General features: G+C 47.3%; 4 protein-coding genes across 14 annotated transcripts; 2 read left to right on the top strand and 2 right to left on the bottom strand.

The window, feature by feature from the left end:
- Positions 1-11,039: 11,039 nt before the first annotated feature.
- TEX52 (testis expressed 52) lies at positions 11,040-15,054 on the bottom strand (the record flags this gene model as incomplete). The annotated part of the gene is made up of 2 exons (XM_080704960.1): positions 11,040-11,334; positions 14,501-15,054. 2 exons carry the CDS (start codon positions 15,052-15,054, stop codon positions 11,040-11,042), a joined length of 849 nt encoding a protein of 282 aa, XP_080561086.1.
- Positions 15,055-19,316: 4,262 nt separating this feature from the next.
- Positions 19,317-36,129, bottom strand: FOXM1 (forkhead box M1; the record flags this gene model as incomplete). Of its 11 annotated transcripts, none has more annotated exons than XM_080706097.1 (8): positions 19,317-20,342; positions 27,721-27,896; positions 28,103-28,172; positions 28,690-28,734; positions 29,602-29,730; positions 30,744-30,935; positions 33,155-33,306; positions 35,631-36,129. In XM_080706097.1, the coding sequence occupies 8 exons, from the start codon at positions 36,127-36,129 to the stop codon at positions 19,317-19,319; spliced, it is 2,289 nt and encodes a 762-aa protein (XP_080562223.1). The 11 variants fall into 11 exon arrangements, with proteins under 11 accessions (XP_080562223.1, XP_080562222.1, XP_080562221.1 ...); XM_080706096.1 differs by having other exon boundaries at positions 28,103-28,175; XM_080706095.1 differs by having other exon boundaries at positions 35,628-36,129.
- A 9,088-nt stretch (positions 36,130-45,217) lies between these two features.
- RHNO1 (RAD9-HUS1-RAD1 interacting nuclear orphan 1) lies at positions 45,218-48,829 on the top strand (the record flags this gene model as incomplete). The annotated part of the gene is made up of 2 exons (XM_080706216.1): positions 45,218-45,385; positions 48,278-48,829. 2 exons carry the CDS (start codon positions 45,218-45,220, stop codon positions 48,827-48,829), a joined length of 720 nt encoding a protein of 239 aa, XP_080562342.1.
- Positions 48,830-52,001: 3,172 nt separating this feature from the next.
- Positions 52,002-96,905, top strand: TULP3 (TUB like protein 3; the record flags this gene model as incomplete). Its single annotated transcript, XM_080705679.1, has 11 exons — positions 52,002-52,056; positions 81,653-81,704; positions 82,886-83,036; positions 85,203-85,379; positions 86,609-86,739; positions 87,568-87,765; positions 89,482-89,594; positions 91,243-91,357; positions 93,345-93,443; positions 93,767-93,938; positions 96,772-96,905. Exons 1-11 carry the CDS (start codon positions 52,016-52,018, stop codon positions 96,903-96,905), a joined length of 1,383 nt encoding a protein of 460 aa, XP_080561805.1. The 5' UTR covers positions 52,002-52,015.
- Between the last annotated feature and the right edge of the window lie 45,697 nt (positions 96,906-142,602).

Raw genomic sequence — 142,602 nt, forward strand, 5'->3', positions numbered from 1 at the left:
CCCAACCCCAGCAACTAAAATAATCATAACTTCTTAAATATATTACTCCATTATAGTTTTTTTAATTTTTTGGTACTGGGGATTGAACCCAGGGGCATTCTATCTCCAAACTATACTTCCAACCTTATTTATTTATTTATTTATTTATTTATTTATTTATTTATTCACTTATTTATGTTTGCAGTACTAGAGATAGAATCCACGGAAATTTTGCCTCTGAGCTATACCCTCAGCTCTTTTTTTTTTTTTTTAAATATTTTAATGGTACTGGGGATGGAATCCAGGGGCATTCTACCTCCGAGCAACACCCCCAGTCCTATTTTTATTCTTTATTTTGAAACAGGGTCTCACTGAGTTGCAAAGGGCCTCACTAAGTAGTAGCTGAGGGTATCCGGGAACTGCAATCCTTCCTGTCTTAGCCTTCCAAATGCTGGGAAATGCTGGAATTACAAGTGTGCACCACCACGCCTGGCCCCAGCCTTATCTTTTGATTCTTTATTTTGAAACAAGGTCTCACTAAGTTTCTAAGGCTAGCCAGGAACCTGCAATCCTCTTGTCTCAACCTCCCAAATAGTGGGATTATAGGCATATGCTACCATGTTCAGCGCATGGCTCTATTATATTTCCATTGGACAATGCTGGCTTAAATAAATTTCATAGCTGTTTGCCTGCTATGCACCAGACTCTGGGTTCAATCCTCAGCACCATAAAAATAAAATAAAAACATATGTTGTGTGGGGTACAGTGGTATATGCTTATAATTCCAGTATTTGGGAAGCTGAGACAGGAGGATCAAAGGTTTGTAGCCAGCCTCAGCTACTTAGTGAGGCCTTCCCCAACTTAGTGTGACTTTGTTTCAAAATAAAGAATTAAAAATAGGGTTGGGGTGTAGCTTGAAGGTAGAATGCCCTTGGGTTCCATCTCTAGTAGCCATGTATATATGTTTATGGGGGGCTGGGGATATAGCTCAGTGGTAAAGCACTTGCCCAGCATGCATGAAGTCCTGGGTTTGATCCCAAACACTGCCAAAAATCAAAATAAATGGACTTCACAGCTTATTTCCTCTAACCTGCTATTTATTCCAGCATTTCTCAGCACTATCAAGAAGTTGTTCTTTATATCTAATTAAATCCCTGTAGCCGTATTGGAGGTCCCTGCCCTCTTGTTCAAGCCCCAGAAGAATGCCCTCTTGGCTCTACCTCATCTTCCCTGTGATAGCCTTTCATACTTTTAAATGTCCTTACACCTTTTCCACTGTCTTTCCTCAAGGCTGAACAGTGTCCATTGTCGTCTCTGCTGTAGGGACAGGGAGGGGGCTCATCTGGATCTGTGAAGTCACCCACTCAAATGCCCAGCCACATAAGGAAATGCCCAGGATACTCTTGATAGAAGGAGCTATTCAGAGCTAGACAAACAGCTCCCTGGAGCCGGCAGAGGTCAGGGCGGCCAGTTCTATTTCAGGCTTCCTCCTCTGGGCCTGTCAGATTGCCAAAGGCAGAAATGAAGTGTGTTTCCAGCGTTTTCCTGCCCAGCAAGGGTCCCACGAACACTGTGCCAGTTCTGAAATTTCTCTCTAAGAAAGCACAGTCCCCTGCTCCCACCCTCCCCAAAGGACAGATCTTCCAAAGACTAGAAGCCAGGATCATTTGTGACTCAAGGATGATTCTTTTATTTTATGGCTGGGAATGTAGCTCAGTGGTAGTGTTTGCTCAACAAGCATAAGGTCATGGGTTCCATCCACAGTGCTTCAAAAACAACAAAACAGTTGTTTTATTTTTGTGTGTGTCTGGTACTGGGGATGGAAGCCAGAGGCCCTCTACCTCAGCCGAGTGTGGTGACAGAGGTTTGTAATCTCAGTCTTGGGAGGCTGAGACAGGAGGATCACAGGTTTGAGGATAGCCTCAGCAACATAGCAAGACTGTTTCAAAATAAAAAATAAAAATTGGAGGCCGGGCGTGGTGGCACACGCTTATAACCCCAGCATTTGGGAGGTTTAGACAGGAGGATCGGGTTCACAGACAGCCCCAGCTACTACTTAGTGAAGCCCTTTGCAACTCAGTGAGACCCTGTTTCAAAATAAAGAATAAAAAATAGGCTAGGGGTGTCGCTTGGCGGTAGAATGCTTCTTGGTTCTATCCCCAGTACAGCAAAACTCAATAAATCAATAATTAAAGCTGAGCGTGGTGGCACACTTGTAATCTCAGTACTTAGTACTGAGACGGGAGGATCATAGGTTCACAGTCAGCCTCAGCCACTTAGTGAGGCCCTCCACAATTTAGTGAGACCCTGTTTCAAAATAAAGAATAAAAAGTGGGGCTGGGGGTGTGGCTCAGAGGTAGAGTGCTCCTGGGTTCCATCCCCAGTTTTTTGTTTGTTTGTTTGTTTGTTTGTTGGTGGTACTGGGGTTTCTGGAAGCCCTTCTACCTCCGGGCTACACTACAAGACCTATTTTATATTTTTTTATTTGGAAACAGGGTCTCTTAAGCCAGCGACGCTGGCTCCGAACCAGCGCGATCCTCCTGTTTCTGCCTCCCAAGCTCGGGGATTACAAGCGTGTGCCACCACGCCTGGCTCCATCCCCAATTTTGCCAAAATAAATAAATAAATAATTTTTAAAAACAGGGCTGGGAGGGGGAGCGTAGCTCAGAGGTAGAATGCCCCCAGGTTCAATCCCCAATACTGTAAAAATTTTAAAAATAATAAAAAATAAAAGGGGCTGGGGCTGTAGTTCAGAGGGAGAATGACCCGAGGTTCCACCCCAGTACCAATGAACGAGTGAGAGCTGGAAGTATAGCCTGGAGGTAGAACGTCCCTGGGTTCAGTCCCCAGTTCTTAAAGAAGTAAAGTCAAGGCGCAGGAAAGCCATGAAGTCTGTCTCTACTGAAGAAAGCAAACAGAGCGAGGACTGACTATTGAACTCTGACTAGCCTGGGCAAGTTCTGGGGCTTATTTTGTATTTAGTTTTTGGTTTTGATACTAGGGGTTGAACTGAGGGGCATTCCACCTTTGAGCTACACCCCCAGCCCTATTTTATTTTTATTTATTTTTGTTTTATTTATTTATTTATTTATTTATTCTTTTTTTTTTTTTTTTTGGTACTGGGGTTCCTGGAAGCCCTTCTACCTCTGAGCTATACTCCCAGACCTATTTTTATATTTTTTTAAATTTGAAAACAGGGTCTCTTAAACCAGCACGGCTGGCCTCGAACCTGCGCGATCCTCCTGTGTCTGCCTCCCAAGCGCGGGGATTACAAGCGTGCGCCACCACGCCCGGCCTTATTTTTATTTTGAAACAGGGGTCTCACCAGATTGATGAGAGTCTCACTACTTGCTGAAGCTGTCCTCAAACCTGGGTTCCTCCTGGGCATTTATGAGGCTCTGCCCCACGGCCTGCAGACGGGGGGCTCATTAACATAAGATGCACAATTATACAACTAGCCACAGAAAGCACAAGCTGTCATGTCAGGCGCGGTGATGACCGTCACGGTGCGCTGGTACGTGGCTCAGTGGAGAACACAGCCACAGACACAGCTCCTTGGGCTCAAGAGAGGCCTGGAGCCAGGTGTGGTGGTGGTGCACACCTATAATCTCAGTTTTGGGGAGGCTGAGACAGGAGGATCAAAGGTTGGAGACTAGCCTCACCAACTTACCGAGACCCTTAGCAATTTAGCAAGACTCTGTTTCAAAATTTAAAAAAAAAAAATGGCTGGAGGTGTAACTTGGAGATAGAATGCCCCTGGGTTTTATCTTCATTACCAAAAAGTAAAGATTAAAAAAAAGACTGGCATGAAGATCAAGGGCTCTGAGCAAGGGACCCAGCCATCCATAAGCACACGGGGCCAGGGGTTGCTGGCCAGGCGGAGCCGAGTCTGTGGCAGCCCACAGAGAGGGTCTCAGCTCTGACTTGTTGTCCGGGAGAGCAGCAGCGCGGCTTTCGGAGACCTGGCTACAAGATGGGACAGCCCTGCAGAGAGTGGGCTGCGAGCCCACCACTGGCAACATGGCTTGCCCTGCACGATCCTCCAGGGCTCCCCGTCCTCCCACAGCTTCCAGCACTCACGGGCCCTGTGCCCACTCGCCTCAGCACCCTGGCACACGACACCGTGACCAGAGGGTTTGGAAGGCGAGGTAGTCCTGGCCCGGAAGTGGCTCCAAAGCCTTCCTTTTCTGGGATGAATTTGTACAAGTCTGCGAGGCTGGTGGCATTCAGCAAGGCACAGGGTGCTCTGGGGGGAAGGGGAGAGAAGGGCGCCCCCGCCAGCCCTGCTTCCTTCCTCCTCTGTGCTGTGCAGGTGTGGTGAGACAGGAAGACCTCCTGGGGGCCGACCAACACACCCCAGACACTGGGCTTCTGATAACTCCATTTTCATTAGTGGGGCGGGCGGAGCTGCTGGCCAGGTGCACAGCTGGCTGGGCTAGGGACGGCCTTAGGAGGACAGAGGGTTGCCGCTGTCCCCTAGATCTCCAGGGCCCACTGGAGCCCAGGGCTTGAGCAGCCTTGCTTCCATACCGCAAGAACGAGAGGCCCGGTGGCTCCAGCCCCGCTGCGAGCAGAGAAGAGGCTTCTCCTGAGGGCAGAGTGGAAGGGGGCTCCTGGTTGAGCCTGGGAGCCTCGGGGTGATCTGTGTCTGCCTAAGTGGGTGACCAGCGCTTCCTTCTGCTCTTCCTACCTTCAGGCTACAGAGGAGGCGTCTTGCTCTCAGCGGTCAGCCTCAGCAACTTAGCCAGACCCTCAGCAATTTAGTGAGACCCTATTTCAAAATAAAAAGTAAGCCGGGCGTGGTGGCGCACGCTTGTAATCCCAGCATTCGAGAGGCGGAGACCCAAGGATCATGGTTTGCGGACAGCCTTGGCTACTTAGCGAGGCCCTTAATAACTCAGTGAGACCCTCTTTCAAAATTAAAAAGACTAAAGAAATAGGGCTGAGGGTGTAGCTTGGAGGTAGAATAACCCTGGGTTCCATCCCCAATACCACAAAAAACAAAACAAAAAATAAAAAATAAGCCAGGCATGGTAGTGTTCCCTTGTACTCCCACCATTTGGGAGGCTGAGACAGGAGGAGAATGTCCTGGGTTCCACCCCCAGTACTGCTACATAAATAAAAGAGGGTTAGGGTTGTGTCTCAGAGGTAGAATGCCCCTGGGTTCAATACACATACGTGCGCACACACAAACACACACACACACACACACACACACACACACACACACACACACACTCATCTTTCTCCCACACCCCCCAGTCTTCATGTTAACCAGTTTTCTTGTTTATTTGTTTTTTGCGGTACTGGGGGTGGAACCCAGGATTATTCTAACTCCAAGCTACACCCCCAGCCATATTTTTTTATTCTTTATTTTGAAACAGGGTCTCACTGAGTTGCAAAGGGCCTCACTAAGTAGCTGAGGCTGCCAGTGAACTGCGATCCTCCTGTCTCAGCCTCCCGAATGCTGGGATTACAAGCGTGCGCCACCATGCCCAGCAGTGCTAACCAGTTGTGAATCCTACCATGGCTGCTCACTGGGGAGGCAACAAGTACCTGGGGGAGAAGGATGGTAACTCCCAACCTAGTACCTCCCAGTCCACCCCCAGGACAGCAGGTGCCGCCTGGCTTTGGGGTACAAAGCAGGTCAGTGTGTGTGGTACGAGAGATTGAACTCAGGAGCATTCACCTTTGAGCTACACAACCAGCCCTATTTTAATTTTATTTGGAAACAAGTTCTCCCTAAATTGTGGAAGCTAGTCTTGAACCTGTAATCCCTCCTGTCTCAGCCTCCCAAGTACTGGGCTTATAGGTGTGTGCCACCATGCTTGGCATGCGTGTCTTTATTTCTTTCCTGGTACTGGGGATTGAACCCAGAGATGACAGTCTACCTTCAAGTTACACCCCCTATTTTTGGGGGGGCACTGGGTACTGAACCCAGGGGCATTCTACCTTTACGCTACACCCCTTACACCCCCAGCCTCACTTTATTTTTACTTGGAAACAGGGTCTTGCTAGGTTGATGAGTCTCACTACTTGCCGAGGCTGATCTCTAACCTGTGATCCTCCTGTCTCAGTCTCCTAGGTACTGGGATGACTAGTGTGCCACTACCATGTCCAGCAAAAAAATTTGCTATTGATTGATTGATTGATTGATTGTGTGTGTGTGTGTGTGTGTGTGTGTGTGTGTTACTGGGGATGAAACCCAGGGGCATTCTAATTCTGAGACATGTACCTCCAGCCCTATTTTATTCTTTTATTTTGAAACAGCGCCTCACTAAGTTGCTGAGGCTGGCCACGAACCTCTGATCCTCCTGTCTCAGCCACCCAACTGGGCTAATTAGTGAGATTCTTTGCAACTCAGTGAGACCCTGTTTCAAAATAAAGAATACAAAATAGGGCTGGAGGTGTAGCTCAGAGGTAGAATGCCCCTGGGTTCCATCCCCAGTACCACACACACACACACACACACACACACACATGAAAGAAAGAATAAAAAAATAGGGCTGGGGTGTAGCTCGGAGGTAGAATGCCCCTCAGTTCAATCCCAGCACTACAAAAAATAATAAATAAATAAATAAATAAATAAATAAATAAAGTATACAGTTCAGTAGCAATTAGTTAACTCATAATGTTGTGCAACCAGCATCTCCATCTTGTTTCAAAATACTTTCAGTTCCACCCTCCTTTAGCACCTGGTAAACACCAATTAACCTAGTTCAGTCGATTTGCCTGATCTAGGTATTTCCTGTATATGGCAAACATCTGATGTATTCACTGATTGTCCAGTGCTATAGTAAAATATTCAAGGCTGGGTACTTATAAAGAGGCTTAGTAAGCTCACAGTGTTGAAGGTTTGAGATCTCGGTGCTGGCATCTCTCTGCTCTGGGTGAGGACCCCCATCTCTATGTCACGGGGGCGGGGGGATGGCATCGGAACCCAGGGGCATTCTACCTCCAAACAACACCCCCAGCCTATTTTTTTTAATTCTTTATTTTGAAACAGGGTCTCACTGAGTTGCAAAGGGCATCACCAAGTAGCTGAGGCTGTCCGAGAACCGCGATCCTCCTGTCTCAGCCTCCCAAATGTTGGGATTACGAGCATGCGCCATCACGCCCGGCTTGTTTTGTTTTCTGAAACAAGGTCTTGATGAGTTGCTGAGAGCTTTGCCAAATTGCTCAGGCTGGCCTCTAGCAATCCTCCTGTCCTGGCCTCCCAAGTACTGGGATTACAGGCTGCACCACTATGCCCGTTGAATAGGTCCCTCTGTTAAAGGTTCCACCCCCTCTACCGATGTCATGTTGGGGGCTGAGCTTCCAACACACGAGGACGTGGAAACCAGATCTAAAGCACAGAAGACAACTTGGGCCTTTGGTGCCTGGTTTCCTTCCCTCAGACCGGTGTTTCAAGGTTGATCCAGGCTGCATCAGTACTTTATTCCTTTCTCAATTTTTTATTGTGGCAAAGCAAACATATTTTAAAATCGACCATTCTAACTATTTGTAAGTGTACAAATCAGAAGAATTAAGTCCATTCACAATGTCATGCTGCCACTACCGCGAGTTCTCAAACTTTTACATAATCCTCCCCAACAGAAACTCTGTGCCTGGTAAACAATGACTCCACACCTCTCTCTTCCAAGCCCCTGAGTCTGGGATTCTCACATATGGAATCAGACAACATGGCGCCTTTTGCATCTGGCTTCCTCTAATCAGCATGGCCTGCCTGCCTGCCTGCCTTCCTTCCTTCTTTCCTTCCTCCTACCCTCCCTCCCTTCTTTCTCTCCATCCCTGTCTTCTATACTGGAGATTGAACCTAGGAGCATTTTACCGAGCCCTGTTTTTCATTCTTTATTTGGAAACAGGGTCTCACTAAGTCACAGAGGACCTCACTAAGTAGCTGAGGCTGTCCATGAACTGCGATCCTCCTGTCTCAGCCTCCCAAGTACTTGGATTACAGGCATGAGCCACTATGTCTGGTTGCATTTTTTTTTTTAATTTTAAAACAGAGTCTCACTCGATGGCTTAGAGTCTAAGTTGCTGAGATCGGCCTTGAACTTGTGATCCTTCTTTCTCTACCTCCCAAGTATGTTGTGAGTCAGAACTGAAGAAATCATGGGCATGTAGGAATGCAGTTTCTGCCAGAGTAGAGAGCTCACTCCCCTTATGGGTGGGAAGAGGCCACAAACTCCACCCAGCTGGGATTACCAGCGTGCACCACCACACCCGGCTCTGTTTTTATTTTTATTTTTATTGTTTTGTGGTGCTGAGGGTTTGGGCATTCTACTTCCAAGATATACCCCCAGCCCAATTTTTTATTCTTTATTTTGCAACAGGGTCTCACTAAGTTGCAGAGGGCCTCACTAAATAGCTGAGGCTGGCTGCAAACCTGCAATCCTCCTGTCTCAGCCTCCTAAGTACTGGAATTACAAGCGTGTGCCACTACGCCTGGCTAATTTTTTTTTAAATTTTGAAACAGGGTCTTGCTAAGTTGCTGAGGGTATGGCTAAGTTGCTGAGGCTGACCTTGACCTCTGGTCCCCCGTCTCAGTCCCCCAAGTGCTGGGATCACAGGCATGTGCCACCGTTCCCAGGTACAGTGCATGAGGTTATTTTTGTCCAAAGAGTCCTTTGTATCCTCATCAATTCCAGTCTCATTCCAAGTGGGTTATGAGAATAGAGGTAACTTTCCTTTTCCCTACCTCCCTACCTCCCTCTCTTCCTTCTTTCCTCCCTTGGAATTGAACCCAAAGGTGCTCTACTACTGAGCTACACCCCTAGCTATTTTTATTTTTTGAGACAGGCAACTTGCTAAGTTGCCCAGGTTAGCCTCGAACTTGAGATCTTCCTGCCTCAGCCTCCAGAGTCACTGGGTGCGGCAGACTGACTCAATCAGGATGGCCGCTGAGTCTGCTTGAGATTGATTCATCTCAGAAAGATGGGCAAGGATTCAGGTGCAGTTCTGCAGCCACTTATCTGCAGCAATTCTTTCCCTTCTATGAAATAAATTCCTTTAAGTTCCTATTCACGGTGCTTCGGGAAAGAATCTGACATGGACAAAAGCCTCTTGAGTGACTGACACTTTATTACAAGAACCCAGAAAATTTATATCCTTCACCAGTGAGATTAATAGTAGAAAAGAGAAAGGAGTGCAATCACTGCAAAACAATAGTGAATGACGTGTAAACAAAGTAAAAAAATCTAGTCCGGCATTCAAGAGATTAGCTCCGGATCTTCTGGATCTTCTCCGGATCTTGCGGTAGATCAAGCTGCCCTTGCAGACAGGCAGCTCCAAAGGCAAAATTCCAGAAGACACAGGCACACCCAGGGCTTGGAGAATAGGCCTCTCATGGAATCTTCTTTAACTTTTTTGGAACTTTCCATCTCTAGGGCTTAGTCCATATGGCAGGCATGGGGAGATATGGCGATCCAGAGGGATGCGATGGAAGTCTCCCAGGTGTCGTCCGCATTGCCTTCTAAAGTCTGAAAGCTTTAGCAAGCTCACAACACAGTTTGGCAGATAAACACCAAAAAATAACATGAAGTTTTTAGATTTAGTTGTCAAATGTACTTCCCTAGCTGCAGAGCACTTTTCCTCAAACAATAGGCTTATTAGAAGCCTATTCATCTTATAAATAATCCATATTCCTATCACAGACCCTTTGCAACATCCTTTCATTTTCTGATTACCCTGATTCTCTCTTTCCCATTTGGGACAATCTTAGGATAAGCTCTTCTTCATATAAGAATCCTTTCTTACTCTCATCATATTTCCTTTCTTTTACACTTACACATTTATTATATCTGTCCTTTGTTCTGACATATCCATTTCTCAGGCAGCGCTCATACTAGGTGTAAAGGTCAAGAATCTTCCTAGCCTTTGGCTCTATTGTATTGGGCAGTATTAGCTGCTCATCAACTAGGCTGCTTTGATGTCACACACAAAGTTTATCTTCTCTGTATCTAGGCTGGATCACAAGGAAAGGGGTAAACAGAGGCATCGGGTTGCCTCCCTTTTAGGGCTTTTATTGTAAGTTAATGATTAGAATGAAGGTCAGAGATAGAGGGGAAATCTGCATTTTGTAATTGCTGTTACTGGAATGTTTTCCACAGCATCTGAATTCTGACTAGATTTTATTACCATTTGAGCAAAGCCGAGGACGTTTAGAGGCTTAGACAATTACCAAAAAGTTTATTTTCCACAAACTCAGTTTCTCTCACAGTCCTGATCTTACATCACGGGAGCAATTCGTGCGGAAAGTTAAAAGAATCTTCACCAAAAGAATAATAGTTATGAAAGAATATCTAAGAGTGGGGGAGTACTTTGGCCAGAGACAACACTTCCTCTCAGGGCTTCACTCACTTTGAGGCCCAGCCAATGAACTGCGTGGGAAATCTTCTTCACGCAGATGCCGAGGAAAAGCAAGTAATCTCGGCAACTGGGATTACAGCCATTTGCCACTGTGCCCAGCCAGAGGTAACTTCTTATCCACATTTCTTTTTCTTTGTTGGTACTGGGGCTTGAACCCAGGGGGCAATCTACCTCCGATTTATATCCCCAGCCCTTTTTATTATTTGTTTTGAAACAGGGTCTCACTTAAGATGGCTGAGAGCCTCACTAAGTAGCTGAAGCTGGCGGTGAACCTGCACTCCTCCTGTCTGTCTCCCAAGCACTGGGATTACAGGTGTGCACCGCCACGCCCGGCATTTCCTACAGTGTCTCTTCCCCCACCCCAACACACACGCACATGCGCACACACATACACTCTCTCTCACCTCTTCCTCCCCACTCCTTATGGCACGCCCAGGAACTGAAACCTGTCCTGTTCTTGCTGCTCCCTCCTCCCCGCCCCCATCCTCCCATCAAGGAAGACTCAGAACGCTTTAGAGTTGCCGCAGCGCATCTCAGGGGCCTGGGGTACAGCGGTGGCTTGAGGCGGGGCGGGTGGGGAAGGGCTCTTCTGCAGCAGCTCCAAGCTTCCTGCTCCGGGTGCCTTGGCGGAGAACACTGCAGCCCGGGCTCTGGGCGCCGCCAGGGTCCCCACACACCTGGAGGCTCTTCTACGTGCGTCCAGGTCTCCTCTTCCTCTTCCTCCCCAGGGAGCTGCCCAGCTGTGCCCTGGACAGGTAGTAGAGGGGCAAGGCGGTGCGCTCCTCTATCAGGATCCGGTAATCCCTGACCAGGTCCTTGCTCAGGGGTGGGCTGGGCAGCAAGGCCAGCTTCTGCGCCCCCTCCTGGTAGTGAGACAGATGGTTCGGGCACGGCCAGCTTCTGGCGAAGTCGGTGGGCAGCGGGTTGGGCAAGAGCTGGAGGCCTCGAGGCTCAAGCCTCCCACCAGCCGTGATGTGGCAGGGCCTGTTGAAGGAGACAGAGAGGGGTGAAGGGGCGCTCTGGCCACGGTGGGGAGCGCGGGGAGGGAGGGCCACTCTGCCTCCCACAAGCAGGCTGGGGCCGGGCTGTAGGAATCCCTCTGCAGCGTCCTAGAGGGATGTGCATCTCTGCCAAGTGGCCTGGACGCTGACACTGTGTTTAGCCATCAGGCTGCTGAGATCTTGTCTAACTAGTAGATTTTCCATCCTTTGACATCTATATACAATGTCACTAGGCAGATTCTGGGTGGGTATTTATTTATTTATTTATTTATTTATTTATTTATTTTGTTGTATTGGGGATGGAACCCACAGATATTCTACCTCCAAGCTATACACCCAGCCCTAGTTTTATTCTTTATTTTGAAACAGGGTCTCACTGAGCTGCAGAGGGCCTCACTAAGTATCTGAGGCTGGCTGTGAACCCCGATCCTCCTGTCTCAGCCTCCCAAGTGCTGGGATGACAAGCGTGCGCCACCAGGCTCGGTTTTTACTGGGGATTGAACCCAGGGGTGCTCTACAACTGAGCTGCGTCCTCAGTCCTTTTAAGTATTAACTGATTAGTTAATGTGTGTGTGTGTGTGTGGTAGTGGGAATCGAACCCAGGGGTATTCTACTTCTGTGATACCCCCCCCAGCTCTGTTTTATTTTTTATTTTTGAAACACAGTCTCCCTGAGTTGCTGAGGGCCTTGTTAAATTGCAGAGGCTGGCCTTGAATCTGTGATTCTCCTGTTTCAGCCTTTCAAGTATTGAGATTACAAATGTACACTACCAGACCTGGCTTTTTTTAAAAAATTTATTTATTTATTTATTTTTGGTATTACTGGGGATTGAACTCAGAGGCATTCTATCTATATTCTATCTCTCTCTCTCTCTCTCTCTCTCTATATATATATATATATATACTATCTATATTCTCTCTCTCTCTCTCTCTCTCTATATATATATATATATATATATATATATTTTTTTTTATTACTGGGGATTGAACTCAGAGGCATTCTATCTATATTATATATATATATATATATATATATATATATATATATATATATATATTTGTATTACTGGGGATTGAACTCAGAGGCATTCTATCTCTGAGCTACATCTCCTAGCCCTATTTTGTAAAAAAAAAAAAAAACAAACAGGTTCTCACTAGGTTGCTGAGAGCCTCGCTAAGTTGCTGAGGCTGGCCTTGACCCTTCAATCTTTTGTCTCAGCCTCTGAGTACTGGACTCACAGGCATGTGCCTTTATGTCTGGTTATTTGTATTTATTTGGTTTTTGTGTGGTGCTGGGGATTGAACCCAGAAGCATTCTACTTAAAAGCTACCTCCAGATCTTTTTATTTTGAAACAGAGTCTTGCTAAATTACTGAAGGTCTCCCCAAGTTGTTGAGACTGGCCTAACCTCAAACCCTGATCCTCCCGTCTCAGCCTCCCAAGTACTGAAATTACAATCCCAGATCTTTTTGATTTTTTGAGACAGGGTCACTCTAAATTGCTCAGGCTGACCTTGAACTTGGGATCCTACATTGGTCATTAGGCAGATTCTTATCTAGATTCTCTTTCCAGTCTCACCTTTTCCACTAAATCAGTGCCCCTGGGAAGACAGCACTGAGCTCCGCATAAATGGACGGCTTCCTCTTCACTGTTGGCCTGTAGTGTTAAATTGAACAGCAGGGAATTGACAATTGCAAACTGTTGAATATTGGCAGACTTCCTATGCTTCAGCATGCTTTGACCTTGAAACAGCAGATGCTCGGCTATTAGGTGTTGCTGGTTAATTCTAGAGCTCTGGGTCCTGACCACACAGTAAACTCTCCCTGGGGAATATGGGCGTGGTAGCACACACCTGTAATTCCAGTACTTGGGGAGCTAAAACAGGCGGATCGCAGGTTTGAGGCCAGCCTCAGCAAGTCATGAGACTCATCAACCTAGTGAGACCCTGCTTCAAAATAAAAATAAAATAAAAATAGTGCTGGGGCTGTAGCTCAGAGGTAGAATGCCCCTGGGTTTCATCCCCACCACCACGGGAAAAAAAAAAAAAAAAAAAAAAGAAAAGAGAAAAAGAAAAAGAAAAGAAAAAATGATTCTCCCTGGGGAGCTTTTAAACATTCCATAGGGCTGGGGAATGTGGCTCAGGGGTAAAGCACTTGCCTAGCATGTGATGCAAAACCCTGGGTTTGATCCCCAGTGCTGGAAAAAAAAAAAAAGTGAATGAGTGGATAAATAAATAAATGACGCCGGGCGTGGTGGCGCACGCTTGTAATCCCAGCCCTTGGGAGGCTGAGACAGGAGGATCACGCAGGTTCAAAGCCAGCGTCAGCTACTGAGTGAGGCTCCCAGCAACTGAGACTCCGATTTCCAAATAAAGTATAAAATAGGTCTGGGAGTATTGCTCAGAGGTAAAAAGCCCCTGGGTTCCACCCCCAGTACCACACAAAATAATAAAAATAAAAATAAATAAGTAAATACACCATGCTCGGGCTGTCCCCCAGGACATTTAGCTTGAGTAATTCAGTTTGAGTCTCTAGGATGAGATTCAAACCTTAGCACGCGGGTGGTGTGTGTGTGTGTGTGTGTGTGTGTGTGTGTGTGTGTGTGTGTGACTGGGGACAGAATCCAGGAGCATTCTACCTCTGAGCTACACCTCCAGCTCTTTTTATTTTTATTTTTCTAGTGTTTCTTTATCTTTTTCTTTTTTTTTTGGTAGTACTGGGGGTGGAACCCAGAGGCTTTTTACCTCCGGGCTATACTCCCAGACCTTTTTTATATTTTATTTGGAAACAGGGTCTCACTAAGTTGCTGAGAGCCTCACCAAGTAGCTGAGGCTGGCTTCGAACCCCGTGCGATCCTCCTGTCTCAGCCTCCCAAGCGCGGGGATTACAAGCGTGCGCCACCACGCCCGGCTTATTTTTATTTTTCCAATGTGAAACAGGGTCTCACTAAGCTGCTGAGGGTCTAATTCTCTGAAGCTGACCTCACACCTGCAGTCGCCCTGTCCCCGTCTCCCAAGGACTAGAATTACAGGTGTGTGCGCCATCAACTCCAGCTTCGGCAGCATCCTTAAGCTCCTTGAGGGTAGGGACCAAGCCACACGCCTCATTCTCCCCGGGTAGGCCCCGGAGCTCGGGCTGCCCCTCGTCCTACCTCCTGAAGCCTGCGGGGGGCAGGATGTGGCCGTGGGCGTCGAGCGGGGGCGCTCGCACCTCGCTCCTCCACTTGAGTCTCTCCACCTCCCGCAGCTCCTTCACCGTCCTCAGCAGCACCTGGTTCTTCCGGTGCTGGTCCAGGAAGATGGGCGTGGAGTGGATGTAGGCCAGGAAGCTGCTGCGCCCCATCCGCGAGGGCGGCGGGACGGGGACCCGCGCCGGGGGCCCGCGGTGCGCGTGGGCGCGGGTCAGCCAGCGCCACACGTTGCTGTCGTAGGGCCGGTCGGGCCGCGCGGGGACGGCGGCGGGCAGGCGGCCCACGTCCAGCCAGGTGTGGAAGCCCCAGGTGTGCGGGGCGGCCCTGCACGGGCGCAGCAGCCGGCGGCGCACCTCGGACTTGGCGTCGCGGCAGGGCGGCGGCCGCAGCGCCAGCTGCTGGTAGGCCTGGCGGGTGAAGCCGGGCAGCTCCCGGCCCGGCCCGGGCAGGAGGAACTCGCGCTGCGCCCGCGTGCGCCGGGGCGGCGGCGGCTGGTGCACCGTGGCGTAGACCATCTAGGGGAGAGAGGTGGGAGCGAGCGGGGTCGACCGAGCGGGCAGGGCCCCGCGGCCAGCCTCCTCCAGCCCAGGGCGCGGGCGGGCATGCCTGCCACCCCAGGGCTTGGGAGTGAGACAGGAGGGCCACGGGTTCGAGGCCAGCCTCAGTTATGTAGGGAGCCCCTGAGCCACCTAGCGAGATTCTGTTCCAAAATAAAATAATAATAATAATAATAATAATAATAATAATGATAATAATAATTAATAATAATAAGCTGGGCATGGTGGCGCACTCTTGTAATCCTAGCGCTCGGGAGGCTGAGACAGGAGGATCCCACGGGTTCAAAGCCAGCCTCAGGTACTTAATGAGGCTCTCAGCAACTTAGTGAGACCCTGTTTCCAAATAAAATATAAAAAAATAAGTCTGGGAATATAGCCTGGAGGTAGAAAAGCCCGTGGGTTCTACCCCCAGTAAAACACACACACACACACACACACACACACACACACACACACACACACACACACACACTTTTTAAAATATATATAAAAAATAGAACTGAGTCTGAAGCTCAGAGGAAGAATGCCCCAGGCTTCAATCCCCAGTGACACACATACACACACACTGGGGCTGGGGTGTAGCTCAGAGATAGAGTGTCCCTGGGGTCAGCCTCCAGGACCAATAAATAAATAACTTCTTCCTCTCATGTACCTTTTCTGACTCCAAAAACCCACCTGTTTCTTGGGCCTGGTCCCCTATGTCACTCCTAATGACTAGGTTATTCATTTATTTATTTTGTGGCACTGAGGGTGGAACCCAGGGGCTTTCTACCTCCGGGCTACAATCCCAGACCTATTTATTTTTATATATACTTTATTTGGGAACAGGGTCTCACTAAGTTGCTGAGAGCCTCACTCAGTAGCTGAGGCTGGCTTCGAAACTGTGCGATCCTCCTGTCTCAGCCTCCCAAGCGCAGGGATTCCCAGCGTGCGCCACCACGCCCGGCTAATCTTTTCTTTTTTGGGTGCTGGGGATTGAATCCAGAGGTACTCTACTTTGAAGCTACACACCCCAGCTTTTTATTTTGAAGTAGGGTCTAAGTTGCTGAGGGACTTGCTTGGTTGCTAAGGCCTGCCTGGAATCTGTGATCCTCCTGTCTTACCTTCAAAGTAGGATCACAGGTCAGCACACCATGCCCAGCCCCCTAAGTCATTTCTTTTTCTTTTCTTTTCTTTTCTTTTCTTTTCTTTTTTTTTTTCCGGTACTGGGGATGGAACCTAGGGGCATTCTATCTCCGAGCTACACCCCCAACCCTATTTATTTATTTTTTATTTTGAAACAGCGTTTCACTGAGTTGCAAAGGGCCTCGATAAGTAGCTAAGGTTGACTGTGAACCGCAATCCTCCTGTTTCGGCCTCCCAAATGCTGGGATTACAAGCGTGCGCCACCCCACCCAGCTTCCCCTAACTATAAGACCACCCCAGTGGGTGGGTTTGGGGGATGTGGTACAGGTTAAGAATCCTTAACTGAAAATCCCAAATCCAAAATGCTGGCCACTGACATGATACTGCAAGTAGAAAATTCCACACCTGACCTGACATGATGCATTGCAAACAAAATGCAGGCAATACTCAAAATATTGCATAAAACTACCTTCAAGTTACATATATAAGGTATATGTGAAGCATGAATTTCATGTTTAGACTTGGGTCCCATCACTAAGGTATTTCATTATAGACATGTAAATATGTCAAGATTTAAAAAAAATCCCAAATCTGAAATACTTCTGGCCTCAAGCATTCCAAATGAAGGGATGCTCATCCTCGGCTCGCCAGGCAGGTCTCAGTTCTGAACTGTTTACAGCATTGTAGGACCAAAAGGGCAGCCTTTCTGGACAGCCCCTTGTTGAGCTAGAGATAAAGGCGGGCCTGGGGCAGGCCACCCTACCTGCAGGAAAGGCTCTTGGACATGAGGTGGGCAGCCCAGCCCTCCTCCGAGGGACTTTTGCGTCTTAGCAGCCATTCTTCTTCTGAGCCTCAGAGCCGGAGACACAGCCTTGTAGGAAAGCCCTCTCTGGCGCCATTGTTTGCTGCCAGGGTTGCTATGGTGACTCTGGCTGGCTGGTGATGCAGGGGAGGCCTTACCTGTCACTGGAGACTGCTGGCCCAGAGGCCCCTGGCTGCCTTTCAGGCAGGAGTAGGAAGGCTGTCAGCTCTCCTGAGAAAGCTGGTGATTGTGGCTGTTTGGAGCCAGGGGTTGGGAGGGGGTGGGTACACTTCTAGCCCAGGAAGGTTGGGGGAGAGCTGAGCAGGTTTGCTTCCAGGCCCGGGCTGGGCGTGGGGGTGGTAATGACACCTGCAACGGGACCCACTTTGTTCTGTGTTGAGGGCGAGGGCTTACTAGCTTACTATTCTCCTCCTCCTCCTTTTTTTTTTTTGTGGTACTGGGGATGGAACCCAGGGGCATTCTACCTCCCAGCTACACCCCAATCCCTATTTTTTATTCATTTTGAAACTTGTTCTGAGTTGCAAAGGGCCTAAGTAGTTGAGGCTGGCCGCAAACCTGGATCCTCCTGTCTTAGCCTCCCAAATGCTGGGATTACAAGCGTGCGCCACCATGCTTGGCTCCAGCCTATTTTTTATTCTTTTTTTTTTTTTTTTTTTTTTTGTGGGTCTAGGGATGGAACCCAGGGGCATTTGACCTCCGAGCTATACCCCCTGCCCTATTTTTTATTCATTATTTTGAAACCGGGTCTCACTGAGTTGCAGAGGGCCTCACTAAGTAGCTGAGGCTGTCCACGAACCGCGATCCTCCAGGTCTCAGCCTCCCGAATGCTGGGATTACAAGTGTGCGCCACCACGCCCGGCTTTATTCTTTATTTTGAAACAGGGTCTTACTGAGTTGCAGAGGGTCTAAGTAGCTGAGGCTGTCCACAAACCACAATCCTCCTGTCTCAGCCTCCCGAATGTTGGGATTACAAGCGTGGCCACCACGCCTGGCTTGAACCTGCTGTTCTTACTGAAGAGCCAACAAAGCCCTCAGTCACCCACCAGGTCCAGAAGTCCCAAGACAACAAGGAAAACAGGTCGGCTGTGCAGAGCCAGCACTGGGAACATGAATTTCTGCATCAGAGCAGGTGCCGAGCAGGGTGTGGGAGGGAGGGAATTCACATGGAGCCCCTCTGTTCCCACAGGCAGTGGCAGGCCTGGCTTCTTTGGTCCCTACTCCAGCACCAGCCCTTTGTTTTCCAGCCCTTCCAGACACCAACAGACGAGAGATCGCCAGTCCCACCCTGGATTTTATTCAGCAGGTAGTTACAGTAGTGTTACAGAGTTGCTCACATGTGCGCAGTCAGCTGAGGCCTAAGGTGGTTCTTTGCAAAGCTGAGATGCAAGCTAAGGAAGCCAGGCGGGCCAGGGGCCTCTCCACCTTCGCGAGCCTCTGCCTGAGTTCTCATCAGAGCCAGTCTCCCCGGCATGATTAGGGACATTTTCAGAGAAACACCTAACGGGGGCACATCTGGGAACTCAACACTGCTTCAGATACATCTGTCCGCCACCTCTCCCACCCCAATCCAACTCTTGACCCCATATGAGACCTTCTTAACCAGGATTTCTTCTTGCAGGAAAGCTGACTTGGAAACACGGGCAGGTGAGGGAGCAAATAAGGGGGCCCTGGCAAGCAGGCTGGGTGCCCACGCAGAGAGGCCCAGCGCTGGGAACCTCAGGCCTGGGAGACCGTGCACCGCGGCCCCTCGCCTTCTCTAGGTCCCAGAGCAAGGCACAGAAGCAAGCTGCAGCCGTCGGCCTGCCCACCTCTGGCAGTCTCTAGATAATGATCTAAGGAAATAAGCTTACATTTATAGTTAGAGGATAATCTGGAGAATTTACACTATTTACAAGGGCCCCTCTCTAAGGACTAGGGAAGGCCATAGACTGCTGAGCACAGAACGGAAAGGGTCTGGGGAGTTCCTAACCCTGCTCCCCGTTGGTTTTGCCACTAACACCCTTCAGCTTCCAGGAGAACAGAGGAGTCAGAGTCTCTCAAAGAGCATACGGTGGCACAGAGACTAGTTACCAAGACCCTGCTGCTCGCAAAGGTCCAGCAGCGGCTAAGGGGGGGCTGGGCATAATCAGGCCAGGGAGCTTCGAGGAGCAGCACGGTCCCTGCCTGCTGCCCTCCCTCGGAGGGCCAGGGGTGCAGCGAGTATGGCCTGCCCAGCCACACAAGCGCCCGGAGTGGCGGACAGCCTGAGTGCAGGCTAGGCCAAGTCCAGCCTCTACCGCAGCTCTGGAATGAACTGAGACCAGTTAATGCTGTCAGGGCCCAGCGGGTCCTCCTCCAGGCCAGGGAAGTTGATGTCCAGCAGGATCTTGCTGAGGCTGTCATTCATTGTGTCCAGAACCAGGCCTTCTGTCAAAGAACGGTTGGCTGAAAGGCTGGAAACCTGTGGCTCCGGGGAGCCTGGCTTGGGGACCTCCAGATCTGAGGGAGAAGAGCTGCCAAAGGGGTCAGAGGTGAGGTCAAAGGGTTCTGCACCGAGGAGCTCTCGGGGTAAGTCGAAGAGGGGGACACTTTTCAGGGGTGTGGTGCTCAGATCCATCAGCCCCAAGGAGTCCGGGAGGGAGCCAAATGCACCCTGAGGGGTTCGTACTGGGCTGAAATCTAGGCCCCCGACTTTGGCTGGGGGTGTGAGCCTCCAGGACTCCGGGGTTCTGGGGAGGACAGATTTGCTGGGAGTGGAGGAAATCGGCAGCGTCTCCTTAATGGGGGTCTTGAAAGGTCCTCCCTCCTCCTGGGGACAGCCAAGGTGGGAGACGGGCTGCGAGGACTCTGCGGGGACAGGGGGCCCCGCGGCCCGCCGGGACGTGCTGGGGCCCTCCGAGAAGACCAGCTCGGGCTCATCCAGACAGGGCGGCAGCAGGTGCTGTTTCCGTCGAGACCGGCTCATCTCTCTCCTCTCCCTTCGTTTAATCACGAGCATTTCTGAGACACACCGGGCTGGGGACTTGAGCCCTGTATAGGACTTCTTGGATCTTGGGGTGGGAGAGCAGGACGAGTCCTCCCAGGAGTGAGACAGCTCCTCTTTGAAAGATGGGAATGGGGAAGGCCACTCTTCCAGGGGAGGGCTCTCCACTTTGATGGGTCTTGCTAAGTGTGGCATGTCCTCCTCAGGCTGGGTTTCTTCCTCCTTGATGGACTGAACTGGAAGCAATGGTAACAGCCCTTCCTCAAGCAGGGGCTTCTCCTCCTTCACTGTTCCTGCAGCAGGAAGAGGGGCTATGCCCTCCTCAGCCAGCAGCAGCTGAAAGGGAAGCAGAGGCAAGGTAGAAAGACTGACTTAACCACTGTCACCAGGAAGGGCCTGGAGCCACGACCACAGTGAGCCACATACTGGTTCTGACCCCCTTGCCATTATATTTGTTTATTTATTTATTTATTTATTTATTTATTTATTTTTGGTAGTGCTGGGGAAGGAACCCAGGGGTATTCTACCTCAGAGCTAACCTCTATTTTATTTATTTTTTTGGTGGTACTGGGGTTCCTGGGAGACCTTCTACCTCCAGGCTACACTACCAGACCTATTTTTACATTTTTATTTGGAAACAGGGTCTCCTAAGCCAGCGGCAGGCTTCGAACCTGCGCGATCCTCCTGTCTCTGCCTCCCAAGCACGGGGATTACAAGCATGTGCCACCATGTCCGGCGAGCTAACCTATATTTTTATTTTTAGTGCGTCTAGGGATGAAACCCAGGGGCATTCGACCTCCAAGCTACACTCCCTGCCCTGTTTTTTATTCTTTATTTTGAAACAGGGTCTCACTAAGTTACAGAGGGCCTCACTAAATAGCTGAGGCTGTCCGCGAAATGTGATCCTCTGGTCTCAGCTTCCCAAATGCTGGGATTATAAGCATGTGCCACCACACCTGCCTATTTTTATTATTTTTAAACAGGCCTATTTTTATTATTTTTAAACAGGGTCTCACTAAATTGCGGAGGGCCTAAATAGCTGAGGCTGTTCACAAACCTCAATCCTCCGGTCTCAGCCTCCCAAATACTGGGATTATAAGCGTGTGCCACCACACCCATATCCTATTTTTTATTCTTAATTTGAAACAGAGTCTCACTGATTTCCAAAAGGCCTCACTAAGTAGCTGAGGCTGTCTGCAAATCGTGATCCTCCTGTCTCAGCCTCCCAAATGCTGGGATTACAAGTGTGTGCCACCGCGCCTGGCTTCCCTCTTACCTTTTTATTACCTTACTCACTTATTGCATTGGGGATTGAATCCACGATATCTATCTCTGAGCTACACCCTCAGCCCTATTTTTTATTCTTTATTTTGAAACAGGGTCTCACTAAGTTGTAGAGAGCCTCACAAAGTAGCTAAGGCTAGCTAAAAACCTGTGATCCACCAGCCTCAGCTTATTATTTTTAATTAATATGTATAACTGGGTGTGGTGGCATATGTTTGTAATTTTAGTACTTAGGAGACGGAAACAGGAGGATGCAGCTTTGAGGCCAACTGTAGCCATTTAGTAAGGCCATCTGCAACTCTGCTTCGAAATAAAAAGGGCTGGGGGCCGAGCGTGCTCGTGTACACTTGTAATTTCTGTTCTTGGGAGGCTGAGACAGGAGGATCTAGGGTTTGAGTCCAGCCCCAGCAACTTAGTGAGGTCCTCAGCAACTTAGTAAAACCCTGTGTCAAAATAAAAGATAAAAAAGGGAAGGGTGTGTCACTCAGAAGTAGAATGCCCCTGGATTCCACCCCCAGTATAAAAAAAAATACATACAGCTGGGCGTGGTGGCGCATGCTTGTAATCCCAGCATTCGGGAGGCTGAGACCTGGAGGATCGCGGTTTGCGGACAGCCTCGGCTACTTAGTGAGGCCCTCTGCAACTCAGTGAGACCCGGTTTCAAAATAAAGACTAAAAAATAGGGCAGGGGGTGTAGCTCGGAGGTTGAATGCCCCTGGGTTCCATCCCCAGACCTGCAAAAAAAAAAAATAATAATAATACATACATACATACATACATACATACATATAGATACATGCATACACATATGTATACTTTTGGTGCTGGGGATGGAACAAAGGGCCTTGGGCATGCTAAACCAAGAACTCTAGCATAGCTTTTATTTTTTTTGATGGGGGAGGGAGTTTAGGGATTGAACCTAGGAGCATTTGACTCCTGAGCTACACTCTCAGCCCTATTTTTTATTTTTTTTTTGGTGGTACTGGGGGTGGAACCCAGAGGCTTTCTACCTCCAGGCTACACTCCCAGACCCATTTTATATTTTACTTGGAAACAGGGTCTCACTAAGTTGCTGAGAGCCTCACTAAGTGGCTGAGGCTGGCTTCGAACCTGTGCGATCCTCCTGTCTCAGCCTCCCAAGTGCGGGGATTACAAGCGTGCGCCACCACACCCGGCTTCTCAGCCCTATTTTTTATTCTTTATTTTGAAACAGGATCTCACTAAGTTGTGGAGGACTTCTCTAAGTAGCTGAGGCTTGCAAGGAACCCACAATCCTCCTGTCTCAGCCTCCCAAGTACTAGGATTACAAGCGTGCACCACTACGCCCGGCAAAAAAATATCTTAAACATAAAAGACAGAGGTTAAGATTCTGATAACAATGAGCTTTCCCACACTAATAAAAAGACCCTATAGAAAACCGAGGAATGTCCATAAATAGGCAATTCAGAGAAGACAATTCCAAGTGACCAAATATAGCGATAAGGTGCTCAATCTTACTGACAAAGAAAGATAAAATTAGACAGAGACATCGCTTCCATACATTAAGCTGGCAGATATTAACTTACAGTGCTGAGGATCCAGCCCAGGGCCTTGTTCATGCTAGGCAAGCACTTCATCACTGAGCTGCAGCCCAGCCTTAGATGGGCCAGTACTAAATGACTGATAATACCAATTGTCAGAGACACAGATCTTATCATATATTGCTGGTTGGAATGTGAATTATCATGGCTCTATTTTTTTTTTAACACAATCTAGTAATATGTAGTAAAATTTTAAATGTTTTCACTCAACAATCTCACCTCTGGAACTATATCCCAGACACAAAAGCACTAGCCAGAAAGATCCTTGCAAAGATATTTATTGCAGTGTTGTTGGTAGAGCAAAAACCCAGAATCAAAAGATACCCATAAGCTGGGTGTGGTAGCTCATGCCACATCAACCTAGCAAGACCCTTTTTCAAAATAAAAATGAGCCAGGAGGCCGGGCGTGGTGGCGCACGCTTGTAATCCCCGCACTTGGGAGGCAGAGACAGGAGGATTGTGCAGGTTCGAAGCCAGTCACGTGCGCTGGCTTAGGAGACCCTGTTTCCAAATAAAAAATGTAAAAATAGGTCTGGGAGTGTAGCCCGGAGGTAGAAGGGCTTCCAGGAACCCCAGTACCACCAAAAAAAAAAAAAAAAAAAGAGCCAGGAGTGGTGGTGCACACTTGTAATCCCAGTACTTGGGAGGCTGAGACAGGAGGATCACAGGTTTGAAGCCAGCCTCAGCAGCTTAGTGAGGCTCTCAGCAACTTAGTAAGACCCTGTTTCCAAATATATATAAAATAAGTCTCGAAGTGTAGTATGGAGGTAGAAGGCCCCTGGGTTCCATCCCCAATAACACACACACACACACACACACACACACACACACACACACACACACAAAGAAAAAAAAATAAAAATAGTGTTGGAGTATAGCTCAGAGATAGAACGCCTTGGGTTCAATCCCTAGTACCATAAATAAATGAATAAATAAATAATGAATTAGGCTGGGTGTGGTAGTGCATGCCTGTGCTCCCACACTTGACAGGCCAAGAAAATAGGATTGTAAAAATAAAAGGCCAGAAGCCGGGCGTGGGGGCGCACGTTTGTGATCCCAGCATTCGGGAGGCTGAGACCGGAGGATCGCGGTTCGTGGACAGCCTCACCTACTTAGTGAGGCCCTCTGCAACTCGGTGAGACCCGGTTTCAAAATAAAGAATAAAAAATAGGGCAGGGGGTGTAGCTCAGAAGTCAAATGCCTCTGGGTTCCATCCCCAGACCCGCAAAAAAAAAAAAAAAAAAATAAATAAATAAATAATAATAAAAGGCCGGGACTTTCACTCAGAGGTAAAATGCCTCTGGGTTCAATTTTCAGTATCACCAACAAAATAAAACAAAGAATTAGAACTATTCTGTGGCTTGGAAGGGCTTCCATGAGGTCTTTTGTTTTGTTTTGCCATACTGAGAGACTCCTATATCCTGGACAAGCCCTCTAATAATAATAATAATAATAATAGTTATTATTATTATTATTATTATTATTATTATTATTATTACTATTGTGGTACTGGGCATTGAACTCAGAGACCTTCTACCTCCAAGCTACACCCTAGTCTTATTTTTTTTATTCTTTATTTTGAAATAGGGTCTCACTAAGTTGTGGATGGCCTAAGTAGCTGAGGCTGGCAGTGAACCTTAGATCCTCCTGTCTCAGCCTCCTACTTGAATTACAAGCCTGTGCCACCACGCTCGGTTTTTTCCTTCTATTTTGAGACAGAGTCTAGCTAAATTGTCCAGGCTGGCCTCAAACTTGTGATTTTTTTTTTTTTTCCCCTCAGCTTCCCGAGGAACTAAGATTACAGGTGTGCACTATTGCGGCCAGCTTCTGTGAGGTCTTGTTGAGTTAGACAAGGACTGATGTAGCTGTGCATGGTGGTGCATACTTGTAATCCCAGTGACTAAGGGGGCTGAAGGAGGAGGATTGTAAATTTTAGGCTGGCCTGGGCAACTTACTAAGATCCTGTCTCAAAATAAAATGTAAGCTGGGGGATGCCGGGCGTGGTGGCGCACGCTTGTAATCCCCATGCTTGGGAGGCTGAGACAGGAGGATCGCACAGGTTCAAAGCCAGCCTCAGCTACTTAGTGAGGCTTTCAGCAACTTAGTGAGACCCTGTTTCCAAATAAAAATATAAAATAGGTCTGGGAGTACAGCCCGGAGATAGAAGGGTTTCCAGGAACTCCAGTACCACCAAAAATAAATTAATTAATTAATAAAAAAAGGAAGCTGGGAGTGATGGCACACTCTTGCAATTCCAGCACTTGAGAGGCTGAGACAGGAGGATAAAGGTTCATGGCCAGCCTCAGCTACTTAGTGAGGCCCTCCGCAACTTTGTGAGATCCTGTTTCAAAATAAAGAATAAAAACTGGGGTTGGGATGTAGCTTGGAGGTAGAATGCTCCTGGGTTCAATCCCCAGTTAACACACACACACACACAAAAAAAAAAAAAAAAAAAAAAGAAAAAGAAAAAGAAAAAATAGGGTGGTGGTACTTGCCTATAATCCCTGTACTTAGGAGGTTGAGAGGAGAATTGCAGGTTTGACGACAGCCTCAGCAAGTAGTGAGACTCTCATCAACCTAGTGAGACCCGGTTTCCAAATAAAAAATAAAATCAGGCTGGGGGTGTAGTGTAAAGGTAGAATGCCTCTGGTTTCAATCCCCAGTACCACTGGGGGGAAAAAATATAGAGCTGGGGGTATAGCTCAGAGGTAGAATGCCCCTGGGTTCAGTTCCCAGTACTGCAATAAATAAACAAACAAATAAAAAGGAGCTGGGCATGGTAGTACACTTTTTTTGTGGTACTGGATATTGAACCCAGAGGCATTCTCCCTCTGAGCTACACCCTCAGCCCTATTTTTTATTTATTTTTTCCAGTACTGGGGATGGAATCCAGTGGCATTATACCTCTGAGCTATACCCCCAGCCTTATTTTTTAGTCATTTTATTTTTTGAAACAGGGTCTCACTGAGTTGCAAGCCTCACTAAGTAGCTGAGGCTCTCTGCAAACCACGATCCTCTGGTCTCGGCCTCCTGAATGCTGGGATTACAAGCATGTGCCACCATGCCCGGCCCCTATTATTTTTTTTATTGTTTATTTTTATTTATTTACTTTTTGTGGGTCTGGTGATGGAACCCAGGGGCATTCGACCTCCAAGCTACACCCCCTGCCCTATTTTTTATTCTTTATTTTGAAACAGGGTCTCACTAAGTTGCAGAGGGCCTCACTAAGTAGCTGAGGCTGGCCGCGAACCTGTGATCCTTCTGTCTCAACCTCCCAAGTTCTGGGATTACAGGTGTGAGCCACCACATCCGGCCATAGTAACACACTCTTATAATCCAAGTACTTAGTAAGCTAAGACAGGAGGATTGCATATTCAAAGCCAGCCCTGGCAATTTAGTGAGACTCTCAGAAATCTAGTGAGACCCTGTTTCCAAATAAATAAATTGGGCTGGGGGTAGAGTTTAGAGGTGTAGAACGCATCTGCGTTCAATTCCCAGTACAAAATAAAATAAATAGGGCTAGAGGTATAGGTCAATGGTAGAGCGTTCCTGAGTTCATCCTTAGTACTGCAAAAAACAAAACTAGGGTTGGGGGTATAGCTCAGTGGTAGACTGTGTACTTACCATGCTGGAGGTGCTGGGTTCAATCCTCAGCACACACATGTATGCACCCCCCCACGCACAAAATGATATTTATAATTTTATGTATAATATATATTATCATTTTTTTGGTACTAGGGATTGAATCCAGGGACATTTTTCTTCTTTTTTTTTTTTTTTGCGGTAGTGGGATTGAACCCAGGGGCATTCTACCTCCAAGCTATAGCCCAGCCTTATTTTTAAGTTGCAGAGTGACTAAGTAGCTGAGGCTGGCTGCAAACTGGGATTATAAGCATGTGGCACCATGCCCAGCTAGGAGCATTTTTCTAAGCTATACCCCAGTCCTATTTTGCTTGTTTGTTTTGCGGTACTGGGGATGAAACCTGAGGGCATTCTACCTCCAAGCTACAGCTCCAGCCCTATTTTTATTATTTTGAAACAGGGTCTCACTAAGTTGCGGAGGGCCTCACTAAGTAGCTGAGGCTATCCACAAACCATGATCCTCCGGTCTCAGCCTCCCAAATGCTGAGATTTTAAGTGTGTGCCACCATGCCCATCTCCTATTTTTTATTCTTTATTTTGAAACAGGAGCTCACTGGCTGGTCTTGAACCCATGACCATCCTGTCTCAGCATCCTAAGTACTGGGATTATAAGCATTTGCCACCACACCTGGATAAACAAATTTTCTTGTTGTTTTTGTGGTACTGAGATTAAACCCAGGGGTATCCTATCTCTATTTTATTTTTATAGCCCTATTTTATTTTTATTTTTTTGTGGTACTGGGGATGGAGCCCAGGGGTTGTTTTTTGGTGGTGGTACTAGGGATTAAACCTAAACCCAGGGGCATTTTACCTCCTAGTTATACCCCTAGCCCTTTTTTATTTATTATTCAGAAACTGGGTCTCTCTAATTTGCAGAGAGTCCCGATTAGTTGCTGAGGCTGGCCACAAGCCGTGAACCTGTGATCCTCTTGTCTCAGCCTCCCAAGGACTGGGATAACAGGTACGCCACCATTCCTGGCTTGTCTGCATTCTTACAAACTCATCAAATATCTCTTCTGCTGCCACTTACATCCTAATCCAAATTCCTTTTTTTGCTCTTATAATGCTATCTAATTTCCCTGTTTTTATGCCTTCTCTACAAAACTCCATCCACAAGCTTCTCAAGGAACACTTATCATCAAGGGCTTTGCAAGCCGTGGGCTTCACACTTTGATTAGCATCTCCATGGGGAAACACAAAAAGCTCACCTTGGGGGCAATGCGGACTCGCTTGCTGTGGCGGGCCAGCTCTGAGCTCATGAGGGAAGCCGCCAGGGGCAGTGGCACCTTCACCGAGGGCTGCAGCACCAGCGACTGGTTCACTGGGAACTGGATGGGCACCAGGTACGAACTGACCCGTGGTAGCAGTGGCTTCATCTTCCGCCCTAGGAGGAAACAGGCGCCATCAGGAGCAGGAGAGACAGGGGTCCATCCCTGCTCAGTCCCAGGAGCTTTGCTCTCCTTCTACTGGGCCCAGGTCCAAATGCTAGACTGGGGCAGAGAAAGAACTGAGAACAGACTCCTGGAATCGGGTTCCCTAAGATTCGTCCCACAGCAAGGCTCGGGCCTGAGGCCACTCGGCCACACTCACGTGCGCCCAAGGGGAGTTCAGCTTTGATGGTCACATTCTGCCGGAGGTCAGGATTGGGCCGTTTCTGCTGCTGCTTGGGGCAGACAGGAAAAGAAGGAGACCTGGGTTAATAAGGCCAGGGAAACAGCGGAACCCCACCAGCTTGAGCTGGTGCACCTGAGGCAGCTGAAAGCCCAGAAAGCAAAAGCCGACCTGAGGGGATGGAGGCAGACGAGCACAATCTCTCAGCCGTGCTTAGGGGACAGGTGAACGCAGACAGACATAACGGTGGCAGGATGCTCCTAGCACCTCACCCACACGTCCGTGCCGCCCACGGGGATGCTAAGGCATGCAGCCGAGTGGCAAAGGAAAGCAAGGCCTATGCCCTGCTCTCCTGCCGTGCCCTGCTCTGCCCAGTGCGCATCTGTGATGCCCGCGGACAGGGAGATGCAAGCATGTGCCCGCAGCTTCCGGGAGCTTGTGAGGGCTACCAGGCACACAGCTGTAGATCCCTTCTCCGTATCACAGCTCGTCTCTGCCCACGGAAGCCATGCTGAGCAGCGAAAGAAAACAAGGCCAAGCCCCGAGCCAGAAGGAAAGAACCTTACTGAGTCCAAGTGCTCGGGCGATTGTGGAGACCCTGGGTCCAGTGGCTGACGGCGGCCAGGCAGTGTGGGAGAGAAATAAGATGAAGTTACCACCAATGTGGTCCGTCAGAGCGGACTGGGAAGAAACCCATTCCTCACAGAGGCCGAGGGACACCCTGGACAACTCTCCCTCCCAGGAGGACGGTCAGAGCTCCAGACGTCCCCAAACAATGGCTCCTTTCTGAAAAGATGTTCTGATGGCTCGGTTTCTGGGCCCTCAGCTCAAGAAGGGTGTTTTTAGAGCAAGGCTTCCCAGACTTTCTCTGAACTAATCATTTCAGATACTTGTGAAAAATACAAATTCCTAGGCCTATCCCAGACCCACTGAATCAGGAGCCCTAAGAGAAGGGGCTGGAAAGCCCTACTGTAACAAGTATCCCGGGCAACTCTGTTTCACAGGGGAGTTAGGGACATAGCCCCTGGGAGTTCTCTAATTTGGATCAGAACAGTTCTTTCTCTGCCCCAGTCTAGCATTTGGTATTTGTCAACTCTACATAATTCAGTGAGTTTTATGCATATTGCTAACTGGCTGGCTGCTTCTCAACTCTCCCCTGATCGATCAAGAACATCACAGGAAGGGGCTCATTCCTTTTTTGGGGTGTGTGGTACTAGGGATTGAACCCAGGGGCATTCTACCTCTGAGCTACACCCTACCCTGCCCTATTTTTTATTCTTTTTTTTAAAACAGGGTATAAGTTGCAGAGGGCCTCACTAAGTAGCTGAGGCTGGCTGCAAACATGTAATCCTCTTGTCTCGGCCTCCCAAGTACTGGGATCTTAAGTGTGCGTCACCACGCCTGGCTAGCTCATTCCTTTGAGATGGCTATGATGGCCTCCAGTGCTGGCTCTGTTTAGACAAAACCAGGACACTCACCTTAAACACCTGGTCCAATGTCAAGTAGCGATTGGCACTGGGGTGAATGGTCCAAAAGGAGACCTTGCCATTGGCGGATGTTTCTCGAACAAACATGTCATGGAGGGAAAGGTTGTGTCGAATGGAATTCTGAAAGAGGAAAGCAACAGTCATTGGCTACTCCAGCTTCAGAAACATCACTTCCGCTGCGCCCAGCACAGGCTTTGTCTAGGCTCCTTGGAACTCTGCCTGTCGGCAGCTCTCCCCCTGACACTCCGTACGGTGTAGCTGATGCCCCAGCTACAAGGCCATCTCTTCATGGAGATAAAGATTGGTGCTCTGCTTTAGTTTGGTGATAAAGTAAAGACCTGGCCACTTCCTGGCTCCGAAGGCCTGGGCCAGAGGCCCCCCCACCCATTCCCAGAGAGCCTGAGCAACCTAGCAAGATCCTGTTTCAACATAAAAAATGAAAGGGGCTGGGATGTAGTTCTGTGGTAGAGAGCCCCTGAGTTTAGTCACCAGTTAGAGGGACTGAACACGGAAATTTCTGCCTCCTACTTAACCGCAGCTCTTTGTGTTATTTTATTTTACTTTTGTGTGGTACTGGGGATTGAACCCAGGGGTAATCTACCTCTGAACTACACCCTTAATCCTATCTTATTTTTATTTTAAAACAGGGTCTCGCTAGGTTGACAAGAGTCTCACTACTTGCTGAGGCTGTGCTCAAACACGTCTCAACCTTCCAGGTACTGGGATTACAAGCTTTAGCTACCACGCCCGGCTCTTTTTTATAAAAGTTTTATACTGAGCCAAGGTCTTGCTAGATTGCCCAGGCTAGCCTAGAACTTGCTATCCTCCTACCTTAGCCTTGCAAGTACTGGGATTACAGGTGTGTGCCACTGTGCCTGGCTAAAAAAGACATCTTTTCATAAAACTACTTAGCCACCCCAGGGGCTGGTACCCCAGGACTGCTGTTCAGTACGGCACAAAGGTGGGCTTGGTGTCCACTGAAGTCTCTCCATAAGCCTTAGGCTGAAATGAATGAAGGGGCTGCAGATCTTCTGTGGATGCTTTTGCCTAGGTCCAGTGTGATCAGCACCGGAGATAAACAGTCAGGCTCGGGATGCAGTGACCTTGACCCTGGTGGTTATGGGACACGTTACCTTCCAGCCTGGCTTGGCAATGTGCTTAAAATATGGGAAGTGGTCCTCAATCCAAGTGTAGATGTCCTTTAGGGTCATGCGCTTCCTCTCGGTGCTGTTGATGGCAAACTGTATCATGGCCATGTAAGAGTATGGTGGCCGCTGAGACACAGAGTCCTGCCAGGACGCTGATGCCCCCGAGGGCTCCTCCACCTGAGGGACACCAGGAGCCAAAGGGAGAGAGCAGAGGGAATGAGGCTGAAGAGCTCACAGGAGCCACCTCACCCCAGCCCCTGGAGAACATCCTCTCAAGAAACCTTCATCCCATAGAGGTCCTCGAAGCAAATGCACCTGTAAGCACTGTTCTATACTGGAATAAGATTTTAGGACTGGGAAGCATCTTAAAGATGATCTGGTCTTGACCCGAGCCAGTAAGAAACTGCTTCTCTGTCATTATTCTGTTGATGATGTTAGTCAATAATAAGAGAAAGTCCAGTTCTTTCCAGTAGAGTTTTTCTCGTTGGGGCAATATTATGATTCTCAAAGCACTGTGTTTTTTGTTTTTTTCTTTTTTTTAGTGGTACTGGGGTTCCTGGAAACCCTTCTACCTCCAGGCTACACTCCCAGACATCTACTTTTTATATTTTTATTTGGAAACAGGGTCTCTTAAGCCAGTGCGGCTGGCTTCGAACCTGCGCGATCCTCCTGTCTCCGCCTCCCAAGCGCAGGGATTACAAGCGTGCGCTACCACACCCAGCGCTATAGTATATCTTCTAATTAAATTATTTTGTTAATGCAGGCATGGTGGTGCACGCTTGTAATCCCATTACTTGGGAGGTTGAGACAGGAAGATCGTAGGTTGAAAGCCATCCTCAGCTACTTAGTGAGGCCCTCAGCAACCTAGTGAGACTGTTTCCAAATAAAATTTACAAAATCAGGCTAGGGGTATAGGTTGTAATCCTAGTACTTGAGAGGCTGAGATAGGAGGATCTTAGGTTTGTGACCAGCTTCAGCTACTTAGTGAGGCCCTCTACAACTTAGTGAGACCCTGTTTCAAAATAAAGAATGAAAAACAGGACCATCGGTATAGCTCAGAGGTAGAATGCCCCTGGGTTCAATCCTCAGTACTGGGGGGGGGGGTGCTATTTTGTTAAAGATGCTGTATTCAATTAATAGTTAGGATGCCTTTTTAAAATATATATAATTTTTTTGTGTGTGTATGGTGCTGGGGATGGAACCCAGAGGTTTTCTACCTTCGGGCTACACTCCAGACCTTTTTTTTTTTTTTTTTTTTTTTTTTTTTAAGTGGTACTGGGGGTGGAACCCAGAGGCTTTCTACCTCCAGGCTATATTCCCAGACCCATTTTATATTTTATTTGGAAACAGGGTCTCACTAAGTTGCTGAAAGCCTCACTAAGTAGCCGAGGCTGGCTTCGAACCTGTGCGATCCTCCTGTCTCAGCCTCCCAAGCGAGGGGATTACAAGTGTGCGCCACCACGCCCGGCTCTCCCAGACCTATTTTGAAACAAGGTCTCACTAAGTTGCAGAGGTTCTCACTAAGTTGCTAAGGCTAGCCAGGAGCCTGTGATCCTCCTGTCTGAGCCTCCCCAAGTACTGGGATTATAAGCATGTGCCACCAAGCCTGGCCTCAGGGATGCCTCTTTAAAGTCCAAGAGAGAGCTGGGTATGGTGGATCACACCTGTAATCCCAGTACTTGGGAGACTGAGACCAGTACTTGGGAGACTGAGACAGGAGGATCACAGATTCACAGCCAGCCTCAGCTACTTAGTGAGGCCCTCCACAATTTAGTGAGACTCTGTTTCAAAATAAAAAATAAAATGGTGTTGGTAGTATAGCTCAGAGATACAAATGCCTTTGAGTTCAAGCCCCAGTACCACACACACACAAGAGTTAGCCAAGTGCAGTGGCACGCACCTGTGATCTCAGTACTTGGGAGGCTGAGACAGGAAGATGGTAAGTTCAAGGACAGCCTCAGCAAGTAGTGAGAGTCTCATCAACATAGCAAGAGCCTGTTTCAAATTAAACAATAAAGGTGTAATAAAGGTCTGAGGGTATAACTCAAGGGTAGAATGCCTCTGGGTTCACTCTCCAGTGCCACCAAAAAAAAAAAAAAAAAGAGAGAGAGACTTCCTAAACTAAGATCTGTTAATCATTTCCCAAATACCTACTAAGGGCAGAATACTAACCTCAGTGCTCAGAGGAACAGAGTGAGCAGCCAAGGGAATCTGCCCTGAAGGAAATTTCACAGATGGGGGAAGAGTAAGATCCAGGCAGAAAAGCAGCTCAAGTTACACAGAATAGCACTAAATGCAGTGCGTAAGCCAGAACTTGGAAATCGGCTCCTGCGAGCCACTCCATCCAATTCCCTTTATTGCCTCTGACTCCCCTAGCGAGCGACAGAGCAGTTCACCTTAACCTGAGAGTGTTCCGGGTGACAATTTTCCTTTTCCTCCATCTCTTGCTTGATGCTGCAGGAGCTCAGCCCGTCGGAACTCATCTTTCCCAGCCACTGGATATTGGTTAAGCTGTTGTCCAGAGTGCAGCCTGCTGCCTCTCCGCCAGCTGAAGGGGAAACAATCCAAGGCTCACTTAGCTGTCCGAGAAGATGCCTAGTAGCCCCATCCAAATTGGTGGCTAGGAGCCAGGCGTGATGGCGCACACTTGTAATCCCAGCATTCGGGAGGGTGAGACCGGAGGATCGCGGTTCGCAGACAGCCTCAGCTACTTGGTGAGGCCCTCAGCAACTTAGTGAGACCCTGTTTCAAAATAAAGAATAAAAAATACAACAGGGGGAGCCAGGCGTGGTGGCGCATGCTTGTAATCCCAGCATTCGGGAGGCTGAGACCGGAGGATCGCGGTTCGCGGACAGCCTCAGCTACTTGGTGAGGCCCTCAGCAACTTAGTGAGACCCTGTTTCAAAATAAAGAATAAAAAATACAACAGGGGGAGCCAGGCGTGGTGGCGCACGCTTGTAACCCCAGCATTCGGGAGGCTGAGACCGGAGGATCGCGGTTCGCGGACAGCCTTAGCTACTAAGTGAGGCCCTCCGCAACTCAGTGACACCCTGTTTCAAAATAAAGAATAAAAAATTGGGCAGGGGGTGTAGCTCGGGGGTCGAATGCCTCTGGGTTGCATCCCCAGACCCGCAAAAATAAATAAATAAAGCAGGAGGAGTAGGATTTGGAGGTTGAATGACCCTGGGTTCCATCCCCAGACCCGCAAACAAACAAAATACAAATTGGTGTCTAGGGATCAACTCTCCAAGACCTGAGCCCTTAGGGACAGGGAGCACATGCTGAGTCTACTGTAGCTCTGTGTGACTTTGTTCCTCTATGAATTTTGGAAGTAATTCAGGAGCACAGTCAAGTTGCATTTCAATATAAGCCACAGTGGACCTTAGACATTAGTCAAGGCAAGCTTACAATCCAGATGTTTAACATCAATAACCCAAAGAGTGATTTTTCTTCTTCATGTTGCAGTTAGCTCCTTTAAGATGACAAGTGGAAGCCAGGTGTGGTGGCGCACACTGGTAATCCTAGTATCTGGGAGGCTAAGACAGGAGGATTACAGGCCCACGACCAGCCTGAGCAATTTAGCAAGACTCTCAGCAACCTAGCAAGATCTTGTTTCAAAATAAAAAATAAAATAGGGCTGGGAGTGTAGCTGAGAGGTAGACTGTCCCTGGGTTCAAGCTCCAGTACCACCTGAAAAAAAAAAAAAAAAAAAGATGGAGACGCTGGGGGGTGGTACACGCATATAATCTCAGTACGAGGCTGAAATAGGAGGGTCATAGATTCAAGGCTAGTTTCAGCAACTTAGTGAGATGCTTTTCAAAATAAAAAATTTAAAGAAGGGACCCAATGTATATAGCTCAGAGGTAGAATGCCTCTGGGTTCAATCCCTAATACTCCCTCCCAAATATTCTTAGATGGTCAATGGAAATAAACCAAAATAATAAATCCTTCTTGAATATAAAAAAGACAATAGAAATGCTAAATTATTCTCAGCAACTGGGGAGTTTGAGGCAGGAGGATCTCAAGTTCAAAGCCAACCTTGGCAACTTAAGGAAATCTTGACTTAAAAAATGGCTGGTGGTGTAGCTAGCTCAGTAGTAAATTGTCCCTGGGTAAGTATCAAAATAAAATAAAATGGCAGCCTGGTGTGGTGGCCCACACTTGTAATTCTTGTACTTGGGAGGCTGAGACAGGAGGATCACAGGTTTGAGGACAGCTTCAGCAAGTAGCAAGATTCCCATCAACCTAGTGAGACCCTGTTTCAAAATAAAAAAATAAAATAGGGCTGGGTGTACAGATTGGAAGTAGAATGTCCCTGGGTTCAATTCCCAGTACCACAAAATAAATAAATTAAATAAATAAATAAAATGAAGCTGGGCATAATGGTGCATGCTTGTAATCCCAGTACATGGGAGACTGAGACAGGAGGATCACAGGCTCAAAGCCAGCCTCAGCTACTTAGGCCCTCCACAACTTAGTGAGACCTTGTTTCATAATAATAATAATAATAATAATAATAATAATAATAACAACAACAACAATAATAATAATAATAATAATAGGTCTGGGGATATAGCTCAGAGGTAGAATGCATCTGTGTTCAATTCCCAGTACCACATACAATAAATAAATAAATAAATAAATAAATAAATGAGCAAACATATGCTAAATTATAATTGCAACCCTTTCAACAGTGCCCAGAGGATCTGCCTAAAGTTCTCAAAAGTTTTCAGGATGAAGAAAGCCGAGACTTTCCCCGGGTGCAGCCTAGATGCCTGTCTGTGCAGCTATCAACACGACCAACTGTGGACCTTGCCACCAGAGAGGAAAGGCCAGGCCCCTGACCCCTTAACATTGCAGACCACATACCACAGCTCTCCAGTCTCTGCCCCAGAGGGGCTCCAGGTTGCCGAGGGACAGTCGCAGCCCTAGCTGCAGGCTTGGGCCCCAACGTCTTGGTGATGGCGTCTGTCCTCTTGGCATCACTGCCGGTTTGGGTTTGTGGCTGGGCCCCTGGAGCGTGAGTGGGGGCTCCCCCACAGCTGATGAGGATGAATTTGTTGGGCCCAGCGCTGCCGCTTTCCTTCCCTCTGGCGGTCAGCGCCGTGATGATGCTCTGGATGTCCGCGTTGCTGGGGATGGCCACCACTTGCGTGTTGGGCATGGTGGGATGGTTAATAATCTTGATCCCAGCTGGAAACTTGCAAGAGCTGGACTCTGCCACCTCCTGGGAGGCCTGTGCTTGGCTAGGCTCCTCTTGGGCTGGGCGTCTCCCAGGTTCCTCCTTTGGCGGTTCACACGGAACATTTTGAACCGGAAGGGGCAGCCTTCGTCTTTTGAGAATCAGTGGCCGTCGGGGGCTGGTTTTCATTATGAATCGGTGTTTTCACTCTCCATTGAGAATAGCAAGAATGGACCCTGCAAATGCGGACAGGACAATGTCAGAGACTGTGAGACCAAGCGTGCTTTTACAGAAAGGCAGTCCTCTGCACATATTGCTGAGAGCACGAGCCCAAGGCTGGGTAAGGCTCCGGAGCCTTTGTAAGGACCTCAGAAAATCCAGTGAGTCCTACTGACCAAAGGAAGCTAAACCTAAGTGGGGTGTGCTGGTGCACACCTGTGATCCTAGTACTTGGGAGGCTGAGACAGGAAGAGCGCAGGTTTGAGGCCAGCCTCAGCAATTTAGCGAGACCTGTTTTAAATAAGAATAGACTAGGGCTCCACGTGTATCGGAGGTAGAATGCCCCTGAGTTCAATCACCAGTACTGCAAAAAAAGAAAAAAGAAGAAAAAAAAAAAGAAAACTAAAGCTAAAATGATAGCAAACAAGAAATTTCAAAGGGGAAAGTGGGACTGGACTTGAGATAGTCAAAGGTTTCCTTCTGTAAGCTTAATAATGATTGGTCACAAGAATGAGTGAGAAATCTAAAAAAAAGTGGTCAATTCTATTATTTCCCACTATAATTCAGATAGATCACTTGAAGTAACTGGAGAGTCAGGAATAGGATAGGAGGGCCTATGGTAATCAGGAGTCCTAACAAAATTCTGATCCATATACATACACACACACACACACACACACACACACACACACACACACACATCCCACTACTACGGAAGCTGAGATAGGATTAAAAATTTGAAGTCAGCCTCAGCAACCTAGCAAGACCCCGTTTCAAATTAAAAAATAAAAAGGGATGGAGGTGTAGCTCAGAGGGAGCATGCCCGAGTTCCATCCCCAATACAAAAAGTATATTTTCTTTCACAATTTACAAAACAATATATAGTGACACTTCAGTACTTGTGCTTATGCAGTTTACAGCACTATGTTGACTTTACTAATTAAATTCTCTTCCAGAACCAAGATTATAATTCCTAGCACCTGACTTAGAGAACGTGCTAGCATTAATATGCTAAGGTGGCTTTGAAATGCTCAGAAAATAGTTGTGTCTCTTTTAAAGAAGGCGTGTTACTGCTTTTTATAGATACACAGACTCTTGTACTATTAAGTAAAATCCTACCATTCTATTTTGAAGCCTTTTGAGAGACAGAAGAACCGGCTGTCTCCTTTTTAGGGCACCTGCTGGTGCTCCTCCTAAAAAACAAAACAAAAAGACTGAACTTCTTTGACATTTGCCAACAGCCTCGAGTGTTCAGGCCCTACCCACCCTGTCACCTCCCTTTCTTTTATATGTTTCCTCTCCCTTCAAATCTCAGATTTAATTCTATTTCCTATCCCTCCAGGCCTTCTCCCCGGCTCCAAATCAATCAGGTAGATACTGTTCCTTTCCCCCCGGAGTATCCACGTTTTAACGTTCTCTTCGGCTCCTTAGCCAGCCTCGTCCTGCGGCTGTCAACCCTTTCTGGCGGCGGGAGGCTTCCGGAGTGATTCTTTGACCCAGTTCCCACCCAGAACCGAGAAACCAGGCTACATTCCCGGGCCGCGGGAGGAGGGCCTGCGGAGGGCCCGGGGCGGCGGGCGGACGGCCGAGCAGGCCCCGTCTCCCTCCCGGCGCAGGCCCTCCTCCCACGGCCCCGGTCCCGGTCCCGCCGGCCGGGCTCCGGGAAGCCCAGGGGCGGGGCGGGAGCGGGGCCAGGCCGGGGGCTGCGGTCCGGCCTCTCCCCGGCGGCGCCGCTCACCTGGCGGTGCGGGCCGCGCTGGTCCTGGCCGGCCGGGCGGCGGCCCGGGGTGCGGGAGCGAGGCGGGGGCCGGCGCCGGGGGTGGGTCCGCGGCGCGGCGGCGCTTTCAGTTTGTTCCGCTGTTTGAAATTGGCGCCGGCGGAGCGTTGCGGTCACGTGACGGAGCGTCGCCAATCGGCGGCGGCGTGTCTCCGCGTTCCGCCCGGAACGCCGGCGCCGGGGCGGCGAGAGCGGGGTAAGCGCGGCTCGCGGGCGGCGGGCGGCGGGGAGCGAGGGGCGGGCGGCGGGCGGGCCTCCGCCCCGCGTGTCTGGGGGATGCGGGCCCGGATTATGGGGAAACCGAGCCTCAGCGAGGCGGATGAGAGGCTCACTCCCGGCAGAGGCTGTCCTCGAACCCGCGCTCCTCGGGCCCCGCCTCCCGAGCCCTGATGACAGGCGCGCGCCACCCGCCTCGGCTGGTCTGTCGTGTTCTGCCGCCGTCCCGGGTCTGGGGCACACCCCCTTCCCAAGCCGAGAAGTAGCCGGAAGTCTTATTTATTTCCTTCCTTCCTTCCTTCCTTCCTTCCTTTCCTACTTACCTATCTACCTTGCAGTACTGGGGATGGAGCCCAGGGGCATTCTACCTCCGAGCTACACCCCCAGCCCGATATTTTATTCTTTTTTTTTTTTTTTTTTTTCCTTCACAGTACTGGGGATGGAATCCAGGAGCATTCTACCCCAGCCCTGTTTTTTATTCTTTATTTTTAAACCGAGTCTCGCCTGGCGTGGTGGCGCACGCTTGTAGTCCCAGCATTCGGGAGGCTGAGACGGGAGGGTTGCGGAGGTTCCAAGCCAGCCTCGGCTACTTAGGTCCTTTGCAATCCCGTGAGACCCTGTTTCAAAATAATGATTAAAAAAATAGGGTTGGGGGTGTCGCTCAGAGGTAGAATGCCCCTGGGTTCCATCCCCATTACCGCAAAGAAAAAGGAAAAAAGAAAAAATACCGGATCACAGTGAGTTTCAGAGGGCCTCACTAAGTAGCTGAGGCTGTTCTTGAACCGCGTCCTCCGGTCTCAGCCTCCCAAATGCTGGGATTACAAGTGTGCGCCACCACGCCCGGTTTATTATTTGTTTTGAAACAGGGTCTCACTGAGTCACCAAGGGCCTCACTAAGTAGCTGAGGCTGTCCTCGAACCTGTGACAACCTGTGATCCTCCTGCTGGGATTACAAGCGTGCACCTTTAGCCTGGCTTCCTTTATTTATTCACTAAACAAATGCACTTAACTTTTGTGGAGCAGCCACTGTGTGTGGGTACTCCCTGGTCCTCAAGATAGGAAGACAGTCAAGGTTCTTTCCTTCCCCTGAGTTTATTGCCTGCAGGAGAGGGGAGCGCAGCCATTTTGCAAGAATCAAAATAAACAGGGTTCTAGCTATAAAGTGACAAGTTAAAGGTCCGTGAAACTTTTTTAAAAATTTATTTATTGCCAGCCGGGCATGGTGACGCTTGTAATCCCAGCATTTGGGAGGCTGAGACCAGAGGATGGTGGTTCGCAGAAAGCCTCAGTTACTTAGGCCCTCCATAACCTAGTGAGACCCTGTTTCAAAATAAAGAATAAAAAATAGAGCAGGGGGTATAGCTCGGAGGTAGAATGCCCCTGGGTTCCATCCCCAGAGCCCCCCCCCCACAAATATTTATTTATTGCCAAGCCTAATGGTGCATGCTGGTTTGAAGCCAGCCTCAGCAACTTAGTGATACTCTCAGCAACTTAGTGAGGCTCTTAGCAATTTAATGAGACTCTCTTTCCAAATAAAATAAAGTAGGTCTGGGAGTATAGTCCAGAAGTAGAAGGTTCCTTATTTCCATTCCTAGTACAAAAATATATATGTGTGTGTGTATGTGTATGTGTGTGTGTGTATGTATACATATATGTGTATATATATGTGTGTGTGTGTGTGTGTATATATATATATATATATATATATGACTGAGGATTGTATCCAGGGGCCTTCTACCTAAAAAAAAAATTTACTATAGTACTGGGGATTGCACTCAGGGGCCTTCTACCTCCAAGATACACCCCAGCGCTTCTTCATTTTTGTTTTCATAGTGGGGTCTCAATAAGTTGCTGAGAGTCCCACTGAATTGCTGAGGCTGCCCTTGAAATGGAGATCCTCCTGTCTCAGCCTCCCTGGCATTACAGGTGTGTGCCACCATGCCTGCCTGGCTCTTCTTTTTTTTTTTTTTTTTTTTTGAGACTGACTATCCAATATATGGCTTTGTTGCCCAAGCCGGTCTTGAACTTTGAGCTTCAAGAAATCCTCTGCCTCAGCCTCTCAGGTAGTTAGTTGGGGTACAGGGCTGTTCGCGAATACTTTGTATATTTATGATGAGATTTTTGCTAGTCATGTCCTGTATTTCTGTAATCCTAGTATATGGGAGGCTAGCACAGGATTGCAGGTTCAAGGACAGTCTTAGCAATGTAGTGAGACTCTGAAACCTAGTGAGATCCTGTTTTAAAAAAGGAGGTGTAAGCCAGGGGTGGTGGTGCACGCTTGTAATCCCTGCGCTTGGGAGGTTGAGACAGGAGGATCGCACAGGTTCAGAGCCAGCCTCAGCTGCTTAGTGAGGCTCTCAGCAACTTAGTGAGACCCTGTTTACAAATAAAAATATAAAAAAATAGGTCTGGGAGTATAGCCTGGAGGTAGAAAGCCCCTGGGTTCCACCCCCAGTACCACCAAAAGAAAAAAAAAAAAAGAAGTGTAGCTGAGCGTGGTGGTGCACGCTTGTAATCCCAGCATTTGGGAGGCTGAGACAGGAGGATCTCAGTTCATGCACACCCTCAGCTACTTAGTGAGGCCCTTTGGCCCTTTGCAACTCAGTGAGACCTTGTTTCAAAATAAAGAAGAAAAAATGGGAGGGGGGTGTCGCTTAGAGGTCGAATACCCCCCTGGGTTCCATCCCCAGACCTGCAAAAAAAAAAAAAAAAAAAAGTAGAATGCAACTGGGTTCAATCTCCAGTACTGCAAAAAAAAAAAAAAAAAAAAAAAAAAAGAAAGAAAGAAAAAGAAAAAAAAAAAAGAAAAAACACATAGCCAGTGAAACCCCTCTTTCTTTGATTTTTTCCATACCTGTGGTCAACTCCTAATACAGTGTAAGTGCCACAAGAGCAAGGATTTTATTTTATTCTCTGGTATGTATATTCCCAGCACCTGTAACAGTACCTGGTACACAGTAGACAATCAGTAAATATTTGTCAAATGAATGCATTTGTTTATTTATTATTATTATTATTATTATTATTATTATTATTATTATTATTCAGTGTTTATTATCTGGGTTTACCCTAACATGTTAGTTTTTTTTTTGTTTGTGTATGTGTGGTACTGAAGATTGAACCCAGAGGCATTCTACCTCTGAGCTATACCCCCATCCATCTATCTATCTATCTATCTATCTATCTACCTATCTATCTACCTATCTATCTTTTGTATTGCTGGGGACTGAACCCATGAGCACTCTACTTCTCAGCTACACCCCTACTCTATTTCTTTTTTTAGGTATTGGGGATGGAACCCAGGAGCATCCTACCGTCAAGCTACAACCCCCCAGCCCTATTTCTTTTCTTTTTTTTTTTTTTTGCGAGTCTGGGGATGGAACCCAGGGGCATTCAACCTCCGAGCTATACCTCCTGCCCTGTTTTTTATTCTTTATTTTGAAACCAGGTCTCACTGAGTTGCAGAGGGCCTCACTAAGTAGCTGAGGCTGTCTGTGAACCGCGATCCTCCAGGTCTCAGCTTTCTGAATGCTGGGATTACAAGCGTGTGCCACCATGCCCAGCTTCCCCAGCCCTATTTCTTATTCTTTATTTTGAAACAGGTTCTCAGTAAGTTGCAAAGGGCCTCACTAAGTAGCTGAGGCTGTCTGTGAACCCTGATCCTCCTGTCTCGAACCACGATCCTCCAGGTCTCAGCCTCCCAAATGCTGGGATTACAAGCGTTTGCCACCACCTTCGGCATTATTCTTTATTTTGAAACAAAGTCTCACACTGAGTTGCAAAGAGCCTCACTAAGTAGCTGAGGCTGTCTTTAGTCTTTTTATTTTTGAAACAAGGTCACACTGAGTTGCAGAGGGCCTAAGTAGCTGAGGTTGTCCACAAACCATGATATTCCTGTCTCTGCCTCCCAAATGCTGAGATTACAAGTGTGCCTCACCACGCGTAGCCTCCCAGACACTTTTTATTACTGTTGATCCGGTTACAAGCTGGCATGTTGGCACACACTTGTAATTCCAGTATTTGGGAGGCTGAGACCAGAGGATCACAGTTTCGAAGTCAGCTTTGGCAGCTTAGCGAGGCTCTCAGCAACCTAGTGAGATCCTGTTTCCAAATAAGAAATAAAAATTAGGCTGGGGGATGTATCTTGGAGGTAGAATGTGTCTAGGTTCAAGCTTCAGTACCAAAAAAGAAAGTTGATCTGATTACTAGATCCAGTGGACATCTTTCACACTGTTATATTATCTATGGACCCTGCCTCTGGCCTGTTTCCCACCTACACTGACATAGGCCTCACTGCTCCCACTTAGATGATACAGTTACCTTGTAATAGGTCTCCTACTTCCAGGTACTTGTCCTTTCTTACTATTGTAGGACAATCCAAAAGACAGATACATTCAGGAGGCTGAGACAGGAGGATCGTGGTTCGTGGCCAGCCTCAGGTACTTAGTGAGGCCCTTTGCAACTCAGACCCTGTTTCAAAACAAAGGATAAAAAATAGAGCTGGGGGAGTAGCTCAGAGGTAGAATGTCCTGGCTTCCATCCCCATTACCACACAAAAAAAGTAAATAAAATAAAAGACATAGATAAATAAAACAATTAGGACATTATGAAGTAATTGAAAAATTGAAAAGCTGAGCACTGACTGGATATTTGATATTAAGGAATCTATATGTGTATGTTTGATTTATTTAATTATGTTAATGGAAATGATATAATGACCAAGAATAAACATACACACACACACACTTTTTTGGTGTGTGTGTGGTACTGGGGTTCCTGGAAGCCCTTCTACCTCTGGGCTACACTCCCAGACCTATTTTTATATTTTTATTTGGAAACAGGGTCTCTTAAGCCAGCGAGGAGCGCGATCCTCCTGTCTCCGCCTCCCAAGTGCGGGGATTAAAAGTGTGCGCCACCACGCCCGGCCACACACACACTTTTTAAATAATGTAGAGTAGAAACTGGGCATGATGGCGCACGCTTGTAAATCCCAGCACTCGGGAGGCTGAGACTGGAGGATCGCGGTTCTCAAACAGCCTCAGCTACTTAGTGAGGCCCTCTGCAACTCAGATCTGGTTTCAAAATAAAGAATTAAAAATATGGAAGCCGGGTGTGGTGGCGCACGCTTGTAATCCCTGCGCTTGGGAGGCAGAGACAGGAGGATTGTGCAGGTTCAAAGCCAGCCGTGCGCGCTGGCTTAGGAGACCCTGTTTCCAAAATAAAAATGTAAAAATAGGTCTGGGAGTGTAGCCCCGAGGTAGAAGGGCTTCCAGGAACCCTAGTACCACCAAAAAAATATAAATAAATAAAAATAAAAAATATAAATAAATATGGCAGGGGGTGTAACTCGGAGGTCGAATGCCCCTGGGTTCCATCACCAGACCTGCAAAAAAAAAAAGACTAAAAAAATAGGACAGGGGCATAGCTCAGAGGTAGAATGCCTCTGGGTTCCATCCCCAGTACCAAAAATAAATAAATAAACAAATAAATAAATAAATAATGTAGGGTAGAGAGCATGAGTAATCAGGATTAGCCATGGGCTGATGGTTGTTGGAGCTGGGTAATGAATACATAGGACCCATTATTTTATTCACTCAACTTTTGTTTATGTTTGAAATTGGTATAAAAAATTAAAAGAATATAAAAAGCACCAACGGGGTTCCTATTCTCCTGCTGAGCAGTCTTCAGTGTCTACTCAGGCTCAAGTCCAAATCACATGGCCTCACCTGTTTTTTCTTACACTGACACCATGTCTAGCTTCTGTATGTATGTGTATGGAGTTACTGGGTTTTGACTCCAGGAGTGTTCTACCTCTGAGCTACACCCCTAGCCCTATTTTTCATTCTTTATTTTGAAACAGGGTCTCACCAAGTTGCAGAGGGCTTCGCTGAATTGCTCAGGCTGGCCACAGACCTGCAATCCTGTCTCAGCTTCCCAAGTACTGGGATTACAACCGTATGCCATCATACCTGGCCATTTATTTACTTTTGGTGGTACTGAAGGTGGAACCCAGAGGCCTTCTACCTCCGGGCTACACTCCCAGACCTATTTTATAGTTTATTTGGAAACAGAGTCTCACTAAGTTGCTGAGAGCCTCACTAAGTAGCTGAGACTGGCTTTGAACCTGTGCAATCCTCCTGTCTCAGCCTCCTAAGCGTGGGGATTACAAGCGTGCACCACCATGCCCGGCTCTTATTTTTTATTTTGAAATAGGGTCTTGCTAAGTTTCTGAGGCTGACTTTGAATCTGCAATCCTTCTATCTCAGCTTTCCAAGTAGTGGGATTACAAGTGTGAGCCACCACGCCTGGCGCTTAATTCTTGCCAATCATTTCTTATACTCTGTTCAGCTACTCCTGAATTTGTAATTTCCTGAATTCATAGGATGGGCTTTGTGTGTGTTGTTCCTCGGACTGGCTTCTTCCTTTTTGCAGCCCTTCTATTCATAGGTCAAGGTATCTTTCTGTCCAGAGAGCCTCCCCCGAAGGGAACGGAAGCATAGTTTATTCTCATAGAATTAAAATAGCCTTTCCTTCTGCTAGATTCTCAGCTCTGTGTGTGTGTGTGTGTGTGTGTGTGTGTGTGTGTGTGTGTCTGGAGATTAAACCCAGAGAGAGCTTCATGCCTGCGAGGCTACTGCTGTACCACAGAGCTACACCCCCAGCCCAACTCTCAGCTCCTTGGAGACAGGAACCTGTGTGTCACAAGTGCTTGGAATTCAATAAGTGATTGTTGAGTAAAAAGCTATTCATCTTTAAATTCCCAGCACCCAGCATGGTATTTAACAGGGGCTCAACAAGTGTGTGCCGAGTAAGTCTTGTTGACTATGGGTACTGTGTGCTTGCTAGTATGTAAGTATAGGCCTCCGAGCTCCTCATCCCTGGGGTTGGGATGGTAGGTTAGGGTAGATGGACTGGCGGGTGTCGGGAGGAGCTGGGGACCATCTGGAAGGCTTGCTCCCAGCTTTCGTCTCTTCTCTGCAGGCATGGGTTGGAATTGGATCCTGTTCCTCAACCCCAAAGCAACCAGCACCATGTGGTTACTAACTGCTCTTCATTCACCTATTGATGCCGCCAAAAAAAAGACGTCGCCAGCGTGCTCAGAAGGCCCAGCTGCTATTCCACGAGCAACCGCTGGAGTGCCCCAAACGCCACTATGGAGCTCCCCAGCAGCCCATCACCCACACCCTGCAGGTGCCCAGCAAGCCTATTGACCACAGCACCATCACTTCTTGGGTAGGCTGATGGGTTCTTTGTTTTTGTTGTTGTTTTGTTTTGTTTTTGGTGCTGAAGGTTGAGCCCAGAGGCATTCTACTTCCAAGCTATTCCCCCAGTACTATTTTATTTTTTTATTTTGAAACAGGGTCTTTTTTTTTTTTTGGTGGGGGTGGTACTGGGGTTCCTGGAAGCCCTTCTACCTTCGGGCTACACTCCCAGACCTACTTTATATTTTTTTATTTGGAAAAGGTCTCTTAAGCCAGCGTGGCTGGCTTCTAACCTGCGCGATCCTCCTGTCTCTGCCTCCCAAGCACGGGGATTACAAGCGTGCGCCACCACGCCCGGCCTGAAACAGGGTCTTGCTAAGTTGTTGAGTCTGTCCTTGAACCTGTGATCCTCTTGGCTCAGCCTCTCAAGTTCTGGGCTTACAGATGTGTGCCACCATGCCTGGCTTGCCCATGGGATAATTCTTACTCTGACTTCTACCCTTTTAGGCTTTCAGAATATTGGCTCTTCATGGGGGCGAGGGCAAGGAAGCTATGTAATCTGGCTGTGGTCAGCTGTTGTCCTTGTTATATCTTCTTTTCTCAGTTCAAACCAAGGTATGGGTTGGATGGAATTAGAGTATTCTATTGAAAAAGTTCAGTATAAAGCTGGGCATGGTGGCGCACGCTTGTAATCCCAGCATTCAGGAGGCTGAGACTGGAGGATCATGGTTCATGAACAGCCTCAGCTACTTAGTGAGGCCCTCTGCAACTTAGTGAGATCCTGTTTCAAAAATAAAGAATAAAAATAGGGCAGGAGGTGTAGCTCAGAGGTCGAATGTCCCTGGGTTCCATCCTCAGACAAAAAAAGACACACACACAAAAAAAGTTCCGTGTAAAAAGTTTCACTACCCAGTAACAATGCAAGCAAATAAAAAATATTTTTCCCTGAACTTCATGTAAAAGGTAGAGTATGTAGCCAGGTACTCTGTCACTGTTTCATGGATTGAACCCTGGCGAGGAGGGAAGCCCACAGAAATTATACATATCATATTTGCTTTTTTTTTTTCAGTATTGAAAATAAAACCCAGGGGCATTCTACCTTTGAGCTACACCTCAGCCCTATTTTTTATTCTTTATTTCAAAATAGGGTCTCACTAAGTTGTGGAAGGCCTCACTAAGTAGCTGAGGCTGGCCACAAACCCAAATCCTCCTGTCCTAGCCTCCCAAATGCTGGGATTACAAGTGGGTCCACCACGCCTGGCTCATATTTGCATTTTATTTTATTTTATTATTTTTTATTTTTTGGTGGTACTGGGGTTCCTGGAAGCCTTTTTTTTTTTTTTAATTTGGAAACAGGGTCTCGAACCACCAACCACCGTTGAGATCCCTGTCTCCACCTCCCAAACCCGCATGTGCCACCACTCCCGGCTTATATTTGCATTTTAAAAGCCCTGTGGTAGGCTGGGAATGCAGTTCACTGGTAAAGTGCTTGCCTAATATTTAGAAGGCCTTGGGCTCCATCCCTTGCACAAAAAGAAAAGAAAAAAAAATGTTCTTGGAAGATAACTAGCTACCACATAACAAAGTAGTGTAGCAGAAGGCTCCGACAAGAGCATAGTTCTGCTTAAGAGTGCTTACTAGACTAACTTGCTTTAGGACCCACATTACTTGTTTCATGATTGTGGAAGAAACGTTAGAATCTTGTTAATGATAATAAGAGTGAACACTCATCGGATACACACCGTGCCAGGTCCTGTGTCAGCCCCGTTGCTGCCTGCCCGTCGTGATTTGCTGGAGGCCTTTTTTGTGCCAGGCACCCTGGCAGGTCCTAGGATGTCAGTGGTGAGCAAGACTGCTAGGCCTGGCCCTCTTGACAAATTTTGGGGGGGATGCTAGGGATTGAACACAGGGCCTTGAGCATGCTCATAAGCATGGGTTCTACCACATGGGCTAAACTTCCCCCATCCTGCCTTCAAGAAGTTTTTTATTTTATTTTTATTTTTTAAATTAGTGTGTGTGTGTGTGTGTGTGTGTGTGTGTGTGTGTGTGTTACTGGAAATTTAATCCAGGGGCATTCATTCTACCTCCAGTCTTTGTCCTCAGACCTTCTTTCATTTTTATTTGGAAACAGTCTCAGTAGGTTGATGCGAGTCTCACTACTTGCTGAGTTTGTTCTTGAACCTACGATCCTCCTGTCTCAGCCTCCCAAGTACTGGGATTACAAGCGTGCACCACCATGCCCGGCTCCTCAAAAAGTTTAAAGAGAGTTAAATAATGCCTGGGGATGGAACCCAGGGGCATTCGACCTCCGAGTTATACCCCCTGCCCTATTTTTGATTCTTTATTTTGAAACAGGGTCTCACCAAGTTGCGGAGGACTTCACTAAGTAGCTGAGGCTGTTCGTGAACCACCATCGATCCTCAGGTCTCAGCCTCCCGAATGCTGGGATTACAAACTGGGATTACAAGCCACCACGCCCGGCTAGCTGTGTGGTTTTTTTTTTTTTTTTTTGTGGTACTGGGGTTCCTGGAAGCCCTTCTACCTTCGGGCTATACTCCCAGACCTATTTTTACATTTTTCTATGGAAACAGGGTCTCCTAAGCCAGCCCGTGCGGCTGGCTTCGAACTTGCGCGATCCTCCTGTCTCTGCCTCCCAAGCGCGGGGATTACAAGCGTGCGCCACCACGCCCGGCTAGCTGTGTGTTTTGATAAAGTAAAAAGCATTATCCTGTGTCTTGCACATGAGGAAAAGCCAGAGAGATTCAGTAATTTGCCAAAGTTCCTTTTTCTGTTATCATCGTTTTATTAGAGAGCTGATTTTATTCTTTGTCCATTACTATAATGGGCCGCGGTTAAGGTTCTGCTTATTGTATATCATTTCCTCACTTAGTTGACTCCCCTCACCTTATTTTTTCATCCTTAGGTAACACCTCAGTTTGATACAACAGCAGAAAGCTGGTTCCCAGCCCGCCGGAAACATCCCCGAAATCAGGGAAGACGTTCAAGTCGAAAATCTACCAGCAGGTTTCCACATCTCACCTTTGAAAGTCCCCAGTTGCCTTCTGGTTCAGAGACACTGGACATCCCCTTAATCACGGAGGGCCCAAAACAATCAGGGAAGGACATCTGCGGAGGGCCCTTGGTTCCAGCGCTCAGTCCCCAAAGCTGTGGGGAGCTGTCGGCACATACGCTCCAGAGCTTACCCTACCTGCTCATTCCCCCTGATATCCAGACCCCAGGGTCACCTTCCATGAAGGACAACCCCGTCTCCCCAGATCCAAGGGAAAGCAGCCTTCCCAGCTGCCTGCTTCGCACGGACGCGCCCAGTAGCCCAGAGCCTGGGCCGGTTCTGGTCAGAGACACCCCTGAGGAGAAGTATGGGATAAAGGTCACCTGGCAGAGGCGCAGGCATCTGTTCGCTCACCTCAGGGAGAGAGGGAAGCTGAGCAGAAGCCAGTTCCTTGTGCAAAGCTGACCGGGTGTCTCGACATCAGCCTCGTCACCAGCTTCAAAAACTGCTGATTTTCCTAAAGTTGCTAAAGTTATTTTTCTAGCTCAGAAGAGACTATATGAAAAGAACAGAACAGAAATAACGCCAACAGGAAGAAGATTCTAACTAGAGCCCTAGAGTTTGTAAAGGAATTCAATTCCCAGATTTGCCTTTCAAGGTACCTTGTATCATAAACAGCATCATGAACTGTTCACTTCTTATTTTTTGTATCAACTGCTTAAACTTTTAAAATAATCTTCTGATTAAACTGTATGTAAATAAATGGTTACTGAAAGTTCTTCGTGAACCCTGCTTCTGTCAGGAATGCACTAATGCTGTCCACCCACAAAAGGGCTTGTTTCCTTTAACCACTACTTAATCCTGTATCTCATTCAAACTAATCCACTCCCCCCTCTTCATTTTTGGGATTGCATGCTAGGCCAGTGCTCGTATCACCCAACCGGACACCGAGTCCAGCCCATATTTCAGGGGCCGGGGAGTATTTTGAAACAGAGTCCTGCTAAACTGCTGAAGAGTCTCCCTCAATTTTTGAGGCTGGTGTCAAATCTGTGATTCTTTAGTCTCAGCCTACTGAAATTACAGGTGTGTTCCCCTGTGCCTGGCTTGCAGTCTTACTTTTTTTTTTTTTTTTTTTTTTGAGGTACTGGGAATAGCACCCAGGGGCATTCTACCTCTGAGCTACACTCCCAGACCAATATTTTCTTTATTTTGAAACAGGGTCTCACTGAGTTGCAAAGGGCCTCACAAAGTAGCTAAGGCAGTCTTTGAACTGTGATCGTCCTGTTTCAGCCCCCCAAATGCTGGGATTACAAGCGTGCACCACCATGCTTGGCTTACTTTTATTTTTTTTAAGTTTGAAATAAGGTCATACTAGATTACTGCATGCTGGCCTCGAACCTGTGATCCTCCTGTCTTTGTGTCCCAGGTACTGGGATTGTAGGCGTGTCATCACTGGCTCCAGCCCACCTTTTTTGAGTACTGACTTTGAGGCTTAAATAGCAGTTTCCTCTCACATAATGGATGGGGGGGGGGGAGGGATCAAAGCACACTGAATTTGATGGTTGACTGCTACTACCTCTGCAACTTCGGCTAGCCTGCTGAAAGGGCAAGATGGAGAAAGGGCAGTAAGCTCCCTTTTAGTAAATACAAACGGGTTAGGGAATGTATAAAGGGGACACAGATTAGTCACTTAGGTTTGTTTGCATTTTGAATTTTTCTCTAACTGAAGAAATCTGTAAATAAAATGGTTTCTTACAGTAACTAAACTGTATGTAAATAAATGTGGAAAGTTTTCAAAGAATACTGCTTATTATAATTAATGCAGGACTGCCCGGTCAACAAAATTTTTACTCCTACAAAGAACATCTCATCCAATCCCACTCATTCAACATTTAAAAACCTTCAGTGTCAGGTCCTGTACCAGCTAGACCAAGCAGGGATTATTCTGTTTATTTTATAGATGGAAATTTGAAGCTTAAGAGTGAACCACGTTCAAGGTCACACAGTGAGTGGAGGTACCCAGTGAGTTGCAGTGCTCAGGGCTAGTGTGTGCCAAGTTCCATGTCTCAAGAAAACAAGCCGGGTGTGGTGGTGCACGCTTGTAATCCGTGTACTTGGGAGCCTGAGACAGGAGGATCGCAGGTTCACAGCCCCTCAGCTACTTAGTGAGACCCTCCACAACTTAGTGAAACACTATTTATTAATTTATTTATTTAGGTAGTACTAGGATTCCTGGAAACCCTTCTACCTCCGGGCTACACTCCCAGACACCTATTTTTTATATTTTTATTTGGAAACAGGGTCTCTTAAGTCAGCGACACTGGCTTCGAATCTGCGCGATCCTGTCTCAGCATCCCAAGCGCGGGGATTACAAGCCTGCGCCACCACGCCCGGCTGTGAAACACTGTTTTAAAATAATGAGACTAGGGTGGTGTTGCATCGCTTGTAATCGCAGCGCTTAGGAGGCTGAGACAAGAGGATCGAGGATCGCACAGGTTCAAAGCCAGCCTCAGCTACTTAGACCCTGTTTCCAAATAAAGTATGAAATAGGTCTGAGAGTATAGCCCGGAAGTAGAAAAGCCCCTAGGTTCCACCGCCAATACTACCAAAATAAAATCAAAATAGGGCTGGGAGTATAGCTCGGAAGTAGAATGCCCCCAGGATTCCATCTCCAATGCCAAAGGGGAAAAAACAAAACACTCTGGGCAGAGGCACGGGCTTGTACTTGAAGAGTTGAGATTGGAGGGTAGCAGATTCCAAGCCAGCCTTGCCAACTTTAGTGAGGCTCTGTTTCAAAATAAATAATAAAATAGGGCTGAGGGAGTGTATCTCAAAAATCTGGAAACTCTGACCCCGAAGTTCAGGGAGTGTATCTCAAAAATCTGGAAACTCTGACCCCGAAGTTCTTTAAGGACTAAAATGCTATGTTTAGAGCGTGAAAGGAACCGATAGGGAAAGGTACATGATTTATTGGAAACGGATGTCCAAGTTTAGATGGCAGCTCTCACGGGATAAGGATGTTTGACACCGGCCCACAGGCAGCAGAGGCAATGGAAGGATTCTCTGGATTCCCTCACGTGCTTCAAGGGAGTCCAGAGCTGGTTTAGGGACGGCCTAGAAGCTCAGACGGGAGTGGGGGAGACCGAAGGAGTACCGTGCAGCCGAGGGGTGTCCGGAAGGGGCTGGGTTGCCAGCGAACCGCCAGCAGAGGTCTGTAAATCCTCAAAGCAAGCGCGCTGGGTGGTCTCCGCGCCGGGCGGGGGCCGGAGCCACAGCCTGTGTGGCGGCTTTGGGGGATGGGTTCCTCCAAACGAGTCGCCTCCGGGCCGCGGGGAGCTGAGACAGCTGGGAACGCAGCCCTCTCCTCCGCCGGCCCAGCCCGGCGCCCCAGCAGACCCAGCGCTGGCGCGTCACCCCCGCCGCGGCGCAGGCGCCTTTAACTCCCGCGCTCCTCCCGCCCCCTAGAAACTCCCGCGACGCGGGCTGGCGCCGGCAGCCAATGAGAAAGGAGCGGCGCGCGCAGCGACCAATAGGCGGCGGCGACAGTGCGGGGTGTGGTTGCCAGGGGCGGGGCCCGGCTGCGGGCCAGGCTTGCCACCGGAGCAGCCGCGTCCAGGGCTGGAGCTGGGTACCACTTGCCGAGCGGCGGGCATGGAGGCGGCGCGCTACGGACTCGGACCCCGCGGGGACAGGTCAGAGCGGGATGGCGGCTGGTCTCGCCTTGGGCAGGCGGAGGGACGGGGAGAGGCGGCGGAGGTCCTGTCCTGGAGCTCTGCAGGCAGAGGCGAGCGCCCGGGGACGCCGCGGGAGGCGAGCCCCCTCGCCCCAGCCCCGGGCGGAGGACCCGGGTGTCCGGGGAGGGCCGGGGCCGCGCGGAGCAGCCCGCGCCCGGACCAGAGACTTCAGCTGCCCCGCCGGCGAACTCCTTCGAGTTTTCTTTGCAAGCTCGCCTTGCTCGGCTCAGGGCCTCAGATTCCCCTAAGTTGAGATGCATTAGCCCTGCTCCGCCCGCACTGCCTAGTGGTGTCAGAACAGATGGACGAAGCCTTTCCGGGGAGACCAAGTGGAAGGTTGTGGGCGATACTTAGTAGTTCGCCCTCAGGTCATTGCTGGGCACGCAGTGCTGAATTCTGGAACAGAGTCGGAGGTCCGGATCTCCCCCCCCCCCCATGCTTCCTAGTAGTTGTCTCTTTTATTTTCGAATTTTCCATATACATGGTTGTGCCCGTCTTTCTCTGCCTTCCTCCCCACCACCCTTTCTGTCTCCACCAGAGGGAGAGCCTGGGAAAGAAAGCCAACCGATCCGCAATCTCAGCCCGTCCATTTCTTGTTAGCTAGGCTAATGAAAAGTTAATGGGAAGCTGTGTGAACTCATTGACTCACTTTGACTTTGTGTAAGGGTTTAAATCACGCACGCCAACTGTATCCGTAAGGTGTTTTTGTTTTGTTTGGGTTTGGTTTTTATCCCTAATACTAGGGGTTCAACCCAGGGGTATTCTACCTCTGAGCTAGACCCCCACCCAGCATTTTTGCTTTTATTTTTTGTTCTGAAACAGGGTCTTCCCAAGTTGCTGAGGCTAACCTTGAAACTGTGATCCTCCTGTCTCGGCCTCCCAAGTACTGGTGTGTGCCCTTTATTTCATTACTAAAGATTTGACCAGTAAGGTTTTAGTCTCATATTTAAACTAGTAGAACTTTAAACAATACTCAGCCATTTCTCTTTCTTTCTTTCTTTCTTTTTTTTGTGTGGAACTGGGGATCGAACCCAGGGGCATTCTACCTGTGAGCTACACCCCCAGTCCATTTATTTATTTATTTATTTATTTATTTATTTATTTATTTATTTATTTATAACAGGGTCTTACCAAGTTGCAAAGGACCTCACTAGATAGCTCAGGCTGGCCACAAACTGGCGATCCTCCTGTCTCAGCCTCTCAAGTTCTGGTATTACAAGTGCGCACCCCCTCACAGGGTTACGCCTCAATCATTTCTTTAAAAAGTCAAAAGGGAGGCCAGGCGTGGTGGCGCAGGGTTGTAATCCCCGCACTTGGGAGGCAGAGACAGGAGGATTGGGCGCGCTGGCTTAGGAGACCCTGTTTCCAAGTAAAAATGTAAAAATAGGTCTGGGAGTGTAGCCCGGAGGTAAAAGGGCTTCCAGGAACCCCAGTACCACCAAAAAGGAAAAAAAAAAAAAGTCAAAAAGGAGGCATTGGAGTATAGAACACCCGTTTTCCTTTTCATCAAGTTCCGGTTACCTGATAGCTGCACTCCATGAAATGTGTTCAATGCGTTTCCTCTTCCCGCCCTCACCTACGTTGGGGTGGAATAACCTGGAAGTGCTACAGGAGGTAAAGGTAGCAGTCAGCATCTCTGGTCATATTCAAATGATTCTTGTTCCGTTGTTTTAATTGAATTTAAGGCAATAACATTTCATGGGTGTTAGGTCAGAGGGTGCATGGGGCCCGGAGGGTCTCAACAAGCATGGCTGCGCCATGATAGCACAGGGCAGTCTGACCCAGTCTAAGGAGCAGTTACCAAAACCAAGAACACAGTCACAACGGGGGAGCATTCCAACCCTGACCACCAAGGCCAGCCCCCACCACCTGTGAGGGACTAAGTCCAGCTGTCCCCAGGACCAGACACTACCCCCGCCCTTGTTCTCCCATCCAGCACTTTACCCCTTCCTTTGCTCCCCTGATATAAAAATTGTTTTGCTTCCTCTGAGTTCGGCTGTCTCCTGCTCCCTGACGAGAGACAGCCCAGCAGCTTAACATTGCCTTCAATAAATTTTTTCTAATTGGACCGGGCTCCAGGGTCTCTAGTCTCTTGGGTTGCGCCATCCCCTTACATTGGTAGTAGTATTTGATATAACACACGATTTGGGGGAAGAATGGTTTTGAAATTGGGGTCAACAGGCAGAATGACTTAATTTATCAGACCAGAGCTTAAAGGTATAATTCTTAAAGTGCCCTCCTCCTTTATCCTTCACAAAGGAACCAACTCTTTAATTTTTGAAGTTAACATCAAAAGGACAAGTGTGAGTCAACACGTTTCCCCCACCTTAGGTAATGTGTACCTGTCTCCTGTCATCTTTTAACTCATTCTAAGAGAGAGTGAATGTCTCTTGCTGTTTTGGCTTCAGTTTGTGTATTTGATATTTTTTTTTTCTTTTCTGCGTTACCGGGGATGGAACCCAGGGATATTCTACTTCTGAGCTACACCCCAGCCCTATTTTTATTCTTTATTTTGAAACAGGGTCTCTGAGTTGCAGAGGGCCTCACTGTGTACCTGAGGCTGTCCAGATCTATGATCCTCCTGCCTAGCCTCCCAAATGCTGGGATTATAGGCATGTATTTTTGATGAAATACATTAGTAGCAATTTCAGTATCAGTACGTTTCAATGTGAGGATGACATGTGACTTTTATTTTTCCTGTGGTTTTCTTCCCTTTGAATTATGCGACTGTTTTATTTCACTATCAGGCAGATTTATTTGCAACAAAGTAGAGAAGTTGTTGGTAGCAAATTTCAACTGTTTTCTTTTTCAAGGTACTGGGGATGGAACCCAGGGGCATTCTACCTCTAAGCTACATTCCCAGCCCTGTTTTATTTTTTTTATTTTGAAACAGAGTCTTGCCAAGTTACCGCATGCTGGCTGTAACCTGTGAACCTCTTGTTTCAACTTCCCAAGTTACTGGGATTACAGGCATGCCTCACCATGCCCAGCTTTCAACTATTATTTCTTATATCTGAGACACACAGTGAAAATTGGAGATGGAATTTGAAACCGCATTGAGGATCTTTGTTGTGGCTAGGCATTTGAGATTATCAATTCCCTGGAGATGGTGAGGGTTGGCCAGAGCTGGGCCCTGAGCCCTTGCTGGCCTTTGTTAGTGATACAGAGTTGAAGGCGTGGTGCTCAGTGTGTTATGACCCAGAATTACCTAAGAAAGTCCGGGACTATGGTTTATCTATATGCCATGATTTCTCTTTAGAAATAGGAATAGTAGCCAGGCGTGGTGGTACACCCTTGTAATCCCCACGCTTGGGGGGCTGAGACCGGAGGATCGCGCAGGTTCGAAGCCAGCCTCAGCTGGCTTAAGAGACCCTGTTTCCAAATAAAATATTAAATAGGTCTGGGAGTGTAGCCTGGAGGTAGAAGGCCGCTGGGTTCCATCCCCAGTACCACCAAAAAAAAAAAAAAAAAAAAAAGAAAGAAAGAAAGAAAGAGAAATAGGAATAGTAGTTGCAGCTGAAGTTATGTCCTGGGCCGGTTTGTTACTAACAATGTTGAACGTGCATGTATTTCTTCAAGTGTGAAGGTCACACATGGACCTAGAAAAGAAAGATTAGTCCCTGTAATACATTTCTTTCAAGGTCCTTCTGTTCTAGGCAGGCCGACTCAGACCTTTTTTCTTTCTTTCTTTCTTTTTTTGCAGGTCTGGGGATGGAATCTAGGGGCATTCAATCTCTGAGCTACACTCCCATCCTTTTTTTTTTTTAATTCTTTATTTTAAAACAGGGTCTCATTAAGTTGCTGAGGGCCTCACTAAGTAGCTGAGGCCGTCCGCGAACCACGATCCTCCGGTCTCAGCCTCCTGAATGCTGGGATTACAAGTGTGCGCCACCACGCCTGGCTAGATATATTTATTTATTTTTGTGGTGGTACTGGGGTTCCTGGAAGCCCTTCTACCTCTGGGCTACACTCCCAGACCTATTTTTATACTTTTTTATTTGGAAACAGGGTCTCTTAAGCCAGCAAGGCTGGCTTCGAACCTGCACGATCCTCTGTCTCCGCCTCCCAAGTGCAGGGATTACAAGCGTGCGCCACCACGCCCGGCCTACATATTCCTTTTTTTAAATTGGTTTTAGCTTCTGCCTTTTCTCATTCTTTCCTCTGGAAATTCTGCGATTTTCCTGGCATTGGTGCCCACCGAAAGAAAAAGTTAATGCTTGTTCTTAGCAAAAAAACAAAACAAAACAAAAAACAGCTTCCTCAGAGAAGTTGAAGCTGCGTGGCTCCAGGATATCTGAGGATTTCGGGGCCTGGGTAACTCCATTAGTTCCCCTGTTAGCGAACAACTCCACAGGGTAAGGACGTCTTTCAAACTAGAATTTCCTAGAGGCTGCTGTTGCTTTTATTTCCTCTCAATCAGTTCACTAGGACTAAACTCTTTGTACTACTAAATACTCTCTGCTGCTTCCTCTAACATCCTTGCTGTCAGTAATAATGAATGTTGCAATTAAAGCTGTAGCCACAGGCTGGGTGTGGTGGCACACGCTTGTAATCCCGGCGCTTGGGAGGCCGAGACAGGAGGATCGCACAGGTTCGAAGACAGCCTCAGCTACTAGTGAGGCTCTCAGCAACTTAGTGAGACCCTGCTTCCAAATAAAATATAAAATAGGTCTGGGAATATAGCCCGGAGGTAGAAAACCTCTGGGTTCCACCCCTAATCACATACACACAAGCTATGTCCACCTGTATTAGAGAAGGCACACTCTCTACCCATTGATACATTATTGCCAGGCCCTCACAGGTGTTATTACCACTCTAACCCCTCCCCCATTGTTCTGTTGTCTTTTTTTGCCTGTAAGGGGGATGGAACCCAGGGGCATTCTACCTCTGAGCTACACCCCCAGCTCTATTTTTTTTTTTTTTTCGGTACTGGGGTTCCTGGAAGCCCTTCTTCCTCCGGGCTACACTCCCAGACCTATTTTATATTTTTGAAACAGGGTCTCTTACGCCAGCACAGCTGGCTCCGAACCTGCGCAATCCTCCTGTCTCCGCCTCCCAAGCGCGGGGATTACAAGCGTGCGCCACCACGCCCGGCCCCAGCTCTATTTTTTATTCTTTATTTTGAAACAGGGTCTCACTGAGTTGCAAAGGGCCTCACTAAGTAGTAGCTGAGGCTGTCCGTGTACCACAATCTCCTGTCTCAGCCTCCCAAATGCTGGAATTAACAAGTGTGCGCCACCATGCCCAGCTGTATATATATTTGTGTGTGTGACACTGGGTATTGAACCTAGGGGCATTCTTTTTTTGTGTGTGTGGTACTTGGGTTTCTGGAAACCCTTCTACCTCTGGGCTACACTCCCAGACCTATTTTATATATTTATTTGGAAACAGGGTCTCTTAAGCCAGTGAGGCTGGCTTCGAACCTGCACGATCCTCCTGTCTCCGCCTCCCAAGCGCGGGGATTACAAGCATGCGCCACCACGCCCGGCCTGAACCTAGGAGCATTCTACATCTGAGCTACATCCCCAGCTCTATTTTATTTTGTTTTACAACAGGGTCTTGATAGGTTGATGAAAAAGCATCAGTTTGCTGAGGCTGTCCTCAAACCTTCGATCCATTTGTCTCAGCCCAAGTACTGGGATTACAAATGTGCACCACCATGCCCAGATTACAAGTGTAGGCACCACACTTGGCTTTGAATGCATTATTTATTTAAATATGGTTCAAGCTGGGCGTGGTGGCGCAGGCCTGTAATCCCAGCACTTGGGAGGCGGAGACAGGAGGATCTCATTGGTTCGAAGCCAGCCGCGCTGGCGTAAGAGACCCTGTTTCCAAATAAAAATATAAAAATAGGTCTGGGAGTGTAGCCTGGAGGTAGAAGGGCTTTCAGGAACCCCAGTACCACAAATAAATAAATAAATAAGGTTCAAGTCATACTTTTTTGTCTTTTTTTTTTTTTTTTTGCGGTACTGGATTGAACCCAGGGGGATTTTACCTCTGAGCTATGCCCCCAGCCCTATTTTTTATTCTTTATTTTGAAACAGGGTCTCACTAAGTTGCTGAGGGCCTCACTAAGTAGCTGAAGCTGGCTTTGAACCTGTGTGATCCTCCTGTCTCAGCCTCCCAAGTACTGGGATTACAAGCGTGCGCCGCCACGCCCAGCTCAAGGCATACATTTTAAATAACCTTTCTGTTTGGTTTGCTCAAAGAATGTTTTTTGCTCTTCCTCTGAGGACGTGCAAAATCAAAGGGGTCCATTCTAAAATCGTCTTCCTTGCTTCATTCTTTGGAGCTAAATGGATGCGCAGATCACTGTCAGCGTTTCCTTCTCAGCGCCCCTCCCTCAAGCAAGTCCCAATTGTGTGTCTACTCAATGGGCCTCTTAGGAAATGGCTTTTCTGTCCCAGGCTTGGGATACGTTGGCTCCAGATTGTGGCAGGCAGCTGAGCCTGGAAGGCTGGTCCCCCCTGCATGAGGAAGGATGGCTTTCAAAGGAGTTTTTTCTGGCAGTTCTAATTTGAGCTTCGCCTCTTTTCCCAGGAAGGACGTTTTGTTCTAGCCAGATGTGTCCTTGGTGTCTCAGGATTTGTGAAAAATAGTGCTGTTTAGATTTGGACCAGGTGAAACTCTTTGATCAACTGATTTAATACTTTACCTGCGACTATTGTCCCAATTATCGGAAATCATTATCAGAACAAAATCTAAATGGCTTTTTTCCCCCTTCCTTTTTTCCAGTACTGAGCCTTATCCATGCTAGGCAAGCACTCTGCCACTGCGCCCCATCCCCGGCCCTGCTAAAGCTTCTTTGAAATCCATTCACTGGCCTGGAAGTTCTGCTGTCTAAAAATAGCAAATGAGCTGGCATTTTGAATGAAACGACTCTTGACAAATTGATTGAAGTGCCATTGCGATGAGATTCCTCACTCTGCTGACCACACATGGTCTGTGATGTAGGTTAGCACACTGAGGTAGACGAAATGCCATTGCAATTCTGGCTCTTTTCCTGATCACGTGTATGACCTTGACCAAATCGCTCCATCTCTGTATTTTTGTGTGTGTAGGGGGGGTGGGCAATGGGGATTGAACCCAGGGGCATGCTACCTCTGAACTACACCCTCAGCCCTATTTTTATTTGAACTTTGAAACAGGATCTTGCTTGGTTAATGAGAGTCTCACTACTTGCCGAGGATGGCCTCGAACCTGTGATCCTCCTGTCTCAGCGTCCCAAATCCTGGGATTACAGGTGTAATCCCAGCTCATCTCTAGGCTCGACACCTCATCTGTAAACGGGAATGTAGTACCTGCCTTATGGCTCTAAACATTAGAATCTGTATTTCATGTAGTTTGGGGAACATAATTGTAAGTATTAGCTAAATGTAACTGTATCCCAGCCGGTACAGTGACAGTGTATTTTCAGTGGCAATAAAATTTTGAAATTTTGAAGATTTAATCTGGGGGAATTCTAGAAATGTCTGGAATTTCAACATAGAAAGATTGCACAGAAGTTTGTTTTTTGAGGTACCAGGGATGGAACTCAGAGCCTTGAGCACGTTAGATAAGGGCTCTACTACTGAGCTATATCCTTGACCCTTTATAGGAAGTATTTATTTATTTATTCGTTTTTGTGGTAATGGGAGTTAAATCCAGGGGTGTTCTACCTCTGAGTTTAATCGTCAGTTTTAATATATTTTTCATTTTAAAACAAGAGTCTCAGTTACTGAAGCTGGTCTTAAATCTTTGAGCCTTCTGTCTCAGCCTCCCAAGTATTGGGATTACAGGCATGCGCCACCATGCCAGACTAGAAGGTTTTTGTTTCTGTGCCACTGGAGATTGAACCCAGTGGCATTCTGCCTGTAAGCCACATCCCCAGACCTTTTTATTATTTGTGAACAACTGACCAGATGTTGTTGTTGTTGTTGTTGTTGTTGTTGTTGTTGTTGTTGTTGTTTTAATGGTACTGGGAATTGAACTCAGAGGCATTCTGCCTTCAAGCTACACCCCTAGCCTGATTTTTTATTTCTTATTTGGAAACTGGGTCTCACTACTCTATGAGGCTGTCCTCCCACCTGTGATCCTCCCGCCTCAGCCTCCCAAGTTTTGGGATCACAAGCATCTGCCACCATGCCCGGCTTGACTAGAGGTTGGTTTTTTTGTTTGTTTTTTCTGTGGTACTGGGGATGGAACCCAGGGGCATTCTACCTCCGAGCTCCACCTCCGGCCCTATTTTTTTATTCTTTTTTTTTTCTTTTTGGTGTGTGTGTGTGTGTGTGTGTGTGTGTGTGTGTGTGGTACTGGGGGTAGAACCAAGGGGCTTTTCTCCCTCCAGGCTATACTCCCAGACCTATTTTATATTTTATTTGAAAACAGGGTCTCACTAAGTTGCTGAGAGCCTTACTAAGTAGCTCAGGCCAGCTTTGAACCTGTGTGATCCTCCTGTCTCAGCTTTCCAACCACAGGGATTACAAGTGTGCGCCACCATGCCCGGCTTTTAATTCTTTCTTTTGAAACAGGGTCTCACTGAGTTGCAAAGGGCCTCACTAAGTAGCTGAGGCTGTCCATGAACTGCAGTCCTCCTGTTCCAGCCTCCAAGCCAGGCATGGTGGCACACACTTGTAATCCCAGTTCTTGGGAGGCTAAAACAAGAGGATTACAGGTTTGTGGCCAGCCTCAGCTACTTAGTGGGGCTCTCTGCAATTTAGTGAGACCCTGCTTCAAAATAAAGAGTAAAAAATAGGTCTGGGGGTGTAGCTTGGAGATAGAATGTCCCCAGTACCAAAAAAGAAATGTAAAGCCAGGCAAGGTGGTGCACACCTATTATCCCAGCTAGTTGGTCAACTAAGGCAAAAGGATCACAATTGTGAGGCCAGCCTGGGCCATTTAGCCAGACCATCTCAAAATAAAGACAAATACAGAAAGAGCAGGGAATGTAGCTCAGTGGTAGAGCACTTGCCCAGCATGTCAAGGGCCGGAGTCCAACCCCTAGCCCTGCAAATAAGTGAGTAACATAGACTAAAAATCTTACCTAGCCGGGCGTGGTAGCCCACGCTTATAATCCCCGCCCTTGGGAGTCTGAGATAGGAGGATCACACAGGTTCAAAGCCAGCCTCAGCTACTTAGGCTCTCAGCAACTTAGTGAGACCCTGTTTCCAAATAAAAGATATAAAATTGGTCTGAGAATGTAGCCTGGAGGTAGAAAGCCTCTGGGTTCCACCCCCAGTACCACCAAAAAAAAAAAATCTTACCTAACAGCTGGGCGTGGTGGCGCATGCCTGTAATCCCAGGACTTTGGAGGTAGAGACAGGAGGAGCACAGGTTTTTAAGGCCAGTCTCAGTAACTTAGACTGTTTCAAAATAAAAAATAAGAGCCGGGCGTGGTGGCGCACGCTTGTAATCCCCGCCCTTGGGAGGCTGAGACAGGAGCATTGCACAGGTTCCAAACCAGCCTCAGCTACTTAGTGAGGCTCTCAGCAACTTAGTGAGACCCTGTTTCCAAATAAAATATTAAAAAAAAAGGTCTGGGAGTATAGCCCGGAAGTAGAAAGCCCCTGGGTTCTACCCCCAGTATCACCAAAATAAAAATAAAATAGGCTTAGAGGTTGAGCTTGGAGGTAAAATGCCCCTGGATTCCATTCTCAGACATGCGCGCGCGCGCGCGCACACACACACACACACACACACACACACAAACACACACACTCCCCTTACATAATAGCAGCAGCTGCTGTTTGTTGAGTACTTTCCATGGGTCACTGTCTTCTAACCCTTACAGTAATCTTTTTTCATCTCTCACAATAACCTTATGAGTTAGGTGCCAGATCTCTGCTTTGTAGATGAGTCAGCTTGAGGCTCCCTGAACTTAAGTTGTTCTGGAAACTCCGCTCTGAACACACAGCCCCTCCTCTCAAAAGCGGGAATGCAGCCTGCTAACCCGGGATCAGCAAACCTTTTCTGAAAAAGGCCAGACGGTAAACTCTGTCGGGCTCTGTGGGCGTGCGGTCTTGGCTCTGGCCACTCGGCCTCCATGCTGTAGCCGGAAAGCAGCTGTGGATAATATGTAACTGGGTGAGCCTGGCTTTACTTGTGGACCCTGACATTTAAATTTTATTTAATTTTTACATGGGCGTGGTGGCCCATGCTTGTAATCCCAGTATTTAAAGCATTTTATGCATATTTAAAATTGTTGTTTGTTTTTTTTTTTCTTTTCTTTCTTTCTTTCCTTCCTTCTTTCTTTCTTTTTTTTTGGCAATACTGGGGATTGAATCCAGGGGCATTCTACCTCCAAGCTACACTCCATGTTTTTTATTTGTGTGTGTGTGTGTGAGTGTGTGTGTGTGTGTGTGTGTGTGTGTGTGTGTGTGTTATGGGGAATGGAACCCAGAGACATTCTACCACCGAGCTACACCCCCTGCCCTATTTTTTATTTAGAAACAGGGTCTCGCTGAGTTGCAGAGAACTTCACTAAGTAGCTGAGGCTGTCCTCAAACCACGATCCTCCCATCTCAGCCTCCCAAATGCTGGAATTACAAGCGTGGGCCACCACGGCCGGCTTTTCTATTCTTTATTTGGAAACAGGGTCTCGCTAAGTTGCAGAGGGCCTTACTAAGTAGCTGAGGCTGGCTGTGAACCTGTGATCCTCCTTTCTCAGCCTCCCAGGTACTGGGATTAGAAGGATTCACCACCACAATCGGCTTCTGCATTTTTTTTTAACCTTTTAAAAATGTGAAAGCCAGGGGCGTGGTGGCGCAGGGCTTGTAATCCCCACGCTTGGGAGGCTGGGACAGGAGGATCGCGCTGGCTTAAGAGATCCTGTTTCCAAAAATAAAATAGGTCTGGGAGTGTAGCCTGGAGGTAGAAGGGCTTCCAGGAACGCCAGTACCACCAAAAAAAAAAAAAAGAAATTAAGAAAGCCAGCTGGGTACAGTGACACATAACCCCCTGCCTTGGCCTATAACCCCAGTACTTGTAAGGCCAAGGCAGGGGATTGCAGGTTCAAGGCCAACATGTGCAGCAATTTAGTGAGACTTTCAAAATAAAAAATATAATAGGTCTGGAGGTGTACCTCAGAAGTGGAGCGCTTAACCAGGCATGAGACAACCTAGGTTTCATCACCAGCATTGCAAACAACATAAACAATAAACAATACATCCTCGGCCCTATTTTATTTTTATTTTAAAACAAGGTCTTGCTAGGTTGATGACAGTCTCACTACTTGCTGAGGCTGTCCTCATACCAGCAATTCTCCTGTCTCAGCCTCCCAAGTGCTAGGATTACAGGTATGTCCCACCATGACTGACTTAGCAAGACCCCATTTCTTTTTTTTTTCTTTTTTTCTTTTTTTCTTTTTTTTTTTTTTTTTGGTGGTACTGGGGTTCCTGGAAGCCCTTCTACCTCCAGGCTACACTCCCAGACCTATTTTATATTTTTTAATTTGGAAACAGGGTCTCTTAAGCCAGTGAGGCTGGCTCCGAACCAGCACGATCCTCCTGTCTCAGCCTCACAAGCGCGGGGATTACAAGCGTGCGCCACCACGCCCGGCAGCAAGACCCCATTTCAAAATAAAAAATAAGAAAGGGCTGGGTGCCAGGTGTGGTGGCGCACGCTTGTAATTCGGCGCTTGGGAGGCAGAGACAGGAGGATCGCACAGGTTTGAAGCCTGCCGCGCTGGCTTAAGAGACTCTGTTTCCAAATAAAAAAAATATATATAAAAAAATAGGTCTGGGAGTGTAGTCTGGAGGTAGAAGGGTTTCCAGGAACCCCAGTACCACTAAAAAAAAGGGGGGGGGAGGCTCGGTGTATAGCTTGAGATATAATGCCCCTGGGTTCAATCCCCAGCATCATACACACACTAACAAAAAATAATAAACAAAATAAAGAGTAAAAATTAGTATGGTTTGGTATAGTGGTCTAACACTCCTGGATTTAATCCCCAGTACCTCTCTCCCCCAAATTAACCAATAATATATTTTTACTTCACACATGTATACACAGATACACCGTTCTATAGATGATCTCTACGAAATCACTGCTCTTAAACTGGGCGCGGTGGCACATGCTTGTAATCTTAGTACTTGGGAGGCTGAGACAGGGGGATGTAGGTTCATGGCCAGTGCCAGGTACTTGTGAGGCCCTCTGCAACTTAATGACTCTCTGTTTCAAAATAAATAATAAAAAATAGAACTGAGGGTATAGCTTGGAGGTAGAAGGCCCCTGAGTTCAATACCCAGAACTGAAAAAAAGAAAGAAAGAAAGAAAGAAAGAAAGAAAGAAAGAAAGAAAGAAAGAAAGAAAGAACTACCTTTCTCTGTTAGGTACGCTTTGGTGGGGATTTTGCCTACAGTAGCCCATTGTGTCAGCCAGCTTTCCATTGCTCTAACCAGTACCTGAGATAGTCAACTTGTAAGGAACGCATAGGTCACTGTGGCTCACAGGTTTGGAGCTCTCAGCCATGATTGATTAACACTATTGTTTTTGGACCTGTGGTGAGGCATGGAGGAATCCCTTACCTCCTGGCCAGGAAGCAGAAGAAACAGAGGAAGGGGCTGGGGTCCCACAATCCCCTCTGGGGGCACCCCCCCCCAATGCCCCAAAGATGGCCCATGTAGCCCTACCTTTGTGTGTAACTCAGAGGTAGAATGCCCTGGGTTCAATCCCCTGTACCACACATACGAAGAAGTATATTGTGAAATAAATTTTGATTGATATTGCTGAGTTCAAGAGTTCTAGTTAGCACAGCATAGTTGCATATATTATGAAAAGACATACCACTATGGAGGTACTAAAGTTAATCAGCATTTGGCTCTCAAGTGTAGTTTAATAAAGAATTAGCTATCCTGTAAGTTCATATTTAATATTGTAAGCCAGGCATGGTGGCACATGCCTGTAATCCTAGTGCTTGGGAGGCTGAGACAGGAGGATCACGGGAACAAGGCCTGCCTCAGCAGTGTAGTGAGACTCTCTGCAACCTAGCAAGACCCTGTTTCAGAACAAAAAATAAAACTGTCTGTGGATATAGCTCAGAGATAGAATGCCATTGGGTTTATTCCCCAGTACCACAAAAGAATAAAAATTAATATTGTGTAAAAACTACTCCTGGCCAGTGTAGTGGTGCAAGCTTGGAGTATTTGGGAGGTGGAGACAGGATTGCAGGCTCACAGCCGGTCTCATCAACTTGTGAGGCCCTCTGCAATTTAGAGAGACCCCTTTTCAAAATAAAGATTAAGCCGGGCGTGGTGGCGCACGCTTGTAATCCCCACACTTAGGAGGCGGAGACAGGAGGATCACGCAGGTTGGAAGCCAGCCGCGCTGGCTTAAGAGACCCTGTTTCCAAATAAAAAATATAAAATAGGTCTTGGAGTGTAGCCCGGAGGTGGAAGGGTTTCCAGGAACCCCAGTACCACCAAAAAATAAATAAATAAATAAGATAAAGATGAAAAAAATACGGCTGGGTGTTTAGCTTGGAGATATAATGTCCCTGGGTTTAATCCCCAGCACCATACACACACAAAAAAATAATAAAGTAAAAAGTAAAAAATCAGGCTGAAGCCGGGGGTGGTGACACAGGCTTGTAATCCCAGTACTTGGGAGGCTGAGACAGGAGGTTCCAGGTTTGCAGCCAGCCCCAGCTACTTACTGAGACCCTCCGCAAATTAGTGAGACCTTGTTTCAAAATAAATAAAACATAGGGCCTGGCGCAGTGGCGCACGCTTGTAATCCTCGCGCTTGGGAGGCGAAGACAGCAGGATCGCGCAGGTTCAAAGCCAGCCTCGCTGGCTGAAGAGACCTTGTTTCCAAATAAAATATAAAATATGTCTGGGAGTGTAGCCCGGAGGTAGAAGGGTTCCATCCCCAGTACCACCAAACAAAATTAAAATTTAAAAAAAATAATAAATAGGGCCAGGAGTGTAACTTGGAGGTAGAATTCCCCTGGGTTCAATCCCCAGCACCATAAAAAAACAAACACTCCTGGTCCTGGCCAGCTTTTCCAATAAAGAATTATAATCTCGACTAACTATAATCTTGGCCAGCAAAACAAAGTTTGTTATATAACTGACAGTACAGTGTGCTTTGAAACATTGTCCCAGTGTGCCTCTAACTGACCCAGGACACCAAAGAACAGTCGAAGCCTGTCAGCTCAACACCGAGCTTGGCTGCATCTCTAGAAACTGGCCTTTCCAACAGTAGACTAAGTACTGTGTATAGCTAAGAGAGCAAGTACCCTTATGACCTAAAAGGCTCATATGGGATTTATTTTTTTATATGAAGTTTAACTTAAAATTTTTTTTTTACTTTTTATTTCTTCAGTACTGAGGATGGAACCCAGGGACATTCTACCTCTGAGCTACACACCCCCTGCCCTATTTTTTTCTTTTTTCTTTTGAAATAGGGTCTCAGTGAGTTGCAAAAGGCCTCACTAAGTAGCTGAGGCTGTCCTCAAACTGTGATCCTCCTGTCTCAGCCTCCCAAATGCTGGGATTACAAGCGTAAAAAGAGCCAACATGCCCGGCTCTTTTTACATTTTTGAAAAAATAAATTTTCCTATCACACACACACACACACACACACACACACACACACACACTAACTTTAGGCTTCCAGCATCCTTCATTGAAGTTATTCTTGTAGCCAGATGTGGCGTCACACTCCTGCAATCCCAGTTATCAGGAGGTGAGGACGGAGGATCACCATGCCTTGTGTTGTTTTATCATTCTTTTTATTTATTTATTTATTTTTGTGGTACTGGGGATGGAACCTGGGGGCATTCTACCTCAGAGCTATACGCGCAGCTCTATTTTTTATTTATTTATTTATTTTTTATTGGTGCATTGTAATCATACATCACATTGGAATACAAGACTTGAGGATATACAAGCACACATCATCCAATTAGCCCTCATCCAATCCCCATCCCATTCCCTCCCCCTTCCTCGATCCCATGCTTGATTGGTGATTAACTTTGATACATTTGTTTATGCACCTCCTGAGGTTTTTTTGTTTTTGTTTTTGTTTTTTTTGTTTTTGTTTTTTTTTTTTGGTGGTACTGGGGTTCCTGGAAGCCCTTCTACCTCCGGGATACAATCCCACAAGCTACACTTCCAGACCTATTTTTTAACTTTTTTTTTTTTTATCTGGAAACAGGGTCTCTTAAGCCAGCGAGGCTGGCTCCGAACCAGCACGATCCTCCTGTCTCCACCTCCCAAGCGTGGGGATTACAAGCGTGCGCCACCATGCCCAGCACCTCCTGAGTTTTAAAGAGGTTCCATCCTCCCCCATCCCATACCCTCTGATTGGTCACCTTAGTTGCTTCACTATAGGGCCCTTTCTATAGCTCGACCTCTTCCTGTTACCCCTTTGCTCCTAGTTATTGCTAATTAGGGGAAGCATCTGGTTTTTATTTTCTGTGATATTTCTCTGTGCATGCCGCATTGCAAGTTCTGATCCCACTCTTGATGGCCCCAGTAGTGGCCTGGCCACCCGGAGGACTCTGATCCCGACCTCGCTGGCTCCAGCACCGGCCTTGACTCATGGGAGGCCCCGATTCTGGCCTCGCTGGCTCCCGTACCGGCCTAACCCCTCGGCTGGCTCCTCTCCTGGCCTCAGAGGCCCCAGCACCAGCCTTGCCTCAAGGCAGGCACCAATCGCAGCCTCGCGCAGCTCTATTTTTTATTTTTTATTTTAAAATACGGTTTCACTAAGTTGTTGTGGATCTCACTAAGTAGTTGAGGCTGTCTGCAAACCTGCAACCCTCCTGTCTTAGCCTCCCAAGTACTGGGATGACAAGCAAGTGCCACCACGCCTGGCTCTGTTTTATCACTCTTAATTTTTTTCCCACAGCTAAAACATGAGAATAAAGTATCTAACTTTTACCAGCTTTGCAAAATCACAGGTAAGTTATTTAAGGCACAAGAGGAATTTTTCTTTCATGTAATTAAAAAATGCAAGCCAAAGCCAGGCATGGTAGTATATGCCTACAATCCCAGTACTTGGGAGGCTGAGATAGGAGTATTGCAAATTCAGATAACCTCAGCAATTTAGCAAGACCCTGTTTAAAAATAAAAAAAATTAAAAGGGCTGGGGGTGTAGCTTGGAGCAGAATGCCCCTAGGTTCAATCTCTGGTACTACAACAACCAAATAGAGGAGGAGGAGGAAGAGATGATGGTGGTGATGCTGATGATGTGATGCTGGTGCTGATGCTGATGACATTCAGGCTGGATGCAGTAGCGCATGCCCATAATCTCAGCTACTTGGGAGGCTAAAGCTCCTGAACAATTTAAAGACCAGCCTTGGCAATTTATTTTATTTTATTCTATTTTATTTTATTTTATTTTATTCTATTTTATTTTATTTTTGCAGGTCTGGGGATAGAACCCAGGGGCATTCTACCTCTGAACTATACCCCTGCCCTATTTTTTATTCTTTATTTTGAAACAGGGTCTCACTGAGTTGCAGAGGGCCTCACTAAGTAGCTGAGGCTATCCGCGAACTGCAATCCTCCGGTCTCAGCCTCCTGAATGCTGGGATTATAAGCGTGCGCCACCACACCCAGCTGGCAATTTATTTTTTAATTAGTTAATTAATTTCTGTGTGTGTGTGTGTGTGTGTGTGTGTGCGCGTGTGCCCACGTGGTACTAGAGATTGAACCAGGAGACATTCTATCTCTGGGCTAACACCCCCAGCCCTATTTTATTCTTTATTTTGAAACAGGGTCTCAGTAAATTGCAGAGGGCCTCACAGGTTGCTTAGGCTGGCCACAAACCTGTGACCTTTCTTTGTGGTCTCATCCTCTTAAGCACTGGGATTACAAACTATGCCACCACGCCGGCCAGCCTTGGCAATTTAGGAAGAACCTGCCTCAAAATAAAAAAGTCCATGGGTATAGCTCAGAGGTAAAACCCCCTTGAGTTCAATCCCGAGTACAATACAATACAAAAAAATTTCATTTATCCAGGCATGGTGGTGCATACCTATAATACAGGTACTTGGGAGGCTGAGATTGGAGGATTGTGGGTTTGAGGACGGCTTCAGCAACATAGCGAGAAGACTCTCAGCAAGCTAGTGAGGCATGTCAAAGCAGAAACAAAAAAGGCTTGGAGTGCAGCTCAGAGGTAGAATGCCCCTGGGTTCCATCCCCAGTACCGACAACACACACACACACACACACACACACACACCACTTATCACACATCTATTTCACATCTCCCATATTCTAGGTACCATGTTCCATTTAGCAATGTGGAACAATGCTAGAAAGCACCGGTGTCTGAGTTCCATTTGAAATTTTGCTTTTCTTTGGAGTGTTACAAGTGTTGTCTGTCTCTCAAGTCATAAATTACCAGGTGTGTCCTTGAAGCGCTCGGCAGAGAGGCATTGTTTTGGAAGTTGCGCCGTTGTCGTGAAAACAGAGAATTCCCAGAGAAGGGTGGAGGGCATCTCCTGACACCAGCGCTGCAGCATCAACAGGGTAAACGGCACGCTGTGGGGCTGCAGGGAAGCGCAGTCTGCCCTAGGTGAACTTAGCGGCCTTTCCCCTCTGCCTGCGCCGGCCCCAAGCAAGCACACGTGCGTCCATCATGGCATCAGTTTCAGATTTCTGTTTTAAGAAGAAACAATAAAATCAACTACACTGTTTCAGTATAGGAGGCAACTATTTGAGAGTCTTGAGGACTATGTCAAATGAATACCTTACAGTTTTTGTTGGTTTTTGTTTATGCAGTACCAGTCCCGTGTGTACGTGTACGTGTACGTGTGTGTGTGTTTGCGGGTCTGGGGATGGGACCCAGGGGCATTTGACCTCTGAGCTACACCCCCAGCCCTATTTTTTATTCTTTATTTTGAAACCGGGTCTCACTGAGTTGCAGAGGGCCTCACTAGGTAGCTGAGGCTGTCCATGCACCGTGATCCTCCGGTCTCAGCCTCCCAAATGCTGGGATTACAAGCCTGCGCCACCACGCCCGGCCCCTAGTATATTTCTTTTCAATGCACTGACAGTTGGGCTTGGTGGTGCAAACCTATAATCCCAGTACTGGGAGGCTGAGACAGGAAGATCGCAGGTTCCAGGCCAGCCTCAGCAGCTTAGTGAGACTCCGTTTCAAAACAAATAAATAAATATATAAATAAAATAGGACTGGAAATATAGCTTGGAGGTGGAATTCCCCTGAGTTCAATCCCTAGCCCCACCACCAAAACAAAACAAAACAAAAAAAACAAAAACAAAAAAAAAAAGAGGAGAGAGAAAAAGAAAGAAGTACTTCAGAGTCATATTTTTAAGCAAGTTATCAAGGAACATAAAAACAAATTTTTTTGAGTGTACATTTGGATTAATTGATTATTAGAAATTTTATACTTCATATTAAAGTATTTTTAGTATTTCAGAAACATGTTAAAATAACTATGATATAGTTATACAATTGAGATTTTTATTTTTACTTAAATATAATTAATTAAGCTGGGTATGGTGGTGCAGGCTCGTAATCCAAGTACTTGGGAGACTAAGACAGGAGGATCGCAGGTTCTGGGCCAGCCTCAACTACTTGTGAGGCCCTCTACAAGGCAGTGAGAGGCTGTTTCAAAATAAATAATAAAATAGGGCTGGGGATATAGCTCAGAAATAGAATGTCCCTGGAGTCTAGCCTCAGTACCACAAAAATAAGTTAAACTAAATTTTTCCTTTTGGTGTTGGGAATCGAACTCAGGGAGTGCCCCGTGCATGCTAGGCAAGCACTCTACCATTAACCTGCACCCAGCCAGGACTGACTTTCTTTCTTTCTCTCTCTTTCTTTCTTTCTTTCTTTCTTTCTTTCTTTCTTTCTTTCTCTTTTTTTTTTTTTTTTTTTTTTTGTGTGTGTGCTTAGAATTGAACCCAGGGGTGGGGCCGCTGTGAGGTCTGCTGTGAGGCCTGCCTGGAGGAGGTAGAAAACAAAGAACTCCAGCAGTGGCCAGAAAAGTGGTCCTAACCATCCCCTGGCCCAGCCCATAAACCTACCTGCCCAGCCACCTGTCAAGACCACCAGAACTGGGAGGCTGAGACAGGAAGATTGCAGGTTCAAGTGGGGAAAAGGCAGGACTGTGTAACTAGCCCTCCCTCCTAATGCCCCATAAAAAGCCCCTAGTCTGTAAGACAGGGGCCCCTGACTCGTGGACTCTCTCTCCCGGTCAGGTGCCTCCTCCCAGATTTACCCCCAAATAAATCTGTTCCTGCTGTTGAACTGTGCCCTCCTTGTTCCAATATCTACCAACATATAGTTACCAACAAAGAACATTCTACCTCCAAACTAAACACCCAGCCCTATTTTATGTTTTTATTTTCTCTCTGGGTTGCGGAGAGTCTTGCTAAATTGCTGAGGCTCATCTGGAACCCGCCAGCCTCCCAAGTGCTGGGATGTACAAGTGCACGTCACCATGCACGGTTGGGCCACTCTATTTTGACACGAAGGGTTTTCTTTTATCTTTATTAATGGTGGTGCTGTTGATTACATATAAGTAATTTTAAGCATTAACTACATCCTTATCTCTTGCATGTAGGCAATACAGGGATTCAGAAAATAATATCACAAATATTTTTTGTACTGGGGATTGAACCCAGGGGAATTCTACCTCCGAGCTATGGCCCCGGCCCTATATTTAAATTTTTATTTTGAAATAGGGTTTCACTAGGTTGGTAAGAGTCTCACTACTTTCCGAGCCTATCCTCGAACCTGTGATTCTCCCGATTCTCCCGTCTAAGCCTCCCAAGTACTGGGATTACAAGCTTGAGCCACCACGCCCGGCTGATACTAAAAATTTAATCTGTGCTTTCTTTGTGCCTTGTACTATTCTAAACAGCTTATACTTACTGTAATGTTGAAATTGAGTCGGGAGTCGCGAAGGAGGCAAACACCACCCGAATTATTAAAGGCCTCTGTAATCAACCAGCACCTTCGGGCGAGGTCTGCGACTGTGGGGGAAGAGACCGATGACCGAGCAGCAGAGCCACCCGGTCGGCAGAGTCATGGTCGATCGGCAGAGTCACGCATCGGAGAGGAACTGAGGGTGTTTATGGAGCCAGGTCCCGGGAAGGGGCTAGCGGGTCCTCTCACAACGTCCATAGTCTGCCTCGCAATGTCTGGAGTATCTCGACATCTCCACTTCCGGCTTCCCGGATTCCGCCTCCCGTCCCCGCTGCAGGGTCCTGTGGGGGAGGGAGGGACCCAAACTATCACTTACTCACGTGCTTTAATTCCTCTTCCTGCCACCCAGGGCCTAGAGCGTGTGCTCTGCCACTGAATGACACCCCAGCCTTTGTCTACATCTTATGTAGCCATATAAAGTAAGGAGATTATCCTCATGTTATGATGAGAAACGGAGGCAGGCAGAGATTAAGTAACCTGTCCAAGCCAGTAAGCCCAGGAGCCACAATTAGAAGAGGCAGGCAATCTGGCTCCACGGCCTGCTTGTATTTATTCCTGTACACAGCTGATCGGCTCTTAGATGTTTTATGAGATCAGTCTTATGATCCCTGTTATTAGAGAAGGAAAATGCAGAAAAGTGAAATTGCTTGCCCAGGTGTCTGCGTGCTCTTTCAGATGCATTTATGAAGGCCTAAAGGTCGCGCTATCAGGTTAAGATCCTTGACAAAGATCCTGTGGAGAATGCAACCTAACTTCCTTGACTTTTGATAGCATGGCTTTTTTTTTGGGGGGGTGATACTAGGGTTCCTGGAAACCCTTCTACCTCCAGGTTATACTCTCAGACCTATTTTTTTTTTTTTTATATTTTCTTATTTGGAAACAGGGTCTCTTAAGCCAGCGAGGCTGGCTTTGAACCAGCGTGATCCTGCTGTTTCCACCTCCCAAGCGCGGGGATTACAAGCGTGCGCCACCACGCCTGGCGATAGCATGGCTATTAAGCAGTGACTGCTTTACTATGGCTATGATAGCAAATTATATGTTTAAGTAGATTGCTTTTGTCTTTTCTATTTATCAGCTTCATGGCTTTTTTTTATAGAAGGGAAATTCACAAGGAAGTATGTGTTGCTTAAAAATGTAATAGATTGGAGGAGGCAGAAAGCAAGCATGCTTATTTATTCACTGGGCTCTGTAGAGAGGATTGTTTGTGTTTGTGTTTCTATGTCTGCGCCAGAAGAAACCTCCCGCAGGAGTCCCCAGCATTAAATTTCATTCAGTTGTTAACTTTTTTTTTTTTTTTTTTTTGGTGGTACTAGGGTTCCTGGAAGCCCTTCTACCTCTGGGCTACACTCCCAGACCTATTTTAACATTTTTATTTGGAAACAGGGTCTCCTAAGCCAGCGCGCGCGGCTGGCTTCAAACCTGCGCGATCCTCCTGTCTCTGCCTCCCAAGCGCGGGGATTACAAGCGTGTGCCACCACGCCCGGCCAGTTGTTAACTTTTGATAGACCTATTTAATTCAGCCACAGGATCCTATGTCCATATTTTGGAGACTTGAAACGCCCTTTCTTGTTGACATTTTGAGTATAGGTATGAAGTTTGGAATGGCTTTGGTGATTGAAAAGTAAGACAGGATAACGCCAGGCGTGGTGGCGCACGCTTGTAATCCCACGCTTGGGAGACAGAGACAGGAGGATCGCACAGGTTCGAAGCCAGTTGCACTGGCTTAAGAGACCCTGTTTCCAAATAAAAATATAAAAAAAAAATAGGTGTCTGGGAGTGTAGCCCGGAGGTAGAAGGGTTTCCAGGAACCCCAGTACCACCAAAAAAAAGAAAAAGAAAAAGGGCTAGAGATGCAGTTTGGAGGTAGAACCCCCCCTGGTTCAATCCCTACACTATTTTGCACTGTTCAGTGGCATAGTTGAAGAGTAGGAGGGGAAGGGCCTTCGTCATCGTTGTTGTTGAGATGCTGAGGATGGAACCCAGGGCCTCTCCCTTGCCAGGCTGCTGTGCTATCACTGAGGCTGCCACACCCCTCACCACTGAAGTGTTAATTGCTGATGGAGCATGTCTATATATCTATCCACATTTTTTTTTTTTTTTTTTTTTTTTTTGGTGGTACTGGGGTGGAACTCAGAGGCTTTCTACCTCTGGGATATACTCCTAGACCTGTTTTATATTTTTATTTGCAAACAGGGTCTCACTAAGTTGCTGAGAGCCTCACTAAGTAGCTGAGGCTGGCTTCGAACCTGTGCGATCCTCCTGTCTCAGCCTCCCAAGCGCTGGGACTAACTACAAGCGTGCGCCACCACGCCCGGCTCTAATGTAGTTTTTCTTAGCTCTCATTGTCCATCCTGTCCCATGGTTAGAGCTGGCAGTTACAACCAAACCACCAGCCTGTGGTAGTGCCAGCTCTTCATAGGTGAATTAGGACTCCTGGTTACAACTAAGGGTACATCATAGTGCCCTTTGATAGATGGGTCAGTGCAGTGTCTGTGAGCGCTCGCTCTGGACCCTGAGCCTGGCTCTTCAGTCCTGCCCCTGTAGTGCTCGCTGTCCCAGGGCCGTGTCCACTGGAGAGTCTCACTTTCCTCAGCTGTAAAGGAGAAGGGTTTCTGTTATCTAAGGAACCCAGACTGAACTCTGTCTCTGAGATCCAGTTGCAAAATCTCAGTCAGGAGAGTCGCCTGCTCACCTCGGGTCAGGTGTCTGCTCTAGCCGTGAGTTTATGGATATAGAGACAGGGCCGGACCAAGGAAGCCAGCCCAAAAACATGGCCCGGAAGGCTGAGTCTTATCACAGGTGCAAACTTTCTTGGGCTTCACAGAAAGCTCAGGTGGTTCCTTGTGTGTGTGTGTGTGTTTGCGTGCGCGTGCATGCGCACACATGCTTGCCTCTCTTTCCCTCTTCCTCTTTCCCTCCCTACCCCCCCCCCCATTACTGGGATGGAACCCAGGGACATTCTACCTCTGAGCTACACCCCCAGCCTGAATTTTTATTCTTTATTTTGAAACAGGGACTCACTGAGTTGTGGAGGGCCTCACTAAGTAGCTGAGGCTGTCCATGAACCGTGATCCTCCTGTCTCAGCCTCCTAAATACTGGGATTACACAAGCCACCACTCCTGGCCCGATTTTTTATTCTTATTTTGAAACAGGGTTTAGACGCTGCAGTGAGTAGATAATGTCTATTTTTTATAAGATAAGGACAAATGTCAAAACCCAGAGCATGATTAAATCAAGGTCTGATGCCCCTGGGTTCAGTCTCCAGACCATGGGGGGGAAAAACAAAAAGAAGTTGTCTTTATCAGTCCTGCTGGCATTTCTTGCATTTATTTAGCAAAGTAGGGCAAACCGTGCCTCCTCCTCTGTTTCCTGGCTGGAACCAGTTGCTGAGACTGCAAAAAGTATCACTTGTGCTGCTGCATGTGGAGTTTGCACTCAGGAGTCTTCCCGTGGGCCTTCCCTGTGACGGCCTTTGCTGCTGCGACCACAAGGAATCCTGCTGCTTCCTGGCAGCGCTGAGGGGTTTACTCTGCCCAGGCCCAGGGAAGGAGCCTGTTGAACATCCTGTGCCCTGGCCAGATGGCAGTGAAGTGAGCCCAGGAGGCAGGGAGCACTCCTGGCCGTGTAGCGGCAATGGTTTTGTGTGGCTGGCAGCTCCAAAATGTACTGTCTTTGAGACTGAGAGACCTTAATAGAAATCTTGAGAGTACAGTGTAACTGTCAAATCTGCAGCATCATTAATACATTATTAATAAAATGCCCCAAACTATTTAGCAGCACCGACTGTTGAGTATAGCTCTAGACTAGTAATGGAGTGATGATGTTTTGCTGTGTTCTATTGATTGATGGATTGATTGATTACATGGTACTGGGGATGGAACCCCAGAGGCATTCTTCCTCTGAGCTATACCCCTAACCGTATTTTAAAATTTATATTTATTGGCCGGGCGTGGTGGCGCACGCTTGTAATCCCCGCGCTTGGGAGGCAGAGACAGGAGGATCACGCAGGTTCGAAGCCAGCCATGAGTCCTGGTTTAGGAGACCCTGTTTCCAAATAAAAATGTAAAAATAGGTCTGGGAGTGTAGCCCGGAGGTAGAAGGGCTTCCAGGAACCCCAGTACCACCAAAAAAAAAAAAAAATTTATATTTATTTATTTCAAAATTAAAAATAAAAAATAGCGCTGGAGATATATCTCAGAGGTAGGATGCCCCTGGATTAGTACTGCAGTAAATAAATAATGGATGTCCATAGTATTTGGGATGCTGAGACAGGTAGATGATCTCGAATTCCAAGTCAGTCTCAGCAAAATAGGGAGACCCTGTTTCAAAAATACCAAAAAGAAAGCTGGGCGCGGTGCCACATGCTTGTAATCCCAGCATTTGGGAGACTGAGACTGGAGGATTGCAGTTCGCGGACAGCCTCAGCTACTTAGTGAGGCCCTCCACAACTCAGTGAGACCCTCCGCAACTCAGTGAGACCCCGTTTCAAAATAAAGAATGAAAAATAGGGCAGGGGGTGTAGCTCGGAAGTAAAAAAAAGAAGCCAGGCAAAGTAGCATATACTTGTAATCCCAGTACTTGGGAGGCTGAGATAGGAGGATCGCAGGTTTGTAGCCAGCCCCAGCTACTTAGTGAGGACCTCTACAACTCAGTGAGACCCTGTTTCAAAATAAAGACTTAAAAGTCGGACTGGGAAAGTTCAATCCCCAGCACCACGAAAAAAAAAAAAAAAAAAAAAGCTGAGCGTGGTGGCGCATACTTATAATCCCAGTACTTGGGAGGTTGAAACAGGAGGATCTTGTAATGTTGAAATTGAGTTGGAGGGGGGGTCGCGAAGGAGCAAACACCAGCCAACTTATTAAAGGCCTCTTTAATTAAAACTGGCACCTTCAGGTGAGGTCTGCCGACCGTGGGGTAAAGGACCAATGACGAGCAGCAGTCACACGTTCAGCAGAGCCCCACCACAAAGAGAAGTGAGGGCATTTATGTAGCTGGGTCTTGGCGGGGCTAGCGGCCTGCCCTCTCGCGGCATCTGGAGTCTGCCCCGAGATGTCTGGAGTCTCACGACACCTGGGGTCTCGTGTTGTCTCTGCTTCTGGCTTCCGGGGTGCTACCTCCTGTCCCCACTATGGGGTCCATGGGGGAAGGGAGGGACCTGACTTATCAGATCTCAGGTTTGAAGCCAGTCTCAGCAATTTAGTGAAGCCCTCAGCAACTTAGCGAGACCATATTTCCAAATAAAAATTAAAATAGGTCTGGGGGTTTTAGCCTGGAGGTAGAAGGCCACTGGGTTCCATCCACAGTACCAAAAAAAAAAAAAAAAAGTTGGGGGTATTGCTTGGTGGTAGACCGCCCCTGGGATCAACCCCCATTAACCCGTATCTCTATCTCATCTCATCTCATCCCATCCCATCTCACCTCTCCCTCTCCCTCTCTTCTCTCTCTCTCTCTCTCTCTCTCTCTCTCTCTCTCTCTCTCTCTCTCTCTCTCTTTCTCTCATACACACACACACACACACACCACACACTCATTTTTTTTTTTTTGAAGAAAAACATTGAAACCTATCTATAAGAAATGTAGGGGGATGGCCAGGCCTGGTGGATCACGCTTATAATCCCAGTACTTGGGAGGCTGAGGCAGGAGGATCACAGGTTCATGGGCAACCTCAGCAACTTGTGAGGCCCTCTGCAACTTAGTGAGACCCTGTTTCAAAAATAAAGAATAAAAAAAGGGCTAAGAGTGGAGCTCAGAGGTACAATTCCCTGGGTTCCATCCCTAGTACCGCACATACACATACACAAAGTAGCAGTACAGTCAAGGCCAGAAGTGTATTTTATCTGACATTTTTGTTTGTTCCTCTTCTGAGCTGAGAGAAAATTGATTTATTGGGTATCCAATTTTTCGTTTTGTTTGGCAGTGCTGGGGATCCAGCCCAGGGCTTTGTGTGATCAGTCTACCACTCAGGCAATACCTCCAGCACTTTTTTGTTTTTTAAACAAAGACGTGTGTGTGTGTGTGTGTGTGTGTGTGTGTGTGTGTGTGTGTGGCAGTACTCGGGATGGAACCCAGGGGCATTATACCTCTGAGCTATACCCCCGCCCTATTTTTTATTCTTTATTTGAAACAGGGTCTTACTGAGTTGCAAAGGGCCTCACTAAGTAGCTGAGGCTGTCCTCGAACTGCGATCCTCCTGTCTCAGCCTCCCAAATGCTAGGATTACAAGTGTGCACGTCCACATCTGTATTTAAGAGGTTATTAAACCTGTTTGCAGTCAAGTACAGTGATGCACACATGTGGTGTCAGCTTCTCAGGAGGCTGAGGCAGGAGGATCATAAACTCTAGGTCAGCCTTGGCAGTTTAGTGAGACTTTGTTTCAAAACAAATAAATAGGGCTGCAGGTGTAGCTCAATGGTGGAATTCCCTGGGTTCAACACCAGCAACCCCCACATGTACACACACAGAAAAGGCGTAACGTGTTGGTACTCTTGCCTCACTGCAGCAAATGGCATGCCTCCCTCAGGAGGCATGAATTTTGTCTTCTAATAGAACCATTTATGTCTGGTTTTTTGATAGTAGATTGCTGGTAAGCATTGATAGTCCAAAGTAGCTGAAAACCATTTCTGCCTTGGTTCATGGCATCACTCTAAGAAAGCTGAGTCATAAAAGAGATTCTTAAATTAAGAAATTATATAAAAGACTTCAGAGGTAGTTAAAAATCGTAGCGGGGCATCTTGGCCCATGCTGTGGCCCCAGCTGCTCAGGAGGCCGAGGCAGGATTGTTTGAGCCCAGGAGTAGAAGGCCAGTCTGAGAAACAGTGTGAGACTTTGGTGTGCTCCCTCCAGCCCCCTGCAAGAAAGTAAAAATGTTTAAGATTTTGGTTTAGCTGGGTGTAGTGGTGCGTTCCTATAATCCCAGTACTTGGGAGGCCGAGACAGGAGATCTCTGGTTTTAGACAAGCTTTAGCAATTTAGTAAAATCCTCAACAATTTAGCAAAAAATTGCTGTTTAAAAAAATAAAAAAATAAGCCGGGTGTGGTGGCACATGCTTGTAATCCCAGTACTTGGGAGGCTGAAACAGGAGGATTGCAGGATAATGGCTAGCCTTAGACTTAGGCCCTCTGCAATTTAGTGAGACCCAATTTCAAAATAAATAATAAAAAATAGGGCCAGGGTGTGTGGCTCAGAAGTAGAATGCCCCTGGGTTCAAGTCCCAGTTCAGCAAAAAAAAAAAAGAGGGGGGGGCGAAGATGGAGCTCAGTGGTTGTACACTTGACTAACATGTGAAAATGTTTGCAATCCCAGTGCAAACTCAGACAGGAGGATCGCAGGTTCAAGGACAGCCTCAGCTACTCAGTGAGGCCCTCGGCAACTCAGTGAGACCCTGTTTCAAAATAAAGAATAAAATATAAAGCTGGGGGTGGAGCTCAGAGATAGAATGCCTCTGGGTTCCATCCCAGTACAAGAAATAAAGAAAGGAAGGAAGGAAGGAAGGAAGGGGAGAAAGAGGAAAGAAAGAAGGAAAGAAAGAAAGAAAGAAAGAAAGAAAGAAAGAAAGAAGCCAAGCATGGTGGTGCATGTCTGTAATGCTATAATGGCAGTACTTGGGAGGCTGAGATAGGAGGTTCACAGATTGAGGCTGTGCTCAGCAACTTAGTGAGACCCTCACCAACTTGGGAAGACTGTGTTTCAAAATAAAAAGAATGTAGATTGAAGGTTGGAGGCCCCTGGGTTCAGTCCTCCCCCTCTCCAAAAAAAAAAGAGAGGAAACTAAAACAGAAAAAAGAAAGCCCCGCCTGCCTGGGGCCTGTGCTCACCCCTTTCCTGTCCTCTGTGTACTTATTTCAGTGTCCTTAGTTCCTCTGCGGAGTGTGGTGTTAAGGATGGCAAGCCCTCTAGTAGCCAGTATTGGCTGGATGTGGGAGTGCACACTTGTAATCCCAGGATTTAGGAGACCAAGACAGGAGGATCGCGGCTGAGAACAGCCTCGGCTACTTAGTGAGGCCCTTTGCAATTTAGTGAGACCCTGTTTCAAAATAAAGAATAAAAAGTGCCGAAGGCCAGCTTAGTCCAATCGGGGCGCGAGTTTACTCGCGGTCGAGAATCTCAGCAAAGATGGGGAAGGATAGAGTGAAATACTGCAGATGAATCTGCAGTGATTCTTTCCCTTTTAGGGACTAAATTTCTTTAAGTCCCTAGTGACGGCGCTCTTTGAAAAGAATCTGATATGGATCGATGCTTCTTGTGCAATCGAACACTTTATTCTGGACACAAGATTTTTTATATATTCCCCTCTCCCAGTGAATTTCTAGTAAAAAAAAGTGCAAATCACCCAAAGTGAAAAAGAGAGATACACATGCAAATCACCAACCCTGGACAAGACAAAAGTAAAGGCCTGGGATATCACAGGTCTTTGTGATTGAGATTAGTCCCATTATCTCAGGTGGGCCTTGTGCTTCGACCCAGCCCCCTTTGGCCTTGCAGCTGCAGAGGCTTTTATTTGGCTAATTCCAGAAGAGCAAAAGTCACACCCAAAATCACTTGAAGAGTCCGATTTTCTTTAACCCTTGATTTTCTTTAACCCTTTCGGAACGTTTGTTCCTAGGGCTTAGTCCAATGTCCTTTTTTATCTATCAACCTCCTTTGAGCTGAATGGGGGACGAAGTCTGGAGACTTCAGCTTTCATATAGTTATCGTAGGGAAAATCCGTGTTCGTTTATGATGATTTAGAGAATTTCGATGAATGTCTGCTGGATTTTGTCTGCAATACAATCTGCTGTCTGAAAGCTTAAGCAAACTCATAACACAGTTTAGCAGGTAAACACCAAGAAATAACACGAAGTCTTTAGATTTAGTTGTCAGATATATTTCTCTAGCAGCTGGGCATTTTTCCTCAAACGATAGGCTTATTAGAAGCCTATTCCTCTATTAATAATCCATATTCCTATCACTAACCCTCTGCAACTTCCTTTTCTTTTCTGATTACCCTAATTCTCTCTTTCCCATTCGGGACAATCTTAGGATAAGCTCTTCTTCATACAAAAATACTTTCTTATTCTCACCATATTTTCTTTCTTTCCCCTTTACACATCTGTTTTATCTGTCCTTTGTTTTGACATAGCTATTTTTAACCAGGTGGTGTCACTATAACTCCAGGCATCCTGTTACTAGGTGCAAAGGCCAAGATTCCAAAGATAAGGGTGGAGTTCTGCATTCGTAATTACTGACTGGAATGCTGCTACTGCCTCTAACTGGTTTTTACCATTTTGAACAAAGCTGAAGGTTTACCAGAAAGTTTATTTTTCACGGACTCAGTTTCTCTCACAGTCCTGATCTTTCACCACCGGAGCAATTTCATGTGGAGAGTTAAAAGAATCATTACTAAAAGAATAATAGTTATGAAAGAATATCTAAGAGTGGAGAATACTTTTGGCCAGTGACCACACCTTCTCTCGGGGCATATTTCTCACGTTGAGAATCACCTATGGACTGCATGAATAAGAATGCAGATGCCGAGAGGGCAAAGTCTTGGCAAAAAAGTAGGGCAGGGGGTGTAGCTCGGAGGTAGAATGCTCCTGGGTTCCATCTCCAGTACTGCAAAAAAAAAAAAAAAAGACTGGAAATGTTTTCAAAGGATTTTTCATCACAAGCTTTCTTTATTTTTGACACAGTGCCTTTGAAGATGAGACCTTGAAACTTCGACAGCTGAAACTGGACAATCAGGTGAGGAGAGTGTCTTTTGAAATAGGTGGACAGCTCTACTGACCGTGATGCCAGCGGTCTTGATTTGTGGTCTTGACAGGGTCACAGGAAGAAGACCAAGAAAGGAAGGGCTCTCATGTTTACTCATTAAACAGTCTAGGGCTAGTAGTTGCTGGACCAAGGCTTGCTCTGAGCTGTGGCCAGACCAAAGTGCTTTGAGGCTGTTTAGCAATAACACAGACCTTGGATTTAATAATTACTGAGAAATCCCTGGCACCTTCCATAAGAATTAGAGGAATGCTGTGCAGAGCGTGGTGGCGCACGCTTGTAATCCCAATACTTGCGAGGCTGAAACAGGCGGATCTCAGGTTCAAGGCTAACCTCAGCAACTCAGTGAGGCCTTGTTTCAAAATTTATTTTATATTTATTTGTTGTTTGTTTGTTTATTGTGGGTCTGGGGATGGAACCCAGGGATTTAGACCTCCGAGCTACACCCCTGCCCTATTTTTTTATTCTTTATTTTGGAACAGGGTCTCACTAAGTTGCAAAGGGCCTCACTAGTAGCTCACTAAGTAGTACCCTGTTTCAAAATAAAGAATAAAGCCGGACGTGGTGGCGCACGCTTGTAATCCCCGTGCTTGGGAGGCTGAGACAGGAGGATCACTCAGGTTCGAAGCCAGCCTCAGCTACTTAGTGAGGCTCTCAGCAACTTAGTGAGACCCTGTTTCCAAATAAAGTATAAAATGGGTCTGGGAGTAGAGCCCGGAGGGAGAAAAGCTTCTGGGTTCCACCCTTGGTACCTAATAATAATAATAACAACAACAACAACAACAACAACAACAGGTGTAGGTGCCTTCAAAGCCACGCAGCTGTGTGCACTCTTCCCAGGATGGTCTCTTTTTTTTTTGCACTTCTGGGGATGGAACCCAGCGGCATTGTACCTCCGAGCTACACCACAGCTCTATTTTTTGGCCATTTTTATTTTTGAAACTGGGTCTCACGGAGTTGCGAAGAGCCTTGCTAAGCAGCTGAGGCTGCCCGCAAAGCACGGTCCTGCAGTCTCCACCTCCCGAATGCTATTTGTTGAAAACTGCCTCATCTCTCCTGTGGGGAGGCGGGAAAAACTTCCAAGGGTTTTCATGAGGCTCTGTGAAGAGACCAGTGGCTGGTCTCCTGGCTGTTAATACACACTTCTCCCCTAGAGGGCGCTGCTGGAGAAGAAGCAGAGAAGGAAGCGGCTCGAGCCCCTCATGGTGCAGCCCAACCCCGAGGCCCGGCTGCGCAGGCTGAAGCCCCGAGGTGGCGAGGAGCGCGCGCCCTTGGTGGAGCCGCCTAACGGTGTGGTCCTGCAGGGTGTGTATCGAGGCGGTGCGCCTCCCCCCGCCGGGGCGGGTGTCACATCCTAGGAGGAAGGAGGGAGCGTTCTGACCCAGCACAAGGACAGTGTTAGCATCATTACTAGGAACCTTCACAGATCTTTTTTTTCTTGCGGTACTGGGGATGGAACCCAGGGGCATTCTACCTCCAAGCTACACCCCCAGCCCTATTTTTTTTCTTCTTCATTTTGAAACAGGGTCTCACTGAGTTGCAAAGGGCCTCACCAAGTAGCTGAGGCTGGCCGCGAACCGCAATCCTCCTGTCTCGGCCTCCCAAATGCTGGGATCACAAGCGTGCGCCACCACGCCCAGCTCCCCATACTTTTTTATATTTTATATTGAAGCAGTGTCTCGCTGGGTTGCTGAGGGGTGTGCTTACTGTTGAGACTAGTCTTGAATCTGCGATCCTCCTGTCTCAGCCTCCCAAGTACTGGAATTATAGTCATGCACCACCATGCCTGACCACCTTCATAAATCTTTATAACCACACTCTGGGTCTTTAAGTAGAATTTAAAAAAGAATGGATTAGCCGGGCGTGGTGGCGCACGCTTGTAATCCCCGCGCTTGGGAGGCTGAGACAGGAAGATCGCATAGGTTCGAAGCCAGCCGCAGTTACTTAGTGAGGCTCTCAGCAACTTAGTGAGACCCTGTTTCAAAGTAAAGAATTAAAAATAGAGCTAGGGATGTCTCTCAGTAGAATGCCCCTGGGTTCCATCCCCAGTACTGGGGAAAAAAATGTCAACCACGGAGAGCCAGGCGTTTTGGCGCACACTTGTAATCCCAGTCCTTGGGAGGCTGAGACAGGAGAATCATGGGTTTGTAGCCAGCCTCAGCTATTTAGGGAGGCCCTCCGCAACTTAGACTCTGTTTCAAATTAAAGAATAAAAACAAAAAATAGGGCTGAGGTATAGCCCAGAGGTAGAATGCCCCTGAGTTCAATCCCCAGTACTGGGAAGGAGGGAAGGCAGGCAAGCTGGCTGGCTGGCAGGCAGGCAGGCAGGCAGGCTGGCTTGAAAGTTAATCATGGAGGCAGGAGGATGAAGATAACGTCCCATCTAAGAGCTCAGAGTCATCTGGGATGGAAAGGGGAGGAGAGAGGCCAGGACTTGGAGCCCTTCAGTCTTAACCCTTGGGCAGTGCTGGACCAGACCCATGCTATGGATGACCTACCCGGTTTCCTAGAGTGTCTCTCCCACAGTACCAGGGATGGAACCCAGGACCAACGGGCATGCTAGGCAAGTGCTCTACCACCGAGCTACACCCCAGCTTCTTGGTCTCATTTTTAAGTTTTTCTTTTTGGGGGTGCTGGAGATTGAACCCAGGGGCATTCTATCTCTGAGCTATACCCCCCCAGCCCTATTTTGTTTTTTATTTTGAAACAGGGTCCCACTAGGTAATAAGAGTCTTGCTTAGGCAGTCCTCCAACCTGTAGTCCTCCTGTCTCAGCCTCCCAAGTACTAGGATTGCAAGCACCACGCCTGGCTCATTTTTTAATTTCTAAAGTACAGAGCCGGGCATGGTGGTGCATGCTTTTATTCCCCGCGCTTGGGAGATTGAGACAGGAGGATCGCACAGGTTGGAAGCCAGCCTCAGCTACTTAAGGAGGCTCTCAGCAACTTAGTGAGACCGTTTCCAAATAAAAATATAAAATAGGTCTGGGAGTATAGCCCAGAGGTAGAAGGCCTCTGGGTTCCACCCCCAGTACCACCAATCAATCAATAAATCAATAAATAAATTTCTGAAGTACAGCATTAAGTATCTGTTGCTCCTGTCACAGAGCGTGTGGGCTAAATGAACAACACTTTTGAGCCACTGTCCTTGCCATATTAAGCAAGAAGAAATGTGTAGTGTTTGGTAGTTATTAGTTCTGATCACATACACCAAAACTAGCCAGCCAGCTGGACGTTGTGGCGCACACTTGTAATCCCAGCACTTAGTAGGCTGAGACAGGAGGATCGCACAGATTCAAAGCCAGCCTCAGCTACTTAGTGAGACCCTGTTTCCAAATAAAACATAAAATAGGTCTAGGAGTATAGCCCGGAGGTAGAAAAGCCCCTGGGTTCCACCCCCAGTACCACCAAAAATAAAAAGTAAAAAAAAAAACCAGCTGGACACTGGATAACACTTCTCTTTTGACCTCTAGGCATTGATGGTCCAGCTGCCTTCCTGAAGCCAGATGCTCACGACTTGGAAAGCAAACTTCACGTTCTCTCAGTAGGCTCTTCTGCTACGGAAGAAGATACTGAAGGTAGTCTTGATGGGGAGGGCACTCTGGAGACTCCTTCCAAGCCAGACCTTCAGGAAATTCTCCAAAAACATGGTGAGAATTGGTAATGCCTTTAAGGCCACTTGTCTTCTTAATCTTTTGTAACATTTACTTTCTTTCATTTCTTTTTTTTTTTTTTGGAGGGGGGGTTACTCAGGATGGAACCCACAGGCCTTCTACCTCTGGGCTACACTCCCATTTTATACTTTATTTAGAAACAGGGTCTTGCTAAGTTGCTGAGAGCCTCACTAAGTAGCTGAGGCTGGCTTCCAACCTGTGCAGTCATCCTGTCTCAGCCTCCCAAGCGTGGGGATTACAAGTGTGCGCCACCACGCCCGGCTACTTTCTTTCATTTCTGACTAACAATATGGATGACTCGAGTTGCTTGTGATATGGCTTAGGACCTTCTAGAAGTAATAGTGTTAAGCATCTTTGACATCTGAGTATTGGTTATTTTCAACATTTGTAGCACTTACATTTTGCCTGAGAAAATAGGATAATTAAATCAAATGTGGGATATTAGTTCCTTTTTTTTTTTTTTTTTTGTACTGGGGATAGATCTTACAGGGTGCACGCTTGTAATCCCAGCATTTGTGAGGCTGAGACAGAAGGATTGCGGTTCGTGGACAGCCTCAGCTACTTAGTGAGGCCCTCCACAGACCCTGTTTCAAAAATAAAGAATAAAAAATAGAGCTGGGGGTGTAGCTCGGAGGTAGAATGCCCCTGGGTTCTATCCTCAGTACCGCAAAAATAAATAAAAAATAAATTAAGCTAAAAGGTAGGCATTGTGGGCGCACTTATAATCTCAGTACTTGGGAGGCTGAGACAGGAGGATCACAGGTCTGCAGACAACCTTAGCTACTTAGCGAGGGCCTCCGCAACTTAGTGAGACCCTGTATGAAGGTAAAGAATAAGAAAAAAGGGCTGGGAGTGTGACTTAGAGGTAGAATGTCCCTGGGTTCAATCCCTGTACTGCCGAAAAGAAAACTTTGTTTAAGTGTGTGTGTGTGTGTGTGTGTGTGTGTGTGTGTGTGTGTGTGTGCACGAGCACCACATAGAATGGCCCTCGGTTCAATCCCTAGTAACACACACAAAAAAAAAAAAAAAGAGAGAGAGAGAGAAAAGAAAGAAAGAAAAGAAAAAAGGGAAAGAAAGAAAGGGCCAGGGATGTAACTCGGGGGTAGAATGCCTCTGTGCTCAATCTGAGTACCAAAACAAAACACCTTTGTAAAACCAATGTTAGCCATTGTTGAGTCCTTGACAGCGTTAACTTTTCTGCCAAGGTATCTCAAGTAGTCTGAACTTTGATGAAGAGGAGACCGAAGATGAGGAAGAAGGAAAAGAATTAAGTTCCCAGGCAACAAATTCAGAAACTGAAAGACCCAATTCCGCATCCAGCCAGAAATCAACCACGGTATGTAGTTGCGAGTCTTCTTCCTTTGGAACTGATTTGACTATTTCTCAAACATATCTCTGTTATTTATTTATTTATTTTTGCAGTACTGGGGATAGAACCTAGGGGCAGTCTTACCTCCGAGCTACACCCCCCAGCCTTATTTTTTATTCTTCATTTTGAAACAGGGTCTCACTGAGTTGCAAAGGGCCTCACTAAGTAGCAGAGGCTGTCCGCGAACCGCGATCCTCCTGTCTCAGCCTCCTGAATGCCGGGATGACAAGCGTGCGCCACCACGCCCGGCTCCACATCTCTGAAATTTAAATGCCATTACTGAATTCTTCAAAAGACTTAAGTTCACATTTAGACTTGGAGTTTATGACTTCTCTAATTTCTTCTGTCTTGGGTCAGCTATGTAACGTCACCCCTTTTTTTGTACTAAGCTCCTTCATCACTCCCAATATTCATATCTTTCCATATTCAGCGTTTCCAGTATCTTGTGAGAATACTGAGGACACAGGGCAAAATCAAAAGCTTTTTTGTCCTTTAAATGCCTTTTGGAAGCCGGGCGTGGTGGCGCACGCTTGTCATCCCAGCATCCGGGAGGCTGAGACAGGAGGATCGCGGTTCGCAGACAGCCTCAGCTACTTAGTGAGGCCCTCTGCAATTTAGTGAGACCCTGTTTCAAAAGAAAGAATAAAAAAAAAAAATAGGACAGGGGGTGTAGCTCGGAGGTCAAATGCCCCTGGGTTCCATCCCCAGACACGCAAAAATAAATAAATAAATAAATAAATAAAAATAATGTCTCTTGGAGCACTTCCGCTTGCTCACATACGACTGTCATTTCAGGATACAGGAGCTTCCAGTACCGCAGCCCAGCAGGCTGAGAACCAGCTGGGAGAAGTGGAGAATTTAGAAGACTTTGCATATAGCCCTGCCCCTCGAGGCGTCACAGTAAAGTGTCGGATAACCAGGGACAAGAAAGGGATGGATCGGGGCCTCTTCCCCACCTACTACATGCACTTGGAAAAAGATGAGAACCGGAAGGTATGGGGATGGATTCCTAAGATGACTTTTTTCCTCTTCTTTTTGCAATGCTGGGGATCAGCCTCAGGGTATGATAGGCCAGTGCTCCACCACTATGCCAACACACCCACCCCTAAGACAGTTCTTATTTTTTTTCTTTGCAGTGCTGGGGATGGAACCCAGGGGCATACTACCTTCGAGCTACACCCCCAGCCCTGTTTTTCTTTTTCGTTTTTTTTTTTCCGGTCTGGGGATGGAACCCAGGAGCATTCAACCTCCGAGCTACACCCCCAGTCCAATTTTTTATTCCCTATTTTTGAAACAGGGCCTCACTAAGTTGCAGAGGGCCTCAGTAAGTAGCTGAGGCTGTTCGTGAACCACGATCCTCCAGTCTCAGCCTCACAGATGTTGGGAATACAAGCATGTGCCACCACACCCAGCCCTATTTTTCATTCTTTATTTTTAAACAGGGTCTCACTGAGTTGCAAAGGGCCTAAGTAGTAGCTGAGGATATCTGCGAACTACAAACCGCGATCCTCCTGTCTCAGCCTCCCAAATGCTGGGGTTTCAAGCGTGCACCACCATGCCTAGCTTCTTAAAAGAGTTCTTAAGAGGACTGCTGTGGGTTGCTGGTGGGCCTTATGATGGGGAAGTGACACTGACACAGACCAGGTCAGCTGGAAGTGGCTTGGATTCATGAGTCTCCAGATGCTGTATTCTCAGCATCTTCAAGAAGCTGATAGTCTGCTGGGCATGGTTGTGCATGCCTGTAATCCCAATACTTGGGAGGCTGAGAAAGAAGGACCACAGGTTCAAGACCAGCCTGGGCAATTTATCAAGACCCTTTCTCAAAATAAAAAAGAAAAAGGGGTGGGGTATAGTTTAGAGGTAGAAAATCCTTGAGTTCAAAGCCAAGAACCACAAAATAAATAAATATAAATAAATATATATATATTTTTTGTGTGGGTCTGAGGTAAAACCCAGGGGCATTCGACCTCTGAGCTACACCCCCTGCCCTATTTTTTAGTCTTTCTTTTGAAACAGGGTCTCACTAAGTTGCAGAGGGCCTCACGAAGTAGCTGAGGCTGTCTGCGAACCGCGATCCTCCAGTCTCAGCCTCCCGGATGCTGGTTACAAGCGTGCGCCACTGCGCCCGGCTAATAAATAATGTTAGAAAAAGAGCCTGGTGGCGTAGTGCACTCCCAGCAACCTGAGAGGCTAAGACAGGAGGATGCAAGTTTGAGGCCAGACCAGGCAACATAGTGAGACCTTGTGTCAACAAATAGAAACAAGCCAGGCATGGTGGTGCACGCTTGTAATCCCAGCATTTGGGAGACTGAGACTGGAGGATCTGGATTCACAGCCAGCCTCAGATACTACTTAGTGAGCCCTTTACAACTCAGTGAGACCCTGTCTCAAAATAGAAATTAAAAAAAAAATAGAGCTGGGGGTATAGCTCGAAAGTAGAATGCTCCTGGGGTCCATTCCTAGTACTGCAAAAACAAAACAAAACCAGCTAGAGATGTGGCTCAGAGCTAGAATGCCCCTGTGTTCAATCCTAAGTACTAAGGAAGTGAGAAGGAGGAGAAAAGAGAAGGAAAAGGAAAAGGGGTAAAGATGCAAATATGGTCGCCCTGGCACAAGAGAGACACTTGCTAAACATTTGCTGCGTAAATAGGTAGAACCGTGGGGTCCCCTGACCTCATTTTTTACTTGATATGTTCTCTCTTTTTTCAGATATTTCTTCTTGCAGGTAGAAAACGGAAAAAGAGCAAAACATCCAACTACCTGATCTCCACTGACCCGACAGATTTATCTCGCGAAGGGGAAAGTTACATTGGCAAACTTAGGTGAGAGCAGCCTTATATCACTGCCTCATCCCCACCTTGTGCTGGAGATTAGCCCCAGGGTGCAGTCCTCCTGCCTCCATCTCCAGTAACTGGGCCTACAGGTGTGGACCACCATGCCCAGCTCACTGGCCTAGTCTTTCTTTTTATTATTATTTATTTATTTGTGTGTGTGGGGGGTGATACCGGGGGTGGAACCCAGAGGCTTTCTACCTCTGGGCTACACTCCCAGACTTATTTTATATTTTATTTGGAAACAGGGTCTCACTAAGTTGCTGAGAGCCTCACTAAGTACATGAGGCTGGCTTCAAAGCTGTGTGATCCCCCTGTCTCAGCCTCCCAAGTGCTGGGATTACACCACTCCTGACTTATATGTGGAAGTCTAAAGAAAGATGTTAAAATAAAATCTGAGCTCGGTTTGATGGTGCATGCCTGGAACCCAGTACTTGGGAGGCAGAGTCAGGAGAATCATGGGTTCGAGACCAGCCTCCACAACTTAGCTAGGCTTCCTGCAAATTAGTGAGACCCTGTTTATTTTATTTTATTTTACTTTATTTTACTTTATTTTGCAGTACTGAGGATGGAACCCAGAGGCATTCTACCTCTGACCTACACCCCCAGCCCTATTTTTTATTCTTTATTGTGAAACAGGGTCTCAGTAAGTTGCTGAGAGCCTCACTAAGTAGCTGAGGCTGGCTTCGAACCTGCACGATCCTCCTGTCTCAGTTTTCCATATATGGGATTATAAGCATGCGCCACCACGCCCGGCTCCTGGTCTTTCTGAGAGCTTTATTCCTATAGTTTCAGAACAATTTCTACCCTTTTTACAGTTATCATGTATAGATGTGGAAATCTTTGTTTTTGTTTTTGTTTTTGTTTTGTATGAAGGGATTGAACCCAGGGACATTCTACCTCTGAGTTACACCCCAGCCCTTTTATTCAATTTAACTAATTAATTAATTTTATTTATTTATTTATTTATTTATTTATTTATTTATTTATTTTGTGGTACTGGGGATAAAACCCAGATGCTCTGAGCTATACCCCTAGCCCTATTTTTTTTTTGTGTGTGTGTGTGTGTGTGGGTCTTGGGATGAAACCCAGGGGCATTCTACCTCTGAGCTACACTCCCTGCCCTATTTTTTATTCTTCCTTTTGAAACAGGGTCTCACTGAGTTGCAGAGGCCTCACGAAGTAGTAACTGAGGCTGTCCGTGAACCGCGCTCCTCCTGTCTCAGCCTCCCGAGTGCTGGGATGACAAGCATGAGCCACCACACACAGCTTAGACCCTGTTTCAAAATAAAAAATAAACCAGGCGTGGTGGCGCACTCTTGTCATCCCAGCATTTGAAAGGCTGAGACAGGAGGATTGCAGTTCGCGAATAGCCTCAGCTACTTAGCGAGGGCCTTTGCAACTCAGTGAGACCCTGTTTCAAAATAAAGAATAAAAAATAGGGCTGAGGGTGTAGCTTGGAGGTAGAATGCCCCTGGGTTCCATCCCCAGTACTGCAAAAAAGAGAAGAAAAAAAAAAATGATGATGAACCTTTGGGCATTTGGCAAAGGGGAGACAGGACTGTGTTCCACTATTACCTCTCCTCCCCTACGTAGAAAAAATAGAGCTCATCACGATGACTTTCTCTCCTGCCGCCAGATCCAATCTCATGGGGACCAAGTTCACGGTGTATGACCATGGCGTGAGCCCAGTCAAGGCCCCAGGTCTGGTAGAAAAGGCCCACACGCGGCAGGAGCTGGCCGCCGTCTGTTACGTAAGTGCCGTTTTCCTGGGGCGCCCCCCTCCACGTCCTGGTGGCCCCAAAGCCGGCTTCCCTGAGCGCCTTTCTGGTCCTGTCACCCCCCCTCTGATGCTGGTATCGTTTTGTCCGTATATCCAAGTTTTAATGGCTTATGAATTGCCAGGTACAGTTGTTTTTCTCTCTCCTGCTCTTCCTTGCCCCACCTGCCCTCTGTTTCCTCATGCCCCTTACTTCAGACCTTCCTCAGCGTCTTACTCATTGGCCAGAGGTTATAATGAATTAAAGCTGAAGCCAGGCATAGCGGCACATACTACTGGGAGGCTGAGGCAGGAGGACCACAGGTTCAAGGACAGCCTCAGCCATGTAGCAAGACTCTCAGGAACCTAGCAAGATCCTGTTCAAAATAAAAAATAAAGCCGGGCGTGGTGGCGCACACCTGTAATCCCAGCATTCGGGAGGCTGAGACCAGGGGATCGTGGACCGCGGACAGCCTCAGCTACTTAGTGAGGCCCTCCTCAACTAAGTGAGACCCTGTTTCAAAAAAGAAAAAAGAGTTAAAAAATAGGGCAGAGGATATAGCTCAGAGGTCAGATGCCCCTGGGTTCCATCCCCAAACTTGCAAAAAAAAAAATTAATTAATTAATTAAATAAAATAATAAATAAAGCCAGGCATGGTGGTGCATGCTTGTAATCCGAGCACTTGGGAGACTGAGACAAGAGGATTGTGTGGGTATGAGCCAGCCTCAGCTACTTAGTGAGGCTCTCAGTAACTTAGTGAGACCCTGTTTCCAAATAAAATATAAAATAGATCTGGGAGTGTAGCCCAGAAGTAGAAAAATCCTGGGTTCCATCCCCAGTACCAATAAACGAATGAATGAATGAATGAATGAATGGGCCGGGGATGTTGCTTGGAGGTTGAATGTCCCTGGGTTCAATCTCCAGTGCCATTAAGATAAAAAACTGAGCCCGTTGTGGTGGCACACACCTGTAATTCCAGTACTTGGAAGGCTGAGATAGGAGAATTGCAGGTTTGCGGACAGCCTCAACAAGTAGTGAGGCTCTCATCAACCAAGTGAGACCTCTATTCCAAATAAAATCAGACTAGGGGTATAGCTCGAAGGTAGAATGCCACTGGGTTCAATCCCTAGTACCACCACCACCACCAAAAAAAAAAAAAAAAAAACCTGCCCTTTTTGCTTTTAATCAACCAATCCTTCCTTCCCTTCCTTCTTTCTTTTCCTTTTCCTAACTTTTTCCCTCTCTTCCCTTCTCCCTCCCTCCCTCCCTCCCTTCCTTCCGAGTTAGTGCTATGCTGCCCAGGCTGCCCTGGAACTCCCGGGCTCAAGCAATCTTCCCACCTCAGCCTCCTGAATAGGTAGAACTATAGATGTACTCAGCTTCCTGTTTTTGATTCTCTGTCTATTTTTGCTTAACTACAACACAGTAAAAAAAAATCAGCCACGCGTGGTGGCACACTCTTGTAATCCTAGTACTTGGGAGGCTGAGACAGGAGGTCCAGGCCCGCTGCCAGCTTCAGCTACTTGGGCCCTCCGCTAAGTTGGTGAGACCGTTTCAAATAGTAAAATATTGGGCTGGGGGTGTACCTCGGAGGTAGAATGCCCCTGGGTTCAATCCCCAGCACCACACACACAAAAATCCTTTTCGCTGCCCTTGATTTTGTTAACTTATTCATTCCCAAGAAAATCTTGTGTTAGAGCATGAGCCTGGCGTGGTGGCGCACACTTGTAATCCCAGCATTTGGGAGGCTGAGATGGGAGAATCACGGTTCACAGACAGCCCCAGCTATTTAGTGAGGCCCTCTGCAACTCAATGACACCCTGTTTCGAAATAAAGAATAAAAAAATAGGGCTGGGGCGTATAGCTCGGAGGTAGAATGCCCCTGGGTTCCATCCCCAGTACCGCAAAAATAAATAAAAACAGCATGGACCCTTTTTCCTTTCTGTTTCAAAATTCTGCCTTATTCTCTCCTATCTTCTAGGAAACAAATGTACTTGGGTTTAAAGGTCCTAGGAAAATGTCCGTGATTATTCCAGGGATGAATTTGAATCATGAGCGAATCCCATTTCGGCCACGAAACGTAAGTAAGAACATATTTAATCAGTGAAGGACTCGAAAAGACAATAATATGGTATAGAACAAATCAATACCCCAAAAAAGTACTGATTGATCCAGAGCCCAAAACTGGAGCGTGGCTCACACCTTCCTTAGGAGAGCTCTTGCCTCAAACTCACACCACCGACAACAATAACCGGCTTCACGTCTGGCTTTAATTTTTTGCTTGTGATTGACCCTTTCTGAGACAGAGGAAGTATTTCCCTGTTTCACCTTCTACCGCAGAGAACTGAGAACAGATGAGCTCTTATGCCTCTCAGTACAAAGTGACGGTTTCCCTCCAACCAGGACAGTGAGAGCTTGCTTGCAAAATGGCAAAACAGAACCATGGAGAACTTGATCGAGCTGCGCAACAAGGCCCCGGTCTGGAACGACGACACTCAGTCCTACGTCCTCAACTTTCACGGCCGGGTCACTCAGGCGTCTGTGAAGAACTTCCAGATAGTCCATGAAAATGACCGTAAGCCCCAGCGGGGTCGGAACCAGAGGGAGGGGGACAGACCAGAGGCGGGGATGAGCCTCTCCTCTTACTGCTAGCAAGTGCCGCGCAGAAGAAGATTACCTGCGAAATTAATGATTTCTTTGAAAAGACAAAACTACAGCTGGAGAGGAAAACTCCGTTGCTGTTAAAGGGAGAGAGGAGGGAAGGGATTTGTTTGTTTGTTTGTTTTTTGGTGGTACTGGGGTTCCTGGAAGCCCTTCTACCTCCAGGCTGAGGGAAGGGATTTAACTGACAAATCAGAGGAGTCTTAACCGGAGCCCTTAGGAACGCAGGTGCCAATGACACTAAGTCCCACTTGGGGGCGCTAGCACGCAGAGCTTGTTCCTTCCCCGCTGGCTGCTCTGGACTTTTCTCCAGCCTCCTTGCTGCTCAGGAAGAGCCTCCCAGTGTCTGGGGGTTAGGGAACTTGAAACAGAAACTTGGCTCCTGGTTAGTAGATACTCTTGCTAATGCCTCTTTTTTTGGGGGGAGGAGGTACTGGGGATTGAACTCGGGCATTCTGCCTCTGAGCTACACTCCCAGCTTTATTTGGAAACAGGATCTCACTAAGTTGTGGAGGGCCTCACTAAATAGCTGAGGCTGGCTATGAACCTGTGGATCCTCCTGTCTCAGCCTCCCAAGTACTGGGATTAAAAGCCTGCGCCACCACATCCAGGGGTAACGCCTCTTCCTATCCTTTACAAGTTTGTTTGTTTGTTTGTTTCTTTCTTTCTTTCTTTTTTTTTTCTTGTAGTACTGGGGTTCCTGGAAGCCCGTCTATCTCTGGGGTACACTCCCAGACCTATTTTATATTTTTTATTTGGAAATAGGGTCTCTTAAGCCAGCAAGGCTGGCTCCGAACCTGCGCGATCCTCCTGTCTCCGCCCCCCAAGCGCAGGGATTACAAGCATGCGCCACCACACCCGGCTACAAGTTTCTTTTATTTTTATTTTTGGTACTGGAGATTGAACCAAGGGGCATTCTACCTCCACACTATATTCCAAGAGCCCTTCCTTTTTTTTTTTTTTTTTTTTTGGTGTGGTACTGGGATGGAACCAGGGGCTTTCTACCTCTGGACTACACTCCTATTTTATATTTTCTTTGGAAATAGGGTCCCACTAAGTTGCTGAGAGCCTCATAAGTAGCTGAGGCTGGCTTTGAACCTGTGCAAACATCCTGTCTCGGCCTCCCAAGATCTGGGATTACAAGCATGTGCCACCACACCTGGCTCTATTTTTTGTTTTGAAACAGTCTCACTAAGTTGCTAAGGCTGGTCTTGAATCTGCGATCCCCCTATCTCAGCCTCCCAAGTACTGGAATTACAGGTATATGCCACCTTGGCTGGCTTCAAGTTTCATAATTTATTTTTGTTGTTGTTTTTGTCTTGTTTTTCGTTGGTGCTGGAGATCGAACTCAGAGCTTCATAAACACTAAGCGCATGCTCTAACACTGAGCCTACCAGCTTCCTCCTTGCCTTTATTTATTTATTTATTTATTTATTTATTTATTGTGGTGCTGAGGATTGAATCCAAGTGTACTCTGCCTCTGAGTTACACCACCAGCCCTATTTTTTATTCTTTATTTTATTTTACTTACTTATTATTAATTTATTTTTGGCAGCACTGGGAATGAAACCCAGGAGCATTCTACCTCTGAGCTACACTCCCAGCCCTACTTCTTATTCTTTATTTTGAAACAGGATCTCACTGAGTTGCAAAGGGCCTCACTAAGTAGCTGAAGCTGTCCACGAGCCATGATCCTCTAGTCTCAGCCTCCCAAATGCTGAGATTACAAGCATGTGCCACCATGCCCAGCTTTTATTCTTTATTTTAAACAGGATCTCACTAAGTCATGAAGGTCCTCACTAAGTAGCTGAAGCTGGCCATGAACCTGCAATCCTCATGTCTCGGCCTCTTGGACTACCAGTGTGTGCCATCACACCTGGCCTTTCTTTACTTTTTTATTTTATTTTATTTTATTTATTTATTTATTTATATATATATATTTTTTTTTTGTGTGTGTGTGTGTGTGTGTGGTATTGGGTATTGAACTCAGGAGCATTCTACCTTTGAGCTCTACCCCCCCAGCCCTATTTTATTTTATTTATTTATTTATTTTTATTTTTATTTTTTTGGTGGTACTGGGGTTCCTGGAAACCCTTCTACCTCCAGGCTACACTCCCAGACCTATTTTTTATACTTTTTTATTTGGAAACAGGGTCTCTTAAGCAGCACGGCTGGCTTCAAACCTGTGCGATCCTCCTGTCCCCGCCTCCCAAGCATAGGGATTACAAGCGTGCACCACCATGCCCGGCTTATTTTTTTTAGTTTGAAGCAGAGTCTTACTAAGTTGCAGAGGGCTTCACTAAGTTACTGAGGCTGGCCACAAACCTGCGATGCTTCTGTCTCAGCTTCCCAGGTACTGCGATTACAAGCATGTGTCGCCCATGCCTGGCTTCCCTTTTTTTTAGTTTTGTACTTTAAAGATAACTGATTATTGCCAGGCGTGGTGGCGCATGCTTGTAATCCCAGCGCTTGGGAGGCGGAGACAGGAGAATCGCATAGGTTCGAAGCCAGCCTCAGCTACTGATTGAGGCTCTCAGGAACTTAGTGAGACCTTGTTTCTAAATAAAGAATAAAATAGGTCTGGGAGTGTAGCCCGAAAGTAGAAGGGTTTCCAGGAACCCCAGAGAGAGAGAACAAGAACTGATTATTAACTGAGCTGGAGGGGGTTTTCCCCTTGTATCTTAAATAGGTGTTTCCCTAGGACAACCACATGATCCGGTAACATCCTCGTTTCTCTCTGTTTCTAGCTGACTACATAGTCATGCAGTTTGGACGCGTGGCAGATGATGTGTTCACGCTGGACTACAACTACCCACTGTGCGCGCTCCAGGCCTTCGCCATTGGGCTTTCCAGCTTTGACAGCAAGCTAGCGTGCGAGTGAGGGGCCACGCGGAGCTGGCGCTCCCCACAGTGCTTGCAGGACGGGGTGCTGCCTCCTCGACCTTGCAGGATGTGAAGGGCAACCGTTGCTCCTTTCAGAATGACCCTTGATGTGCGTGCACATGTGTGTGTGTGTGTGTACACGCACATATATTATATGTATATGCTTATGGAACCGTGCATACGCATACTCTTATCCCTTCTCTGGGCTTCAGAGACTGCATGGATGAAAGATTGTTTAAAAGCACAAGGAGGTTCTTGTCAGGAGCACGCTTGTATCTCCTGAAGTCGTTGCCCAGCAGATTCTGTGCCTCAGCAGTAAGATTTCCTGTGCTGGGAACTTGCAGCAGAATCATGTTCTAACGATTGAACACTTGAGTCTCTTTTTGAAGAACTTTACACTCTCCTAAATTGCCTTTACTCTCCAGGGCAGGAGTTTACAAAATTTTTCCATAAATGGCCCGATAGACTTTCTCACAACTACTCAAATCTGCTTTTATAGCTCAGTAATAGCCATAGACACTCAGGCACAAACGTGTGTGGCTGTATTCCAATACAACTTTATTTACACAGGGTGCGGTAGCGGACGCTTGTAATCCTAGCATTTGGGAGGCTGAGTCGGGAGGATCAAGCTTTGAGAACAGTCTCAGCTACTTAGTGAGGCCCTTTGCAACTCAGTGAGACTGTTTCAGAGTAATGGATAAAAAAAAGGACTGGGGGTGTAGCTCAGAGGTAGAATGCCCCTGGGTAAGAATAAGCCGGGCATGGTGGCGCACGCTTGTAATCCCAGCATTCGGGAGGCAGAGACCGGAGGATCGCGGTTCACGGACAGCCTTAGCTACTTAGTGAGGCCCTGTTTCAAAATAAAGAATAAAAAATAAGGCAGAGGGTGTAGCTCGGAGGTCGAATGCCCCTGGGTTCCATCCCCAGCCCTGCAAAAAAAAAAAAAGGAATAAAAAATAGGGCTGGGGTATAGCTTGGAGATATAAAGCTTTGGGGTTCAATTCCTAGTACTAAAAAAAAAAAAAAAGAAAAAGAAAAAGAAAACCAGAGCACAAGCCTGCAAGCAGGTTCTAGCTTGCCAAACCCTGCCTCAGGCATATCTGTATATTCTGTGGGCTTGAACACCTTCCAAAACGGTCCTGTGGTCATGAAATCATGAGTGGAAAATGGGCACATCCAGGGAGCCACAGCAACAGTGCTGCGGAAGGTTGTATCTTTATTTATTTATTTTTGCAGAACCCAGGAGCATTCTGTCTCTGAGTTGCACCCCCAGCCTTTTTTTTTTTTTTTTTTTTTTTTTTTTTTTTTTTTTTTTTTGTAGTACTGGGGATGGAACCCAGGGGCATCCTACCTCTGAGTTATACCCCAGCCCTATTTTTTCTTTCTTCCTTCCTTCCTTCCTTCTTTTGTGTGTGTGTGTGTGTGTGTGGTGCTGAGAGAGGAACCTAGACGCTTTCTACCTCTGGGCTATACTCCCAACCCTATTTTATACTTTATTTGGAAACAGGGTCTCACTAAGTTGCTGAAAGCCTCATTAAGTAGCTGAGGCTGGCTTCAGACCTGCGCGATCCTCCTGTCTCAGCCTCCCAAGTGTGCGCCACCACGCCCAGCTATTATTATTTATTTTGAAACGGGGTCTCATTGAGTTGCCAAAGGTCTCACTAAGTAGCTGAGGCTGTCCTCGAACCTCTATCCTCTCGTCTCAGCCTCCCAAATGCTGGGATTACAAGCATGCACCACCACTCCCAGCTTCCCAGCCCTATTTTTTATTCCTTATTTTGAAACAGGGTCTTACCAAGTTGCAGAGGGCCTCACTAAGTAGCGGAGGCTGGCTACGAACCTGGGATGCTCCTGTGTCAGCCTCCCAAGTACTGGGATTACAGGCGTGCGCCGCCATGCCCAGCAGGTTGTATTTTAAGAACTATTCACGCTGCGCCCTGTTAAGTACCATGTCTTGCTGACCTGGGTTCTAGAGTGCCAGCTGCCATTAGCACTAGGAACACCCACAGGCAGTGGTCATTTTGAGTACACAGTGACTTAATTCTGCTCTCCACCAGCTTATTCCTGGGAGAAGGCAGTGTCTACATTTTACATACCCAAAAAAGAACTTATGCGCACTAGGAAACGGCGTAGAACTGTTATCTGCATCCGAGGGAGTGCGGCATTTGTTTCTCGAAGCCAGCTTGTCTCCCCACGGGCTGGGGAGGGTCTGTTGCCCTGGCTCCCCTCCTCCCTCTCTCCCCTAGAGTAGATTGTGGGCACCGTCCGTAGTCCAAGTGGCCGTGGCCAGATTTACAGTGGAGGTGAGCGTTTTTCTCTACTAGTCTTCCTTTCCATTTGGGCTGACCGCACTCATTCAGGGGACTCAGTCTAGGGAGGCCTGGAGGTGGTGGACTGCTTCTGTGCTCAGCCCAGGCACCCCCTCGCTGGGGCCTCACACCCCCAGGTCGGGACGGGGAGCATTCTGTACAGAACTTGTCAGTGTTGTTTCAAGAGAGGCCCGGCGAGGCCTCGCTGAGCAGGGCTTCGCCCTTCTTGACATCCATTTTCCCGGCCCCCCAGAGCCTCGTCCACTGCTGTGGATTCCCTTCCTGTCACTTTTCTCTCGGCTCCTAAGATTTCTGCTCAGGTGTTCTGTTGATGGCTCCTCCCTGCGAATCATGACTCTCAGACCAGTCCCCAGCCCCACAGCGTATCTGAACGGGAGGGTCCAGAAACTCTGTGAGCTCTACACTCGGGCATCCATCTACCCCCGAGCCGGGTGCGGCGTGGGGTAGGGATCAGCGGCTGCTGCTCCACCACACTTCCCTTCTCTGGACTTGCCTTTTGTCCCCGAGTCCTGTTCCTCCTCGCTCCACTTCAGATAGCCTCAAGAGGCGAGAGATCCAGGAGATGAAAGGCTGCATTCCTCCGGGCAAGTCCTGCCTGCCTGTTGTCAGAACTGATTCCATCTCAGGCATGCTTCCCATCAAGTGCCTCACTGAGAAAAGTGTCCTAAAGCCCGTCACACCGTCACCCACTGTGCTAACTACGCAAGCCACCCTTACTCAGACAGGAGGCCGTCTGCTTATCTTGGTTACAGGATCTGAGGCGAAGGGACCTGCCGTGGGGGACTGGATCTACCCTGCCCCTTCCTACCTCAGGAAGCGGCAGACCCAAGGTCCTGTGCTTTCTGCCGGAGTGTGCAGGTGATTGGTTTTACATAAATCATATTTTTGTATGCTATGGAAATAAAAGATAATTTATATAAGAAATGACTGTCTTCTTCACAAAACCCCTCCCTCAGAGAATTCCTACTGACCTATGGTATGGTAATAATTTTCATCTTGTCAACAGTGAACTAATCTGTGTGTGTGTGTGTTACTGGAGATTGAACCCAGAGACACTCTACCTCTGAACTGCATTCCTAGCCCAATTTTTTTTTCTTATTTGGAAACAGGGTCTCACTAGGTTGATGAGAGTCACTATTTGCTGAGGCTATCCTTGAACCTGTAGTCCTCTTGTCTCAGCCTCTCAAGTACAGGGATTACAGGTGTGCACCACCATACCTGGCCTCTGTTCTTTTATTCTGAAACAGGGTCTCACTAAGTAGCTGAGGCTAGCCAGGCATAGTGGTGTGCGCTTGTAATCCCAGCATTTGGGAGGCTGAGACAAGAGGATTGCAGTTCGCGGACAGCCTTGGCTACTTAGTGAGGCCATCTGCAACTCAGTGAGACCCTGCTTTAAAATAAATAAAAAGGTAGAATGCCTCTGGGTTCCATCCCCAGTAACACACATAAAAAAATGTTTTGCTTTTTTTTTTTTTTTTGTGGTACTGGGGTTCCTGGAAACCTTTCTACCTCTGGGCTACACTCCCAAACCCATTTTATGTATTTTTTGGGAAACAGGGTTTCTTAAGCCAGCAAGACTGGCTTTGAACCAGCGCCATTCTCCTGTGAAGTGTCTAATAGCTCAACAGACTCCCTGCTGACAAGCGTTGCTTTATATTGACACATTGAGAAGAAGGCTGTGTTCACAAATCTTTACTTGGACTTCCTGTGCATATCATTGTCCAGGCAACAGTGAAAGTGGAGAGAAGCAGGACAAGTCTAAGAGGAGGCTGGGCCCCAGTTCAGTTATTACAGCTTGATTTTCCTTTTCTGTTTTTTGTTTATTTGTTTGTTCTTTTTGTGGGTCTGGGGATGGAACCCAGAGGCATTTAACCTCTGAGCTACACACCCTGCCCAAGTTTTTATTCTTTATTTTGAAACAGGGTCTCACTGAGTTGCAGAGGGCCTCACTAAGTAGCTGAAGCTGTCCGTGAACCGCGATCCTCTGGTCTCAGCCTCCTAAATGCTGGGATTACAAGTGTGCGCCACCACGCCCGGCTTCTTTTTTCTTTTTCTTTCTTTCTTTTTTTTTTTTTGGCGGTACTGGGAACCAAGGGGCATTTTACCTCTGAGCTACACTCCCAGTCCTATTTTTATTCATTACTTTGAAACAGTCTCACTAAATTGCGGAGGGCCTAAGTAGTAGCTGAGGCTGGCCATGAACCAGCGATCCTCCTCAGTCTTCAAGTACTGGGATTACAAGCCGGGCATGGTGGCGCACCCTTGTAATCCCAGCATTCGGGAGGCTGAGACCTGAAGGATCGCGGTTCGTGGACAGCCTCAGCTACTTCATGAGGCCTCTGCAACTCAGACCCTGTTTCAAAATAAAGAAGAAAAAATAGGGCAGGGGGTGTAGCTCGGAGGTCAAATGCCCCTGGGTTCCATCCCCAGACCCACAAAAAAAAAAAAAAAAAAAAAAAAGTACTGAGATTACAAGCATGTGCCACCACACCTGGCTTGATCTTTCTTTCTTTTTTTTTTTTTTTGTGGTACTGGGGGTGGAACCCAGGGGCTCTCTACCACCTGCCTTTAATTTTTATTTTGAAAAAGGAGCTTGGTAAATTGCCGAGGATCTTGCTAAGTGGCTGGGGCTGGTTTGAACCTACAATTCTTTGCCTCTATCTCCTGAATAGCTGGGATCATGGGTATGTGCGAAGGTTGTCTTTTCTTTTTTTCTTTTTTTTAGCGGGTCTAGAGATGGAACCAGGGGCATTTGGCCTCCGAGCTATACCCCTTGCCCTTTTTTTTATTCTTTATTTTGAAACAGGGTCTCACTGAGCTGCAAAGGGCCTCGTTAAGTAGTAGCTGAGGCTGTCTGCGAACCACAATCCTCCTGTCTCGGCCTCCCGAATGCTGGGATGACAAGCGTGCGCCGCCACGCCCGGCTGGTTATCTTCTTTTCAAATAAATGCCATTTATTTTACCAGAAATGATTTATCAGTTAAGTTGGCGCTTGTCACTTCAGTCATGGTAACTCCGCGTAGCTCTCCTAAGACACAGACATCTTGCTCCCCAGAGGACAGTGGGACACTGCAGACGGCACCTTCCCTTTGCCTCCAGCTCCCTCTCTGAACACAGCCCTGCCTGTCCCCTCACGCCACGTGTCCAGTGTTGGCCGGCCAGCGGGTGGCCACGGGCTTGCAGCTCCTGTCCTGCTCCTGAGATGTTTCCTGACCCTCTGACCCTTTGCATACCGGTCCTTTTCCCTCCTTTCCTGCTTGTCTCCTCACCTCTGTAGTTGGTATATATTCTGTGTGTGTGTGTGTGTGCTGGAGATGGGACAATGTAACTCAGGGCCATTCTACCTCCAAGATACACCCCCAGCTCTTTCTAATTTTTTATTTGTGTGTGTGTGTGTGTGTGTGTACTAATGGGGATGGAACCCAGGGGCTTTCTACCATTGGACTATATCCCCAGACCTATTTTATATGTTATTTGGAAACAGGGTCTCACTAAGTTGTTGAGAGCCTCACTAAGTAGCTGAGGCTGGCTTCAAACCTGGGCGATCCTCCTGTCTCAGCCTCCCAAGTGCTGGGATTACAAGTGTGCGCCACCACACCCGGCTACATCATCATCATCATCATTATTGTTATTACTATATTATTATTATTATTATTATTATTATTTTTATTATTATTTTTATTATTATTATTTGTGTGTGTTTTGCTAGGAATTAAACCCAGGGGCATTACACCTCTGAGCTATAACCCCAGCCCTGTTATTGATTGATTGATTGATTGATTTTATTTTTATTTTGGTGGTACTGGCATTCCTGGAAACCCTTCTACCTCTGGGCTACACTCTCAGACCTATTTTATATATTTTTTTTTTAAATTTGGAAACAGGGTCTCTTAAGCCAGCAAGGCTGGCTTTGAACCTGCGCAATCCTCCTGTCTCCGCCTCTCAAGCACGGGGATTACAAGCGTGAGCCACCACACCTGGCCCTGATTAATTGATTTTTTTGCTATTGGGGATTGAACCCAGGGGCATTCTACCTCCTAGCTGTACCCTCAGTACTATTTTTATTTTTATTTCTTTATTTATGATACTGGGAATTGAACTCAGGAGCATTCTACCTCCAAGCTGTACCCCAACCCTATTTTTTCCAGAGAAGGATTTATTAAAATGACTAGAAAAAAATAAATCAGAGAAGCAACAACCCCAGAAAAACTACATATATATATATATATATATATATATATATATATATATATATATAAAAATTTTTTTTTTCCCCTGTACTGGGGATAGAACCCAGAGGCAATCTACCTCTGAGATATACCTTCAGCCTTATTTTTTTTTTTTAATGGTACTGGGGATGGAACCCAAGGCCATTCTACCCCCAAGCTACACCCCTAGCCCTATTTTTTGTTCTTTATTTTGAAACAAGGTCTCACGGAGTTGCAAAGGGCCTAAGTAGTTGAGGCTGTCCATGAACCAAGATCTTCCTGCCTCAGCCTCCCAGATGCTGAGATTACAAGCATATATCACCATGCCCAGTTCTTTATTTTTATTTTGAAACAGGGTCTCACTAGGTTGATAAGAGTCTCCTGCGACCCTCCTCCCAAACAGGATCTCAGCCTCTCAAGTACTTTGTGTATGTGTACATTTTGCATATGTGTATGTATGTATGTATATATATTTTAAAGTCTTACTGTCTGAGATTGCAGTTCTGAGGCCAACTTCAGAAATTAGCAAGACTCTCAGTAATTTAGAGACCCCTGTATCAAAATGAAAACAGCTACCCAGTACCGAAACGAACAAAAAAGTCCCTAATACCCTTGTCCACTCACAGAATCGGGTGCCAACAATAAATGAAGAGTTGCCCCGGCCTCTCTGCCTTTGGATGGTTTGTGGCGCCACCTGGTGACCATTGCTACACACTGCAAGTGCATTAAAATGAATAGCACCAATTAACCCAGCTGAGAAAGTTGCAAAGGCTAAGTGACCTCTTGTGTTTACTAAGCACCTCATGTTACAGCCTGACTCTTCTAGGTCTAGGTCCTGAGGACACTGGTAACTGATTATATATATATATATATATATATATATATATATTTTTTTTTTTTTTTTTTTTCCCCTCCCTTGAGGGCCACTCTACCACTGAGCTACATCCCCAGCTCCTGGGCTCGTGTTCTTAGAGTTTCTAGCCCATGATCAGATGGATCCATTGCTTTTAGGTCTCTGGCAGGAATGCCAAATGAGCAAAACAGCTTACCTTGTGTCTGGAAAGCAAAAGACAGGAAGGGGCTGGGGTCCCCCATCCCCCAGCCAGGGCATACCCCAATGATCGAAGCCCTCTCGCCAGGTCCCACCTCCCAAAGGTCCCATCGCTTCCCAGAAGCACCCAGCAGGGACCGGCCTTTAACCCACAGGCCTCTGGGGGACATTCAACATTCAAACTGCGCAGGGACCAAGTGGGGTGAGAGTTGGGCGCATTTTTCACTGTGACATGTGGACGTACTGGGAGCCATCTATACAGTGTTTCTTTTCTTTTGAGATACTGAGGATTGAACTCAGGGCATTGTATCTCTGAGCTACAACCCTAGCCCTATTTTTTATTCTCTCTCTGAAACAGGGTCTCACTAAGTTGCAAAGGGCCTTGTGAAGTAGCAGAGGCTAGCCATGAACCTGCGATCCTCTTGTCTCAGCCTCCCAAGTACTGGGATTACAAACCTGTGCCACCATGCCTGGCTTGCACAGTGTTTTTGAAGGTGGGGCGAGCTGGGTGTGGTGGTGCAAGCCTCCCAATAATTGGGAGGTGCCTTTGCCTTTTACCTAAAGGCTGCAAAGCAGTCTCTACTCTTCTTGTCAGTTTCTTATTAGGCTATTGAATCTAATTATTTCTTTTTTAAAATTTTTTTTTGCAGTACTGGAGATGGAACCCAGGGGCATTCTACCTCCAAGCTACACCCCCAGCCCTATTTTTTAATTTTTTATTTTGAAACAGGGTCTCACTGAGTGGCAAAGGGCCTCACTAAGGAGCCAAGGCTGTCCGGGAACCGCGATCCTCCTGTCTCAGCCTCCCCAATTCTGGGATTACAAGCGTGTGCCACCATGCCCGGCTCCTTAATTATTTCTTAATAGGCTATTGAATCTAATGTTTGGTTTGTTGGTTTAATGAGAAAAAGATTTCCAGATTTATAAACTGGGACTCAGCATGGTTGAAATAAATACAGGAGGATCGCGGTTTGTGGACAGTCTCATTTACTTAGTGAGGTCCTTGCAACTCAGACCCTGTTTCAAAATAAAGAATAAAAATAGGGCTGGGGAGGTAGCTTGGAGGTAGAATGCCCTGGGTTCCATCCCCAGTAATAAAACAAACAACTGGATGCAGTGACACGTGCCTGTAATCCTGGTACTTAGGAGGCTGAGACAAAAGGATCAAAGGTTGGAAAGCTAGCCCTCTATGATTCCTCCTCCTCCTCCTCCTCCTCCTCCTCCTCCTCCTCCTCCTCCTCCTCCTCCTCCTCCTTCTTTTTTGTTTCTGTACCAGAGATTGAATCCAGGGGCATTCTACCTCCAAGCTACATCCCAAGCCCTATTTTGTGTGTGTGTGTGTGTGTGTGTGTGTGGTCCTGGGGATGGAACCCAGGGGCATTCTACCTTTGAGCTACACCCTCAGCCCTATTTTTTATTCTTCACCTTGAAACAGGGTCTCACTAAGTAGCTGAGGCTGTCCACAAACCACGATCCTCCAGTCTCAGCCTCCCGAATGCTGGGATTACAAGCGTGTGCCACCACATCTGGCTCCAGCCCTATTTTCTTCCCTCCCTCCCTCCCTCCCTCCCTCCCTTTCTTTCTTTCTTTCTTTCTTTCTTTCTTTCTTTCTTTCTTTTCCTTTCTTCTTTCTTTCTTTTCCAGTACGAACCCAGGAGCATTCTACCTCTGAGCTACACCCCTAGCCCTATTTTTTATTCTTTACTTTGAAACAGGGTTTCACTGAGTTGCAAAGGGCCTCACTAAGTAGCTAAGGCTGTCTGTGAACAGTGATCCTCCCATCTCAGCCTAAGAGCTGGGATTACAAGCATGTACCACCACACCCAATTTTACCCCCTCCTTCCTTCCTTCCTTTCTTTCTTTCTTTCTTTCTTTCTTTCATTCGTTTATTTATTTTTGTGGTACTGGGGATGGAACCCAGGGGATTCTACCTCTGAGCTACACCCCCCAACCCTATTTTTTTATTCTTTATTTTGAAACAAGGTCTCCCTAAGTTGCAGAAGGCCTCACTAAGTAGCTGAGGCTGTCTGTGAACTGCAGTCCTCCTGTCTCAGCCTCCCAAATGCTGGGATTACAAGCATGTGCCACCACACCCAACTATTCTTTATTTTTGAAACAGGGTCTCACTAAGTTTCAGAGAGCCTTACTAAATAGCTGAGGTTGGCTGCAAACCTGTGATCCTCCTGTTTCAGTTCCCACGTACTGGGATTACATGCATGGGCCACAACGCCCAGCTAGCATCTTGCTATTAATAGCTACAAGAAATTCCATCATATAGATGTGGTTGAATTTGTTCATTAAAATATCATATGGAGCCAGCTGGGTGTGATGGCGCATGCTTATAATCCCAGCATTCGGAAGGCTGAGACCGGAGGATCGTGGTTCGTGGACAGCCTCAGCTACTTAGTGAGGCCCTCTGAAACTCAATGAGACTCGGTTTCAAAATAAAGAATAAAAAATAGGGCTAGGGGCGTAGCTCAGAGGTAGAATGCTCCTGGGTTCCATCCCCAGACACACACACACACACACAAAAATCATATGGAGCCGGGCGTGGTGGCGCATGCTTGTAATCCCCACACTTGGGAGGTGGAGACAGGAGGATCACACAGGTTCGAAGCCAGCCGTGCTGGCTTAAGAGACCCTGTTTCCAAAAATAAAAAAGTATAAAATAGGTCTGGGAATGTAGCCCGAAGGTAGAAGAGATTCCAGGAGCCCCAGTATCACCAAAAATAAATAAATAAATATATAGATAGATAGATCATATGGATAATTTGCTTGACTATGACCCATGTTGGTCAGAAAAACAAAGTTCATTATAGGAATGGAAATGATAGAAATGATACCAAACAATTTATGGTAACAGTAATTAATATGATTTATTTTGTGTGGTAGTGGGGGTGGAACCCAGGGGCTTTTCTACCTCTGGGTTATACTCCCAGACCTATTTTCTATTTTATTTGGAAATCAGGGTCTCACTAAGTTGCTGTGAGCCTCACTCAGTAGCTGAGGCTGGCTTTGAACCTGTGCGGTCCTCCTGTCTTAGCCTCCCAAGTGCTGGGGTTAGAAACGTGTGCCACCACGCCCGGCATTTAATATGATTTTTAACTTCGACTTTAGCCTATAGACAACACAAATACCCTTCCACATCAAAACCAGCTCTGACCTCACCCCTACCCTCTTCTCCCTCACACCCACCAGCAAGCCAGCAAGCTGAGTGAGGACCACTAGTAGGACCAGAGTGGTGTGGATCCCCAGGAACTGAGGGAAGTGGTGGTTTGCATGATGTAATTGATATCTCTTGTAGCTTAATGCAAACAGATGAAATGGTTCCACTAACACATTTATTCCTGAGGGTCAATAAATGCCGTCCTATCCCTTAAGAAATGTGAATGGAGCCGGGTGCAGCGGCGCATGCTTGTGATCCCAGTACTTGGGAGGCTGAGACAGGAGGATCTGGGTTTACGGCCAGCCTCAGCTACTTAGTGAGGTTCTCTGCAACTTAGTGAGACCCTGTTTCAAAATAATGAACGCCAGGCATGGTGGGCACACGCTGTAATCCCAGCATTTGGGAGGCTGAGATGGGAAGGTTGCGGTTCGCGGACAGCCTCAGCTATTTAGGGAGCCCTTTGCAACTCAGGGAGACCCTGTTTCAAAATAAAGAATAAAAAATAGGGTTGATGGTGTCACTCAGAGGTAGAATGCCCCTGGGGCTCATCCCCAGTACCGTAAAAATAAAATAAAAAATAAAAAAATAAAAAATAGGACCAGGGTCTAGCTCGTGGTAGAATGTCCCTGAGTTCAAGCGCCTCTCTCTCTCTCTCTCTCTCTCTCTCTCTCTCTCTCTCTCTCTCTCTCTCTCACACACACACACACACACACACACACACATACACACACACACACACACACACACACACACACACAAGGAAATGTGAATGGTACTTGGAAAGATAAAATAGGAGGATCACAGGTTTGAAGGCAGTCTCAGCAACTTAGTAAGACCCTGTTTCAAAAAAAGAAATAAACTTGTGAGCCAGACATGGTAGCACATGCTTGTAATTCCAGCATTTGGAAGGCTGAGACCTGAGGATTGTGGTTCACGACAGCCTCAGCTACTTAATGAGACCCTCTACAACTTAGTGAGACCCTGCTTCAAAATAAAGAATAAAAAATAGGGCAGGGGGTATAGCTCGGGGGTCAAATGCCCCTGGGTTCCATCCCCAGACCCGCAAAAAAAAAAAAAAAAAAAAAAGCTTGTAATTGCAATACTTGGGTCACAGGTTTGCGGCCAGTCTCAGATACTTAGTGAGACCCTGTTTCAAAAATAAAAATGAAAAATAGGGCTTGAATGTAGCTCGGAGGTAGAATGCCCCTGAGTTCAATCCTTAGTACCACAAAAAAGAAAAGAAAAAAAGAAAGAAAGAAAGCCGGGCATGGTGGTACACACCTGTAGTCCCAGTGCTTGGGAATCTGAGATAGGAGGATCGCAGGTTTGCGGCCAGCCTCAGCGACTTGTGAGTCTCTCTGCCACTTAAGGAAACCCTATTTTCATATAAAACTAAAAAGGGCGTGAGGTGTAGCTCAAAGGTAGAGTGCCCTGAGTTCAATTCCCAGGACCACAATAAAATGAAATAAAGTACGGGGCCGAGAGTGAAGCTCAGAGGAAGAATGCCCCTTGGTTCAATTCCAGGACCAAAAAAAAAAAAAAAAAAAAAAAGTGAATGCCTGGGAAGTGCAGGTTCTGTGTATAAAGTCACCTTCTGTCTTTAACCCTTTAGAATGTGTGTATCTGATAACTTTTGTTTACCCAGCGGGCCTCAACAGCTCAAGCGAGATTCCCAAAGGTCCAGAGCTGCTTAAAAGCCTTGTAAGGCTATGAACGAAATCCTGACGACACTTCTTTCTGGCCGGGTCACTGATGGTCTTGGATAGTTGAGATTTGGACAGAAGAAAGAAGCCAGTCTGACCTGCAGGTTTCCTCCTGAGCAGCCTGCGCTGACCGGGACACCAAGGGTTGCTTTCCGGGTCCCCTCCGCACTCTGTCCTTCGATGGTTGGCTGGACCCACCTCCCACCGCTGTACCAGCTGGTGTTTGAACTGTTCTAGCCCTAAGGACACCACCGATTGTTTCCTTGTTAAAGTTTAGCCCGTCTTTGTTTAATTTCTCACCTTCCCAGCCCAACTCTAGTCACCAACCTCTGGATTTGCTTCTGGCCCTGACTCCAGACCCTTAACCCCTTCCTCAAACTCAGGACCGTGGCTTGAGTTCGGCAGCTCCTGAGTCCCCAAACCACTCTTAGACCCTTGCCAATGGGTCTCTCTGGTGGTGGCAATGAATACATCACGCTTGTGTCTAAATGGCTTTTATGATGACCAAATCTCAAACATAACATCAATAATCTTCCCCAGCTGGGTGCAATGATGCACGCTTGTAATCCCTGCATTTGAGAGGCTGAGACAGGAGCATCACGGTTCGTGGGCAGCCTCGGCTACTTAGTGAGGCCCTCTGCAACTCAGTGAGACCCCTGTTTCAAAACAAAGAATAAAAAATAGGGCTGGAGGTGTAGCTTGGAGGTAGAATGCCCCTGGGTTCCATCTCCAGTACCACACACACACAAAAATACTCCCAACGTGGCACACGCTTTATTCTTTTAGATACTATGGAGTTAACTCAGGGACATTCTACTTCGGAGCTACACTGCAAGCCTCTTTTACTTTTTTCCTCCTTTTCTCATTACTAGCAATTGAACCCAGGAATATTCATTTATTTTATTATTATTTTATTTATTTATTCATTTTGCGGTACTGGGGATTGAACTCAGAGGCATTCTACCTCTGATCTACATCCCTAGCCTATTTTATTTTTTATTTTGAAACAGGGTCTCACTAAGTTGCAGAGGACCTCACTAAGTTGCTGAGGCTGGCTTTAAACCTGTGATTTTCCTGTCTCAGCCTCCCAAGTACTGGGATTACAAGCATGTGCCACCCAGCCTAGCCTGTTTTATTTTATTTATTTATTTATTATTTCTTTACTGTACTGGAGATTGAACTCAGGGACATTCTACCTGTGAGCCACACACCCCCACCCTATTTTTATTCTTTATTTTTTGAGACAGGGTCTCACTAAATTGCAAAGTACCTCACTAAATAGCTGAGGCTGTCCACGAACTGCAATCCTCTGTCTCAGCTTCCCAAATGCTGAGATTACAACTGTTCGCCACCATACCTGGCTCTGTTTTTTATTCTCTTATTTGAAACAGGGTCTCACTAAGTTGCAGGGGGCCTTACAAGTAGCTGAGGCTGTCTGCGAACCAGGATCCTCCTGCCTTAGCCTCCCGAATGCTGGGATAATAAGCATGTGCCTCCATGCCTGGCTTGTTTTATTTTTGGTAGGGGGAACTGAACCCAGGGGCATTCTACCCTCAGTCCTATTTTATTTTTATTTGGATATAGGTTCTCGCTAGGTTGATGAGAGTCTCACTACTAGCCGAAGTTGTCTTTGAACCTGTGATCCTCCTGTCTGCAATATCCAGTCTCTTCAAGTACTAGTATTCAAAGCATGTGCCACCATGCGCGAGCCTATTTTATTTATTTTTATCTTTTTTTTTTTTTTTTTTGGTGGTGGGACTGGGGTTCTTGGAAACCCTTCTACCTCCGGGCTACACTACCAGACCCATTTTTATATTTTTACTTGGAAACAGGGTCACCTAAGCCAGCAAGGCTGGCTTTGAACCTGCGTGATCCTCCTGTCTCCACCTCCCAAGCTCGGGGATTACAAGCGTGCGCCACCATGCCCGGCCTATTTTATTTTTTGGTACTGGGGATTGAATCCAGAGGCATTCTACCTCCAAGCCAACCCCCAGACCTAGTTTTTATTCTTTATTTTATTTTTATTTTTTTACAATACTGGGGATGGAACTCAGGGGCATTCTACCTTTCAGCTATACCCCATGCCCTATTTTTTATTATTTATTTATTTATTTATTTTTGGTGGCACTAGGGGTGGAACCCAGAGGCTTTCTACCTCTGGGCTATACTCCCAGCCCTATTTTATATTTTATTTGGAAACAGGGTCTCACTAAGTTGCTGAGAGCCTCACTAAGTAGCTGAGGCTGGCTGTAAACCTGTGATCCTCCTGTCTCAGCCTCCCAAGCATGGGGATTACAAGCATGCGACACCATGCCCGGCTTTATTCTTTATTTTGAAACAGGGTCTCACTGAGTTGCAAAGGGCCTCACTAAGTAGCTGAGGCTGGCTGTAAACTTGTGATCCTCCTGTCTCAGCCTTCTAAGTACTGGGATTACATGTGTATGCCACCACGCCTGGCTCTATTTTATTTATTTATTTGTTTATTTGCCTATTTTATATTTTGTCCAGGGGCATTATACTTCTGAGCTACAACCCCAGTCCTTTTTTTTTTTTTTTTAGTACTGGGGGTGGAACCCAGAGGCTTTCCACCTCCAGGCTATTTTCTATTTTATTTGGAAACAGGGTCTCACTAAATTGCTGAGAGCCTCATTAGGTAGCTGAGGCTGGCTTCGAACCTGTGGGATCCCCCTGTCTCAGCCTACCAAGCGCGGGGATTACAAGCGTGCGCCACCACGCCTGGCTCCAGTCCTATTTATTTATTTATTGGTGGTGGTACTGGGGTCCCTGGAAACCCTTCTACCTCCAAGCTACATTCCCAGACACCTACTTTTTATATATATTTTTGGAAATAGGGTCTCTTAAACCAGTGAGGCTGGCTTCAAACCTGCGCCATCCTCCTTGTCTCCGCCTCTCAAGCTCAGGGATTACAAGCATGCGCTACCATACCCGGCTTATTATTTATTTTGAAACAGGATCTGACTAAGTTGCAGAGGGCCTCACTAAGTATCTGAGGCTGGCTGCGAACCCCCATCCTCCTCCTGTTTTAGCCTCCCAATTACTGGGATTACAAGTGTGTGCCACCACGCTCAGCTCTATTTTATTTTTTATATTTTAAATAGGGTATCACTATGTTGCTGAGGGCCTTGCTAAATTGCTGAGGCTGGCTTTGAACCTGCGATCCCCTTGTCTCAGCTTCCCAAATACTGGGATTACAGGCCTGTGTGTGCCACTTTAGCCAGCTTCCCTTTATCTTTTTTTTTTTTTTTTGGTGGTGGTGGTACTGGGGTTCCTGGAAACCCTTCTACCTCCGGGCTACACTCTCAGACCCATTTTTATATTTTTATTTGGAAACAGGGTCTCTTAAGCCAGTGCAGCTGGCTTTGAACCTGCGTGATCCTCCTGTCTCCGCCTCCCAAGCGCGGGGATTACAAGCGTGCGCCACCATGCCCGCCTTTTTTTTTTTTTTTTTTTAGCAGTACTGGGGATGAAACCCAGGGGCATTGTACCTCCGAGCTACACTCCTAGTCCTATTTTTTAGTCTTTTCATTTTTGAAACAGGGTTTCACTGAGTTGCGAAAGGGCCTCACTAAATAGCTGAGACTGTCTGTGAACCACGATCCTCTGGTCTCAGTCTCGCGAATGCTGGGATTATAAACACGCGTCTCGCCGGGCGTGGTGGCGCACGCTTGTAATCCCCGCGCTTGGGAGGCGGAGACAGGAGGGTCGCGCAGGTTCGAAGCCAGCCGCGCGCACTGGCTTAGGAGACCCTGTTTCCAAAAAAAAAAAAAAAAGTCAAAATAGGTCTGGGAGTGGAGCCCGGAGGTAGAAGGGCTTCCAGGAACCCCAGTACCACCAAAAAAAAAAAAAAAAAAAAAAAAAAAAAAAAGCACGCGTCACTATGCTGGGCTTCCCATTGCCTTTTGTATAATCATTATCTTCTCAGCTTGTGGGTGGCACACGCCTGTAATCCCAGCTATTTAAGAGGCAGAGGCAGGAAAGAAGAGGATCACAAGTTCCAGGCTAGTCTGGGTAATTTAGCAGGACCTGTCTCAAAACAAAAGTAAAAAGGGCCAGACGAGGTGAAACGTGCCTGGGATCCCAGTATTTGGGAGGCTGAAATAGGATTGCAGGTTGGAGGCCAGCCTCAGTTACTTAGTGAGGCCCCCTGGAACTTAGTGAGATCCTGTTTCAAAATAGAAATAAAAAAATAGGGCTATCCGGGTGTGGTAGCACACACTTGTAATCCCAGTACTTGGGGGGCTGAGACAGGAGGATTGTAGGTTTGCAGACAGCCTCAGCTACTTAATGAGGCCCTCTGCAACTTATTTATACCCTGTTTCAAAATAAAGAAAAATAGCTGGGCATGGTGATGCATGCTTGTAATCCCAGCATTTGGGAGGCTGAGACCAGAGTATTGCAGGGATAGCTTCAGCTACTTAGTGAGGCTCCTTTGCAACTCAGTGAGATATTGTTTCAAAATAAAGAATAAAAAATCGGGCTGGGAGGCCAGGCGTGGTGGCGCATGCTTGTAATCCCCACACTTGGGAGGCTGAGACAGGAGGATCACACGGGTTCGAAGCCAGCCTCAGCTACTTAGTGAGGCTCTCAGCAACTAAGTGAGACCCTGTTTCCAAATAAAATATAGGTCTGGGAGTTTAGCCCAGAGGTAGAAAGCCTCTGGGTTCCTTACCCAGTACCACACACACACACACACAAATCGGGCTGGGGGTGTTGCTTGGAGGTAGAATACCACTGGGTACTGGAAAAAAAAAAAAAAAAGAAAGAATAAGAAAAAGAAAAAAGAAAAAATTAGGCTGGAGGTGTGGCTCGGGTAGAATGCCCCTGGGTTCCACTTCCAGTACCACACACACACAAAAAAAAAACCTGTTTTTTTTTTTTTTGTAGCTTAGTGGGTTGGATCCCCAGTACCTTACTCTCTGACATCATTACCAGCATCCATTTTCCTAGACTGTAAACTTCTTGAGGGCAGGCACCTATGTCTGCACTTAGCTTGGTATCAAAGTCAACAGACACTCAATAAATGATTGTTAGCCGGGGCGTGGTGCTGAGGCTTGTCATCCCAGTACTTGGGAGGCTGAGACAGGAGGATGGCAGGTTTTTGGTCAGCCTCAGCTACTTAATGAAGCCCTCCGCAACTCAGTGAGACCCTGTTTCAAAATAAAGAATAAAAACTAGGGATGGGGGTATAACTTAGAGGTAGAATGCTCCTGGGTTCAATCCCCAGCACTACAGAAAAAAAAAAAAAAAAAAAAAAAGGAGGGCTGGAGGGAGGTGTAGCTCAGAAGTAGAAAGCCCCTGGGTTCAATCCTCAGTACCGCAAAAAAGAAAAAAAACCCTGATTATTAAGTGGTCCTTACAGTTTGTACTTCATGTGGCTGGCGCGGATGCTCTGCCGGTATCACCGTCTTTTCATGTGTATGAGGTGTGACCGAGCCTTGGTGTGACTCACTATTTAATCAGCATACCGTCATTTATATATCCTAATGAGGGCTACTTCCTTCAAAGTTTTCTTCGCCCTGTAAGGTTGCACGCTTAGCTGGGTGATGCTGTCATGGCCCCAAACACTTTTGGAACACCTCTTGGTATTTATAGTGCCTTCTTCTCAGTATCTTCCGCGCGGTAGCAAGCCCTTTCTCATCTATTCAATATTTATTACGTACTTCTCTAAATCTGAGAACCTTGCTAGTGCTGGGTGAAAGATAAGATAAATCCCACAGTTACTGTCTTCAAAGGTTTCTGTTTGCCCAGGGAGATAAGATCTAGATAACGTCTGTAACACAAAGTCAAATGATACAGCTTCAGATGTTGGGTGTGTGTCCCTGTGTGTGTGTGTGCACATACATGCCTGCACACACGCCAGCAAGCACAGTAGCAGGGATTGTATCCAGGGGCATCCTACCTCCTAGCTATACCCCCAGCCCCTATTTATTTATTTATTGTGGTACTGAGGATGGAACCCAGGGGCTTTCTACTTCCGGTCTACACTCCCAGACTTATTTTATTTTATTTTATTTTTGTGGGTGTGGGGATGGAACCCAGGGGCATTCTACCTCCAAGCTACAGCCCCTGCCCTATTTTTTTTTTTTTTTTTTTTTTGGTGGTACTGGGGTTCCTGGAAGCCTTTCTACCTCCGGGCTACACTCCCATACCTATTTTTTTATACTGTTTTTATTTGGAAACAGGGTCTCCTAAGCCAGCGCACGCGGTTGGCTGCGAACCTGCGCAATCCTCCTGTCTCTGTCTCCCAAGCGCGGGGATTACAAGCGTGCGCCACCACGCCCGGTTTATTTTATTTTATTTTTATTGTAGTGCCAGGGATGGAGCCCAGAGGCTTTCTACCTCCCAGCTACACTCCCAGACCTATTTTATACTTTATTTGGAAACGGGGTCTCACTAAATTGCTGAGAGCCTCATTAAGTAGCTGAGGCTGGCTTTGAACCTGCACAATCGTCCTAACTTAGCCTCCCAAATACTGGGATTACAAGTGTGAACAACCATGTCAGACACTTTCTTTTCTTTCTTTCTTTCTTTTCTTTTTCTTTTTTCTTTTTTTCCTTTTTTTTTTTTGTGGTACTGGAGATGGAACCCAGGGGCCTTCTACCTGTGGGCTACACTCCCAGACCTATTTTATATATTTTTTAATTTTTATACTTTATTTGGAAACAGAGTCTCACTATGTTGCTGAGATCCTCACTAAGTAGCTGAAGCTGGTTACGATCCTTCTGTCCCAGCCTCCCAAGTACTGGGATTACAAGCGTGTAAGTCTTTTGGGCTGGGCATGTAGCTCAGTGGTAGAGCACTTGCCTAGTGTGTATAGGGCCGTGGGTTCAAAAAAAAAAAAAAAGTCACTGAAACAGTCTCACCAAGATGCTGAGAGTTGCTAACTTGCTGAGACTGGTATTAAACCTGTGATCCTCCAGTCTCAGTTTCCCAATACTGGGATTCCAGGCGTGCACCGCCAGAGCGGGCTGGGACTGACTTTGGAGGAAGCCAAGTCCTGTGGCTTCAGTCTCTCAGAGCAACAAGGTATCTGTCTGACACAAGTGCCTGAAAACAACTGCCTTAAGAAGCCAGCTTGCTCCGAGGACTTCCAAACAGGAGCGCACGCTCAGCACCGCCTTCCCCTGCATTCACTTGGCAGGCTGGTTTAAAACTCAGACTCCCGCTGTCTGAGCCTTCTGCGAGGTGGGTTCCGAGCTTCGGTCCTCGCTCGTCCCAGCGGGCGGTGGTCGCCACCCTGGCTGGAGAGAGACCCTCACGGAGTTCCCGAGCCGGGCAGGAGCCGCGGACCCCAGGGTGCGCTTTCCCTGTCACTTTGCACTTGGTAACAGCTCTGCGCTCGGCAGGGAGGACGGCGAGCACCGGATCTGGGCGTGGGCTCCCTGGAGCCAGGGTCCCTCCGGCCCGGGGCACCCACCAGGCCCCTGGGGCGGGGGTCTGGGGCCGGCCGGGAGGGGCGGCGCGGGCGGGCGGCGGGGGGCGGGCGGGGGGCGGCGTCCCGGCCCCGGCCCCGCCCCGCGCGCCCCGGTCTCCTCCCCGAGGTCCGGGGGCCCGGCGCCACTCCCCGGCTCCCGCCCTCGCCGCGCGCGACTCATTCCAGCCTCATTCCGCGCATTCCAGGCGCTGTCCTCGCCAGCTCCGGCCGCGGAGCCCAGTCCGCGCCAGGTGAGCCGCGGCCCCTCTCCATCGCGCCCCGCCCCGCGATCGCCCGCGCGGGACACCGCGGTCCGGCCTTCCCGGCGGCCCCACTGCGGAGACTCCTCCCTCGGCCGCCCCGCGCCCCGCGCCCCCCTGGCCTCCGCAGCACCTGGCACCGGTAAGCCGGGCGGGGGGCGCCGCGCCCACCCGGGATCGCCGGGACCGAGCCCGCCCGGAGCGCGGAGCCCCGCGGGCTGCAGGGACGCGCGTGGCGGGGGCCCCGGGGGCCCCGGTGGGTGGGGAGGAAGGGGCTCGGCTTGCCCAAAGACCTGCCACGGGAGCGTCGGCGGCTGAGGACCCCCGGCGCCCTTGCCCCTTTTCTGCCGAGCACTTTAAGAGGCTGGAGAGCGCCCTGGGGGGCAGGTGCTGCCTGTCGACGCGCCGAGGAGGTGCAGAAGTGGGGGACCTCGGTCAAAGGTCCCGCTCCCGGGCCCCGGGACCCCGGGGGGCTGTCGTGTTTCAGGGTGCGGGCGAGGGGACTCCGAGGGGCCCTTCCCCACCGCCAGGCCGGGGCTCCCGGCGCCCGGACTGGGTGTCTCTGCTAGTGGGTTCGGGCGATGTCTGGCCATGCCGGCTCCCTCGGCCCGGGCCGTCTGCGAGGGTGGTATCTGTTCATGACTCACCTCCGCTTCCAGTAGGTGGATTTGTTTGTGCGGAACGTGACCGTGTGTGTATTTCGGCTCCGGGAGGGTGCTGTCTGTTTGGAAGCCTGGGTAGGTGTGTGATGCCTCCTCTCCAAGCAGTTAACCAGTGAGGGTGTTGGTTTTGGCGCGGACTTCTTCCTCTGTATCTTAGAAGCAGGAGATGGTCTAATGGTTCTTTTTTTTTTTTTTTTTGTAATTGGGAAGGTAACTGGAATTGAACCCAAGGACATTTATTCTGTCTCCAGGCTCTGTGTGTACCCGCAGCTCTTTTTATTTTAATTAATTAATTAATTTTGTGGTACTGGGAATGGACCCAGGAAGAAATGTTTTACCTTTGAGCTACGCCCTCAGCCCTATTTTATTTATTTGGAAACAAGGTCTTACTAAGTTGCTGAGGGCCTTGCTAAATTGCTGAGGGTGGTCTCAGACTTGTGATCCTGTGATCCTCCTGTCTCTTCCGGAACACTGGGATTACAGGCAGGAGCTACCGCCCCCAATTTAATTTAGTTTAATTTAACTTTATTTCGTGGTACTGAGGATTGAACCCAGGGCCATTCTACTCCCAGCCCTCTTTTATTCTTATTTATTTGTTTATTTTTGCGGTTACTGGGGATAGAACCCAGTGGCATTCTACCTCCGAGCTGCACCCCCAGCTGTATATTTTATTCTTTATTTTGAAACGGGGTTTCACTGAGTTGCAAAGAGCCTCGGTAAGTAGTAGCTGAGGCTGTCCGCGAACCGTGATTCTCTTGTGTCAGCCTCCCAAATGCTGGGATTACAAGCTTGCGCCACCACGCCTGGCTACCCCTAGTCCTTTTTATGTTTTGTTTTGAAACAGGGTCTCACTAGGCTGCTGAGAGCCTCTTTAAGTTGCTGAGGTTGCCCTTTCTTGAACCTGCCGTCCCCCATCTCTTTCTCTTCTGGAATTACAGACGTGCACCGCCTCCCTGCAGCTTCTGGTTCTGTGTACGCTGGGAGTATCTGGCTGTGGTTGTTGGAGTGTGTGACCCCAGGCTCCCTTCCCCAGGGACTGAACAGAGCTCCATCCATGGAAGCTTGCCGACACCTGCCTCTTCCAGACAGCTGTCTTTCTGAGCAAGAGTGCATCCTGTTCTTGCCTGGAGTTGTGTCCAGAACAAGCTGGCGGAAGGCTAAAGAAGTTGAGGTCTTTGCCTTTAAGTTATGGGATGGGTTGTTGGAAGGGAAAGACCATTTAGAGAGAGTGTGTGTGGAGATAGAACCCAGGGCATTCTACCTCCAAGCTACACTTTTCTTTACTACCTCCAGCCCAATTTTATTTATTTATTTTTTCGAAACATGCTTTCACTTAGGTGTCAGAGAGTCTCACTACTTGCTGAGGCTGTGATCCGCCTGTCTCAGACTCCCAAGTACTGGGTTTACAGGTGTGTGTCTCTGCCCCCTTCACCACTTTGAGTCTTGGAATATGGGTAGATACTGCTTTTATATTGGTTCCAAGGGAAAACAGGTGTCTGTACTTACAGCCTGAACTACTTTTTACTGGTACAAGGCTGGTGCCAATGAGGCAGTCAAGTGGAAGAATCCTTCACTTTTTTTTTTTTTTTTTTTTAACCCAGGTTTTAGGCAAGATCTGAGGTATAGCCTCAGCCACTCACCCCACCTTTTTTTTTTTTTTTTTTTGGTGGTACTGGGGTGGAACCCAGGGGCTTTTCTACCTCCGGGCTATACTCCCAGACCTGTTTTATACTTTATTTGAAAACAGGGTCTCACTAAGTTGCTGGGAGCCCCTCACTAAGTAGCTGAGGCTGGCTTCGAACCTGTGCGATCCTCCTGTCTCAGCCTCCCAAGTGCGGGGATTACAAGCGTGCGCCCCCACGCCTGGCTTCACCCCACCTTTTTTAAAAGTTTGAAACTACACCGGGCATGGTGGCGCATGCTTGTAATCCCAGTACTTTGGAGGCTGAGACAGGAGGATCCCGGGTTCACAGCTACTTAGTGAGACCCTCTGTAACTTAGTGAGACCCTCTTTCAAAATAAAGAATAAAGGCCAGGTGTGGTGGCGCACGCTTGTAATCCCGCACTTGGGAGACTGAGACAGGAGGATTGCACAGTTTCAAAGCCAGCCTCAGCAACTTAGTGAGACCCTGTTTCCAAATAAAATATAAAATGGGTCTGGGAGTATAGCCTGGAGGTAGAAAAGCCCCTGGGTTCCACCCCCAGTACCACCAAAATAAATAAATAAAGAATAAAAAATAGGGCTGGGTACGTAGCTCGGAGGTAGAATGCCCCCCCCCTTGATTTCCGGTATTGAAAAACAACAACAACAAAAAACAAACTACACCCCCACCCTGGAATCCCCTCAGTCTCTCCCTCTTGCTGGAGCTCTCAACACTTTTCTGTGGAAGGAAGAATGAGCAGCTCGCTGTGAGTGCTTCAGTGACAGCCGGGAGGTAGGGGCTGCCTCTGATTTGCAAGCCCTGTCTAGGAGATTGGCAGGAGCCAGGTAGTGTGTGGCCCACGGCGATGGGGCGCGATGGGGCGGTGGCTGGAGGGAGGTGATACAGGCAAACTCCTGGCAATGGACTTCTTCCTTCATTCCCAATGAGCATATCTATATTTAAGGCGTTTTGGAAAGAGGGGGATGGAAGCCAGGCGTGTGGGCGTATGCTTGTAATCCCAGCATTCGGGAGTCTGAGACAGGGATCGGGGTTTGAGGACAGCCTCAGCTACTTAGTGAGGCCCTTTGCAACTCAGCGAGACTGTTTCAATATAAAGAATAAAAAATAGGGCCGGGGGTGTAGCTTGGGGGTAGAATGCCCCTGGGTTCCATCCCTAGTACCTTGGGGGGGGGGAGAGAGAGAGAGAGAGAGAGAGAGAGAGAGAGAGAAAGGAAGGAGTTAGAAAGTTTGCCAGAGGGGTGGGGGCTCTTGTCATTCCTCCGTCCTCCCTGAGGATGGTGGGTGGGGAGCACCTCACCCTCTCACCTGGTTTGTGGCTGGTGTAAAAGCTTCCGAGCTGGGCACAAATCCTGACAGTCACTCATTCTCTTTAAGGCCCTCAGGCTCAGTTTCCTGATGAGTAATTCAGAGGCAGGGAGGGCTAATTAATACCTATCCCAAAAGCTTGTTGTGAAAACTCAAATGTGTGTAGAGTACTTCCTTGCATGGTGCCTGGTACATCCCAGGGACTGTGGATTTTCTTTTCTTTTTCCTTTATTATTATTATTATTATTATTGTGTGTGTGTGTGTGTGTGTGTGTGTGTGTGTGTGTGGTACTGGAGGTGGAACCCAGGGGCTTTTCTACCTCCGGGCTACACTCCCAGCACTATTTTATATTTTATTTGGAAACAGGCTCTTACTAAGTTGCTGAGAGCCTCACTAAGTAGCTGTGGCCAGCTTCGAACCTGTGCGATCCTCCTGTTTCAGCCTCCCAAGCGCTGGAATTATAAGCTTGTGCTACCATGCCCAGCTGACTGTGGATTTTATACTCAGTGTTTTCTTAGCTTGTTTTACCAAAGGGAACCTCTTTTTTTTTTTTTCCCCTATAGGGGTGTGTGTGTGTGTGTGTGTGTGTGTGTGTGTGAGTGGTGTTTCCTTGCAGTGCTGGGAACTGAACCCAGGCCCTCAGGCTGTGTGAGATTAGTGTTTTTATTTTAATTTTGTGATACAGGGATTGAACCCAGAGGTGTTCTACCACCAAGCTATACCCCCAGCCTTATTTTTTATTCTTTATTTTGAAACAGGGTCTCACTGAATTGCAAAGGGCCTCACTTAGTAGTAGCTGAGGCTGTCCTCAAACCAGGATCCTCCTGTCTCAGCCTCCCAAATGCTGGGATTACAAGTATGCGCCACCACACCCGGCAAGATTAATGGTTTTTGACCAAGTGTTTCCCTGCACACCCTTTGAGGAGCTAGACCCTGATTATCATGCTTACTTAGCAAACATGGATTGAGTGCTTGCTGTGGGCCTGGCCCTGTACCATTTTCTTCATCCCTTGTAGAAAGGCCTTCATCCTTTGTCACCTGGGAACACAATCTCCGGCTCCTGTTGGAGACTCTTAAGTGTCAGTATCCAACCCCCTCATTTTAAACAAATGGGTGCTGGGCCCAGGGGCACACGCCTATAATCCCACTACTTGGGAGGCTGAGACAGGAAGATTGCAGGTTTGAGGCCAGCCTCAGCAATTTAGCGAGAACCTGTTTCAAACTAAAAAATAAAACAGAGCTGGGCATGGTGGCACACATTTGTAATCCCAGTACTTGAGAAGTTGAGACAGGAGGAGGATCACAGGTTCCCAGCCAGCCTCAGCAATTTAGTGAAACCTTATTTCAAAAAAAAAAAAAAAAAAAATACAAGAGGACTGGGGGTATAGCTCAGAGGCAGAATGCCCTTGGGTGGTTCCATCTCCAGTAAAACACACACACACACACACACACACACACACACACACACAAAACACAATCAACCAATTTCTCTCTCTCTCTCTCTCTCTCTCTCTCTCTCTCTCGGACTGGGAGTCTAGCTCAGAGGTATAATGCCCCTGGATTCAATCCCTAGTACCAAAAACCTAGGGGAAACTGAGCTGCCTAGAGGGACTGTAATTTCCATTAAACGGTACATCCTGTGACCCTGAGAGCTGGGCCTAGAACCTCTCCTCTTCCCTTTGCCTGTCTCCTGCTCTGTGAATCCCAGTGGCCCACCCTCCCACCGGCCTTCATCCTAAAGGCAGGCCACAGCCTGACTTGCATGGCTTCTACCATCCTGTGGCTCAGATAAGAGTGTTGGAGGCAGCGACCCTCCTGCCTTTCAGCAGAAAGATCATGGCTGGTGGAGAAGGAGCCAGTTACAGGAGGGTCTGAGAATACTCTCTGCCCCCACGCCTTTCAAACCCACCCCCTCCTTTCTCATGGTCTGTATATTACTTCTTCAGGAGAAGAGGGATTTTTTTTTTTGTTTGTTTGTTTGTTTGTTTTTGACTGATTAAACCCAGGGACATTTTACCTCCTACACTCTCAAACCTATTTTATTTTTATTTTTGGTGGTACTTGGGATTGAACCCAGGGGCATTCTGCCTCTGGGCTATACCCCCATCCCTATTTTATTTTTTATTTTGAAATAGGATTTCACTAAGTTGCAGATAGCCTCCTTGAGTTCTTGGGGTTGGCTTTGATCCTGTGATCCTCCTGTATCAGCCCCCCAAAAACTGGGATTATAAGTGTGTGTGCCACCAAGCCCGACTCTCTTTTATTTTTTATTTTGAAACATAGTCTTGCTAGGTTGCTGAGAGTCTTGCTAAATTGCTGAGGCTGTTTTTGAACCTGCAATCCTCAGTCTTCTAAGTACTGGGATTACAGGCATGTGTCACTGCCCCTGGCTTCCCTGTCTTTTATTTTTTATTTTTTTGTGGTACTGGCGATGGAACCCAAGGGCATTCTACCTTCAAGCTACACCCAGCCCTACTTTTTATTCTTTATTTTGAAACTGGGTCTCACTGAGTTGCAAAGGGCCTCACTAAGTAGCTAAGGCTGTCAGTGAATCATGAACCTCCGGTCTCAGCCTCCCAAATGCAGAGATTACAAGTGTCGGCTGCCACACCCGGCTCCTATCTTTATTTTGATTCTTTAGTGTTGGAGAGTCCCTGGCCTCCTGCATGCTGAGCACACCATTCTACCACTGAGCTACACCTCCATTCCTCCCTCCCTGTCTTCTTTTTTTGGCGCAGTACTGGGGATGGGACCTAGGGGTCTTCTACCTCTGGGCTATAACCCCAGATTTATTTTATTTGGAAACAGGGCCTCACTAAGTTGCAGAGGGCCTCAGTAAGTAGCTGAGGCTGTCCGGGAACCTATCTTCCTCCTATCTCAGCCTCCCAAATACTGGGATTACAAGGCTGTCCACCACACCCGGCTCCTCCCTATCTTTTAACATCTCCGGGGATGCAAATATCACCACCTCCTTTGACTTCCATTCGGGTGACTGTCCCAAAGCCACCTCTGATTGCCAGACCTGTGGCTCTTCCTCCTCCTTTATGGAAGTGGAGGGCCATGGTCCCCGGCTTCTCGCTTTGTCCTTCCCGCAGTCTTTTGGCAATTGGGAATCCAGGGCCTGTGCGGGTGGCTTTACCTTGCCTGTCTCCCTTTGCCTCTAGGATCCTTTGTTGGCAGAGTTAGGATGACAGTTCCCTTTAAAGCTCTGAAATTAGAGCTGAACAGCTGCTCTGCACCCCCACCCCTGTCAGCCGCCCCGGGGCCCAGGTGGGGGTGGGGGCAGGGCAGGCTTTGTATCTCAGCATCCAGTCTACCCCTGTGTCTAATTCCAGTCCTGCCTTGAGCCCCTCCGGGCTGACAGCACCTCCCCAGCTTTTGGTTTTCCCATTGGGGTGATTTTTCAGAGTTCTGGGGATCCAGTCCAGGGTGCTCTTCCACTGAGCTACATTCCCAACTCTTTTTTTTTTTTTTTTGCAGTACTGGGGATTGAACCCAGGAGCATTCTACCTCCTAGCTACACCCCTAGCCCAATTTTTTCATTCTTGAAAGAGGGCCTCACTGTGTTGCAGAGGGCCTCACTAAGTAGCTGAGGCTGGCCTCAAACCCAGATCCTCCTGTCTCAGCCTCCCATGTACTGAGATACAAGTATGAACCACCATGCACACTTTAAAAAAAATTCCCTTAATAGGGGTTGAAACCAAAGGCATTCTACTTCTGAGTTACATCCTCAGCCCCCCCTTTTTTATTACTTATTTATTTGCGTGTGTGTGTGTGTGTGTGTGTGTGTGTGTTACTAGGGATTAAACTCACGGGTATTCTACCTCTGATTTCCACTCCCAGCCTAATTTTTTATTCTTTATTTTGAAACAGGGTTTCACTAAATTGCAGTACAAGTACCTGAGGGTGACCAGGAACCTGCAATCCACCTGTCTCAGTCTCCCAAGTACTGGGCTTGCTTATTACTATTATTTTGGGGTACTAGGGATTGAACACATAGGCATTCCACCTCGGATCTGTGCCCCCAGCCTTTGTGTATGTGTGTTGAAAAAGGGTCTCTTTGGGTTGCTTAGACTTGCTTTGCTGAAGGCTGTCCTCAAACCTGAGCTCCTTCTCTCTCAGCCCCTTGAGAATTAACAGCCATGCACCTCCATACCCAGCTAATTAAAAAAAAAAATTTTTGTTTTGCCATAGTGGTGTATACTTTTTTTTTTTTTAAGTACTAGGGATAGAACCCAGGCCATTCTACCTCCCAGCTACACTCCCAGTCCTATTTTTAATTTAATTTTATTATTTATTTTTAAAATTTTTTTTGCGGGTCTGGGGATGGAACCCTGGGACATTTGATCTCTGAGCTATACCCCTAGCTCTATTTTTTATTCTACTTTATTTATTTATTTTTGTGTGCGGTACAGGGGTAGAACCCAGGGGCTTTTCTACCTCCAGACTATATGCCCAGACCTATTTTTTACTTTATTTGGGAACAGGGTCTCACTAAGTTGCTGAGAGCCTCACTAAGTAGCGGAGGCTGGCTTTGAACCTGTGTGATCCAACTGTCTCAGCCTCCCAAGTGATCCTCCTGTCTCAGCTTCCCAATCGCTGAGATTACAAGCATGCGCCACCACGCCCAGCTCTATTCTTATTTATTTTTATTTTTTTAATGTATTTTATTTTTTGGTGGTAATGGGGTTCCTGGAAACTCTTCTACTTCTGGGCTACACTCCCAGACCTATTTTTATAGTTTTTTATTTGGAAACAGGGTCTCTTAAGCCAGCGGAAGGCTTCAAACCTGTGCCATCCTCCTGTCTACGCCTCCCAAGCGCGGGGATTACAAGCATGCGCCACCACGTCCGGCTATTCTTTATTTTGAGACAGGGTCACAGAGTTGCAAAAGGTCTCACTAAGTAGCTGAGGCTGTCCAGGAACCGCAATCCTCAGGTCTCAGCCTTCCAAATCCTGGGATTACAAGTGACCATGTTCGGCTTGGTGGTGTATATGTAATCCCAGGATTTGGGAGGCTGAGATGGAAGGATCCCGGTTTCTTTCGTGGCCAGCCTCAACTACTTAGTCCCTTCACAATTTAGTGAGATCCTGTTCAAAAATAAAGAATAGCCGGGGGTAGCGTTACACACTTGTAATCCCAGTATTGGGAGGCTGAGACAAGAGGATTGCAAGTTCCCGGCCAGCTTTAGCCACTAGTGAGAGAGACCCTTTGCAACTCAGTGAGACCCTGTTTCAAAATAAAAAATAGGGCTAGGCTGTCCTTTAACCTGAGCTCAGAGGTAGAATGTCTTGGGTTCTATCCTCAGTACTGCAAAAAATAAAGGAGAAAGAAAGAAAGAGAGAGAATAAAAAGTAGGGCTGGGGGTGTAACTTAGAGGTAGAATGCCCCTGGGTTCATTCCCAAGTATCATAAATAAGTAACTGAGAGCTACTGAGGTTATAGAGGCAGGCCACTGCTTTTATTTTTTATTTTGAAACAAGGTCTTATTAAGTTGCACAGACTGGCCTCATGCTTTTGATCCTCCAGCCTCAGCCTCTGGAGTTCTGGAATTTTAGGTATGTGCCACCAAGCCCTGCTATTGGGGAGATTCTAATCAAACGTGTGCAATCTGGCTCTGGGGCATCTTGCTCTGGGGCCTCTTTTGGGCAGAGACTGGACTTTTGGGAAATTTCCTACCAGAACTCCAGACTAAGGTCCCAAGGGGTAGTGAGGCAGGATTGCAGGATTGTAATCCCAGTACTTGAGAGGCTGAGATAGGAGGATTGCAAATTCTCAGCCAGCCTCAGCTACTCAGTGAGGCAGTCCACAACCTAGTGAGACCCTGTTTCAAAATAAAGAATAAAGCCAGGCATGGTGGCGCATGCTTGTAATCCCAGTACTTGAGAGGCTGAGATAGGAGGATTGCAAATTCTCAGCCAGCCTCAGCTACTTAGTGAGGCTCTCAGTAACTTAGTGAGACCCTGTTTCCAAATAAAGTATAAAATAGTTCTGGGAGTATAGCCCAGAGGTAGAAAAACCCCTGGGTTCCACCCCCAGTCCACACAAGGAGAAAGAAAGAAAAAAAGAAAGAAAGAAAGAAAGAAAGAAAGAAAGAAAGAAAGAAAGAAAGAAAATTAAAAAAATAGGGTTGGAGGTGTAGTTTGGAGGTAGGTGAGTTCAATCCCCAATACTGAATATAAATAAATAAATAAATAAATAAATAAATAAATAAATAAATAAATAAATAAGGTTTATGCCTACGTCCTCTTACATTTATTATTATTTTGATTTGTTTTTGGGGCAGGTTACTGAGGCTCTCTTTGAGGGTCTCCTTAAATCTGCGATCCTCCTATCTCAGCCTCCCAAGTGCTGGGATTAGCATGCTCGCTCCACCCTGTCCAGCTGTCCTCTAGCATTTAATACCGACAGGCTCCTGAAGAGGCAAGAGGTCAGGCCGGTGCTCTGTAGAGTAGGTCTGCGCTTTGGCTTGGCCGGGCGGCGCGCCCCCATGGGTGTGGACGCAGCTTCCTTTGACCCAAACTTAATGGTAACAATAGACTTCAGAGTCCTCACCAGGGGCAGGAAACGGGAACTCTGGGAGGCCGGGTGACTCTCCTGGGGGATGGGCCCACATATCCGGTTGAGTCCCGGGGGCAGCAGAGGGCACTGGGGAGGGGCTGGTGGCACACGGGGTGGACCCCAGGGTGGGGCTCTCCTCCCAAGGGGGCTGTTGACCCAGAGTGAAACCCAAGCTCTGAGGGCTCGTTATTTGGCCGGGCACTCTGCCTCGTGTCCTACTAGCAAAGATCTTGTGGTGCCTGCCAGCCTGGGCTCCTGCCAAACTCACCCCTGCCAGAACCATGCCTTCCCCTTCCCATCAAGCCCCTGCGATGTCTTCATGAGTTGCCCCGGCCAGGAGAAAAGGCCAGTGTTGTTTCTTCCTGGCCACCCTCCGTCTTGGCCTGGAGCCCTGAGTCATAGTTGATGGGAAGGCAACCTTGCTGGGCAGAGCCCTGGGTGGGGAGGGGTTTCTTCAGCCAGGGTCTGTAAGGCAGGCAGGGGAGAGTCTTGCTTGAGGCAGGTGGTAGAATGTTCTGGGAGGGGACTTTTGGATCTTACCACCTTCCTTCGAAGGGTAGGATGGAATTTGTGAGACCTGGGGGGTAGTGCGAGTGCCTCCCCACGGGTTGCCTTGCTGGAGTTGAGGTTCCTAGATTAGCACAGGCCAGCTCTGGGGTCCTGAGAGGAGGCCAGGGGCTGGCTAGGGCAGGGGGAGGCTGCAGCTGGGACCAGTGGGAGTGCTGGAGATGGTAGACTGCCCGGCTGCTTACTGCTCCCTTGGCTAATTCTAGGCCAGATTTTGTTGTTTTTGTGGTGCTGGGGTTCAAACCTGAGTCCTTACACATGCTAGATAAGTACCCTACTGCTGGACTACACACCCAGCCCTCTAGGTCAGGTTTTTTTTTTTTTCCTGTACTGGGGATTGAACCCAGGGGTATTCTGCCTCCAAGCTATACCCCCCCAGCCTTATTTTGTTTATTTATTTATTTGTTTATTTATTTATTTGTTTATTTATTTAGGTACTTGGGATGGAACCCAAGTACCTCTGAGCTACATCCCCAGCCCAATTTTTTATTCTTTAGTTAGAAACAGGGTCTCACTGAGTTGTAAAGGGACTCACTAAGTAGCTGAAGCTGTCTTTGAACTGCAATCCTCCTGTCTCAGCCTCCTAAAGGCTGGGATTACAAGCGTGCGCCACCACTCCGGGCTCCCTTTTTAAAAAAGTTTGAAGCAGGATCTCGAAAAATTGCTGAGGACTTCCCTCTAACTAGCGATCCTCCTGTCTCAGCCTCCAAAATACTTGTTTTGTTTATTTATTTATTTATTTATTTATTTAGTTGGTACTGGGGGTAGAACCTAGAGGCTTTCTACCTCTGAGCTATACTCCCAGACCTATTTTATATTTTATTTGAAAACAGGGTCTCACTAAGTTGCGGAGAGCCTCACTCAGTAGCTGAGGCTGGCTTCCAACTTGTGCTATCCTCCTGTCTCAGCCTCCTAAGAGCTGGGATTACAAGTGTGCACCACCACTCCCGGCATAGTCAGAACTTTTTTGTGTGTATGGTACTGAGGATTGAAGCCAAGCCTACCTCTGAACTACACCCTCAGACCTTTTTTAAGTTTTTGTTTTGAAACAAGGTATTGCTATATTGCTAGGAGTCTTACTATTGCTGGGAGTCTGTCCTTGAACCTGAGATCAGCATGTCTCAGCCTCCCAAATACTGGGATGACAAGCCTGTGGGGTATCTGGCCTTTTAAAGTTGTGAGGTCTTTGCTCAAAAACATCACAATTTGGGTGGAGAAATATTCAGTAAGGATTTTTAGTCCCGAGATTTTCTTGGGGACAAGAGAAATACTAAATAATGAATGTGTCGCTTATTGGAAGACTGTGCTGGGTACTGATTATAGAATTCCTATTACCCCAAGAAAGTTTCTAGTAATATATCACAGGGCTCTCTAGGTTTTGTTTTTAAACTGGGGATTGAACTTAGTGGTTCAATTGAACCTACCCCTGAGCTAAACTCCAGCCCTATTTTATTTTATATTTTGAAACAGGGTTTTGCTAAGTTGCTGAGAATTAGCCTCAAACCTGCAATCCTCCTGTCTCAGCTTCCCCAGTACTGGATTACAGGTGTGTGTCCAGCTTTATGAGGCAGTGTCTTAAGAGGGACTAGATGAGTCAGGCGTGGTAGCACACACTTGTAATCCCAGTACTTGGGAGGCTGAGACAGAAGGGTTATGGGTTAAAGCACAGCCTCAGCTACTTAGTAGGCCCTCTGCAACTCCATGAGACCCTGCTGCAGAATAAAGAATAAAAAAATAGGGCATGGGGTGTAGCTTGGAAGTAGAATGCTCCTGGATTCCATCCTCAGTACCACAAAATAAATAAATAAATAGTACTAATATATTTTATTAAACCTACTGTGTTTATAATATAATCAGTAGTAAAAAGGATTAATGAGATAGTTTACGTTTTCCTACAAACTGCTGGAAACTGGGTGTGTGTTAACCTGCCCTAACAGCACATCTCGGTCTGGCCTCTCCCATTTCAGTGCTCACTGGCCGTCCAGGTGAGTGGGTATCTCTTGGACAGCATGCTCGACAGACATCTGTACCCGTTTGAGTCTCTGTTCTGCTGCTTGTCAGCTGTGTGGCTGTGGGCAAGTTTCCTAATTGCACCGTGACTCAGTTTCCCTCACTGCAAAATGAGGGTGATAACGTTAATAGAACCAATCTAATTAAGGTTGCTGGGAAGATTAGATGAGTGAACGTTTTAAAACGCTTCGCTCTCTGTCAGGTTCCTACTCTATGCTATACCCTGTGTAAGTGTTTGTCAAATCAATGAATTATAGATGGTCCTTAAAAACTAGACAGGCTCCAGCCGGGCGTGGTGGCGCACGCTTGTAATCCCTGTGCTTGGGAGGCAGAGACAGGAAAATGGCGCTGGTTCGAAGCCAGCCTTGCTGGCTTAAGAGACCCTGTTTCCAAATAAAAATATAAAATGGGTCTGGGAGTGTAGCCCGGAGGTAGAAGGGTTTCCAAGAACCCCAGTACCACACACACACACACAAAAAAAAAAAAAAAAAAAAATTAAAGAATTAAAAAATTAGGGCTGAGGGTGTCACTCAGAGGTAGAATGCCCCTGGGTTCCATCCCCAGTACCGCAAAAATAAAAATAAAAATAAATAAATAAATAAAATAAAATAAAGAAAGAAAAGAAAAGAAAAGAAAAGAGGAAGAGGCTGGTGATATACTTGGGGAAACCCATGGAGCAGCCCTGTGGATTTACCGCAGGGCTTGGCCTGTACTCCAGCAGTTCCGCTTGGTGAAGTTGACTTTGATCAGAGAGACAAAATCCGTAATTGCTGCAGAGTTTCTTGGGGAAGTGAGAAGTCACCTCTCGCTGAGGATGGGCCGGGCTCCAGGCCCTTGGGGGGGGGGCTTGGAGCTGCTGGTTGCTGTGCGGGAAGCAGAGTATCCTTAGAAATGGCCCGTCACCCACTGCGTGACCTCAGGCTGGAGTGGGAGGTGGATCACTTCCAGCACTAGGGAGTTAAGGTGTGTGCTCCTTCTGCAGGCGAAGGAAAGCCACATCCCAGGCTTCCCGCGCCCTCCTGCAGCCCTGGCTCCCGCCTCGCTTGGCCTGCGCCCTCAGCCAATCGGCAGCACGGTGGAGCCCGCACTGTGTGCAGGCACGGGGCAGCGTGGGAATATGGATAGAAAGAGACTCCTCTCCAGTGGGAAAGACAGACTGTGAGTAGCCAATGATATCTGCTTAATGAAAGAAGGGCTAATGAGAGGCATACTTAGTGTGTGGGTGCCTGGTAAGGGGCTTCTACTCTGAGGGGCCCAGAGGGCTCAGGGAAGGCTCCAGAGGGGAGGGGGTGCGTCAGTTGGCTCTGGAGAGGTAGAGTAAGAAAGAGGGGCACAGACAGGGAAGGATATCTGAGTAGACAGAAAATGTGAATCTGGGCATGGTGGCACACGCTTGTAAGCCCAGCATTCAGGAGGCTGAGACAAGAGGGCCTTAGTGAGGCCCTTTGCAACTAACTCAGTGAGACCCTGTTTCAAAGTAAAGAATAAAAAAAATAGGGCTGGGGGTATATGTAACTCGGAGGTGGAATGCCCCTGGGCTCAATCCCAGGTGCTGCAAAAAAAAAAAAAAAAAAAAAAAAAAAAAAAAAGAAAAAAAAAGAAAGAAAGAAGGGCACAGAAAGATATCTGAACAGACAGAAAATTTGATGTTATCTTCATGAAATTATTAGAGGAGGGTAGATAACTGAATCTTATGAGGTATAGTGAACCCTCTAGACAGGGTACAGAGGCCTTTCTATGTGTGTGTGGGGAGGGTTACTGGGGGTTGAACCCAGAGGCACTCTACCTGTGAGCCACATCTCCAGCCCTTTTTAATTTTTATTTTTTTCTGGTCGTGGGGATCAAACGCAAGAGTATTCTACCTCTGAGCTATATCTCCAGCCCTATTTTTTTTTTATTATTCATTTTGAAACAAGGTCTTACTAGCGCCTCATAAGTATTTGAGGTTAGCCTCGAACCCGTGATCCTTTAGCCTCCCAAGTACTAGGATTACAGGTGTGTGCCCTGTTTTTTTTTTTTTTTAATTCTTTATTTTGAAACAAGGTCTCACTGAGTTGCAAAGGGCCTCACTAAGTAGCTGAGGCTGTCCACGAACTGAGATCCTCCTGTTTCAGCCTCCCAAATGCTGGGATTACAAGCGGGCGCCACCATTACCGGCTTAGTTAATATTTTCTTGCTTTTTTTTAACAATTTTTTTGGGGGTCTGGGGATGGAACCCAGGGCCATTCGACCTCCAAGCTATACCCTCTACCCTATTTTGAAACAGGGTCTCACTAAGTTGCGGAGGGCCTCACTAAGTACACGAGGCTGTCCGTGAACCGTGATCCTCTGGTCTCAAGCCTCCTGAATGCTGGGATTACAAGCGTGCACCACCATGACTAGCTTAGATAGCGTTTTTTTAATGGCATTATAGTGATGTTGAGCGTCTTTTTATATGGCCATTTGCATTTCTTTTTTTGTTTTTTGTTTGGGATGGAACCCAGGGGCCTTCTATCTCCAGGTTACACTCCCAGACCTATTTTATATTTTGTTTGAAAAAGGGTCTCTTAAACCAGCTGAGGCGCAATTCTCTGTCCAGGTCTTTTGCCCAGTTTTTTCTCTTTGATTGTTTTAAGCATTCTTTCATATTCTGGATATAAGACCTTTGGGTAGGTGTGCTATTTACAAATTTCTGGAGAAGATTCATGTAAGTAGAAAATCTTCAGAGGAAGATGGTATCTACGAGGGACTCTGAAAGTGAGATGAGTCAGTTTGTGTCCTGAGCCTTGGCTGATCTCCAAGTGCCAAGAGGGGCAGGGCTGAGTCGTGGGGTCACCTGGAGAATGGGTATGAACAAGAGGCCGAGCAGGCCTTCCTTGACCTGCCTGACTGGGCACCTGCCATCAGTCACAATGGAACGGGGGTGTCTCCTCTCATGAGGGTCCTTGTCCAGTTGTCCAGTGGATCTTGATGAATGAAGTCCAAGGGCTAGTGAAGGGTACGGGAACACAGAAGTTTTAGCTGGGTGTGGTGGTGCACGCATTATGGAGGCTGAGACAGGAGGATCGCGGCCAGCCTCAGCTCCTTAGTGGGGCCCTTTGCAACTCAGTGAGACCCTGCTTCAAAATAAAGAATAAAAGATAGAAGAGCCGGGCGTGGTGGCCCACGCTTGTAATTCCCGCGCTTGGGAGGCTGAGACAGGAGGATCGCACAGGTTCAAAGCCAAACTCAGCCACTTAGTGAGGCTCTCAGCAACTTAGTGAGACCCTGTTTCCAAATAAAATATAAAAAAAGGTCTGGGAGTATAGCCCAGAAGTAGAAAGCCTCTGGGTTCCACTCCCAATACCACCAAAAAAAAAAAAAAAAAAAAAAAATAGGGCTGGAGGTGTAGCTTGGAGGTAGTATGTCCCTGGGTTCTATCCCCAGTACCATAAAAAGAAAGTTTTATTTTAAGTTAGGGAAAAATAGAGGACAAAGCAGCCTCTCCCCAAGAGGAGGGGGTCCCCGGAAAGAGAGTAACCTTGAAGCCCTTATGGGATGGGCATTTAAACCTTATTGGGGCCGGGCGCCGTGGCACACGCTTGTAATTCCTGCCCTGGGGAGGCAGAGACAGGATCGCGCAGGTTGGAAGCCCTGGCTTAAGAGACCCTGTTTCCAAATAAAAAAATATAAAATAGGTCTGGGAGTGTAGTCCGGAGGTAGAAGGGTCCCAGGGTTCCACAAAGAAACAAACAAACCTTATTGGGATTTTCTCTCCTTTTTTTTGTTTTGTTTGTTTTTGCGGGTCTGGGGATGGAAATCAGGGGCATTCGACCTCCGAGCTACACCCCCTGCCCTATTTTTTTTTTATTCTTTATTTTGAAACAGGGTCTCACTGAGTTGCAGAGGGCCTCACTAAGTAGCTGAGGCTGTCCACAAACCACGATCCTCCGGTCTCAGCCCCCCCGAATGCTGCGATTACAAGCATGCACCACCATGCCTGGCTCTATCCATTCTTTTATGATTGGTCAGAATTGGGTTTGAGGAACCAATGATTTTTCCACAGTTTTGATCCTTAATTTGAATGATTATCTGGGGGCTGGTCAGGGCCTGATTCCCTGGCACCCAGCAGTCTCACCTTCCTGCTCAGCTCTCCCAGCCCACAGAAAGGGGGGTGCAGATGGCTGCTTTAGTTCTTCCTGTTCCCAGGCCCAGGTGTGAATCTTGGTTTGGGCATCATTTCTGGCTGGCTGGAGGGGTCGCGCGGTCTGCTCCTCATGGCCAGACAGGTCAGGCTGGGCTGTCCCCATCCAGATAAACAAGGACTGGTGCCCCCGCCTGGGTTTCCACTGTGTATATGGCCTTGTTTCCAAATTGGATGAGCATGCTTTCTGGAATGGGAGGTGGGGTGGTTGTCAGCCACTGGGTGTGTGGCTGGCTGGTGCAAGAGCATCAGTGGGGGTGAGTTTTCTGGGTCAGGGTGGTTCCTCTGCCCTGGTGATCTCATCCTAGGGTCTGAGAGCTTTGAGACATTATTAGCAGAATTTCTGCAGCATCTCAGTTTTGGTCCCTGTCCTGTCCTGGCAGGTGGCTCTAGGACAGAGGAAGAACTTTTCTATAAAAAACGACCGGCCGGGCATGGTGGCACACGCTTGTTGTAATCCCAGCATTTGGGAGGCAGAGACAGGAGGATCACAGTTCACAGACAGCCTCAGCTACTTAGGCCCTTTGCAACTCAGTGAGACCCTGTTTCAAAAATAAAGAATAAAAAATAGGGCTGAGGGTGCAGCTTGGAGGTAGAATGCCCCTGGGTTCCCATCCCCAGTACCACACACACACACACAAAAAAAGACCAGGTTTAGGATGGATGCTTAAGGCCAGTCTCAGCACAGTTTCCTCACCACCTAGTGACCCACTTCTGGGAGGTGTTAGGGATGGACTGTGAGGAGGGCTGGCAGGGCGGCTGCAGCTTCTGTGTCCTGGAGGGGAGGGGGCGGGTGGCTGATGACTGAGGAGCCAGGTGTGTCCTCCCTACCCAGCAATCTACCCGGGGCCTGGGGCGGGCCTTGGGGCTTAGCCACTTAGGAATTTTATCTCCCTCCTCTTCCCTGCATCTCTGAACTGCCCCTCCTGCTGGAAACTCCCCCCCTTGGCCGGCTTCCCTGGGTGCCTCTGTACCTACTTATCTCCTCTCCTGAGCCCTGCCCTTCCTTCTTCCTCCTTTCCCTGCCTCCATTCTCCTGCATCTTTTCTAACAAGGCAGCAGTAACTGGGAATACCAGGCTCTGTGGTGTCTTATCTTTATTTTGCTCATTCATTCATTCATTCATTCATTCATTCATTCATTCAGTGGTACTGGGAATTGGACCTAGGAGCCTGAACTCTGGGTTGAACCTCTGAGCTACATCCCCAAACATCTCCCTTTTTTTGTGGTCTGGGGATGGAACCCAGGGGCATTCTATCTCCGAGCTACACCCCAGCCCTATTTTTTATTCTTTATTTTGAAACGGTCTCACTGAGTTGCAGAGGGCCTCACTAAGTAGCTGAGGCTGTCTGTGAACCGTGATCCTGGCCTCCAGAAAGCCCCAGCCCAGCCTTCTTAAAGCCACATTGGTGTCCATTTCTTTTGACTGAGTACTTGGCCCAGCACAGCCCCATCCTGTCCATCTCTGCTGGGTTGCTTCTTTCTCCTAGGCTTCCTCTTTCAGTTCATCCCAGGGACTCTCCTGTCTTGTTTCTTTTGATTTCCAACTATAGAAAGGCCATTTTTCCTTTGTTGTCCCCTGTATTTTGGGGCTAGGTCCCCACAGTGCCTCTTCTTTTCTGTCCACAATTTACTTTTTCTTTTTATCTTTTTTTTTTTTTTTTTTTTGGTACTGGGGGTGGAACCCAGAGGCTTTCTACCTCCGGGCTATACTTCCAGACCTTTTTTATATTTTATTTGGAAACAGGGTCTCACTAAGTTGTTGAGAGCCCCACCAAGTAGCTGAGGCTGGCTTCGAACCTGTGTGATCCTCATGTCTCAGCCTCCTAAGCGCGGGATTACAGACATACGCCACCACGCCTGGCTATCTTTTTTTCTAAGTACCCTTTAAAAAGTCATGGTAAGCCGGGCGTGGTGGCGCAAGTTTGTAATCCCAGCACGCAGAGATGAGGGTTGCTATTCTGCGATAGCCTTAGCTACTTAGCTAGTGAGGCCCTTCGCAACTCAGGGAGACCGTTTCAAAAATAAAAAGACAAGCCGGGCGTGGTGGTGCACGCTTGTAATCCCCGTGCTTGGGAGGCAGAGACAGGAGGATCATGCATGTTCGAAGCCAGCCTCAGCTGGCTTCAGAGACCCTGTTTCCAAATACAAAATATAAAATAGGTCAGGGAATGTAGCCCGGAGGTAGAAGGCCCCTGGTTCCATCCCCAGTACCACCAAAATAAATAAATAAATAAATAAATAAATAAATAAATAAATAAATAAACAAACAAACAAACAAACAAACAAACTAGCTGGGTGTGGTGGAGCATGCTTGTAATCCCCGTGCTTGGGAGGCAGAGACAGGATGATCACGCAGGTTCGAAGCCAGCCTCAGTTGGCTTAAGAGACCCTGTTTCCAAATTTAAAAAAAATATAAAATAGGTCTGGGAGTGTAGCCCGGAGGTAGAAGGGTTCCATCCCCAGTACCACCAAAAAAAAAAAAAAGTCACGGTAAAATATTCATAACAAAAAGTTTATTATTGCTGGGCTGCGCTGTTTGTAATCCCCCTTGGGAGGCAGAGACAGGAGGATCGTGTTGGTTCAAAGCCAGCCTAAGCTGGCTTATGAGACCCTGTTTCCAAAAAAAAAAAAAAAAAAAAAAAAAAAATATATATATATATATATATATATATATGTGTGTGTGTGTGTGTGTGTGTGTGTGTGTGTGTATATATATATATATATGGTCTGGAGGTGTAGCCTGGAGGTCAAAGGGTTTCCAGGAACCCCAGTATCACACACACAAAAAAGTTTATTATCATAACTACTTTTTTGGTACTGGGGCTTGAACCCAGGGGCATTCTACCTCTAGGCTACACCCTGACCCCCCCCCCCCCACACACACACACATACACACTGCCTTTTAAGATTTTAAAACAGAATCTCACTAGGTTGCTGAGTCTTGCTAAGTTGCAGAGGCTGCCTCAAACCTGGGATCCTCCTATCTCAACCTCCCAAGTACTGAGATCACAGGTGTGTGCCCCCTGGATAGTTAAGGATGTTTTTAACTGATTTAGGATATTTAGGATAAATATTCCAGGATTTAGGATATTTTTAACTGAATGACAGTTAAGTTTATCGGAATGTAACCCATTGTAAGTGAAGGGACATTTGTATTGTGATACAAGGAGACCAGTAATAGATTTGTCTTGGACCAAGGACTAAAGAATCGCTGAAAAGTCAACTCCTTAAGGATGATGTGGAATGCCTGAACTCCCCCCGTGGGGCGGGGAGTGAGGGTGCTGATGCTGTGAGTGATAATGTTGGGGTCCGGCTGGGGAGCAGGCAGACACAGTAAGGTTGTTGAAGGACCAGGCCTTGTCTCAGCTGTACTATATGTTGTGGTCTTGGGGGAGTGGGGGCCAGGCGGGTCCTAGAGGACCACCTGTGGCCATGGAAGGCTCCCGAAAGGTGAGCGTTGAGAACATGAGGTGGCCAGGCCGGAGGGGACCCCAGGGTCTGAGGTCTGGCTTTTTCATGGTGCTGGAGATGGAAGCCAGGGTCTTGAGCATGCTGGCCAGGGTCCTCCCACTGAACTCCTCCCTTAAGCAGCAGCAGCTGCTTCTTCTTCTTCTTCTTCTTCTTCTTCTTCTTCTTCTTCTTCTTCTTCTTCTTCTTCTTCTTCTTCTTTTGGTGGTACTGGGGGTGGAATCCAGAGGCTTTCTACCTCTGGGCTATACTCCCAGACCTTTTTTATATTTTATTTGGAAACAGGGTCTCACTAAATTGCTGAGAGCCTCACTAAGTAGCTGAGTTTGGCTTCGAACTGGCGCGGGGATTACAAGCATGTGCCACCATGCCCGGCTTTCCCTTAAGCTTCTTGAGAACTGGTTTTGTTACTTTTTTCTTTGTATATGTGTGAGGTACTGGGGATTGAACTCAGGAGCATTCTCCCTCTGAGCTACACCCCTAGCCCTATCTTATTTTATCTTTTTTCTTTTTTTTTTTGTGACAATGGGGATTGAACCTAGGAGCATTCTACTTCCGAGCTACTATTTTTTTATTCTTTATTTTGAAACAGGGTCTCACTGAGTTGCAAAGGGCCTCACTAAGTAGCTGAGGCTGTCTGTGAACCGGGATCCTCCCGTCTCAGCCTCCCGAATGCTGGGATTACAAGTGTGCGCCACCACGCCCGGCTTTTATTTTTATCTTGAGACCCACTAAGTTGCTGAGAGTCTTATTACTTGCTGAGGCTGTCCTGGAACCTGTGATCCTCCTGTCTCAGCCTCCCAAGTACTGGCATTAAAGGCGTGCGCCACTACTCCCGGCTGGGTTTGCTATTTCTCCAGGCCAGTTGTTTGCTCTCCAGGGTCTTGGCTTCACCACGATGACCTGGGGATCGCCTTTCCTTTCTTGTCCGGAAAGTGTGTCTGGAGGAGAGTATTGTTCTGCTTCTTAGAAGGATTATAAAAGCCCGCAATTTCCTGATTCTTCTGAGAATTCCTGAGTAACCAGTGCCCGGGGGCCCAGGATGGAGCAGCTTGTTGCTTGCTTGGGCTGAGTTGCCTGGGCTAGGCCATCTGGTGGCTTTTGGGTGGGGTTGGGGGCAGAGCTAGAGGCCTCTGGGCCGGCCTGAGAGCCAAGTCAGGGGTTATTTTTACTCCTTTCGGGCACATGGCCTGGGCTCAGCAATGCCAGCTGTCCCCATCCCTGCTTCTCTGCTGGAAGGCTCTTGAGGGTCACTGTGGAGCCCAGGGAGGAGTGGGGTACCTCCTCTGGGTTGCCGCTAGCTCGCCCCCATTCCACTGGCCACAGGACTGTGTGGGTTTGCTAGGTGAGGGGAGTCTGCCAGGGCTGTGGGCTGTGAGGTGGGAGAGGCCTGGACCCACAGGAGAGTCCCACAGGGCCGAGAGGGACTCCACGTCCATGACAGATCCCTGCAGCCCTGTTTTTTTCTGGGATAGGCCCAATTGTAGGGACATGAAGTGCGGGTCCTCGGAAAACCTCCCTCATGGGCCATGAGCCTCTCTGGTTCTCCTGGATTTGCTGTTCTGCAGGGCTGAGCCCATAGCCTCTGGCTCTCAAAAGAGGCCACACCGGATCCGGAGGCCGGGCCTCCCTTCTTTCTGTCTCTCTTAACATCTCGGCCCCCAGAGCACCCTCCACCCAGTTCAGAGTGCACATCTGTGCTTACATCCAGCTCAAGAATAAAAACAAGGAGCCGGCCGTAGTGGCGCACACTTGTAATCCCAGTACCTGGGAGGCTGAGACAGGAGGATCTGGGTTTGCGGCCAGCCTCAGCTACTTAGGGAGGCCCTTTGCAACTCAGTGAGACCCCGCTTCAAAGTAAAGAATAAAAAACTCGGGCTGGGGGTATAGCTCAAGGTAGATTGTCCCTAGCTCAATACCCAGCACCACATAAAATAAAATAAAATAAAAACAAGGCCATCCAGGCATGATGACCATGCGTGTAATCCCAGCATTTGAGAGGCTGAGACAGGATCATCGTAGTTTGTGGACAGACTACTTAGTGAGGCCTTTTGCAACTCAGTGAGACCCGGTTTTAAAATAAAGAATAAAAAATAGGTCTGGGAGTGTAGCTTGGAGGTAGAATACCCCTGGGTTCCATCCCCAGTACTGAAAAACAAAAACATAAAAAAAACTCAAGACTATTTAAAGAAAACACAGAAGAAGAAAAAAAAGGAAAAGCTAAAGCCAAGACTAATGCGCACCCAGGTATTCATAGTATTAATTAATGTTAGATATTAATCTTAGAGATTAAATTATATGTACCTACTGGGTCTGTTTAGGGCTTCAGACTTTCCATTTGAGGCATTACCTGTAGCTGGTGTGGTGGCGCAGGCTGTAATCCTAGTACTTGGGAGGCTGAGACGAAGATTGCAGGTTCCCTTGCAGTTTGCAGCCAGCTCCAGCTGCTTAGTGAGGCCCTCCGCAAATTAGTGAGATCCTGTTTAAAAAAATCAAGAACAAGCCGGGCTCACGCTTATAATCCCTGTGCTTGGGAGGCGGAGACAGGAGGATCGCACAGGTTCGAAGTCAGCCGCACTGGTTTAAGAGACCCTGTTTCCAAATAAAAATATAAAAATAGGTCTGGGTGTGTAGCCCAGAGGTAGAAGGGTTTCCAAGAACCCCAGTATCAGCAAAAAAAAAAAAAGGTGGGGGGTGCTGAAGGTGTAGCTCAGAGGTAGAATGCCCCTGGATTCAATCCCCAGTTCTGAAAAAAAATATAAAATAAAATAATGGCTGGAAGCCAGGCGTGGTTGTGCACACTTGTAATCCCAGTACTTGGGAGGCCAAGACAGAAGGATCAGGTTCAAGGCCAGCCTCAGCTACTAAGTGAGGCCCTCTGCAACTCAATAAGGCCCTGTTTCAAAATAAGGAAAAAATAGGGCTGGGGTGTAGCTTGGAGATAGAACTCTTTTGGGTTCAATTGCTAGTACCCCAAAATCAAAGGAAAAACCAGTGGAGAAGCACCTTGGCATGTAAGGAATGATTGGGATGACGGAGCTTGGGGCTTAGGAGTGGCTCCAGGGGGGACAAGGTGGGGGAAAGGTGTGGCCGTGGAGCAGAGGTCTGCGGATTGCACACAAAAATCCCATTATGGGGCAGGTGGTTTTTTTTCTTTTTCTTTCTTTTTTTTTTTTTTTGGTACTAGGGATTGAACCCAGGGGCACTCTACCTCTGAGCTACACCCTCAGCCCAATTTTATTTTTATTTTAAAACAGAGTCTCACTAGGTTGATGGGAGTCTCACTGCTTGCTGAGGCTGTCCTCGAACCTCGATCCTCCTGTTTTAGTATTTGGGAGGCTGAGACTAGAGGACCACAGATATGAGGTCAGCATGGGTAATTGAGTGAGACCCTGTTTCAAAATAAATAAGAAGGGATGGGGATATATTTTGAAGGTAGAATGCCCTTGAGCTTAATTCCCAGTACCAAAACAAACAAACAAACAAACAAACAAAGCTGGGTGTTGTGAAGCATGCTTGTAATCCTGGCACCTGGGTGCCTGAGACTGGAGGATCATGGTTTGGAGGTAGAATGCTCTGCGCTCAATCCCTAATACCGCAAAAACAAAAAAAAGGAGACTTTTAAGTAGAGGAATCAGGCAATCATTTCCCTGGTAGAAGCCTTGATTAGGGGCATGAAATAGAGAGATAGATTCAGGAAGCGTTTAGGAGACTTAAAAAAGACACCGTGTGGTCCTTACATGCATATGGGAGAGAAGGGGGAAGTCCAGATATGCTCCTAGGTTTCTGGCCTTGCAGGATTCATTTCCAGAGAGAGGGCAAGGTGAAAATTTGATCTTTGAACCTTTTGAGCCTGGGGAACTCTGGAGGTCTGATTAGAGATGCCTGGTGAACAGCTGTTTTATAGGCACCTAAGGGAAGATACGCAGATTTAGCATACAGAAACCCAAGGTGGTGTTGGGCATGGTGGGTGTACCCGCAGTACCAGCTTCTGGGGTCCCTGGGGCAGGACGATCGCTCAAGCCCAGGCATTAGGGGCCAAAATGGGCAACAGAGAGGGCCCATCTCAAGAACTAAAACAGAGACATAGTGGAAATGGCAGTCACGGGCAGGGATACCCCAGGAAGTCTGCCTAAGCTTTAAAAAGGAGAGTCAGCCAGGCGTGGTGGCGCACGCTTGTCATCCCAGCATTTGGGAGGCTGAGACAGGAGGACTGCAGTTTGTAAACCAGCCTCAGCTACTTAGTGAGGCCCTCTGCAACTCAGTGAGACCCTGTTTCAAAATAAAGAATAAGAAATAAGGCTGGGGATGTAGCTCGGAGGTAGAATGCCCTGGGTTCCATCCCTAGTACCACAAAGGAGAGGTCAGACTGGTCTGACTCCAAGGAAAACACTTAAGGAATAACTAAGAAAATAGCAGTGAAGCCGCGGGGAAGAAAGGGAACTCGGAGCGGTGACTTAGACGACATATATTGAGAACAATATATCCCACATATGGAGAAAAGGCTTGGAAATTTTGTGGAAGACCTCAGGGGAGTTTTATCATATTTTTAGTGAATTTAGCTGTGTGTATTATTATTACTTTAAATATATATATATATATATATATATATATATATATATATATATATATGCCAGCGCAGCTGGCTTCGAACCTGTGTGATCCTCCTGTCTCCGCCTCCCAAGCGCGGGGATTACAAGCGTGCACCACCGTGCCCGGCTATTATTATTATTTTAAACAGTATCTCACTAAGTTGCTGAGGGCCTAGCTAAATTGCTGAGTCTGGCTGCGAACCTGTGATTTTCCTGTCTTGGTCTCTTACGTACTGGAATTACAGGGGTGCCCCACGATGCCTGGCTGCTTCTTTTTTTTTTTTCTTTTCTTTTTTTTTCTGTGCTACTGTTTTGGTTAGGACTTCTTTTTTTTTTTTTTTCTTTTTCCCTTTTTTTCCCCCCCAGTACTGAGAACTGAACCCAGAGGCATTATACCTTTGAGCTACACCCACAGCCCTATTTTTTATTCATTTTGAAACAGGGTCTCACTAAGTTGTGGAGGACCTCACTAAGTAGCTGAGGCTTGCTGGGAACCTGTGATCCTCCTGTCTCAGCCTCCCAAGTACTGGGATTACAAGCGTGCTC

This window comes from Muscardinus avellanarius (assembly GCF_963383645.1).
Source record: "Muscardinus avellanarius genome assembly, chromosome: 11".
Taxonomy (NCBI): Eukaryota; Metazoa; Chordata; class Mammalia; order Rodentia; family Gliridae; genus Muscardinus; species Muscardinus avellanarius.